Source organism: Syngnathus leptorhynchus, chromosome 5, assembly GCF_054491065.1.
Source record: "Syngnathus leptorhynchus isolate UIUO chromosome 5, UIUO_Slep, whole genome shotgun sequence".
Classification (NCBI taxonomy): domain Eukaryota; kingdom Metazoa; phylum Chordata; class Actinopteri; order Syngnathiformes; family Syngnathidae; genus Syngnathus; species Syngnathus leptorhynchus.
This window is the reverse complement of record NC_141199.1, coordinates 12427431-12563654: the sequence shown is the minus strand read 5'-3', so window position 1 is coordinate 12563654 and position 136224 is coordinate 12427431. Positions and strand designations below refer to the sequence as shown.

The 136224-nt window shown below is 41.2% G+C and overlaps 14 protein-coding genes across 26 annotated transcripts in view; 9 read left to right on the top strand and 5 right to left on the bottom strand.

The window, feature by feature from the left end:
• Positions 1-39587, top strand: part of LOC147056995 (uncharacterized) — a 59275-nt gene extending 19688 nt beyond the window's left edge. For 2 of the 4 annotated variants that reach the window (XM_085911255.1, XM_085911253.1), the window contains 39 exons: positions 134-232; positions 575-673; positions 884-1081; positions 1158-1256; positions 1358-1456; positions 1666-1764; positions 1937-2134; positions 2215-2313; positions 2578-2676; positions 2802-2999; positions 3234-3332; positions 3867-3965; positions 4062-4160; positions 4232-4330; positions 4405-4477; positions 4652-4778; positions 5050-5116; positions 5208-5311; positions 6448-6672; positions 7757-7911; positions 8160-8371; positions 8455-8662; positions 8728-8824; positions 8900-9128; positions 9743-9868; positions 9958-10080; positions 10163-10195; positions 10279-10300; positions 12154-20067; positions 20556-20633; positions 20786-20917; positions 21145-21285; positions 21790-22000; positions 22361-22439; positions 35794-35877; positions 36173-36337; positions 36618-36788; positions 36922-37013; positions 37531-39587. In XM_085911255.1, the coding sequence (XP_085767381.1) occupies positions 134-232; positions 575-673; positions 884-1081; positions 1158-1256; positions 1358-1456; positions 1666-1764; positions 1937-2134; positions 2215-2313; positions 2578-2676; positions 2802-2999; positions 3234-3332; positions 3867-3965; positions 4062-4160; positions 4232-4330; positions 4405-4477; positions 4652-4778; positions 5050-5116; positions 5208-5311; positions 6448-6672; positions 7757-7911; positions 8160-8371; positions 8455-8662; positions 8728-8824; positions 8900-9128; positions 9743-9868; positions 9958-10080; positions 10163-10195; positions 10279-10300; positions 12154-20067; positions 20556-20633; positions 20786-20917; positions 21145-21285; positions 21790-22000; positions 22361-22439; positions 35794-35877; positions 36173-36337; positions 36618-36788; positions 36922-37013; positions 37531-37741 (12762 nt within the window). In that variant the 3' untranslated portion in view covers positions 37742-39587. The remainder of the gene's footprint in view (positions 1-133; positions 233-574; positions 674-883; positions 1082-1157; positions 1257-1357; positions 1457-1665; positions 1765-1936; positions 2135-2214; positions 2314-2577; positions 2677-2801; positions 3000-3233; positions 3333-3866; positions 3966-4061; positions 4161-4231; positions 4331-4404; positions 4478-4651; positions 4779-5049; positions 5117-5207; positions 5312-6447; positions 6673-7756; positions 7912-8159; positions 8372-8454; positions 8663-8727; positions 8825-8899; positions 9129-9742; positions 9869-9957; positions 10081-10162; positions 10196-10278; positions 10301-12153; positions 20068-20555; positions 20634-20785; positions 20918-21144; positions 21286-21789; positions 22001-22360; positions 22440-35793; positions 35878-36172; positions 36338-36617; positions 36789-36921; positions 37014-37530) is intronic. The other 2 variants (XM_085911254.1, XM_085911256.1) reach the window with 2 other exon arrangements.
• On the top strand, positions 22473-24093 carry LOC147056997 (uncharacterized). The gene is made up of 2 exons (XM_085911532.1): positions 22473-23999; positions 24088-24093. Exons 1-2 carry the CDS (start codon positions 22473-22475, stop codon positions 24091-24093), a joined length of 1533 nt encoding a protein of 510 aa, XP_085767658.1.
• LOC147056996 (uncharacterized) lies at positions 24627-35596 on the top strand. The gene is made up of 8 exons (XM_085911531.1): positions 24627-24713; positions 24951-29960; positions 30384-32115; positions 32161-32257; positions 32295-32319; positions 32391-32672; positions 33484-34956; positions 35414-35596. Exons 1-8 carry the CDS (start codon positions 24627-24629, stop codon positions 35594-35596), a joined length of 8889 nt encoding a protein of 2962 aa, XP_085767657.1.
• Positions 39588-41999: 2412 nt separating the features above from the next.
• Positions 42000-64498, bottom strand: camk2d2 (calcium/calmodulin-dependent protein kinase (CaM kinase) II delta 2). 2 transcript variants are annotated; one of them, XM_085911257.1, is made up of 19 exons: positions 64351-64498; positions 61282-61376; positions 53640-53699; positions 53139-53193; positions 52934-52999; positions 52425-52497; positions 50326-50428; positions 50135-50218; positions 49865-49959; positions 49528-49650; positions 49365-49448; positions 49073-49115; positions 47832-47872; positions 46734-46793; positions 44535-44579; positions 44288-44336; positions 42975-43050; positions 42795-42889; positions 42000-42232 (listed from the first exon to the last, which is right to left on the bottom strand). In XM_085911257.1, exons 1-19 carry the CDS (start codon positions 64410-64412, stop codon positions 42000-42002), a joined length of 1542 nt encoding a protein of 513 aa, XP_085767383.1. In that variant the 5' UTR covers positions 64413-64498. The 2 variants fall into 2 exon arrangements, with proteins under 2 accessions (XP_085767383.1, XP_085767384.1); XM_085911258.1 differs by lacking the exon at positions 46734-46793.
• Positions 64499-65604: 1106 nt separating this feature from the next.
• On the bottom strand, positions 65605-66794 carry cxcl8a (chemokine (C-X-C motif) ligand 8a). Of its 2 annotated transcripts, XM_085911772.1 has the most exons (4): positions 66604-66794; positions 66350-66482; positions 66149-66235; positions 65605-65961 (listed from the first exon to the last, which is right to left on the bottom strand). In XM_085911772.1, exons 1-4 carry the CDS (start codon positions 66662-66664, stop codon positions 65949-65951), a joined length of 294 nt encoding a protein of 97 aa, XP_085767898.1. In that variant the 5' UTR covers positions 66665-66794; the 3' UTR covers positions 65605-65948. The 2 variants fall into 2 exon arrangements, with proteins under 2 accessions (XP_085767898.1, XP_085767899.1); XM_085911773.1 differs by lacking the exon at positions 65605-65961 and having other exon boundaries at positions 66145-66235.
• A 6334-nt stretch (positions 66795-73128) lies between these two features.
• Positions 73129-78719, top strand: fbxo10 (F-box protein 10). Its single transcript, XM_085912528.1, has 11 exons — positions 73129-73435; positions 73703-74310; positions 74526-75317; positions 75596-75745; positions 76123-76259; positions 76412-76482; positions 76575-76727; positions 76829-77164; positions 77253-77563; positions 77639-77826; positions 77917-78719. The coding sequence occupies exons 2-11, from the start codon at positions 73726-73728 to the stop codon at positions 78095-78097; spliced, it is 2904 nt and encodes a 967-aa protein (XP_085768654.1). The 5' UTR covers positions 73129-73435; positions 73703-73725; the 3' UTR covers positions 78098-78719.
• A 367-nt stretch (positions 78720-79086) lies between these two features.
• polr1e (RNA polymerase I subunit E) lies at positions 79087-82295 on the bottom strand. The gene is made up of 12 exons (XM_085912535.1): positions 82184-82295; positions 81858-81961; positions 81697-81773; positions 81522-81607; positions 81356-81408; positions 80920-81064; positions 80568-80678; positions 80366-80462; positions 79825-79955; positions 79663-79744; positions 79433-79564; positions 79087-79318 (listed from the first exon to the last, which is right to left on the bottom strand). The coding sequence occupies exons 1-12, from the start codon at positions 82245-82247 to the stop codon at positions 79153-79155; spliced, it is 1248 nt and encodes a 415-aa protein (XP_085768661.1). The 5' UTR covers positions 82248-82295; the 3' UTR covers positions 79087-79152.
• A 296-nt stretch (positions 82296-82591) lies between these two features.
• On the top strand, positions 82592-88499 carry zbtb5 (zinc finger and BTB domain containing 5). Of its 3 annotated transcripts, none has more exons than XM_085912533.1 (5): positions 82592-82681; positions 82792-83158; positions 83905-84118; positions 84666-85472; positions 85651-88499. In XM_085912533.1, the coding sequence occupies exons 3-5, from the start codon at positions 83909-83911 to the stop codon at positions 86773-86775; spliced, it is 2142 nt and encodes a 713-aa protein (XP_085768659.1). In that variant the 5' UTR covers positions 82592-82681; positions 82792-83158; positions 83905-83908; the 3' UTR covers positions 86776-88499. The 3 variants fall into 3 exon arrangements, with proteins under 3 accessions (XP_085768659.1, XP_085768660.1, XP_085768658.1); XM_085912534.1 differs by having other exon boundaries at positions 82646-82943; positions 83080-83158; XM_085912532.1 differs by having other exon boundaries at positions 82646-83158.
• On the bottom strand, positions 87983-90709 carry grhprb (glyoxylate reductase/hydroxypyruvate reductase b). The gene is made up of 9 exons (XM_085912536.1): positions 90482-90709; positions 90030-90163; positions 89876-89948; positions 89682-89798; positions 89519-89607; positions 89332-89436; positions 89103-89238; positions 88890-89020; positions 87983-88728 (listed from the first exon to the last, which is right to left on the bottom strand). Exons 1-9 carry the CDS (start codon positions 90652-90654, stop codon positions 88607-88609), a joined length of 1080 nt encoding a protein of 359 aa, XP_085768662.1. The 5' UTR covers positions 90655-90709; the 3' UTR covers positions 87983-88606.
• A 645-nt stretch (positions 90710-91354) lies between these two features.
• uba6 (ubiquitin like modifier activating enzyme 6) lies at positions 91355-99712 on the top strand. Of its 2 annotated transcripts, none has more exons than XM_085912525.1 (32): positions 91355-91438; positions 91887-91981; positions 92147-92241; positions 92639-92667; positions 92936-93030; positions 93110-93221; positions 93327-93407; positions 93489-93611; positions 93756-93879; positions 93959-94062; positions 94154-94216; positions 94321-94397; positions 94487-94553; positions 94624-94767; positions 94847-94993; positions 95084-95164; positions 95260-95337; positions 95606-95787; positions 95926-96031; positions 96124-96213; positions 96313-96393; positions 96485-96613; positions 96718-96769; positions 96847-96910; positions 96991-97060; positions 97160-97231; positions 97316-97439; positions 97531-97724; positions 97850-97977; positions 98122-98209; positions 98287-98381; positions 98720-99712. In XM_085912525.1, exons 2-32 carry the CDS (start codon positions 91941-91943, stop codon positions 98859-98861), a joined length of 3078 nt encoding a protein of 1025 aa, XP_085768651.1. In that variant the 5' UTR covers positions 91355-91438; positions 91887-91940; the 3' UTR covers positions 98862-99712. The 2 variants fall into 2 exon arrangements, with proteins under 2 accessions (XP_085768651.1, XP_085768653.1); XM_085912527.1 differs by lacking the exon at positions 91355-91438 and adding an exon at positions 91542-91695.
• polq (polymerase (DNA directed), theta) lies at positions 99683-111312 on the bottom strand. 2 transcript variants are annotated; one of them, XM_085912523.1, is made up of 35 exons: positions 111102-111312; positions 110991-111024; positions 110587-110912; positions 110290-110516; positions 110018-110194; positions 109807-109937; positions 109571-109727; positions 109383-109494; positions 109110-109311; positions 108879-109020; positions 108502-108648; positions 108199-108411; positions 107982-108124; positions 107728-107917; positions 107303-107445; positions 106973-107166; positions 106668-106792; positions 106296-106539; positions 104909-106226; positions 103529-104795; positions 103299-103430; positions 103048-103238; positions 102717-102924; positions 102446-102639; positions 102248-102376; positions 101996-102170; positions 101799-101919; positions 101587-101687; positions 101413-101495; positions 101247-101348; positions 101062-101173; positions 100813-100937; positions 100392-100527; positions 100216-100310; positions 99683-100021 (listed from the first exon to the last, which is right to left on the bottom strand). In XM_085912523.1, the coding sequence occupies exons 1-35, from the start codon at positions 111173-111175 to the stop codon at positions 99908-99910; spliced, it is 7584 nt and encodes a 2527-aa protein (XP_085768649.1). In that variant the 5' UTR covers positions 111176-111312; the 3' UTR covers positions 99683-99907. The 2 variants fall into 2 exon arrangements, with proteins under 2 accessions (XP_085768649.1, XP_085768650.1); XM_085912524.1 differs by having other exon boundaries at positions 110290-110513.
• A 342-nt stretch (positions 111313-111654) lies between these two features.
• On the top strand, positions 111655-120693 carry ptpn9b (protein tyrosine phosphatase non-receptor type 9b). Of its 3 annotated transcripts, none has more exons than XM_085912529.1 (13): positions 111655-111831; positions 113946-114089; positions 114209-114298; positions 114426-114550; positions 114661-114766; positions 115222-115332; positions 115402-116297; positions 116847-116949; positions 117027-117096; positions 117217-117295; positions 117397-117547; positions 117832-118039; positions 118529-120693. In XM_085912529.1, the coding sequence occupies exons 1-13, from the start codon at positions 111799-111801 to the stop codon at positions 118750-118752; spliced, it is 2340 nt and encodes a 779-aa protein (XP_085768655.1). In that variant the 5' UTR covers positions 111655-111798; the 3' UTR covers positions 118753-120693. The 3 variants fall into 3 exon arrangements, with proteins under 3 accessions (XP_085768655.1, XP_085768656.1, XP_085768657.1); XM_085912530.1 differs by having other exon boundaries at positions 111660-111831; positions 116847-116943; positions 118529-120690; XM_085912531.1 differs by lacking the exon at positions 111655-111831 and adding an exon at positions 111969-112080.
• Positions 120694-120984: 291 nt separating this feature from the next.
• On the top strand, positions 120985-127113 carry melk (maternal embryonic leucine zipper kinase). 2 transcript variants are annotated; one of them, XM_085913147.1, is made up of 18 exons: positions 120985-121191; positions 121371-121484; positions 121577-121662; positions 122267-122383; positions 122452-122595; positions 122700-122768; positions 122946-123038; positions 123206-123304; positions 123644-123712; positions 123796-123894; positions 124044-124130; positions 124356-124487; positions 124576-124698; positions 124917-125181; positions 125978-126074; positions 126160-126316; positions 126393-126496; positions 126578-127113. In XM_085913147.1, exons 2-18 carry the CDS (start codon positions 121406-121408, stop codon positions 126753-126755), a joined length of 1998 nt encoding a protein of 665 aa, XP_085769273.1. In that variant the 5' UTR covers positions 120985-121191; positions 121371-121405; the 3' UTR covers positions 126756-127113. The 2 variants fall into 2 exon arrangements, with proteins under 2 accessions (XP_085769273.1, XP_085769272.1); XM_085913146.1 differs by having other exon boundaries at positions 124576-124734.
• A 205-nt stretch (positions 127114-127318) lies between these two features.
• On the top strand, positions 127319-128339 carry LOC147056984 (uncharacterized). The gene is made up of 3 exons (XM_085913000.1): positions 127319-127546; positions 127635-127687; positions 127948-128339. Exons 1-3 carry the CDS (start codon positions 127504-127506, stop codon positions 128278-128280), a joined length of 429 nt encoding a protein of 142 aa, XP_085769126.1. The 5' UTR covers positions 127319-127503; the 3' UTR covers positions 128281-128339.
• The last annotated feature ends 7885 nt before the right edge of the window (positions 128340-136224 follow it).

Here is a 136224-nt window from a genome sequence, read left to right as displayed (position 1 = left end):
CTAGACTAAAAAAATTTGGTTGAATTGATTTTAAAGTCATTATTTTGACCATGACTCAGAATCACTGAGTTGCTGTAATCTTGTAATAATGTTTTTTATTTCCCCCCTATTGTGTTCTCATCTGTTCTGTCAGAATGGAATAACGCCTCTGCATGTGGCGTCAAAGAGAGGCAACACCAACATGGTGGTCCTGCTGTTGGACCGAGGAGCTCAGATCGACGCTAAAACCAGGGTGAGTCTGCACACTGCAGCCATTGGACTGTTTTTCCACTGCACCTTGAGCCAAGGCAGTCATTTTACATTTTACAGAACCCCCCCCCCCAAAAAAAATAAATAAACATAATCGAAATGATATATGTCCTGAAAACAAAATGATGATCGCGTATCAATTTACTCACAGAGGTCCTTACTCAGCAGAAAATCTCGGCTTTTGTAGGTGAAATCTGTGATTTGAATGGCAACAAGTACATACACAAATTAATGAGCTCTTTGCATGTAATAACTCCCGTTGCAGAAATATGCCTCGGTCTTTTCTTGTTTTGAAAAATAGCTAACTTAAACTTGATCATCCTAGGATGGGCTTACTCCGCTACACTGTGCAGCCAGGAGTGGACATGACTCAGCAGTGGAATTATTGCTGGAGAAAGGCGCACCAATTTTAGCCAGAACAAAGGTAATGTGATTGTTTATCCCTTCAACAAACTCACGTCATGCAGCTTTACCTATTGGAGTTCAATGCTACATGACAAAGAGAACATAAAAATAAACAAACACTTTTTTAGATTTTAGATCAAAGCCCTCTAAAAAGGCATCTCTATTATTAGATTGTGTATTGGTCAATGAGGAAATAACAGATGACACTATGATTCTTCATCCTCTACAGAATGGATTGTCCCCACTGCACATGTCAGCCCAGGGCGACCACGTGGAGTGTGTGAAGCTGCTGCTGCAGGACAAAGCCCCAGTTGATGATGTCACACTGGACTACCTCACAGCGTTGCACGTCGCAGCTCACTGTGGCCACTACAGGGTCACCAAGCTGCTGCTAGATAAGAAGGCCAATCCCAATGCCAGAGCACTAGTATGCATACAAATTGGGCATAACATGAGCTTGTGTCGCATGAATTTGAAAAAACACATCTTTCTCTCATTACTAGAATGGATTCACTCCCCTACACATCGCTTGTAAAAAGAATCGGGTGAAAGTGATGGAATTGTTGGTGAAATACGGAGCATCCATCCAGGCTATTACTGAGGTGAGGCACTAAGAATGTTTCACTTTTACATTTTTATAGTCTAACAGTTGATGCTAAATAACTATAATAATATTGTCTTTTTTATTTTTTTATTTCTTCAGTCTGGCTTGACTCCCATCCATGTTGCCGCCTTCATGGGCCACCTCAACATTGTTCTACTTCTACTGCAGAATGGAGCTTCGCCCGATGTCCGTAACATTGTAAGTTTGAAACTCTCGCACAGGGTTTAAATTCATGTATTTAACTGTTTGTACAGCAGATGAATAATTATGCCATTGTAAAGTATTGGGACGCATATTTTAATCAGTGAAATATCCGTCTAATCAAATCTGGGGTTTCACTGATCCACTTTCTGGTTCTTGAACCTTCATTTTCCCAAGTATAATGACATTCTGTCTTTGGTGAAAAGCGTGGCGAGACAGCGCTACACATGGCGGCCCGAGCAGGCCAGATGGAGGTGGTACGTTGTTTGTTGAGGAACGGCGCGCTGGTGGATGCCATGGCCAGGGTTAGTCGGCATTGGCCATATTTCTGCTCCTTAAAAGCATATCCGTATTCGGTACACCTGCACAATGTAATAAGAATAGGATTAATCTTGTTGTGGACCTCCTCATTAGATTGTGGGGGTGTAACTCATGTTGTGATAAATGTACAGCTCACATTTTGTCATTCAATCACAGGAGGACCAGACTCCCCTCCACATTGCATCCCGATTAGGAAAAACTGACATTGTCCAGCTGCTCCTACAGCACATGGCTCACCCGGATGCTGCCACCATCAATGGTTACACTCCACTCCACATTTCAGCCAGGGAGGTGCAAGTGGAGACAGCTGCTGTGCTTCTGGAGGCTGGAGCTTCACACTCCATGGCTACCAAGGTGAGCAATAATTGTTATAATATACAGTTCAACATGAATTAAATTAATTTAATTTAAACTCTGGTTTTCCACTACCAAAGAAAGGATTTACTCCATTACATGTAGCCGCTAAGTACGGAAGCCTTGACGTAGCAAAACTACTGCTTCAACGCAAAGCTCTCCCTGATGATGCAGGCAAGGTGAGATGTTTAGAGTTTTTTTTTTTATTTTATGTTCATTTTTACCTCTATGCTGAATGTTGTTTTAAAGACAAAAACTAAAATTATGTATTAATAATGCATTTCACTTCTAGCCTTTAAATGTTTATGTAAATATGGTTTTGGATTCTCATTAGATTGTGCAGAACTTGCTGATGCATTTTGTCAGCTTATGTCTAAGAAGCTCTCGACGTAAAGGATTTTTTCATACAACTCAATTGTGTAACAAAATGCTTGATCACACAGAACGGACTAACGCCGCTCCATGTAGCGGCTCATTATGACAACCAAGAGGTGGCACTCCTGCTGCTGGACAAAGGGGCCTCACCTCATGCTACTGCAAAGGTGAGGACATTGTCATACAAAAGTGTCACAGGGTTGGATGGCTCAATCTTTAGCACAAGGTTGCAGGGAGGTGTTCTGCCTTACTCTTAATGAAGATTTCACACTGTTCACATTGCTTTCTACAGAATGGCTACACCCCTCTTCACATTGCAGCCAAAAAGAACCAGACTAAGATTGCACTAGCCCTGCTCCAGTATGGTGCCGAGACCAATGTTCTGACCAAGCAGGGAGTCACTCCTCTTCACCTGGCTGCACAGGAGGGACACGCTGAGATGGCCAGCTTGCTCCTGGGCAAAGGAGCTCACATCAACACAGCAACCAAGGTCCAAGAAATATTTTTATATTGATTCTCAGAGAATCAGAACCTTTTTTACAATTACACCGAAATTGACCATAAGCTAGAAAACAATGCAGTAACCAGCGATGTACTCAAATCTTGAGTGCAGTCCTTAAAACGTGTCACATGACTTTGTTCTGATGTCATCCCTATGACGCAGGTGTAATGAACCAACTGTTGTTTTTTTTATGGTAACCCGCAGTGTCATTTTGTATTACAGAGTGGACTGACTCCTCTGCATCTCACAGCACAAGAGGATAGGGTCAGTGCTGCAGAAGTGTTAGCCAAACATGATGCCAATCTGGACCAGCAAACAAAGGTAAACACAAACTAACTACATCAATCACTCAGCCAGCATGTGTTTATACTGAAATTATAGTTCTTAATCCTTGGTGTGTTTTGACAAAAGCAAAAATGTTATTAGGATGCATCGGGAGTGTTAGAAAAAAAAAAGGGAAAAAAGCATGTCTGAAATTTGTATCAAGCATTTAAGGGAATTTCTGCTATCTACTGGCCCGAAAGAAGTACTGCAATATTTCTATTATACTACTGTACATTACTTATTGCAGAAGCGTATTCTGCCAAGTAGCTCATCACCTTTATGCTCACATCTAACACCAGTCACAAAGAGGATTAGTTTTTCTTACTATTATTTATTTTACATCATCTGGATTTTTTTTTACTGACCCTGAATCTCCTCGTCCTTTAAAACAAAAATCTGCATGTGCATGTGAACTGACCAATAATTTGTGGAAAATAATATATCATATATTAAATATATCCAAATGATATTAACATGTGTCCAAAAGTTATTATTGTAAAATCTGCTAACTTCCTTTTGTCTTCACGTCAGCTTGGCTATACACCTCTAATAGTAGCCTGTCACTATGGAAATGCCAAGATGGTCAACTTCCTATTACAGCAAGGTGCCAGTGTCAATGCCAAAACCAAGGTAAGAGCCAAATAGTTAAATGAGAGCACAAATATTTTTCTTGTCATAGTAAACAAAATAAAACTTACAAGCATTTGTGCTCTATCCGTCTTGTAGAATGGATACACACCTCTCCACCAGGCAGCACAACAAGGGAACACACACATTATCAATGTTTTGCTGCAGAATGGGGCCAAACCAAGTGCTACTACAGTGGTGAGAAGGATAGAAAAAAGAGAATCCTTGTGTGGGGGGAAAAAAAACTCAATGATATTTCCTCCTCTTAGAATGGAAACACTGCTCTATCCATTGCCAGGCGTCTGGGTTACATCTCAGTGGTAGACACACTGAAAGTGGTCACTGAAGAAGTCATCACTACCACAACAGTAACAGTTTTCATTTTTAACATTTCAATTTTCTATAATGGGCTTTAACAATTCTTCAATCCTTTTTATGTCAGACGGTCACAGAGAAACACAAACTCAACGTCCCAGAGACCATGACGGAAATCCTTGATGTCTCCGATGAAGAAGGTGAGGATTTTTTATTCTTTTGATTTTTTTTTTTTTTTTTGTAAGCTCATTTGTAGGCCCATTTGTATTCTGAATGATTTGGTGTCATGTATCATAGCTCTGAGCTCTTGTAATTATGTAATACAATCTTAGGATTTCAAACATATGAATAACGTTTGAAACACTGTTGTCCAGGTGAGGACACTATGACTGGCGACGGAGGCGAATACCTGAGAGCGGAGGACCTTCGAGAGCTTGGCGATGACTCTTTGCCAGGACATTATTTGGACAGCTTCAGCTACATGAGCCACAACCTGGACAGGTCCTTAGTGCCAACCACACATTCAGTAATGAAACAGAATATAGTTGAAAAAAATGCAACTGAAATTCAAAAACATAAAACAACTTGCTGCAACTGCTAAACTGTGAAAAAATATTTTGAGGTGCCACATTTATAATTGTATTATCTTTTAATACTACTAAACTAATCTACAATAGAGTATGATTGAAATAATACTAATAATACTCATTACTAAACCCATTATTATTATTATTATTATTATTATTATTATTGTGTGTCACGTTCGCTTCAGGCCTCAGCACCAGAGCTTCCATCAGAGGGATGGCGTTCTCATTGAGGACATGATTACCAGCCATCAAGTGAGGACAAATCATATTTGAAAAGAAAATAATACACTGACATGTTTTGTAAATTGTAGTTGAAGACGAGTATTGTTTTGTTTGTCTTCAGGTGTCAGCACTATCAAGAGAGCAAGATAAGGACTCGTTCCGCTTGAGCTGGGGGGCTGAGCACCTCGATAATGTGGTGTTGTCCTCCAGTCTGCTGCACTCTGGGTATAACGCTGTACAAACACATCCACACTCACACACACACGCACACACACACACACACGGACACAAACTATTAGTGGTTCCTTGGAGAAGTGGCATTGCAGCTGTTATATAAATAAAGCTGCTTATGAACCATTTATCTTACTGTATGTTTAGAGTGAGTCACTTTTTTTTTTTTTTTTTACTTTGTCTTTTATTTTTCTCACTTTAATTCACTTTTCAATGTTTTTTACTTTTTCATTGTCTTGTGGCTTCTGTGTGCACACACTTTTGTGATCTGTGATTTCGTGTGTTATATTCTGCTTTTAGCCGTTCGTCTCCTTGCCTAGACCATGACAACAGCAGGTGATTCTCTTTGCCTTCTTTAGCTGCCTTGTCTCCTCCTCTTCTAGTTTATGTACTTTTATTTTCGGCATATAATAAAAGTAAAAACATTCCTCCATTACGATTTTACGTCATGCATGGATTGCTTATGCACGATTTTGTTAACTACAGATGTCTTAAATCTGACCCCTAGATTGGTCTTTTACAGTTCATTGTTATAATTCAATGAGATGCAGTACAAGAGCTGAATCCTAAATTCTGATAATTAAGCTCACTATTGCTTGACACTTTCAGAGATTCATTTATGATTGATTGATTTATGTTTGATCAGCTTCATAAACTGGGCGGTGTTTCTAATATTGTATTAATAGCTATAATAATCATTACCATTTTTTAATAGTTCATTTTGTTTATTAAGGTCAATTTGATGATAAATTGACCTAGAATGTAAGTTATCATGTTTAAGTATTGCAAGCATCTTGAAATGATCATTTGGAGACAATGTGCTGAACACTTTTGTTGTAAGTGTGACCGTTTGCATCAGGACGTTTTTAAATTGTTCATTTTTTTTGAAGATGTATAATTCTCCGAGACAGCCTTATTTGCCTGCCTTGCGTGCAAGTAACATTTTGAGTGGAATGAAACTTAAGAATTGCCTTGAGCCAACTGTGACCATAGTGTCCTTGTGTTGATATCAGTACTCAATGATGATGGAACTTGAACCTTTTTATCATCTTTGCATTGTCTGCATGTAGTTGCAAAGTCAACAAAATGATTAGCTTTTGTGCTAATTCTGTGATGCACCTGTCTTTTAGCTTTCTGGTCAGTTTCATGGTAGACGCAAGAGGCGGGGCTATGCGAGGCTGCCGTCATAATGGCCTAAGAATCATCGTGCCACCAAGGAAGTGTTCCGCACCTACGAGGGTGACATGCAGGCTAGTGAAGCGACACCGTCTGGCTTCCATGCCCCCTATGGTTGAAGGTGAGGGGCTGGCTGGTCGCATCATTGAAGTGGGACCCACCGGAGCTCAATTCCTGGGGTAAGTGTGTTGGAGTCGGAGTTGCTATGAATGGTTGCTAGGGTGTGTGTGTGTGTGTGTGTGTGTGTGTGTGTGTGTGTGTGTGTGTGTGTGTGTGTGTGTGTGTGTGTGTGTGTGTGTGTGTGTGTGTGTGTGTGTGTGTGTGTGTGTGTGTGTGTGTGTGAGTGGTTTTACACAGGTGTGTTCTTTTCATACTGTCTTCTTCACTCCTTCCTGTGCTGCACATGGATCAGTAAGCTTCACCTTCCCACAGCTCCGCCCCCTCTGAATGAGGGCGAGAGCCTGGTCAGTCGCATCCTGCAACTGGGTCCTCCAGGAACCAAGTTCCTCGGGTAGGAGGGGCCTATCCTGCTCTGCCCAAGATCCAGTATTCATCCAAGATCCTGTATTTTTTTTAATGTTCTGTCTTTTATGATATGGTTAAAGGTATAATTTGTCTGGACAAGCTATGGATTATTAATGCCCTCCAAAGCAGTCAAGGGGGCAGCACAGTGTCCACGTTATTCAGCCTAGTTGAAAGCTTGGGCTGGTATAGAATCAGAATGACCTCACTCTTCTGATTTGTAGTCCAAAATATAAATTCAAATGTATCTTTTTAAAAATAACAAAAGATTCAGCAACTTTATTTGTTTCTCAATTGTCAATTGAAAATGAAAAGAACAAATGATATGCGGAATTGGCTTTTTCTTCTGGGTACAGTCCCTTCAGAAACAAAGTGACACTGCAAGACCACCTACTGGTGCTTTTTCAGACTAAAATTATGCCTTTCTAAATGTTTTGAGTACCACTTTAAACCGTGCTTGGTTTTTTTCTGTGCTTAAGTTATTCCCATGATTTGATGCTGTACAGTCACTGATCTTGTTTTGTTGTTTTGCAACGTGTTAATACAGAACCCGATAGTTTGCTCCTTCTTTTTACAAAAAAAGTGTTATCCTGCATGACTTATATCCAATATTATTTGAAATTCTTTTATTTTGCTTTTGAAGGTGGTCCATAATTTCACACCTATATTGAGCCAGTCTTGACATCTTGTGACTTTATCGATTAAATCATTCTAATTTGCTTATTTTGTTTCCTCCATTAGTCCGGTGATTGTGGAAATCCCACATTTTGCCGCTCTGAGGGGCACTGAGAGGGAGTTAGTCATCTTAAGGAGTGAAACGGGAGAAAACTGGAGGGAGCATCACTGTGACTTCACTGAAGAGGAGCTCAACCAAATACTTAATGGAATGGATGAAAGTAAGGATTCAAAGTAGTTGAATCATTGATGGTATGCCAATCGTTTGAGAAAATAGTTTTTGTATATATGATGACTTTTATAAGTTTGAGCAGAGTAAGAGTTCTGTGATTTTAAAGCCACCACGATAAAAAAAAAAAAAAAAAAGTGTTTGTCATATTTTATATCAGTTGCATACATTTTGGAATGTAGTTGCCAAAGTAAGTACGTCATCATCGTTATTTATGTTAAGTATTTCTGGACTTCGCAGAACTGGATTCCCCTGAGGAGCTTGAGAAGAAAAGAATCTGCCGCATCATCACACGAGATTTCCCACAGTATTTTGCTGTGGTGTCGAGAATAAAGCAGGACAGTCATCTTATTGGTCCAGAGGGCGGCGTCCTCAGTAGCACACTTGTTCCTCAGGTACAGGCTGTCTTCCCCGAGGGGGCACTCACTAAGAAGATCAGAGTTGGGCTCCAGGTGTGTACCGTACATAAGCTCTTTGAAATGGAAAGTGGTTTGAAAACGTGACACATTTTTATGGTTTTTGGAAAATGTCTTAGGCTCAACCCATTGAAGTTGATGTAGTGAGAAAGATCCTTGGCAACAAGGCCACATTCAGTCCAATAGTCACACTGGAACCAAGAAGAAGGAAGTTCCACAAACCAATCACCATGACGATCCCTATTCCCAAGAGTGCAAACAATGAAGGAGTCGGACCTGTGTACAGCGGGGAAACACCAACCTTACGTTTGCTTTGCAGTATTACGGGTAAGTCGTGAGATGTTTTATTTATTGATTTTTTTACTCATGTATTAACAAAAATTGTGTTGCAGGCGGGACAACGCCGGCTCAATGGGAAGACATCACTGGCTCTACCCCTCTTACCTTTGTGAATCAATGTGTTTCCTTCACGACCAACGTGTCAGCGAGGTAACGCTCAAATGTCCACCTCCACGTTCACTTATCGTGATGAACATCCAACTGACTGTCGTTCACATTTTTTAGATTCTGGCTGATAGACTGTCGACAAGTTCAAGATTCTGTTAGTTTTGGCTCTCAGTTATACAGAGAGATCATTTGTGTCCCATACATGGCCAAGTTTGTCATCTTTGCCAAGACGTTGGACCCCATTGAAGCACGACTTCGCTGTTTCTGCATGACCGATGACAAAATGGACAAGACGCTAGAGCAGCAAGAAAACTTCACAGAAGTCGCACGAAGCCGAGATGTTGAGGTGCAGTGTCTAATTGAGTGGAAGTAGTTAATTACTGGAGTGAGGCCATCTCACAAGGATGGCTGGTCATGTGACGACCTTGTCAATCTGGTCCTATTTCCAAGATCGTCATTGTACATTTTTCGTTTATGTGATAATGATACACATATGTTCCCCGTTCAAATGTACGCTTCTGGTTGGCCGCCATAACATGGGAATCCTACTGCCCCCATTGTAAGCGGTCGGTAAACAGAGGAAATTGTGCATTACTACCCTCTAGTGGTGGTTTTGCTTATTACCACTCCTCAAGTGCTCAGTTCAAAGAAAAAGTGCATCACAACATAATTGACCTTGGCACTAAATGTTTTTATTATCTGTCATTTATTATGGGCGACGTTCATCATTCATGGCATTTATCGTGGTCGTTCATGGCCCATGTCACCTTGAAAAAGAGGTTTGCTCTTAAATCTTTGCATAATTGCATATGAGTACATGTCATTTACAACATAAGAGGGGCTAAATATTACAACTAATGGAGCACCAAATGGTGAGCTAGGTGTATACTATGAAGAGAGTAGCAGACCTTTGGGTTTTATTTGTGTGTTTGACTAATGATCATTCTTATGTTAACTCAGGTCCTGGAAGGAAAACCAATATTTGCTGACTGTTTTGGAAACTTGGTGCCGCTAACGAAGAGTGGGCAGCATCATGTCTTCAGCTTCTTTGCCTTCAAAGAGAACCGATTAGCCCTTTTTATTAAAGTATGTTAGCACACAGGGGTTTCCCCCCCCCCCCCCTTTAGGATTTTTCCACCAATTTACTCATTGAGTGTTTTTGGATCAATTGACAGATTAGGGACACAGCACAGGAGCCATGTGGTCGGCTTTCCTTCACAAAAGAACCTCGCACATACCGCAGTCTGAACCATAATGCAATCTGCAACCTTAACATAACTCTCCCAACATATTCTAAGGTCAGTCTAAAATTGAATGAAAATTATGTGTTGTGAAATTTGTCATCATTGAATATTTGTTTTGTTTCCTACCTTCTCATAGGAGTCTGATTCAGAGCAAGACATGGATGACGAGGTAAACAAAATCTTCTTGATGCACTATCGCAGGAGTATGTAAAATATTGCTGATAATCATGCTTCATCTACTTTCTCTTGCAGAGTGAGAAGAGTGACAAGAAATGTAAGTGAAACTTTTACAGTTTTAAGAAATTTGCTAAGTATTTTAGGAGATCAGCTTCACTGGCATTACCATTTTAGTGTCATTTTATAATCTGCAACAATTACATTTTATTCAATTATAAATCTATTGTCACTATCTAATGAAAAGCACATGCAGTGGTGCCTTGAAATATGAGTGCCTTCTCTCACAAGTTTTCCGATTAATTATTTACATTCCAATTAATTGTTCCAATGTTTGTATAAAATGTGATTTTATAAGGTACTACTTTTCCTTAAAAATCAGTTTTAGGGAGTAGAAAGCAGGAACTGATAAATTGCATTTCTACATATTTCAATAAAGAAATACAACTTGTAATGCAAGTGTATTGCTTCACGAGTGTGATCACGGAACAAATTCAACTCTCAAGACACCACTGTACTGATAACCAACGCAAGGTTATTTTCAGAATAAAAAGATTTGGACGGATGTGCTTTTCATTTGCAATTCCATTTTATATAACACATTTTATAATCATAATGTTGACAATATTAACAGATGATAACTGATCATAAAGGTTGTGACACGCGGTGTTAGCCACCGAAAACATGTATATGCCAAAATATGCACTGTTTGACACGTTAGTACTAAAATTTGAATGTGGTATGACTTTGCTCTACTAACACGTCGTTACTGGTAGCTATGCTCTGGCTGTGCATTTGCCTTTCTCTAATTCCTCCTGAGTGGCTCTTTCTTTGCTTCCCTTTCCCTCTTTTAATTTTCAAAGTCTTTGAATTGTATTTATTTAAATCTACCTAAACTAGCTGAGCTTAACTTTACCTTGAGAATAACAGAATTATTTATCATATTGGAGAAATATAAGTGGTATTTTAGGAAGCAGAAACAAATTTGTTTGGTCCGTAAAGAAATACTAGTAAAAAATATAAATTATTATATTAATATATTAATTATTAAATTAAATAAAAATGTTATACATTATAATACAATTATTTTTTTAATATAAATTTACCCTCAGTTATCACAATCATCTTATATAATTGTTTTATTTACTGGTTATTCAGTTACATTTCATCTATTTGCTACATTTTAAATTCTATTCATTGTCACATTTGATCAGAGCTGTTAAGTGAAATGCTGTGCAGCACAATTAATTTCACTCACCTGACACAGCAGCCTTCATCTTTTAAATACTTTATTTGAGAATACGTTATCTGTAATTAAGATGGTGTGTATTGATTTCATCAAATAGTACTGGAAACACAGAAAAAGATTATTGCAAATACCAGATTTTGGGGGGGGCTGGAGGGGTTTGCATCATTAATCAATTGGTTAAAAACTAATCAAATAGGATTTAGGACTTGATTTACTGCCAGACATGACTCTCCATGTCAGTGACAATCTTGAGAGATTTTTGTTTGTTGGTTCTTCATCCCTGTCCTTTTGTTCGATACGATGTTTGGTTATTTTCGTTGTTTTTGTTCTGTTTGCCAATTTCATTTCTGTTTCATTTCATTTATTCTCATGTTAATTAGGACACTGCTATTATTTTCTATTGTTATTAAAGACATTCAAACTCCTTATCAAGTACTTCTCTTGGCTTTGCTTATGCTATCCGCTGTTCTACTCGCCTAAAACTCTTCTGGATCACTTTTTTCCTGTTTTTTGGTCTTTTTTTCCCATCTTTTGGTCTTTGAAGACTTCCTTTTCTCTGTCCTTTTCGTCCTTCCATGATCTCTGAACTCAGTCTGGATTTTAACAGCATTGTCTTGATCAAAATTTTCTGATGTCTCTCTTCCCCACTTCATTTGTCCCTTGTCATTTACCCTTTTTGGTTGATGAACCTTTTTTAACTGAAGATGATGAATCTGAATCAATGGAGACTTTCTCACTGAAAACGAGTCAACCTCTGGACCCTGCAACCCTTGCAAGCCCGGATCTTCTCTCCGACATGTCAGACATAAAAATTCCTGCTTCGAATTCTGAGCAATTAGATCACATAAAAACTTTGGAAGGAGATGGTTCTGCGTGGAATGAAGAAAAGGAAACTCTTGCCATCTATGAACTCCAAGACAGGCGTGGAAAACTTGGAGGGATTCAGGGTAACCGGATTACTAATGCTCAAGAGGAATTGCGAGAGGATAGTGCAAGAAAAACAAAGAGGTTGTCGGGTTTTGAGTCACATGAAGAAAGGAATGTTGAGACAACGAGCACTTTAAGCAGACTTAGCACAGAAGATGGAGACTTGGCATGTATGGAGTCATACCTTGGCATAGACAAAAAAATGGAACACCAATCCCCATTGATGTATGATTCTCAAAAGGCGGTTGTGCAAGAATCTATTGAACAGTTTAATGTGAAATCTGATGGTAAACAAAGGCCCCCTGACATCAAAAAACCTATTAGAAGGAAGCTACGAGACAGAGATCGTTCTGGAAATAGTAGCTCTGAAGGAGAGCTGGAAAGAGTGAGCTCTGAGGAGTCTTTGGATGGTGACGCTGTTCTGAATGAGAGTGGCCTTGTTTTCACACCAGCAATAGAGCCGCCAGCTTCTCCTCGTGTGGTTGAAACACCCATAGGATCAATAAAAGACCGGGTTAAAGCCTTACAAAGCAAAGTTGAAGAGGATGAAGGTCAAAAACACTCTCGAGTACAAATATCAAGATCATCTCTAACAAAATCAAAAATGGAGAGTGAAATGCCACAGCTCCCCAGCGTTCCCAAATCCCCCAGATCTCAAACAGAAAGATTAGAAGAGACTATGTCTGTTAAGGAGCTGATGAAAGCATTCCAGACTGGCCAGGACCCTTCAAAAAATAAATCAGGGCTTTTTGAGCACAAAGCATTGGCATCTTGTGATTCCACACAAAAAAGTGAACTAGCGGATTTTGAAACGGAAAAGGGGACTGACCAAAGTCCCCAATCACCACCAAAACCTAAAACTCAGCTGCTCAGAGTTCCTCATCATGACAATGACTTTCAGAGAAGTGACAAATCTGACACTGGAAATCTGAAAACAGGCATACTTAAAGATACCTCTAAAGAATCACTACTGATTTCGGATGCAAATGTTGGAAAGATGGTCACATTTTGTGATGAAAGAGAAATTCACATAGGCAGAAAGTCAACGGAGCCTTTTGAAAAGCAAAGTATGTCTGTTAAGGAGCTAACGGAAGCATTCCAGTTTGGAAATGACCCTTCAAAAAGTCAAGATAGACTTTTTGAGTACAATTCCATTGTTCCTCCAAGTATTACGGTACGGGAAGGAGTCGCTCCCAAAGATGCCCCTAGCACACATCAAGCAAAATCTCACATTCAAACGGCAAATTACAAGTCCCTTGATGCACCAGATGTTTCTCTGAAAAACAAGGTAGACACTGCTGATACAATTCATCCTGACAAGGGGATGACTAGTCCTCAGAAAGAACTATTAACGGGTACGAGCTGGGGAATGATGCAAGTTGAAGAGCAAACTATCAGCACCCGTTCGACTTTATCTGAAGATTTGCAGATAAGCCCTGACCGCAGGCCTTCTGAGGACTTCAGTGCTGACATAAAGGCTGAGCTTGAAGAAAGTCCAGAGTACCAGTTATTCAAGCAAACATCTACAGCCTTAGATGTGAGCTTTCAACTGGAGAGATCAGATGAGGAAAATTTGGATGATAGATTACCAATCTGCAGTTCATTCACAGAAACTATCTCTCATTTTGATAATCAAAGGATTGATGAAGGATTTGCATTCACCCATCAGATGAACAATTATAATGAAGTTAAAGAAATCACAGTTGAAGAACCACGACTGGAAGAAGTCCACATTAGTAGGAAAACAGATAAACAGGCATGCACTTCAGCAAAAGATACGTCAGGCTTGGTGTCATTAATGAAAACTGACATGCATCAGTGTCTAGAAACTCCACCTGTAAGAGATCAACCCCTACAAGAGAGTATCAATGAGGATGAATTTGAACAAATCATTCTGGTGAAGGGAACAGAAAAATATCTACATCCACTTGCTTCTGATGTGGCTGGATTTGGAACGGAACAAAAACATTTCAAAGAAACTTTCATACCAGGAGACAGAAATAGGACACCTCGTTCCAGTTTGGGAGATGAATATGAAGGGCATGCAGTCGCTCTTGAGGTAATCAATAATAATGAAGACACCACAACAGATGAACCACTACTTGAAGAAGTCCATATTGACAGGAAAAAAGATAACCCGGCATTTGCATCAGTGAAAGATATGTCAGGGTTGGTGTCCATAATGAAAACTGACATGGATCAATGTCTCGAATCTGGTACTGTAACAGATCAACCCCAACAAGAGGATATCGTCGAAGAAAATTTTAAGCAAACTATCCGAACAAAGGAAAAAGAAACGGACATTCACACATTCACCTCTGAAGACGAATATTTTGAAGAAACCGATGTAAGAGAAGACAGAAATAAGACACCTCGTTCCAGTTTGGGAGATGACTATGATGAATTTTCAGCGGCCTCTCAGATTAACAATTACAATGGTGAAATCATAATGGATGAACCATCACTTGAAGAAGTGCATGTTGGCAAGAAAATCAATAACCAGGGACCCACAGCAATGAGAGATATGTCAGGTTTGGCATCCTTAATGAAAAATGACTTGGATCAAAGTCTCGAAATAACGTTTGAACCAGATCAACCACCACAAGATAATATAATTGATGAACATTTTCAACAAGTTATACTAACAAAGGAAATAGAGAAAGACATTCACCCATTTGCTTCTGATGAGGCTGTGTTTGGCTCAGAACATGAACATTTCGAAGAAACAGAAAAAAGAGAAGATAGAAATAAGACACCTCATTCCAGTTTAGGAGATGACTATGAGGAACTTACAGTGGTCTCTCATGTGAACAGTTTTAATGACAAAATCCTAATAGATGAACCAAGACTTGAAGAAATTCATATTGGCAAGAAAACCAAGGACCAGGCACCCACAGCAATGAAAGATATGTCAGGTTTGGAATCCTTAATGAAAAATGACTTGGATCAAAGTCTAGAAACAACGTTTGAACAATATCAACCACCACAAGAGAATATAATTGAGGAACATTTTGAACAAATTATACAAATAAAGGACATAGAGAAAGACATTCACCCATTTGCTTCTGATGAGGCTGTGTTCGGCACAGAATATGAACATTTCGAAGAAACAGAAAAAAGAGAAGATAGAAATAAGACACCTCGTTCCAGTTTAGGGGATGACTATGAGGAACTTACAGTGGTCTCTCATGTGAACACTTTTAATGAAGAAACCCAAATAGATGAACCACGACTTGAAGAAGTTCATATTGGCAAGAAAACCAAGGACCAGGCACCTGCAGCAATGAAAGATATGTCAAGTTTGGCATCCTTAATGAAAAATGACTTGGATCAAAGTCTAGAAACAGGGTTTGTACCGGATCACCCACCACAAGAAAACATAATCGAGGAAAATTTTGAACAGATTATACTCCAAAAGGGAATAGAGAAATACATTCGCCCATTTGATTCTGATGAGGCTACGTCTCAGACAGAACATGAACCTTTCGAAGAAACTGATCTAAGAGAAGAAAGAAATAAAACACCTTGTTCCAGTTTGGCAGATGATGATGATGATGAAGAACTTATTGTGGCACCTCAAATGAACGATGATGATGAAGAAATCATATTTGAGGAGCCAAGACTTGAAGAAATTCATATTGGCAAGAAAACCAAGGACCAGGCACACACAGCAATGAAAGATATGTCAGGTTTGGCATCCTTAATGAAAGATGACTTGGATCAAAGTCTAGAAACAGGGTTTGTACCAGATCACCCACCACAAGAGAACATAATCATGGAAAATTTTGAGGAAATTATACTACAAAAGGGAAGAGAGAAATACATTCGCACATTTGATTCTGATGAGGCTATGTCTCACACAGAACATGAACATTTCAAAGAAACCGATTTAAGAAAAGAAATAAATAAAACACCTTGTTCCAGTTTGGGAGATGATGATGATGATGATGATGAAGAACTTATTGTGGCACCTCAAATGAACAATGATAATGAAGAAATCACATTTGAGGAGCCACGACTTGAAGAAGTTCATATTGGCAAGAAAACCAAGGACCAGGCATCCACAGCAATGAAAGATATGTCAGGTTTGGCATCCTTAATGAAAAATGACTTGGATCAGAGTCTAGAATCAAGGTTTAAACCAGATCACCCACCACAAGAGAATATAATTGAGGAACATTTTGAACAAATTATACTGACAAAGGAGAAAGACACTCACCCATTTGCTTCTGATGAGGCTGTGTTTGGCATAGAATTTAAACAATTCGAAGAAACTGATGTAAGAGAAGAAATAAATAAAACACCTCATTCCAGTTTGGGAGATGATGAACTTATTGTGGCCCCTCAAATGAACAATGAAAATGAAGGAATAAAATTTCAGGAGTCACTATTTGAAGAAATTCATATTGGCAAAAAAAACAAGGACCAGGCACCCACAGCAATGAAAGATATATCAGGTTTGGCGTCCCTAATGAAAAATGACTTGGATCAAAGTCTAAAATCAGGGTTTGTACCAGATCACCCACCACAAGCGAATATAATTGAAGAACCATTTGAACAGCTTATCTTAAAGGGAAAAGAGAAAGACATTCACCTATTTGTCTCTGATAAAGGAACGATTAGCGCAGAAGAGAAACATTTTGCCATACCAGAAGACAGAAATAGGACACCACGTTCCAGTTTGGGAGACGATGAAGAATTAGCAGTGGCCCATGAAGAAATCCTAACAGGTGAATCATTATTTCAAGAAGTCCACATTGAGAAGGAAACATATAACCAGCCATCTTCAACAGTGAAAGATATGTCAGGGATGGTGTCCATGATGAAAAAGGACATGGATCAAGGTCTCAAATCTGGTCCTGTAACAGATCAACCCCAACAAGAGGAGATCATTGAGGAACATTTTAAACAAACTATCCTAATAAAGGAAAAAGAGAAAGACATACACACACTCGCTTCTAATGAGACTGGATTTGACACAGAACCGAAATATTTCGAAGAAACTGAATTCAGAGAAGAAAGAAATAAGACTCCTCGTTCCAGTTTGAGAGATGATGATGAAGAACTCACAGTGGCCCCTCAGATGAGCAATGATAATAAAGAAATCACAATTTATGAACCATTACTTAAAGAAGTACATATTGCGAGAAAACCCAAAAAACTGACACCCACAGCAAAGAAAGATATGTCAGGTTTGGTGTCAATACTGAAAAACAACTTGGATCACAGTCTGGAAACAAGATCGCTACCAGTGGCCCCTGACATGAACAATGAGGATGAAGAAATCACAATTGATGAACAACTATTTGAGGAAGTCTACATCGGTAAGAAAATTGATAACCAGGCTCCCACACCAGTGAAAGATATGTCAGGATTGGCCTGCCTAATGACAGCTGACTTGAATCAGTGTCTTGAAAGGAAATTTGATGAACAACCACAACGACAGGTTACTGAGGAAATGTTTGAACAAGTTATCTTCGCAAAGGAAAAAAAGACGGACATTGATTCATTTGTTTCTGATGAAGTGACATCGTCTTATGAGGAGAAACTTGAAAATACCAACAAGCAAAAGTACGGTGAAAGTCCTGTGGAATTCACAAATCCATTTGAAACTTTGAGTGAAAGGCCACAAAGGCCAGTTGATTTTAATAACCTTGACACTGTCGGTTTTGATGAACCTGTTCAAGAGCATTATCAACAAGACTCTCTGGAGGCAAGTCCAGTCATGGAAGATATGTCCTCCAAGAAATCCCCTGATTCCATCGAGCCAAGTCCTTCTAGGGAATCTCCTTGTCAGGACTCTCTGGAGGGAAGCCCCACTCAATCATACAACACTGGAGACAGGACGTTGCCAGCCAAGGCAGCTGTTTACGAGGATTATGCATCACAACTTAAAGCATGTTTTGCTTTTGACACAAATATAAGTAAAGATGACAATGAATCCGAATGTGTCGCGCAAATGGAAGGTGACAAAACTCCCTCTGTCCATGAAGATGAAAAAGAGGATTATTCGACAATCAATCAATTTACCCCAGAAGAGGAATTGTTTAAAATGGCTGCAAAGATCAAAACCTTTGATGAAATAGAACAAGAAGCTAAAACGAAAAGAGATACATCCCCATATACACCCTCATGCACAAGTGATCATGAGGATGTTGAGCTTGACAAACAAATGGACCCAGCTATGCCATGTTCTTTCCAAGATACACCAGAAAAATCTTTTGAAAAAAGAGTTGCAGAAACAGATATTGATTCAAGTCATAGTATGCACGAAGAGAGGGAAGAATTTGAGTCGCAAATAATCACAGAGTTTCAAGGAAGTGAAAAGTGTCTACAAATCTATGAGGAAAACCCATCTGATGGTGATGCTGTTGGTACACATTTTTCTAGCTGCGTAGAAGACCCACAACCACATAACAACGATATTCTACGGCAAGGAATCGGTGAACCTTTGATAATAGTGTGTGCTAAAGAAACCCAATATTTTACATCAGGTTTTGATGATTCTGTAGCCTACAACGAACGGGCTGATGAACTGAGGAATTATGATTATGCAGAGGACAGAGGACTTCATCAATCACCTGCTCAATCACCAAGTGATGACCAAACCCCTGAACAATTTCAATTTGAAGAAGGAAAGCTATTTGAAATGACGAGAGGGGGAGCAATTGATCTGACAAGAGATTTTGATGAAGTTGAAGGACATGCATTTTTTCAAGTAGAGGGACATCAAGTGAATGAAGATTCAGAGGAGACTGAGGATGAGCAAAGCACCATGTCAAAATTTGACGATAGTGATTCAGTTGGCGAGGAAATTCCACAGAAGCCAACAAAGCACATTGTTCCTATTCCCAAACCTAGAACTCTTCTCACACCCTCATGTGAGAAGTCAAAGAGTGAGAAGCACATTTCTGAAGCTGATCTTGGTAGCTCAACAGAAGTTCAGCTCGGTTCCCCAACAGAATTGGAGAAGCTAACCGTTATTGAAGGTGATGACAAAAGACCTAGTGGCCTTAGCGTAAACTATCCTGACCCCACAATTGCTGTCAATGAGTCAAGCACACACGTGGGTACATTAGAATACCAAACGCAGAGTTGTGGTCTCTTATACTCCTCTGCAGATGAGGATGAGGAAGATCAGTGCTCAGTCATTGAAATGTCTTTTTCAGGTTCACAGGCCATTGTCAATCAAGGCGGCATAACAAAGGAGGATAGTCAAATAAAACTGGACAGAGCTCAAAAGTACTCTGAGCATGATTTGGTTAGCAAAACAGAAGACCCGGCCATGATTCGCAGAACAAGATCTGAGACAGATGGTGCTCCAAGCAAAGCCTCGGGTAAAAACAACAGGAGTTGTTCTGACAGTGCTCAACCCACGTATGAATCTAGCCTTTCCTCAGCTAGACCTCTTCCCTCAACAAAAGTGAAAGAAATTCATATCTCTAAGACTGAAGAATCCTCTATTTCATTGGATACTGATGACATCAGCAGCTCAAGTCACAAGAGTCCCGATTCTGTCATCTTTACGTACGACATTCCAACACCGAGCAGTTTACATTTGGATCCTTTGACGGCTGTGCAACCGTCTTCTGGTACAGCAGATGTGTTTGAATCTAGGCCTACCTGGGATGACACGGTGGAAAATCAGATGCGGAGAATCACCGATGAACAAACTCCAGAATGCATGGCAGGTATGGCCAGGTCTAAACGAGCTTTTGCTTTCCTAGTTCTTCTCCATGGCAACAAGAACTCTTTTCTTCTTTGTAAGAGCATTCTGACATCACGTGTGTGCATGTTGTGACATTTTTGCATGTTCGTGAGTTTCTTGTCCATCTCATCTGTGTCTCTGTCCTATCTCAAGATTGAATGGTCATGTTGGTTTAGTTAACAATCTTATGTTGATGCACACTATTGGTATCCCTGATACTAATTTAGCTTCCTAATATTACTAAGTTTCATCTGCTGATCTTATTTTGGAAACTCTTTAGAGTGATGAATCCAACCTTTATCTTTTCATCAATGTCAACATTACATTTCCACATTTGATTTCAGGTGTGTTATAATACGTAAAGCCATAGTCTTGGGAAAATGACACTAGTAGATGTATTTAGCAAATTCAGTAAAATATGTGTACAGTGACATTGAAAAATATTTTTATTTTACTGTGGTGGTATTTTAGTGGATTGGCAGGATGATGCTGACAGAAAAGAGGAGACATTATCTATCATTGCAGATCTCCTTGGCTTCAGCTGGACTGGTAAACTGTCCTTTTCTTAATGATTGTAGCACAATCTGTCTTCCTCATGCTGATATTTATGTATAACACTGAAATATATGTTATATTTTTGTCAGCAAAAATTCACTCAATATGTGTATATATTTTCAATATTTGTATTTTGTCGTCCCCAGAGCTGGCAAGAGAACTGGAATTCAATGAGGATGATATCCAATTAGTTAGAACACAGAATCCCAATTCACTTCAAGAACAAAGCCATGCCTTACTTCAACATTGGGTCGAACGGGAAGGCAAACATGCCACAGGTACATATTACTTCAGATTTGTTTGAAAAGACAGACTAGAAAGGAGGTGAAGGAAGATTTGGCTTTTTCTCTATTCATTTAAATTTGACAAGCTTGTTAAAACTTTAAAACCTTTGATTTTCATTTCACGGGGACTTTGTCTTTTATAATTTTCCATTTGCATACTGTATATATACTACAACACGTATACTGAACACGCTGATAATCATTGTGAAATAATTCCACAGAAGATTGCCTGATTAAGAGACTGACCAAGATCAATCGAATGGATATTGTTCATCTAATTGAAACCCAGATGAACAAGTCAATTCAAGAACAAACCTCAAGAACATATGCAGAGATTGAGAAGACATTGGACCATAGTGAAGGTAGCTTTAGGAGATCTTTTTTTCTGTCAAAGGCTTTTGAATTTAGTACCGTATTTTTCAGACTATAAGGTGCATCGGACTATAAGGCGCACCTTCAATGAATGGCCCATTTTACAACTTTGTCCTTATATAAGGCTCACCATTAATGCATCATGCCATATTTTTAATCCAAATCAAATCATTCTCCATTTTATGATTTGTATTTCAACTTCAGACACAAAAAATTACTTTATAATCACAAAATAATGATCCATAGTCTTTTTGATTCATGATTCATAGTTTTCAGCGGGCCACTTATGATTGATTTCATGACACAATGCTTCGGGCCAGTTTAAATTTAGGAATTTGGTCCACATATAAGGCACACCAGACTATAAGGCGCACGATCGGCTTTTGAGAAAATGTTAGACTTTTAGGTGCGCCTTATAGTCCGGAAAATACGGTATACTAAATAAGTGCATTTGTTATTATGTATGTGTGTAACTATAATAATTGCTTTTCCAGTGTCAGTGGCTTTGTCTTCAGTGCAAGAAGATGTGGACAGCCCCAGAATTGTGAGAAGGGTTGAATCAGATCGCAAACCTCCCCCAGCTGTTTCTGAAGAGGACCTATCTGTAGCTTCTCTACTTGACATTCCTTCATGGGCAGAGCCTGCTGGACAGACCCACTCAGAGAGCATGCATGGTGACCTTTTGGAGGAGCTTGAGATCTCACAGTAAATTGCCAATTTTATTTATCTGATTTCCAAATATGAGGTGTATATCTGAGTAGATAAATTTAGCTAATTATTAAATCATTTATTATTTTGAGAATAAGAAAATTATTATTATTATTGTTGTTTAACGTTGAATGAAAGTGCTGAAAAGGAGCTACCAATTACCTCATTTTGGAACGGATCTTCAAAAAATAAAGACTCACTGAATAAACTGCACTGGCATTTTATGTAAGTTAATTATGTTATACTGTACGTAAAAATGTTTATGTGCTAATGTGTGTTTGACAGTTATACAGTTAATGGATTTTACATATATTTTGAAAGCTTAATATGTGACTATGTCTACTTTCTGTTTTGCAGTGAACTCAACCCTAACCTGTGGACTTCAGATGATGTAATTTCACATGAACATGCACGCTATGTCAACTTAGAAGAGCAAGTAAGTACGCTCCCCATCAAAACAGAAGCTGCAATGGAGAGCAAAGCAACACGAGCATATGTCGGGTACAAAGTGAAAGACCAGCAAATTTCCTGCAATACTTGTGTCTCCAAGCCTTTTCATGGTAGTGATCAATGCCAAGTCAAGGAGAAACACAACCGAAACATCTCTGGGACTTTGAATGCTAACAAGAATCAGTGGTCACCTGAAACTTTAAAGTTGCCATCATCTGGATCTATCACTGACATTAGTCTGATCTTATCTGAGTCAGATCAAGCTGAGACTGACTTTGAAGAAATTCACGAAAATTATATTTCGCAGATTAGCACTCTAAAACTCCCCACAGAAAGATTAAAAGGAACCTCTGGTCCTACCGGGTTTGCTTCAACAAAGATTCACGAAACAACTCTTAAGATAACTGAAGATAACACAGATATAGATAGAGACAATCAAGTCTACCAGAAGTGTCTTGATGAATTTGAAGTCCCGCTCTTCAAAGAATTCCATGGTCATCCCAAGACCCCATGGGGCCATAACGTGGGCATGGGCTATGATCCATTTACATCAAGCAATGGAAACTCAAAAACCCAAGTTAATAATGTTGAGTTTCAGGATAACATGTACTTCATTGATGATGATGACGATGATGTCTTGACAGTGGCATCCACTGTTGCTCCAGCCAAGTACCAACTATTGGATGATAGTAAGAACACTCATATGGCATGTGACTCAACAGAGAGTTCTGATATTTGTAGTTCAATCAGTCCAAACAATGAGAAGTGTAGGGCAAAGACTGTCTCTTCCAGCCTTTATTTGCCTATCTATACACGACAGACATCTGACTATGATGAAACATCTTCCACATCTCTAGATTATGACACTAGCGTTCATGAAAAGTGTTTCTCACCAGCAGAATTTTGGACATTAAGTGAGACTTTCCCTAGACTGTCATCACCTGAATCTGTCATGTCAATCAGTGATTACAGGGCGATGTCTCCTGACTCCCCTCTCAGCAAAAGGAAGGGTTTTACGACAGACCTTCCTGTAATGGATGTTAGTTGGACTCTCTATTCAAGCTCTAACAAATGTACTTCACCTGAACTGAAAATTGTTGAAAATATTACAGACCCCAATCTTGCAAATGTGTGTGATAGTAGGCCACAATTTGGTGGAACAGATACACCTGCAGAGAACTTTGTCTCTCGAGTTGCAGAACACAGTTCATCTCTACCTGACAGTGTCCTTATCCAGCAAGACTTTCAGAGTTTGTCTTCAAACATTCTCCCTTTCGAATGTTTGCATAAAGTAACTTCCTTCAATGGACATGCTTTGCATGGTTTCGGCACAAATAATCATGAATGTAAGTTGTCAGATATGGATTGGCGTCCCTCTTCACCACAATCTCAGACTTCTCAGCACAGCTTCTCATTCCTTGAGCTCTTGCACTCTGAATTAACCCGTTCCCAACTTATGAGTCAATATTGTGATTATTTTTTACAGTATTCAGGGGATACTCAACCCTTACCTCAAATGACACAAGACCAAACAGTACCAACCAATGTTAGAACTTTCGAAACAAAATTGTCCTTCGGTCATATTTATCCACAAGATGACAATTACAAAACGTCAAATGCCTTTTTCTCACAAGATGTAGCACATTCAAGACAAAAATCTGATCTCCAGTATTACGCGAATGCGCCCGCATCACATAAGACTGAATGTTATGATGAGAATGACCTCAAAGCAGAAAAGCCTGAATCACTGCAAAGAATCAAAGAAGTAATGATTGATAAATTAGGGAGAGAAAGTGTTAATGGAAAACAAATGTCGATTCAATCTCATCCTCAAGACCTTGAGGAAAACAAAAATACGAAGGAATCCTTTCTTGATTATTGGTTTTCCAAGTTGGCACCTCAACCTTATGTTTTACAACCATCAACATATGATCCCGAGCCTTGTATATCAGATTTAAGAAAAAACATAGAAGAAAATAATCAAAATAAAGATTCGGTAGAATCTAGTTGGATGAAACAGTCAACAGAAGTAAATGTTAATTCAGAAAACAATTTAGACAGACCATCAATGGAGATGGCTACCAGTTTATCACAAATACAATCCAAAAACCCAATTATCTTTAACTTGGTGGAAAGACCAAAGTACACTTTAGAGTTTCAAAAAGATAAAACAATGACAATATGCAAAGAAACACCTTCCGATGTTGAGGATTTGGTCCAAAGCAAGTGGCAAGAATATCCGGTATCATCCTCGACAGAGGTAGGATTATCAATTATCAATAGTTTTCTATGTTCTGAATTGATTGAACAAGAAAAAGACAAACATTGCAACTTTTTCTTAAACTACAATGGAGATGATCTACAACCAAGAGATGAACACTCAGACCTTTCTCTCAAACATAGTTTTGAAAACAGCGAACCAAAAACACACTACTCCTGTTCTCCAGAAAAAGAAGCTTTCAGAAAAGAAACTACAAATTCTTTCATCTTGGGCCAGCCTCAGTCATATGCACGACCTTTTACATATGCAGACGTTGTCCGTGGCTTCACACAAGAAAAAACAGCAGAAGCCATGAATAATGTCACAGCATTTGAGTCCAGGCCTATATTTCTGATGACTGATTCCTTTGATGAGTTTTCTGATTCCTCCACAACTGAGTTGGACATCTTGGAGAGACGGTATTCTCCAGAATCTGTAGCATCTCTCTGTGAACTCACAGCCCTTTCTCCTGACTCACCTGTTCCACAATTTGACTTAGCTCAAATTGAGAATCATGACATTCACCAAAGGTCATACACACCCCAGTCAAGTGTTTCAGATTGGGAGGGTCGTGATTTCTGTCTCACCAATCTATTTGATGAGACCAGACCACTTTCTCCACAATCTATTTCATCAGACATGGAACTAGATTTCTTATTTAGTAACAGAGCGCTGTCTCCAGATTCTGTTTCTTCAGATTTGGACACTGCACTTCTTAGGGACTGGCTGCTGGACTTTAGAGCATCCTCCCCAGAATCTGTGGCATCAGTTAAGAAATGTTCATATCGTCCCAACCTACAACATTGCAGCTATTACTTAAGTTATTCCGAAGATAGGCCAGTTTCTCCTCTGTCATCATTGTCTGATGTCGACTATTCAGAACTATGTATCAAGGATCTCTTTGATGAGAGTAGGCCAGAATCACCAGATTCGGTATCGTCAGAAAATTTCAGAAAAGAAACCAAAGTTTCTTTAATTTTAGGCCAGCCTCAGTCACATGCACGACCTTTTACATATGCAGATGTTGTCCGTGGCTTCACACAAGAAAAAACAGCAGAAGCCATGAATAATGTCACAGCATTTGAGTCCAGGCCTATATTTCTGATGACTGATTCCTTTGATGAGTTTTCTGATTCCTCCACAACTGAGTTGGACATCTTGGAGAGACGGTATTCTCCAGAATCTGTAGCATCTCTCTGTGAACTCACAGCCCTTTCTCCTGACTCACCTGTTCCACAATTTGAGATAGCCCAAATTGAGAATCATGGCATTGAACAAAGGTCATACACACCCCAGTCAAGTGTTTCAGATTGGGAGGGTCGTGATTTCTGTCTCACCAATCTTTTTGATGAGAACAGACCACTTTCTCCACAATCAGTTTCATCAGACATAGAACTAGATCTCCTATTTAGTAACAGAGCGCTGTCTCCAGATTCTGTTTCTTCAGATCTGGACACTGCACTTCTTAGAGACTGGCTGCTGGACTTTAGAGCATCCTCCCCAGAATCTGTGGCATCAGTTAAGAAATGTTCATATCGTCCCAACCTACAACATTGCAGCTATTACTTAAGGTATTTCGAGGATATGCCAGTTTCCCCGCTGTCATCATTGTCTGATGTCGAGTATTCAGAACTATGTATTAAGGATCTCTTTGATGACAGCAGGCCAGAATCACCAGATTCGGTATCGACAGAAAAATTCAGAATAGAAACTAAAGTTTCTTTAACGTTAGGCCAGCCTCAGTCATGTGCACGACCATTTACATATGCAGATGTCGTCCGTGGCTTCACACAAGAAAAAACAGAAGATGCCATGTATAATGTCACGGCGTTTGAGTCCAGGCCTATATTACTAATGACTGATTCCTTTGATGAGTTTTCTGACTCCTCCACGACTGAATTGGCCATTGGGGAAAGACCATATTCTCCAGAGTCTGTGACATCTCTCTGTGAACTCACGGCTCTTTCTCCTGACTCACCTGTTCCACAATTTGACTTAGCTCAAATTCAGAATCATGGCATTCACCAAAGGTCATACACACCCCAGTCAAGTGTTTCAGATTGGGAGGGTCGTGATTTCTGTCTCACCAATCTTTTTGATGAGAACAGACCACTTTCTCCACAATCTGTTTCATCAGACATAGAACTAGATCTCCCATTTAGTAACAGAGCGCTGTCTCCAGATTCTGTTTCTTCAGATCTGGACACTGCGCTTCTTAGAGACTGGCTGCTGGACTTTAGAGCATCCTCCCCAGAATCTGTGGCATCAGTTAAGAAATGTTCATATCGTCCCAACCTACAACATTGCAGCTATTACTTAAGGTATTTCGAGGATAGGCCAGTTTCCCCGCTGTCATCATTGTCTGATGTCGAGTATTCAGAACTATGTATCAAGGATCTCTTTGATGACAGCAGGCCAGAATCACCAGATTCGGTATCGTCAGAAGATTTCAGAAAAGAAACTAAAGTTTCTTTAATTTTAGGCCAGCCTCAGACATGTGCACGACCTTTTACATATGCAGATGTCGTCCGTGGCCTTACACAAGCAAAACCAGCAGATGCCACGGTGTTTGAGTCCAGGCCTATATTACTAATGACTGATTCCTTTGATGAGTTGTCTGACTCCTCCATTGCTGAGTTGGCCATCGGGGAGAGACCATATTCTCCAGAGTCTGTAGCATCTCTCTGTGAATTCATGGCTCTATCTCCTGACTCACCTGTTCCACAATTTGACATAGCCCAAATCGAGAATCAAGGTCAATGCATTGACCAAAGGTCATACACACCCCAGTCAAGTGTTTCAGATTGGGAGGGTTGTGATTTCTGTCTCAACAATCTATTTGATGAGATCAGACCATTTTCTCCACAATCTGTTTCATCAGACATGAAACTAGATCTCCAATTTAGTAACAGAGCGCTATCTCCAGATTCTGTTTCTTCAGATCTGGACACTGCACTTCTTAGAGACTGGCTGCTGGACTTTAGAGCATCCTCCCCAGAATCTGTGGCATCAGTTAAGAAATGTTCATACCATTCCAACCTACAACATTGCAGCTATTACTTAAGTTATTTCGAGGATATGCCAGTTTCCCCGCTGTCATCATTGTCTGATGTCGAGTATTCAGAACTACGTATCAAGGATCTCTTTGATGACAGCAGGCCAGAATCACCAGATTCGGTATCGTCAGAACATTTCAGAACAGAAACTAACGTTTCTTTAACGTTAGGCCAGCCTCAGACATGTGCACGACCGTTTACATATGCAGATGTCGTCCGTGGCTTCACGCAAGAAAAAACAGCAGATGCCATGTATACTGTCACGGCGTTTGATTCCAGGCCTATATTACTAATGACTGATTCATTTGATGAGTTTTCTGACTCCTCAACTACTGAATTGGCCATTGGGGAAAGACCATATTCTCCAGAGTCTGTGGCATCTCTCTGTGAACTCACGGCTCTTTCTCCTGACTCACCTGTTCCACAATTTGACTTAGCCCAAATTGAGAATCATGGCATTCACCAAAGATCATACACACCCCAGTCAAGTGTTTCAGATTGGGAGGGTCGTGATTTCTGTCTCACCAATCTTTTTGATGAGAATAGACCACTTTCTCCAAAATCTGTTTCATCAGACATGGAACTAGATCTCCTATTTAGTAACAGAGCGCTGTCTCCAGATTCTGTTTCATCTGATCTGGACACTGCACTTCTTAGGGACTGGCTGCTGGACTTTAGAGCATCCTCCTCAGAATCTGTGGCATCAGTTAAGAAATGTTTATATAGTCCCGACCTACAACATTGTAACTATTTCTTAAGGTATTCCGAGGATAGGCTAAATTCCCCGCTGTCATATTTGTCCGATGTTGAGTATTCAGAACTATGTATCAAAGATCTCTTTGATGACAGCAGGCCAGAATCACCAGATTCAGTATCATCAGAAAATTTCAAAAAAGAAACAAACGTTTCTTTAATGTTAGGCCAGCCTCAGTCATGTGCACGACCGTTTACATATGCAGATGTCGTCCGTGGCTTCACACAAGAAAACACAGAAGATGCCATGTATAATGTCACGGCGTTTGAGTCCAGGCCTATATTACTAATGACTGATTCCTTTGATGAGTTTTCTGACTCCTCCACTACTGAATTGGCCATTGGGGAAAGACCATATTCTCCAGAGTCTGTGGCATCTCTCTGTGAACTCACGGCTCTTTCTCCTGACTCACCTGTTCCACAATTTGACATAGCCCAAATTGAGAATCATGGCATTCACCAAAGGTCATACACACCCCAGTCAAGTGTTTCAGATTGGGAGGGTCGTGATTTCTGTCTCACCAATCTTTTTGATGAGAACAGACCACTTTCTCCAAAATCTGTTTCATCAGACATAGAACTAGATCTCCTATTTAGTAACAGAGCGCTGTCTCCAGATTCTGTTTCATCTGATCTGGACACTGCACTTCTTAGGGACTGGCTTCTGGACTTCAGAGCATCCTCCCCAGAATCTGTGGCATCAGTTAAGAAATGTTCATATAGTCCCGACCTACAACATTGTAACTATTACTTAAGGTATTCTGAGGATAGACCAAATTCCCCGCTGTCATATTTGTCCGATTTTGAGTATTCAGAACTATGTATCAAAGATCTCTATGATGACAGCAGGCCAGAATCACCAGATTCAGTATCGTCAGAAGATTTCAGAAAAGAAACTAAAGTTTCTTTAATTTTAGGCCATCCTCAGTCATGTGCACGACCTTTTACATATGCAGATGTAGTCCGTGGCCTTACACGAGCAAAACCAGCAGATGCCACAGCGTTTGAGTCCAGGCCTATATTACTAATAACTGATTCCTTTGATGAGTTGTCTGACTCCTCCATTGCTGAGTTGGCCATCGGCGAGAGACCATATTCTCCAGAGTCTGTAGCATCTCTCTGTGAATTCACTGCTCTCTCTCCTGACTCACCTGTTCCACAATTTGACATAGCCCAAATCGAGAATCAAGGTCAATGCATTGACCAAAGGTCATACACACCCCAGTCAAATGTTTCAGATTGGGAGGGTCGTGATTTCTGTCTCAACAATCTATTTGATGAGATCAGACCACTTTCTCCTCAATCTGTTTCATCAGACATGAAACTAGATCTCCAATTTAGTAACAGAGCGCTATCTCCAGATTCTGTTTCTTCAGATCTGGACACTGCGCTTCTTAGAGACTGGCTGCTGGACTTTAGAGCATCCTCCCCAGAATCTGTGGCATCAGTTAAGAAATGTTCATATCGTCCCAACCTACAACATTGCAGCTATTACTTAAGTTATTTCGAGGATGGGCCAGTTTCCCCGCTGTCATCATTGTCTGATGTCGAGTATTCAGAACTATGTATCAAGGATCTCTTTGATGACAGCAGGCCAGAATCACAAGATTCTGTATCGTCAGAAAATTACAGAACAGATACTAAAGTTTCTTTAACTTTAGGCCAGCCTCAGACATGTGCACGACCGTTTACATATGCAGATGTCGTCCGTGGCTTCACACAAGAAAAAACAGCAGATGCCATGTATAATGTCACGGCGTTTGAGTCCAGGCCTATAATAATAATGACTGATTCATTTGATGAGTTTTTTGACTCCTTCACAACTGAGTTGGCCATCAAAGAGAGACCATATTCTCCGGAGTCTGTAGCATCTCTTTGTGAACTCACGGCTCTTTCTCCTGACTCACCTGTTCCACAATTTGACATAGCCCAAATTGAGAATCATGGCATTCACCAAAGGTCATACACACCCCAGTCAAGTGTTTCAGATTGGGAGGGTCGTGATTTCTGTCTCACCAATCTTTTTGATGAGAACAGACCACTTTCTCCACAGTCTGTTTCATCAGACATCAAACTAGATCTTTTATTTGATAATAGAGCGCTGTCTCCAGATTCTGTTTCTTCAGATCTGGACACTGCACTTCTTAGGGACTGGCTGCTGGACTTTAGAGCATCCTCCCCAGAATCTGTGGCATCAGTTAGGAAATGTTCATATAGTCCCGGCCCACAACATTGTAACTATTACTTAAGGTATTCCGAGGATAAGCCAAATTCTCCGCTGTCATATTTCTCTGATGTTGAGTATTCAGAACTATGTATCAAAGATTTCTTTGATGACAGAAGGCCAGAATCACCAGATTCGGTATCGTCAGATTTCAGAAAAGAAACTAAAGTTTCTTTAATTTTAGGCCAGCCTCAAACATGTGCTCGACCTTTTACATATGCAGATGTCGTCCGTGGCCTTACACAAGCAAAACCAGCAGATGCCACGGTGTTTGAGTCCAGGCCTATATTACTAATGACTAATTCCTTTGATGAGTTGTCTGACTCCTCCATTGCTGAGTTGACCATCGGGGAAAGACCATATTCTCCAGAGTCTGTAGCATCTCTCTGTGAATTCACGGCTCTTTCTCCTGACTCACCTGTTCCACAATTTGACATAGCCCAAATCGAGAATCAAGGTCAATGCATTGACCAAAGGTCATCCTCACCCCAGTCAAGTGTTTCAGATTGGGAGGGTCGTGACAGAGGGTTGTCTCCAGATTCAGTTTATTCAGCGCTGGACACGTCGCTACAGCGAGTTCTGTTGGACTTTAAAGCATCCTCCCCAGATTCTGCGGCATCAGTTGAGGAATTTTCATTTTGTTCTAATATGATATTTGATCAAAACAATAGACAACATTGTAATTATTACTTAAGGTATTCTGAAGATCGATCAGCTCCTCTTCCATCAACATTGTCATATGCTGAGTCATCAGAACTTTGTCTTAAGTATTTTTCTGATGACAATAGTGTTATAAATGTAGGTCAATGTCAGTTCCATCGAAATACTTTTACGCCTACAAATGTGTCATCTATGTCCCCAGTATTTAAAGACTTCCATCCTTATAAAAAATTAATTTCACCTTTGTTAGATCCCCTCTATAAGGGAAACTGTTCCTCTTTTAAAATGTTTATAAATTTAGATGAAGAACAAAAGTCTAATTATGATCCTCAACCAGTCGCTTCCTTCTTGGTTGTAGAAGGGCCAAGTATCTCATCCCTGTGTAGTTTTACCACTATGAACACTAATCATCCAATCCAGGCATCCACCTGCTCCGTTGACAATTTCTCGACTCAAAGCTGTCCTTCAGACTGTCAGATCGTATCTACTTCTTACCAGTTCTTACCAGTTTCATCAGAATCATCTGTATTGGATCAAAGGTTTGTTGGTCAATGTCATGATGAAATCAAACCAGATTCATCTAAATCTGTCCTTGGCGTTGAAACACAAAACACAACACTCCAGGAAAATATGGCTATCCAGTCATTTATTGACCCCTGTTTGTCAAAATTAAGACCATCTGCCCCTGAATTTCTGGATTCAGAAGAATGTTTAAAACAACAGTCTGAAAACTATCTCATTGATCAAAGTGTAGACACAGACCTAAGACCTTTATACAAACAATCTCACAGATTAAAGGCACACATATATGATCCAGTCTATAGGGGAAAACATGTCTGTGACACATTAATGTCAGGTGTAACTGCATTTGATAAAGGCTTTGAAAAGACTTCTGCGCAAAGCAACGATGAATGTTTAACAGCCAATGAGGAGAATCAATTTCTAAAAGAATCTAGTAATTTTGAACTCATAAACAGCATCAAGCCTCAACTGAATGAGGCCACAGTTGACAATAATCGCCAGCCGGAGTTGAGTCACATGCCATCTGTGAAAGAAAAAATGGACATTTCTGACAATTTCAAAGTCAAAGAGGCCTTTAGCAAACAAACTCAAACAAGGAATGAAACAATGGAAGAAAGACCACTTTTGAGTGTGCATAAAGAGACAACAACTATATCTCCATTTATGATGATATACAACCAAGATGTGCCTTTTAAAGACATGACAAGACAGTCAGAAAAAATGGACAAAAGTTCATCTCTGCCGGTAAGACAGCAGAAGGTCTTGTTCTGCAGAGAATGCAGTGTTGCTTCACATAATTCCTAATTTTGGCCGTAGACTGTATATTGTTGGAATGAAACTTTTACATCAAGCTTTTACTAATTGCACATAGTGTCCCCACTGTCATGGCGCGTTTGCATTAAAGCAGGAGGAATGGTTTCTTTAGGGATAGGGGACAGCTGTACCGCAACAACTGTTGTAATTGTTATGAAGTAATGTGTTCAGCATTTTGATGGTGAATGTGATGTTCTCTACACTGATGTTATAACAGCATCAGCAATTTACAGGGGCTCCTTGGTTTACAATGGTCCGACACACAATATATATGTCGTATGTAAGTCTTGTGTTTCTTCAGGTTACTGATTGACTATAGTACTTTCTGACTTATGTACAAATTGAGGTTACATCACTGGTGTAGGAATAGAAACCAAAGCTCCTCCAATAGGTGCATGTCCAGCTTCATTTAACACATATTACAGATTTTGACACAAGTTCACTTGCGCCCAGCCCTGTAAAATGTCATTGTATTTTCAATGGCATGTTCTAATTCAGCTTACTATTAATAGTCAATGGGAATCTCTCTATCTCCAGTCAATTGATGTAATGTGTTTGATTTGGATATAGTTTGTAGTTATACAATACTACTGGAATGATCTACAGTAGATGTTAGGGGGCTCTAAGTGAATTTTTGCATCCGAGACACCTGGCCTTGTAGAAAAGCATGTTTAATTTGACTTTTTCATTTTTCATCAATCACAAATCATTTTCATTTTTTCCATTCCATCATTTCCTGCAGGTGTCAACATCATCTTCCAAGACAAATCTTTCCCAGCCTAAAGATGAAAAACATCCTGATTTTGAGTGCTTTGCAACAAACATACAGTCAATGCATTGTAACGAAAGCACACACTGTGGAAATATAGAATTACCTACTGCAGATATTTTTTATCAAAGTAAAACACAATCTGAGGTCTCACTGACTACTGATACTGGCTCACCAAAAACTGCCGACAAAGAAGGTCTGATATTCCTTGAGAAATGTGAAGGGTTCAGCTCAATGGCTAAAGACTCAGCTCAACATAGTGTTGAGGAGGAAATTATCACGTCATCAAGCCCCACACCAACTCTACCAGGTTTTGAATCAACACAACTGGACTATTTGCCGTCAGATCTCGAAAAAATAAAAATGACACAAGATGAAGGGCTCATCTCCAAAATTCTTTGCCCACGTTCCTCACAACCCAACGACAAAACCTCCAAGGGCAATCAGATTCTTGAATACGAAGAGCTGTGTCCTAGTGTAAGTGCCAGTATGCAGCGAGATGATACAGACAAGAGTTTCACCTCAGACGTAAGGAAAGCTATTTCCTCTAAAGGTTCTGAAGATGTACCAAGTAATCTGTGCAAAGAATATTTTAAAAGTGATGTTCAAGATCAAGGACACAAGTTGTTGTCCTCTGAAGCAGATGAACCATCAACTAAGAGTCTTCAAGATTTATCCAAAGAAACTTCAGAAATGTCGAGCCAAGAAACAGCTACTTTTGCAAGTTTTGAGAAACTGATACCATGCTCCACCTCAGCAAAGTTTGAGATGTCCTCACATGAGATTAGTTCACTGGCTTGTGTACATAATCTGGAAACAGATACCTCTGGAAGACAGTTTATTTTTGAAGATCAATTCCAAACTGATGATTATTCAGATGAGGTAGACTTAAGAGCTCATTGGGAGCACCTGGAAGAATCCCTCGCTTTAGTAGACAACGATGTACCTGATTCTCAACCCAGCTCCATTGAAACAAAAACAATGACTTCATTCACTTCTGATGAGGCGTACACTGTCCTCCCTGACTATACAGTAACTTCAACGACCTCTACCCACGTGACCCCTGAATATGAAGATGTTGTCTACATCGATAAACATGGGCCACCTTCTGAATATTCAGATCCAGAGCACTACTTTGACTGCATACAAGCTGTGTCAGATTTCTCAGAGACTGAGCCTGATGAACCAGAGTTACCATCTCGCTCTATTAAAAGTCAGCTTTGGGATGACCGCAGTCGCCCAGAAGAAAAAGAAACTGTGTATAGACGCATGTTGCTCTCCTCTGGAAGTGAAGATTACGAAGATGCTTCTGTTCTTCAAGAAGTTGTACCCACTGAGAGTGAAGATGTATTATTCCAATCAGATGCATCTCTTGAGGAATTCACCCTGTGTGACCTGCCCAGCTCTAAACTAAGAGCATATGATGATAATAATTCTCTGACGAGGGTAAGGCCAGATTTAGTGGACTGTCCTGGCCTTGCAAGCTTTTTTTAAAGGCTGATCATAACTAAACGTTAGATTTACTGCATAAAGAAAGACTGCTTACCCTCTGGTCATGTTAATGAATTTTTTATAACCCACAGTTTTATTTGGGATTTCTTATTTAACCAGTCCTAACTTTGCATGTATCATTTTCAAAATTTACAGCTTTCATAATCACCCATCAGTTCATGGAGCAAACACAAGAGTGTTTTTTTTTATCATTATTTGATTATTTTTGTATTTCTTCTTTTGAAAGACTAACAACCTTCTATGTTGTACTGTCCAGAGTATGAAATTTAACACATCTCTGGAAAGTACACCATGTTACTTTTTTTCTTACTTGCTTTGCTTGCAATTTTTTTTTATTCAATTGGATGTGTTCTTACATTTAATCGTAATGGATTTTGTTCTACTTGGTCAGGAGATCAACGCAGAGATTGGCTCAATGTCTGAAAGTTCTGATGATGAATTTTTGAGTACCAGAATTGTGCGAAGGAGAGTTGTCATTCAGGTATCCACCCCAACAAGTTTGATGGTGGATGGATGGAGCATGAAGGGTGTGATTTTAACCAAACTAGGTTTTCAGTTTAAAATACCGGTCTAACAGTTTTAGACTAATCAAAGTGGATAAAATATGGAGTATAAAGTGTGCTATTATGGTTAGTGGCACTTGTTTCTTCATTTGCACACATATTTTTCCCTGAGTATGCATTTTGGATTTGGATTTGCTGTCTTTGATGTGCTTTTAAATCTCATATTCCTCAAGTTTCATTCTAGAAATCTGTCTTTCTTCCATTACAGGCTGATGAAATGCCTGACATTCCTACTCAGACTGTGACGGAGGAAAAGTACCAAGATGAAAATGGGCACATCGTTGTCAGAACGGTACAGTAGGATTATCTGTGACGTGAAAATTCTTCAGAGTAGTACAGATCTAGTATCACACAAGTACAATAAAACCTTTTTCCAAGAAACTTTTTGGGGGTTTAGTGTGTGGGCATTGAAGAACCTAATAAATATTGACAAGAATGATATTAAAGTGCCAATGCATGCATTTCAAACTTTGTTTTTGTATTGTGCAATTGAACTGAGGGGAATTTGTGTCAAATCATTTAAAAACGTCCCAAAAACTTGCAAACATTGCCCTCTGATTTCAAAGTGAATTTTGCACCTTTCCCAGGTTACTCGAAAGATCATTCGCAAGTGCGTTTCCTCGGATGGTGTGGAACGGGAGGAGGTCTCAATAGAGGGATCCCCCCAGAGGTCCATTAGTGTCACAGAGGGAGACGGATACTCAAAAGTGGTGAAGCGCACTATTCTTAAGAGCGAGGGAGACCATACAGAGGTATGTGTGTAAGAGATATGGCATACAATTCTTACTACTCGTTAACATATATATATCAAGATGTCTGAATGTGTTATATTGTCCCTTACTGTACCACCTAACCAGTTTCGTGTTTCCCTGCTTGACATTTCATCTAAGTTAAGCGGTGAGCATAGTTTCTCCTTCCCCTGTTACCTCTTCTTGTCTAATGTGACCCTTGCAGCTACTCCTCATGCTCTTCTCGTGGTAATGATTTTGTGAGTTGGACTTTTGTTGCGATGCCCTATGTTTTGTTTTCTAGGTTACTTTTGCTGAGAGTGAGGGTTTCTCAGCTTCACAAGCAACTGCTGAGGTGCGTAAAGTCAGTCTAGCAGAAAGAACGACCGTGGTAGAGGGTAAAAGAACAGTGACACACAAAGGGGACTTGTCTTTGGCTTCTGACCTCCCCTCAGCCGAAGAGGACTTCAACCAGGTTTGTCGTCCCCCCCCCCCCCCCCCCAACACACACACACACACACACTTGTCACATTTGTTTTAAACAAACTGCAATTGAACAAATCTTCAATTGAATCGCGATGATATGTTGCTTCCTTCAATGCCACCAGGCGCTTGGTTATATTGGGGATTTTACCAGAGCAGAGCTTCCTCATGTGGTTGAAAGTGAAACTGTCAAAGATGACGGAACTGTGATTCGGAGGTTTGTGGAAGCTGGAGCGCATGCGTTTGGTTTTCTTGGTGTGTTCTCGCTTTCAGACTAGAGATTGCAGTCTTGTAGCTTTATTACTAACACATTTGTCTTGGTCTGAAGTGGGATGGAAAAAGCTATTTTATTCTCATAGGGCTAAAGCGTGATTTAAAGAAGCAGGCAAATACTTTTTAACTCTGCTTGAAATTTTCATATTAACTCTAATAATATAAAAAGTGGATTTTGTAAATGTTTCAACTGTGACACGCGAACCAAAGTTTGCGTCTCTTTGACCGGCAGTTATATCTTTGTCGCGCCATTATTATTGCATCACTTAGTGGCCTATCAGATTTCTGTGTTAAACTTCTCACATGGTATCTTTGCATGGTATCTAAGGCTTTCTACATTATGCAGTGATGCAGCAACCAGGCTTATAGTTCTTAGTTGTGTTCTTTGTTGATAACAGCATTCACGTATAAAAATCTTTTTTTTTTTTTTTTTCTGAGCACTTAAATGTTTCCCTGCACAGGGCCCACATGCATAAAGGTCAGACCCTCAGACGGACAGTGGTGCAGGGAGGTGGTCAGCCCAAACAGGTCCTTCTCGAACAAGTGGACGGCCCTACAAAAGGTTCCAGACCGCACGAACTCCAGCAGCATCTGCACCAGCTGTTTCACCACTACTATGAAGAACATCGGGAGGACCACGACGACGATAGTGAGGAAGAAGAGAAACAGTAGAATGTGTAACACGCTCCCTTGCTACACGAATTATCCTATGCATTTGCCACATGCAATCCCAGCGTGCACCTCAAAGCTACCACGGTCTTCCCATTTAAATTCTGATTATTTGTTTTTATTTTCAGTTTCCCTCCCTTGATGGTGTTACATATTCATTGATTTCTTTGTTCTAATGATGTTTGTTATTTTGCCTTTTTGTGACCAAAGAATATATTACCTGATCAATTTTAGGTTTTGTGTCAACATAGTCTACGTTTTTTCGTCTTTATTATGTGGTAGAGCAACAAAGACATCAGAAATGCTTCTCAGTTCTAGCCCACACTGGTCTATCCATCTAAAAAAAAATACTCTCCTGAGTGGGTGCTTGAACTAAAAAAACACAAAACAATTCTTCACGCTACACTGCCTCTCACCGCCAGACTTAGCGAGATCTTGGCTAAGAAAAATCTGATTAAACATGAGTGTGTTTATTTAACGACTACTACCGCTGCTGCTTCTGCTGTTGTATTTTTGTGTCGGCTATGTGTAATGTGTCTCTCGGGCATTCTGATCGTATCTAACCTAATCTAGATAATACTGACATCTGTAGCCTAGGAATGATTAATCAATCATGTGAAGTAGGACAGGCATGACTAATCAAAATCTGTCATTATGGTCCTGGCTTTGTAGTTTTGTCCATTTATCCCACGTCACTCTTTAGAATCCTTTTGTATTTTTCTTTTCAAACAGACTTTTGTTGGCACTGTGTCCTAAATTATTGATCACGGCTCTTCTGGTATGTATGGTGAGTGTGTGAGGAAGTTTTACTGAACTGTTGATTTACTATGTTGTTGGTCCATGCATGCCTTTGGTGTTTGATTAATTTGATTTTTTTTTTTTTTCCAAGCACATTTTACGTCTTATTTTAAAGGGTTAATTTGTGTCCTAGATAACTCAGAAAAGGGGGTACAAAGGTGATTGAAATAGCCTTTTGTCTCATCAGTGGCTCCGGTAGATTCCCACTGACAGTGTAAAACTTTGAGTCCTTTTGTTTTTTGTTTTTTTTTGCCAGTGACAAGCTATTTAATGAACAATAATGGCACATGTTGCTGTTGTAAAGTGATGTTGTTTCTGATGCATTTATTTATTTATGATTAACATGCTCGATTGTGTTGAATGTGTGATTCAGTGAAAGTTCTGTATTGGGTGATTACAAAAGGGGTTCACTAATTTATGTACGCAAAGTGTAGAAAGAGATTTATTTTACACAATCTTTATTTGCACTCCTGAATGTCAGGATGGATTGCCTTCCATGCTTTTAGTGCGCAAGCTGTGTTACAATCAAGTATAACATTTTGTCTAATTCTTTGTCAGGACAAATGGAGTGTACTTGGAAGATTGTGACACAAGCGTAATGAGAACGTTTGAGAGCTTCAATAAATCAATATTCCCGCTCAGAGTATCAGTCCTGTATGGAAATGTTTTAATTTTTCACTACCACTTCACTGTTTATTTTTTGCGAGAGGAAGAGAAAAAACTCGTGGAAGATCACTGTGACAGGTATACCATACTTTTAATTCAAGAAATCAGCACCCCCCTTTTTCTGTGATGCAGACAATTATATCCTCATACATATGTATAAACATCTATAAGGGCATGTATTGCTGTTCAAAACTCAAAAAAGATACAAATAAAATGGCTGCAGTGCGTTTGGCTGATAGAGAATAAAAGACTACAAAGTAAATGATTTTTGGTGCTTGTCTGTTTTCTATAGATTGCTGGGCTAATACAAAAAAACACAAATCCAATATAATTCCTTTCAACGTTTCTCCATGTCACTTTGAAAACATTCCATAATGTCAGTTATTTGCAGAATATCATCTGTGTGAAAAATGACTGGTTTCAAAGTGGAGTTTTACAGTAGGGTTAGAATTTTAAAGTAAAAAGAAATTTGGCTGAAATATGCCTGGACTACTTCAAATTGTATTGTAATGCATTGTTACCAGAACGTAGAATGCACCACCCCTTAGAGGGCTAGCATTTCTACCAAGTGTGATAAAAGCACGACGAACAAGATGAATTAATGTGCAATTATATTGAAGTTTGTGTGATGTTGAAGAGTTGAATGAATGGGGACATTTTTTATTTAAAATATTAAATTGTGCAAACACTGTATTTGGGATGATAAAAAAAAAAAACTAAAAACCCATACAGGATCACACTGTTAAGCTCATTTATTTACTTCTTATACATCATAAGCCATCCATTGCCGTGCCGGCAACAGTTCCAAACCAGTTAAGGAGCTGTGCATTGAATTGACATCGTACGCTTCATCAAAAGGAAGGTTTTCTGTATTTTGCCATTAAAAAAAGAAAAAAAGAGAGAGAGACAAATCAATGAGATGATAAGGGCACGGGTGTTATCCTACTAGTAATGCTCAAGGAAAACATCGCTCACATGTCATCTGGCTACACCTTGAAAATTTTTCATGCAAGTTTAGCAAAATTGACAATTCATGTTCTGTCTTCTTTGTCATCATCTCCGTGCAATTGGCAATGTAACACACTGGAAAAAAATGACAACAGAAAACCCTTTACGTACGGTCATACAATACACAAGTACAAACATTATGAAAAAATGAGCTAACTTCCTACACATGTTTATACAAAATGCAAGAGGTGCTTTTTTTTGTCCTTTTTTTGTTTTTTACTCTCCACCCTTTCTATTCGATACGCAGCTTTGAACTTTGTTGTGTTTTTGTTTTTACAGTAGTTCCATGATACTGGAGGACAGTAGAATCGTTTGGGACAGGACTGGTGCACAACATTAACAAACGAGTCAGTGAGTCACAACTCAAACAGAAGATATTATAGTTTCATATGATCTTACTCAGTATTTCCCCCCCCCCCATGCACTACACAATAGTCTTGGATGTTCATATATTACATATATGCTACATTCTCGTATTTCTTATATCACTGATATAAAGGCAAACATATTCCAATGCAAAGTGTAAGCTCTGCTTGCTTTACATTTAAATTAGTATTACATGTTGAAGTCAGACAATTGGAACAGTATGACTTATAGCTCATAGCAAACACAAATATAATTTGTCAATTGGATTTGACATAAACTATGAATTCCTCTGATAGCAAGAATATCACTTTCAACATTTGTTTTTGTTTTCTTCAACGATCACAATGTGTATATATACATCACCAGAACTAAAGCAAGCTCAATTTGAACATTCGGATCTTTCCAATTGTTTTTCTTTTGTTTTACACGCACAGAAATACACATAAAAATACACAATTCATTTCCAGAAGAGGTTACAGCAGTTGATTTCAAATTGATATATTTCAAATGCATACCAAAACATTTTAAAAAAACAAAACAAAACAAAAAGGTTGCTCATATGCTCATTTCATAATGTCCTAATACTGTGTGCAGCCACTCGCAGGTGGTTTAATACGAATGAAGTCCATTGATTAAATGCCATAACTGTAAAACGTAGTATTAATACTTGTGTCCTGTGCCATGTCTTTAGAGGGTCAAAGGTTGCAGAGCAGTCATCACTGGTTGGCTTAACTGCCCATTTGCTGATGGGATGGGATGTTCTTCTCTCTGTTTTTAACCACATCATTAACTGGAAATCACATAGAGCGAGAGCATCAAGTGGTGCAAATACAAACATGCAGATACAGGAAGCACTATGACCTTTTGTGTTTTACTGGAAATGTGGACCTAAGCAAAGGCTATTGTGGAATTTCCCTATTGTAAAGTCCCTGAGGCCCAATTCATTGACCACAATTTTCTGGAAAAAAAAAAAAGCCACCTCACGTGTGCTGATGACCATAGAACTGGAAAAGGACGTGCATGTTTGTGCTCTTCAAACTTATCACCATTGTCATTAAAGAGATGGGTGAGTAATGTATGTCTCCAAAATATTTTTAAAAAGACAAATTTCATGTTGTCATTTCATTTGTCATTCAAGTTACTGTTTGCACTGATTAAACATTTATTTATCAAGGTGAGGCAATTGAGAATATATTTTCATTTGTAATGAAGACCTGGCAGCACACAGAAGACTAAATAGAGCAAAATAAAATTACAATTGAAATGAATAAATCATGAATTATTTTTAAATATTTTTTTTTCTTATTATGATTTGAATGGATTAAAGGATTAAAATTACAATATAGGGTGTCTTGATGCTAATGTGCCACTGGGAGGCAGCAAAATTAACGTTTTCCCTTGCTGTTTTGTTTTTGAGTGTTTCTTACTGAGAGGGGATGCTGGGTGAGCCAGAACGATGGAAGTGGATGTTCTGCCACTTGCCATCACGGCGGTGCCACACACGGGTTTCCTCAGACTGCATGGTGCGTGGCATGCCGCTGCCGTCCATGTACTGGGTCAGGCGAATGTAGGCGATGCACGCCGCGTTCTCCCCGATCAGATGAACGTGTGGGTTTAAGAGAATGGTGTGCACTGGCTTGTTCCCTTTAGACAGGGCTGAAAATCGAACAGTGAGAACAAATGTCAAGTGGCGACACATTACGGAAACTGCTAAACAAAAGCAAATTGATTGATCAATAGTTCAATCAGCAAGCCTCATCTCAAATGCAGTTGTGATTATTGAGAAAACACCGGTTGCCAGCTTGATGTGGGAAAATGAAGAACTCTATTCAGTATTATGTTGACGTTGGCTTGTCAAGCCATTGAGGTTTCTGGGACATTACCAGTTTATCGGAATTATTTTTACCTCGGCTGCAGACATTTCACCATTTATAGCAACAGTCATTATTCTTCAGGGATTTTGTTCCCAAGATCTTAGCATACCTGCAGGAGCTGTGATCTGATTAGAAGGAATAGTGACAGAGCCAACAATATTCTTTGGGTTTGCAAGATGGGTCAGCTAGTTGGCGCTCCTGATTAAAACTTGCTTACAACATATTTCACTGTTCTGACTTTAATGGTCGGTTTAATTTACATGTTGAGCAAAATGCAGTTTGTCTTCTCGAGACAGCGGCTCGTACCGCTAAAAGGTCATCATCATTTATATCTGCGAGCTCACCATTCTCAAAGTAAAAGCGATGGAAGTCGTGTCCTTCCACCAGATTGCCCAGTGCCTCGGGCTCAAAGGAAGTCAGACCGGGATCACAAATCTTCCTGTTATGGAGAATACAGAAGAATGAGCAAAGGACACTCAACAAATCATGATTGTGCAAGGTCTGAAAAGAAAGAAAAGACTTACGCATAAGCCTCAAAGTCTCCATTGTTGATAGATTCAATCAACTGCTCGGTGACTTTGATAATTTCCTGTTTACGAGCTGCAACAGAAGATCACAAGAAAACAACGACTGCACCAAACTGTTGTGAAATGACTTGAGAGCAGGCAAATACACTCCCAAGTGCATCCGATATCAAATCTGCCTCAGATGATGGTCTATTCGAACATTTATTAGAAATGGAAGGCACTTAAAACATAAAAAAAAAAATACTTTTGTTGTTCTCATATAAATATGAAAGCAGAAAGCCTCCCATGGCTAATAATGACACAGGGGTCTGGAATTGACAATTCCTTTCACCCAACAAAATGAACAAAACTAACTATTTGACTAAGGAACATGTTGAATTACCTTTAGTGTTATTGGTGCAGGCTGGGGAATATTAAAAAGATGACTTATTTCATGCAATAAAAAAAGCATTTATTATAAGGTGGAAAATACTGTATAGATGGTATACATTGACTAGCACAGAATATATAATGTCAGGGAAAGAGGAGTGTAGGGTGTGCCAAAAAGCATATGCATTTTTTCTTCAACCACAACACACAAGAATGAAGCTGGGAAGCAATGCAAGTCATCCAAATCAATTTGGAGAAGAAGAAAAAAAAATCAATGTGGAAGATTGATGAATTGACAAAGATCATAAATCATGAAAGTCGAATCAGATTTTTTCAAAAGGAGGAACATGGTGGCATTTTGAGGCACTTTACATTGCGTGAGCAGTTTTCTTCCAGTAGAAGGCCGGGTGACACAAGAGGAACCGGGTGGCGCATCCTCCCTCCCCATCACATCACAACAGAGGGACTTACTTTGAAATGAGGAGGTGGGAGTCTGCCTTGACTCTGACATCTGTGTGGAACGGCTCTTAGAGCTCAAGATACCGCTCACTAAGCTGCCCAGACGAAGGGCTGAAAGAAGTTGCATGGGGGTTGGGTGGAGAGTGTGCGTGTGTGTGTTTGTGTGAAGAAAACGTAGATAAGGATTATGTGGGAAGAAAAATTATATTCTTGACAAAACAATAAGGACAGACAAAATGTTGCCAAAATATGCAAAACGGAAGTTATTGCATCTGCAAGAAAAGAAAAGAAAGCGAGGAGTGGCATGACAGTTGGAGGAAGGGAAACTCTGCATTTTGCTGCCAAGAGGAAACAAGGTGCAGTTTGCTTTCATTGTTGATTGGTCAAAAGAAAGAATGGAAAGAACATAGTGGAAACATCTGCGTCACCCGCACGGGTGCGGACTGGCTGTGTAGGTGTGAACCACTGACAACTTGTCCTACCTTTAACGTCTTCGTCTTCAATTGTGGTGTTGGCACTCTCGATGGACTCCTTAGCAATAAAAATAGCATTCATTAATAATAACAGTGGACATTCATAAATTGGATTAAAAATGTACACAAAATCTTTGTGTCTGCGTCGATCTATCATGCTAATCTGCAAATCATGACTTTTTGTTGTTGTCTTGTTTTCTGAAAACAGCCCAAAACAAGACAAATGATCTTTTTGAAATCAAGTCTAAAATGTTACCTTGTTTCCATCCACAGGATTGTGGATCACAGTCGTCTGTGGTTCCTAAAAAGAGCATGTGAGACAATGTGTGACTTAATCATCATCACTCTCATCATCAACATACTACAGAATCTTTGTAGCTATTAAAAAAAATAAAAAGATGAAAGAATAGATGAGTTTGGATTTGATGTTGTGCATTGTGTTCTAATAATTACTGTATTTTTATAGTAGTAGTCGTCGTGAGGTTCAAAGATATCTATCTATCTATCTATCTATCTATCTATCTATCCATCTATCTATCTATCCATCTATCCATCTATCCATCTATCCATCTATCCATCTATCCATCTATCCATCTATCCATCTATCCATCTATCCATCTATCTATCTATCTATCTATCTATCTATCTATCTATCTATCTATCTATCTATCCATCCATCCATCCATCTAATCAAAAATGTCTTGGCTTTTGTAGAATCCCTCCCACTGGCCAACTCTGACCTTCTAATCACTAACCCAGATTATACTAGATTACAACATCAGTGCGTGCGTGCGTGCGTGCACGTGTGCGTTTATATTTGAACACAGAAGAGAACATAGAGCAAGAAAGTGATGTCCCAATGTTCATGCGTCATCAACCAAATCACCAACAGGAGCAGAGCACAGAGTCTTAACGTCATGCAGAATGGCGGTCGTGTGACCCAATATGCTTGACCAATCACAGACATAGAACTAAATCATTAGGGAATGCACATCGAGCCAAGGAGGCGACATCCTCACACGCTAACTGGGGACACGCTTAAAGAGCAGCAATCACAGAACATGCCTTCTTGTCATGAATCGCATGCAGACACTGATGACGATTAGTGCTGACATACTGTATATGACCTTGAATTATTACATGCATGTGAATGGAAGGGGAACGACAGTAGAGGCATTCTCTCAGAGTAAAAGTGGTTTTGAGGTAGAGGCTGCCCCTTACTATAGATTTCAAAAATACACCAATCAAATTTGAAGGAGTAAGGAGTAGATTCAATTTCTTAGTGTCCGACATGCATGCTTTTCTCATTCAAATGTTGCACAGCCATAAAAGATATTTCATTCAGGGATAGCCCAAACATGACCGACACATTTTTGCCCCATCTAATGACCCTGGATAATAAAAAGGCTGCAACATGAGCTACAATTGGAAATTCAAATGAGCTCCAATACAAGAACTGTATCAAAATTCATTGGGGTGCATTTACAGAGATGATAATCCTTCATCTGTTCATTTAACAACATTTCATGATAGATGTGTCGCATCATAATAAGACGGTAGGTTGTAGGAAAATCATAGCGGCGCAACAATTAATCGATTAATCGACAACTAATCGATAATAAGAAATAATTATTTTAAAATCAGTTAATAGTTCAGAGACCTACAGTTGTGCAAATTGTCAGAACTTCACTGCCTTGACATGAAATATTCTCAGATTTCTTTCGTCCCTATGAAAGTAGACTGATTATTGATTTTTGTTCAATTAGAATAAAACCATTTACAAACAACTGATTAAGTTTGGCAAACAATGATCGATTTCTTTGTTACCGATCGAACCAGTAAAATAATCATGTTTTTGCATTTTCGGAGCTGTCAAACAGAAAAAAAATCCTATTTTTGGATGAAGTGTTACAAATTAAAACATACATTTAAAAATCGGATTTATCCATTAATAGACTAAATTAAATAATTCAATAATCATCTAGATTCTCATATGTAGTCACTTTATTCTCATAACATTGGTACTTTAACATTTCCATAATATTATAGAAACACTCACTTTGTTCATAATTTTACTGTTTTGTTTTTTTTTTAGATATAAATGTGTTTGACAATTACCTAATGGCAGCAACACCTCCTTGTTTAAAACATCACAGTTCGAAACCACACTCCATCTATTGTTAGATAACGAGCACTTCATTCAATCTTTGATTATCCATTTTAGATGTAGCCCATGTATTGAGTCTCATTAAAAGATGCAAGTACACCTAATGACAGGACATATAATGTATACTGTGTGTTAAGTGAAATGGTCACAAGGAAGTTTGAGATCCAACATAAAAAAATGACGCGAGACAAAGGTGAACTCATCCACACTCAGGAATGAGAAAAGTTGACTGTTTATGAAATGCACACATTAGTGGATGAAAGTGCGAGTGCGGGTGAGTGTGAATACCAGTGCAGGGGCGGGGCCAGTGTCTTTAGGACTGGTCGCTGTGTTTGCTTTGTTGTTTACCTGCAAGGGGGGCAGTGTAAAGGGAATATGACACTCATACACACGCACACAAACACGCCTGTGCACATTCACACATACAACCTGAGCACATGATTGGGCTAACTAATGAATCTTAAAATTTGTCATGAAAATATCCAACATTGTCATCGTGGTTATAGAGTTTTGTGTATCTGCATACAAAAAAAAAAACAATCCTAGGTGGCTTCTACGATGAAATATCATAGCTATAAATTACAACCCATCTTGGGCAAGAAAAAAAAAATGATACTTGATGTTCTATTAAAAAAACTAAAAGTAAAGAAATGATTTCAATCTGCATCAAAAATATTTCTATGGACACAAAGCCATCTCTGATTATAATTCGCAGTTGACTTTTTTTTTTACACATTTATGATGGTTGAACATGTGTAGGGTTATCTAAAAAAATCCATGTACTGTAACAAAAATCTTAAAATGGCAACATTTTGACTCTCAAAAGGATGTATCAATTTCCCATTCATTTGTGAGGGAAAAAGTTTTTAGAAATCAGAACAAAGCCCAGATCAACCTGTGTCTCCTATTGGGAAAGAATGACGAAGAATAATCTGTACTGTACTTTAAATATGTCGACTTGTGAGTGATTACATGATACGCATCCTCTGGTGGAAGACCTTTTTTCTCCGTGCTTCTTTTACTTTTGTCTGAGGATTAGTTTAATTTTGCTGTAATGGGATGAGGTCACATGGATGATGGATTACCTCCCATCGTAATGGACATTGCGGCATGATAATATTGTCATCTAGAGTGCGACCAGGAGAAGAAAAGAAAGGGATGATCCTACAAGAAATGTACCTCAGCCAATGTTGTCTGCGTCACCACTGTGAGATCAAGCAAATAAATAACGGTCGCCCGCCGCCTGGCGTGACTTTCCCTGAATGATGATGTCGCTAAGTGCACAATGCATAATAATTATCTTTGATGCTCCTCAGACACCAAACGTTCCATCAGAATTATGCATCAAACAAAGCTTCCACTTCACTTTATGTATTACCCACTCACCTTAACGCCGTCTGTCTTTTTATTCAGCAAACTCTTGGCTGCTGTGGGTGAAAAACACAGAAAACAAACTTCAGCGCAAAAGTAACAATACGACAATGTGGAGCGTCAGGATTTACTAACATGCAGCAAGCATATCAGTATATTGCGGTGTGATACAAAATCAACTGCAAAATCTCAAATCCAAGCAGCATTTGCTTCTGATGCGGTTATTTTCTTTCCAGGTATTAACTCACATGGTTGTATAGTTGATTGGGTGTATTTAGCAAGTGATGAGTTCCAAGGCTCCCGCAGGAGTGATAAGTTGGTGATTTGCACTCACATTAGCATGCTCTTATTCTCGACAGTGACATTTGTCAGAGCTGGAAGAGCGTCTTAAAAGTGCATGCTATATTCGGCTAAAGATTTTCCTTTAATCACATACAGTATAGCCTTTTTGCAAAGCGTGCAGTGCCTTAACCAGTCAATCATTTTGTCTCCATGCATACTCTAAGGGATTGTCTGTTAGGATTGAGGTGGGGGGGTGGGGGGGGGGGGGGGAGTAGTACCGGTAACGTAACAAATTGATCAGGCCCATTCCTGCTTCCCAAAAATTCTTACCTCAAATGGAAATCACAATCCAAACAAAAGCAAAGAAATTTGAAAAAAAAAAAAAAGGAAGAAAATGATGAATTAAAAGTGACACAAATGCTTTGACACTTTAAAGTAGACTAAAGAGAGAAATTATGCAAGCAAAAGACAGAAAGACAGAAAAAACTGTGAAATGTCATGAAAAAACAGGAACAGGTTACAGCACAGATGGAGTAGAGCTTAAGTCGAGATGATAAAGAAAACTAACTATTTATGTATGGCATCTTGATCAAGATCATCTTAGTACATAAACAAAAAAACAGATCGAGGGCCTTCCAAATGAGGTTTTGAACTTATTAGTTCAAAGGCTTTGATCGAATTTCGATCAGACAGATAGAACATCAACAAAGTAAATCTGAATTTGCTGACACTTGGACTATGGTGAAATTAGTACGAGTGGGCTGAATTTAGCATAATAGCACGAAATCTATCAACACATGGTACAATTACAATAAACTATTTAACATACAATATGGCCTGTAAAATAATCTGATGATCTCAGTGGTTGGAAATCACTGATATAGACTATTGAAGGAGGCAATGACCAAGGTGCTTTACTATATATTATTTGACTTTCTATCTAGGCCTTGAACAGCACACTGAAGGAGACATACCTGAGAAGTTTCTTGTGACCAGCAAAGTGGTCAGAATGGCCCCCTGCAGTGACAAGAAGGGAAAGAAAGGGCAGGCGATGATAACGGTAGGAAGGGAGAAGAGGATAGGATGGCTGATTAGAAGGTTACAGCAAGAAAAAGGAGTGTTGCACTGTGAGGGTTGCAGAAAGTGAGTCATTATACTTTTATGATATGTGAGAGGCATCTTGAGGGTCAAAGACATAGAGATAGCAGTCAAAGATGGCTACAGCATGGCAGAAATAGAAAGAACCCGTCTCGCCAGATGTTTCACCTTGAGTTTCCTCCTGGCGTTGAATTTTTTCAGGCACTCCACAGTCTCCTGCCTGTGCATCATGGAAGCTACAGTGGATCGTTGCTACAGGAGGAGGAAAATTGGAGAATGATGAGGGCAAAGCAAACCGTCGAAGCTACGCCTATGCGAATGTGACACATACGCAGATCCAGGGATGTTTGAGGGCCTCTGAGGCAGTGATGCGTTTACTGGGGTTGATGGTTAGCATCTTGTTGATCAGATCTTTGGCCTCAGGAGTTACGGTGTCCCACTCGGGAGATGGGAACTGTCAGACGATATCAAAGACACAAACATGGACTACACTGGTAAAGATAATTCAATCAAACATGTTCAGAAATGTATCTCAATAACATTTATCAATGCCACAATGTACAGAGAAAGATGACATGTTTTCAACCACAATGTGGCAACAATATACATTTCCTACCAAGTAGTCTAGCTGGATGTGTATCTGCTTAAGAGTGTATAATTGCACTTACATCATAGGCCCCAGCCTTGATTTGTTGATAAAGGCGGTGCTGGTCTTCATCCCAGAATGGAGGGTAGCCCACCAGCAGAATGTACAAAATCACTCCTGGGGTGGTGTGAGAATTGAGGTTTAATACACAAAGAGCACATAAATGACTGCCCGACGACATTAGACAGATGCAATAAAGCTCTGGAGGTCTGTGTTTGCGTATTATGTTCATATTGTAGACTTAAAAATGACTGAGGCTTGCTTCAATTTATACAAACAGCAATTTATTTACCGCAGGCCCACATATCCACTGGTTTCCCATATGGATCTTTCCTCAAAACCTCAGGAGACAAGTACCCTGGGGTACCAGCAAAGCCTGGAGAAGTGAAATAAAGTAATGGCAGAGATATGAAGAATGATCTACTGAAACTGTGACAAAGCAACAAATGAGTCAGTTTGGAGAACTGATTTGCGAATACTCACCAAACCATGCCTGCTGGTCCCCCTGCACCTCGATAGCCAGCCCAAAGTCAGCTAACTTGACAGCCGCCCCCTTCAGCTTACTGGCCAATAGAAGGTTCTCAGGCTGCAGGGGGGCGGAGTCAAACAGGTTAGAGGTGAGAGGTCACACACCCTAGCAAGTGGCCCCAAGACACAGATCTAAAACCAGATCAGTCCAACCAAATCCTAAACGTAAGTATTAGGGGTAAAATAACTCAAATGGTCTTAAACCGGTGCCTTGGGTGACTCCCTTGCTGCCACTTATTCTGTTCAGGGTTGTGATGAACTGAAGCCTGAAGGCGAAAGGGGGACTACACCCTGTACTGAACACAGACAAATCACAGGGCTATTGTGAATGGTACACTGACCAGGAACTAAGCATATCCCAGCTTCAAATTTGGTCATTCCTTTTCCCGTGAAGCGCAATGCCAGGTTCGCACCAATTTATCTGCATTTCCACTCTCAAAACCTTTGAACCATACCAAAATCTGTACGTTCTGTAATGTTCGTGATGGGAATGGTCACTTGAGTAATAGGAGCGACACAAAACTCAACTGTGTTATGAGAATTATTTGTCGGGTGACACTGTGACACAGTTATAACACGATTTATATTGCCATCCCACAGTTGGTGAGCGGGATCAGTGTTTACCACATTAAGCTGAACTGAACTTTACCTCTTCACAGAACAGATACAGATGCAGAAAAGGTCTTTTTCAACCTTAGGCCATTTTAAACAGCATTGTGTCATGAATTATACATTTTCTAACATTTACAGACACCCTAAGAAACTGACAGGACAGACTTGGGACTCAAAAGGACAAATGGACATGCCTACTATATAATATGCCAAATTAAAAAGCATCTGAAATCTTCAAGTGCAAATAGGCGGATGATAACGGCCGTTCGGCATCATTCTGTTTCCTGTCGCACATGTTCAGAACTTGCTAGAATATATTCACGAGTGCTTTCTGGCTGCCTCTTTCCTTCACATACAACCACCCCGCAGGAGGTTTTAAGCATGCAGACGAGCGTTGGAATATTCATGACCAAGGAAAATCATTCAAATCACAGCATGGCTTTTACATAATTATGCAAATGGGGTCCTGATTTGTGATTGCGCCTGTTCCTGTCACTCCAGCGCTGCTATTTAGACAAAGAAATGCGATAAATTGTAATTCAATTATATTATTATTTATCTTGACAAGAATATGTCTTGAGCCAAGAGTGACCAATCAAGAAACAAATAGCAAATGGCTGAATTCTTGTGAATAAATGTGGGAAAAATATCTTTCTTCAATTATTTAACTGGGAGTACAGTAGTGCACGTTTTCTTTCGAGTTACTCCGGCTTCCACGCACATTCCCAAAAATTTTAAGCAATGGGAAGTAAACACGATAGATTGTCCGTATTTGTGAACGCGAGTGTTTGTATGTGCCATGTGATTGGGTGTCCAGTCCGGGGTGTAGCCTGCCTCTGGCTCAAAGTCAACTGGAATAGGCTCCAACTCGTGAGCAATCGTATCGAGGATGTGCGAAATCGGAAATGAATGGCTGAATGGATGGAAATACATGAAATAAGTTAACAATGAGAAGGACAGAGAAATAAAATAAAAAAAAGTCACGTGCTATTTTTCACATTGAATCCTCTGGTTAAATAAATAAAATGATTAAAGTTGAAATAAATAAACTAAAGAGGGGATCTTTGTGTGATCGAGTCTGTTTAAATTAAGATGAAGATTATTTTTTGCAGCCAGTGTACTGAAGATATACACTGCATTAGATATCAACATAATCTAATAAGAAAAAAACTTGAGTTGCCTTGTAAATACCTTTCAAGTAAATACTCATATTAAAACAATAAACATAAAAACACAGCAAGCATCTGTCTTCAAAGTCAACATTCTTTGGTAGCGCGCCTGTCCTGGATCTCATTCGACTGTACATCAGCAGCAAAGTGGCAATGTCACACAATACAGTACCTCTTAAAGTTGTTCCGCCCCTACTGTCTCTTTCAATATAAATGTCTGTTACAGACGGTGGAGACAGTAACCAAGGACGAAAGGGGAGGGGACATACGAACCTTCAAATCCCGGTGGACGATCCCATTAACATGGCAGTGATGGACACTCTCCAGAATCTGTTGGATGCAGTGGCTGAGGGCAGAAGGAGACGGGGAATAAGCATATGTTATATAATAATACACTACTGTATGTAGTATGGCAAGGACAGGATGAGGAGAGAGGAGGCGAGGAAACAAGCCCAAAGCAATTCATCATCTCCTCTTCATCAGACATTTATGTATGATATTGTAGACAAACCAAAAGCTACGACGCAAGAACACTCTTATCCCGTGCTTCATTCTCCCATCCGGTCCCGGGAGAAATAGCTGGCACGGTGAAGTAGGCAGTGTATGATTAATACCGTTGGCTATACGTCGTTAATCACCTTTATAAATAGCTCTCCGACATGCCTCCGAGGAGAGGCAGCTGCATCACACCTAAGAGACGACCATACGTGATACACAAAGACCCGCACGCAGTTGGCAACCCCCCGATACGTACGGGGGCCTGAGAAGAATGTGTGTAGTACCTGGCGTCGGCCTCACTGTAGTACTCGCGGGCCACGATGTCCTCAAAGAGCTCACCCCCCGTCACGCTGATGGACACGAAATAACATGTTTATTTTAGGTTATGTTTTAAGTTTCCGAAAGAATTTATCATTTGAATATCTAAAAACAACACCATGGTTTTATTATAACAGACTCGTGTTTAGGTGTGACAAATGGCCGACTTACAGATCAAACACCAAATAGTGGAAGCCCTCCTCTGATATGCTGTCATGGAGGCGCACTGTGGAATAGGCGTAAACAAAGAAGTGTAATTCATAGACGGGAACTTTTTTTTAAAAAAAGCATCGGTCTCACGTCAAGGTTCTTGGTTCTCTTTTAGTACATATCAAAACAGAATGAAAAAATCATTAGTCACCATAAAAAAATGATTGGATAAATGACATAAATATATATATTTGGTCATATGACGTGACAGAAAGAGCGGAAAAAGAGGGGGCGTTAGGTTCATGAGGTTTCATAAGGAAGAAAAGATTTGATGTCTCTTTAATGACTCAGCTGAGAAACTGCGCACATAAATCATCATTAGGTACCACGTGTGCACACATAGACGCATGTGTGTGGGGTTTTTTTTTTTTTCCTCACATGCTCACTGCGCAGAATAGAATAACCACAACTGGGAATCACCCCAACGTTTATGTATTCAGAGAGGCGGCAATCACGGCTCACCGATGTTGGGGTGCTTTAGTAAACGGCAGATCCTCGCTTCTCTTTCCAGCTTTTGATGATCTGAAAGAGAAACACAAGCGACACAAACAGAAAAACACAGAGTTATTTTTAGTGCAGTGATTGGCTTCCCGAATCATCTGAGGTGGCGTCGGCTGCATTGTTGTCACAGCGAGAGTCTCTGCATTGTTGCGTGCGTGTGCGTGTGCGGCCTTGTGGAGCTCTTCTCTTGTCAGAACTGAAGTGTTGGACAAAATAACGTGACCTGACACGTTCTTGGAAAAGGGCCTTTAACAGACAGCACCGCAGTGTGCACATCAACCTTCACTACTGTCATGACTTCAAGTGAGCTGTTACTGACTGCTCTCTCTTGAGCAACAAGTTTATGAATTGATTCATAATGTTTGCCATTTATTATTAGGTATTGTTAGGACGGACTATTCATCTGAGTAAAAATAAGTGGACAGGATAGATTGCTAAATCTCAACCCAAATACTGTATAAAGCGAGTACATTATTGTCACATTCTTAAAAAAATGGCCTAAGTCATATTTTGACAAAAAAAATAATGATAATAATGATGATGATAATAATAATTGCCTTAAACATATCCCGTGATGCTGGCTACCTCTACTAAAAGATAAACAGATCATTTAATTATATACGACTGAAAACAAATACAGATAAATAAATAAATAAATGCATAAATTATTATTTCATGCACTTGTGTATTACAATGCATGATAAAAATCAAGCTGTGTCGGTAGTGTGCACGCGTTATTTTAATGAAGGCTTAATTTCTGATCCGGCTCTTGGATTGGGTGTGTAGTTACAGCGTAGCCATTGAAATTGTGAGTGTACTTTGCTGGAAAACTAAATCTGCTGATTCCCATTTGGAACAAACGATTGGAAGGGGCTGTGGTTAAACTGAGTGATGAAGCACGGTGTTGAGGCGACCCACTTCACAGCTTCGCCTCGGGACACTGCTAGCAAGAGAAAGAGGGAGGGAAAGTGAAAAAGAGCAGAGGGTTCTACTTTCTTTCTCGTTTTTTAAAAAAAATAAAATAGGACGCCTATTTTTTTTACTCCTTCCTCTGCTCTTGCTATTTTTTTTTAATGAGTTCAGCTCAGAATACTAGCTGACTTCTTGGCATCATTAGTGTTTGTTTATGTGGCGCATCTTCCCAGAGCAGCATGCAAAATTGAGAATGTAGCTTATTTACAGTAAACTTGGGCGACAGGGTGAAATATATTTGTCACACAGAAAGGGAAAAAAAATTGCAGAGAAATGCAGAGAATATTGCAGTTAAAACCACCGTCAAAACAAGAATGCATTCCTCCCTGAGCCATGGACGAGGAAGCGGATTTGTGCCAGCTGCTATGTTAATCTTGCTTTCATTATGCTTCCTATCATTTCAATATGAACGAGTTATTCCTCTAATTAAAGAAGCTGTAAGTGTTTCACTCAACATATGTGCCGTACAAATTTCTTTTATTGCCGCCATTTCTTTTATTGCATACGGTGACATTTTGACATATGTTGGCTTCCACATGAAAGGAAATTAGAGAGGATAGAATGATTAACTTTCAAGGACCTGCTTGATGCTGTTTTGTCATTGAGAACATTGGGAATGAGATGTTGTTTGGGATGTTGCATCAGCCCAGAAGACAAACGCAGGCGGGCTAAAGAGATGTCCCGGCAGGCGACGAGGGCTGCTCAGTCATCACATCAGTGGATGATTAGTGGAACCCTTTAAGCAAGGTCACTGAGGAATTTCTCCATCACAGCCTCAAGTCTTTCCATGTACCCTAATGGAAATGACACTAAATCTACAATTGTAAATCCCTTTGTATTGCATCCATTCATTTTCTCTTAAACTCCTCATTAATATTGTGGGGGAGCTAGAATATATCCAGCTGTCGTTGGGGCACACAATGGACTGGTGGACGAGACAGTCGAGAATCAAATAGAATATACTTTCAAGGTAAACGTTAATGGATCACTATGAATGTGCATTGGTCAGACACTAAATGGCTTTTTAATCATGTGAAGCACATTGAGTTACCTTATGTATAAAAATTTGCTATGTAAAAAAAGCTTCCTCGCTTTGCTTAAATAAGTTAAAATAATGAATTCTACTAATATCATTTCAGTGTGCAGTAAAGTATGCACAAACACTGCACAAAACTGAAACAAAACAAGAGCGCTGATGCGAGTCTTAACACAACCTGAGAAGTTATGTGAGGACAATGTGAGCAACTTATTCTAAATTAGTCTAACATTAGCATGACATTAGTTGTTTTTTGGAGAAGGATAAATTATTACATAATATGTTGCTGAAAAAAAAAAACAGGCACACACGCCATTAAGTGTATGCACAGTTCTGTCCAAAATGTAGATTTCATTTTCTTTTTAATGTCACTAACTTATATTGTGTAAATTGTCCACATTTAGTTATCAACAGTACCAATTCAAGGCAACATGAAAAATATATCAAATGCAGACGGTCTTGCATTCACATTTGTAATCACTTCCTGAAATATAGTGTAAATATAGAAAAAAGGAAATTCTGGCATGTTTGTCACATATTGAAACTTCCATAATCCATTCTATCACTTTCTGCCTTCACTTTTTTTTTCTTTTCTTTTGCTTTCAATCGTCCACAGGTAGTCCAACCCTCAGCCTGCTGGACATCTGTTGTCTAGCAACTCCACGTCCAATCAGAGCTGGCAGGCTTCTCCTCTCCTCTCTCTGCAGTGGAACCAGCCTTGCATGCAAATGGCCGACAGAGTTTGCTCAAAACTATCAAATTCTACACAAGTGAAGAGAGAATCCCAAAACAAGAGCTTATAATCGATAAAACGCATTCATCTTTAACTGCAACAACTTGTGCAAAATTCTGATGACAGTAAACAGTGCAAAATAGTAGTTATAAATGTCTGGAGCATATAGTTATAAATGCATACAAGAAACTCAATAGAAATTGAGCTCTTCTAAATAAATCTAGGTCATTTATGCAAATTACGTCTCAACAACCAAATCCACAAATTGAAATCGATTCTTGCATCCGCCAACCTCACTGCAGCAGTGTGTCAAGCTGCAGGTGTGTGCGTGTGCGCGCATGATCTTTGCCATTGCAAGGTTTTATAGTACTTTGACTTCCTGGGAGTCCTTTGTGACCATATTTAGTGAGAAAAAACACAAGTTGACGTGACGTGTCAGCAAGAGAAAATCCAGCAGGAGACAAAAACGCAAAGTGACGCACAGAAAAACACCTGGCAGAGGGAAGTACAGACTAATGAGTCGGGGGCTTTTGAAAATTTCAAAAAAATAATAAATGCATGACACAGCAAACATAACAAGCTGGTTTCAATTGATAAACAATTTCATAATTTGTCGAAAACTAAGCTAACGTCAACCTCCCTTCCCAAAAAGCATGCAACCCACACAAATGGGGAAGTGCTTTCATTTAATTTAATGAAGTGTTTAAATGAAAACGATGTTGTGTGGTAACTGCGACATCCTCTGCCTGCCAGCAACTAAATAGTCCTCCTCCATATGGTTGCATCCTAGCCCCGCAGAAGCCGGCGGTTCTAATGAAACCCCGAGGGACAATGAAAAGCTGTCACTCTCCTCTAGCTCCCAATAGAGGAGGAATTATGAGACTGATTACTCCCTTGCTTTCTCTTCGGAGAAACCAAATGTGGCTGGTGTCAGAGATAAAACTGTCCCCAGAGGACCATTGGGAGCCTGGTAATGTACAGTACATATGCATCAGAGGCACACATAAAACACACAACTGGATGAATGGTAAAAATAGTGCAAGCCCCACCGAGACTTTCACGGGACAAATACTACAAATGAAACACTCCATAAATCAAAGCAACACAATGCTTACCCGCTACACTTTTCAAATCGAATGAGATGTAATGCAAGTGTATATCAATTACAAAATGGAAACAGGGCCAATCAAAACTGAGATATGATTCAATCGAATTGTGCAGGTGCACCCATGTTTTGGCTCTTGTAAGTTGTCTTCACAAGCTTATTCTGAGATGGTAATTGACCACCCATCCGTCATTTGCCTTCTACGGGGACCCACTTTGAGCGAGGTGAGAGTGCTATTCATTGCATCGTCATATCTATGTCCTCAGTCTATTAATACTTGATCACTCTGGACTGTTGTGAATGCCGCCGCTACTAAACACTCAGCGAGGGCGACCGGACGGAAGATTTTAAAAAGTACGAAACTACGACAGGCAGAGGAAAATCAGAAGGTGGAGAGAGCATTGCTTAGAGCAAAGGTTCAATCAAACAGGCCAAACACATAGAGGTTGAAATTTTTCTTTCATTTCTATCTGTAGATTTTTTTATTTACACCCTGACGTTTATTTTCAAAGACAAGAGTTTTTGATGTGTGCGATAGTTAAAGCACAGGTAAAAAATACTGGTTTTGTTTCAAGTCTCCTCCTACGGATGTGAGACCAGCCAAAAAATCACATGCCCAAGTATGTACGAGCACTCTGCACAACTATGCATGGTAACATTTGCACAGATAAGATAAGTCTTACCAAATTGAGATGTGTTCTGGCTGCTCCATCAAACAATAAAACACTAAAGCACGGACTCTGCAATTGTCAAGGACTCCTATAAAGTCCACTGTGATTTGAATGTTAGTTTCATTTTAGCCGTGTTTGGTGTCCTCTATTTTTTTGCTCTTAATTTGTTGGATTTATTTCGTGTATTGATTTAGTTTGTTCGATAGCAAACAACTTGGGGTCTAGAAATTGCTTAACTGAACCATGTGCAATAATGCACAAAAAGCGAATGTTCTCCTTTCAATTTGTGATTCAGTCTCACAGTTGCACACTTGAAATCCAGCTGGCCGGACAAGTAAGCAGTGTGTGTGCGTTTGTGTGTGTGAACGAGAAAGAGAGAGAGAGAGAGAGAGAGAGAGAGAGAGAGAGAGAGAGAGAGAGAGAGAGAGAGAGAGAGAGAGAGAGAGAGAGAGAGAGAGAGAGAGAGAGAGAGGGAGGAGAAAAATCAACATATATTTTTAGCTTCAAGTACGCTGTGAGTCATTTGAGCCCCCAATCTCTCCCCACTTTCTCTCCCCCACCCATCACTTCTGTCTCTCCTCTTCCTTTTTCTCCCTTTTTTATTCCAAAGGCACAGTCGCAAAGTGACGTGTAAGATGACAAGACAGAGGAGAAAAAGAAGAAGCAGTAGAACCAATTTTTATGTGACATTTGTACAATTGAGGCTGGGGTATTCAGGCCATTTCTATGACTCCTCAACATCACTCAAATAAATAAGCAGTGGTTGAATCGAGAAAATATTCGTTATTAATGGGAGACTTTCACGACAACTGTAACGGTGGTTGGGTTCCTCCATTTGATGTCTTTCTCTTTCAAATTGCTAAATCCCTTGTCATTAGCAGTGTATCTCCCACAATGCTTTGTAACATTGACACGTGAGTAAGGCAAATGTGAAAATGTCTTTATCGCCTGGACAGACAGCTGAGACATGCGGAGAGGGTCACATAGCCACGGAGTGAAGTCAGCGCACAGACACACAAACAAGGACACTCATATATATCGTAAATAAACATAAACAGACGAGGCACTGCAAACGCACGCACGGGACGAGCCCCATCCTGCCCATCGAGAGCAAATACGAAGTGACAAAAGCTGGCAGACGGCGATGCAGTGACTGATGCGTGCATAAGAGAGAGAGCGCAGATATGCTGTGAGGAATATAACGTAATGTTCAAATTCTCCCCTTATTCCTCCCTAGCCTTTGCTTCTTTTCTTTTTTACGGTTTCTGCTCACGCATTGACTCATCTGCTGCTTTTCATGGAATGCAACATAATCAGGATTGCAGATTGAAAGACACGTGCATGCAAAAAACCCCAACCACAATACACACACTGCACACTGCAGATTTCCTGCAACCAATCCCACACTAAACCTCTTTCAATTTTTTATCTTTGCACACAAAAAATGCTTGGGCACGCGCACACCAACACACTGGGGTAATGGGTCAGGGTAGGTGGGGGTGGGCCGTGATCCTGCCAGAGAGAAGGGAATCGGTAATGCAACTCCGGGGCTTATCGCGGAAAGAGGGTAAAACCATATCTGACACGCTAGCATGTCAGCTATGTATACACAAATGGAGGGGGGGGGGGGGGGGCGGAGCTATAGTGTGTGTATGCGAGTGTGAGCTGAATGCATATGCAGTGAGGTATCCCTTTGCGGTTATTTTTAAATCTTTCCCAGCATGCATGTGGAGGATCGCTGATCCCGCTGCAAAGGTGTCTATTACCAACGGAGCACTCCGGGATCACATGAGCGAGCGAAAGAGCAAATTGTTGCGAAAAGAAAGAGGCGGAGTCAGAGAGGACGTTTGATACATGGTGTGACAAGGGGATGAAGACAGGAATAGATGGTGACATGTTCGTCTTGGAAGGAATATGCAAATCGTACGCCACATATCGAAAGGGGCAAGAGAATAATCTTGATGGTCAAGAAGTTGAAAGATAACAATTGAAATCTGGATCAAATGTGCTGTTTTGACATCACAACACATACGGACATGTCGATCAAATACCACTTTTTACAGATTTTGTTTGCTTCAAGTATCGGCGGCTGGTATCGGCACGCTCAATGCTTAGCCGATTACCTCAAAACAAAGCTGATATCATCCTGGTACTGATACCTCGCCCATCCCTGATTACTATCATAACAAGAGCCATAATGAGAGTTAATTAGTCAAAAATAGATCATTGTAATTCTGTGGAATTGATTGCTGAATAATTGTGACTTGAAGCATTTGATTCAACCGCAACAATTTGGCTGTAAAGGACAAGAAACAGATCAAGAGTGTGAGAAGTCAAGCTAAATAAATCATTCCACTTTAAAATATACCCAGTTAAGTATAAAATCATTTTATTGCCACATTTACAGTAACTTACTTCATTTATACCTCCAAATGACAAAACAAATCGCATCATACTCTCTCGGACTGAGCCGTAACATGATGAATCGAATTGTAATGCCACTGAATCAAACCAAATTGAATCGCTGGACATTAAAACAAACCATTCTTGAATCCTACACACCCCACCCCACGTATCAAATCGTCTTGTAATTGCAAAGCTGCACATTCCAAGTGAACACGTAGGCTATGTGAGCGTGTGGAATTGTGTAAGGATAAGAATATACCCGTACTTCAACGTATGTACCGTATGTTTCCCTAAAGCCTGCAGACAACCAGGCCAGCGGCTACAATTACCGTGACGGACCTGAAAGAACTGGGTCGGCTTTGCGAGAGATCTGCCCCTGGGATGCCAAGACCAGCCAGAGCTCTGAATCGATTCAGAACACACCCACACACACACGCACACTATATTCGCTGCCCTTTTCTGTCCGCCAAGTCATACAAAAAAACATGATCAAGTGAAGAATCATGATGATTTGGTGTCTCCTCCTTCCCACAAACACACTTTCCCCCTCCAAGATCCCAAAGCGCCATCATCCAGAGGCTGCAATATTCACACTTCATGCACTCGTAACTCGGCTGCACATGGGACGTGTTCTCCTGCTCGAGAGCCACTGCGCATGTTTGTTTGTGTCCATAGCCTACCTCTGGCAGAGAGCTTCTTGGTGTTGATGATTTTGGCAGCATACTCTTGACCGGAGGAGATCTTCACGCACCTTCTGACCACGGAAAAGGCTCCCCTGGATAAAATGGTCACAATAATGAGTGATGGTGTACAATAGGAAAAGAAGAAAAATGCAATATTGTGTTCACCACAGACAAATTAATCACCACAATGCAATGACATAATTATTGTAGTATATATATATATATATATATATATATATATATATATATATATATATATATATATATATATATATATATATATATATATATATATATATATATATATATATATATATATATATATATATATATATATATATATATATGTAATATTTGAACAGTATGTATTATATGTTCGTGTGACACTACTTGGCAGTCGTGTAGAAATGCACTGCATTTCATTAAAGGCTTACTCAGCGGTTTTTCTGACACTTTGTTTCGCAACACATGAAGGAAAGAATATGATGCAATGCAAACCACAAACACAACAATCGTTTTGCAAGATGAAATAAAAACATGTCATTAGCTCTGTAAAGAGATTATTGTTTCTCTTGTGTCTCGTGAAAAAGATTATATGATTCATGACAGTGGTAAAATAGTTATATCACTGGACGGTATCTTTTCTAATCCAGTAAGGAAATAAATGGGTAATGTCATTTAAACGCTAATAACGCCAGGAGAGATGGGTAGTTAACTGTAGTATTAGGTTAAACTTGATTTAGTGAGTCTGTCAAAGTTTATGAAGCAGCCCCCTGCTGCCCTGGCGGGAAAAAAATGGGACGGGGGGTCACCTCTGAGTTGGCTGAGTTAAAAATAAATAATTTACAGTCGCATTTCAGCATCGTAAAGATGTGCTTTGCAGGCGTTGCGCAGCTCGTTTCTCGTCAGATACACAACGTCCCGTCGGGGGTAAATTTAGACCATGAGACCAGACAAAGGTGGTTAGTAAATTATTGCGACGAATGCGTGCTGTGGTGATGATTGGGGCACATGTGTGAAGACCTCCAAAAAGTAGGTCAGCTATATTTGAGGGAGATGCATCTCTAAATGCAGCCTTGGACAGGACTGCCTGCCTCAGCTCCTCTCAGCTCTACACACACAAAGCATTTTGCTATTCATCCTTCGTCTCGGTCTGTGCGCTCTCCCCTTCATATCAAATCTTTTCCTCCTCCGCACTTTTTTCTAACCTCTGACCACATAACGTCAGAAGGGGTCATTAGAAACTGGTGGATGAGTTTGTTGGGAGGGATTCTGATAGCGTACACCTCAAGTGAAACCTGCAGTTGTCAATAATGTGAAGTGCAGTCAAACAACAGTGTAGTAGAAAACTTGCATCACATTCAGTCAAATGAGCAGCTTGCCACTAAAGCTTACGTCCATTTTAAAAGGGATTTGGTTAAAAAAATAAAAATAAAATGTCCAAAGCGTGACATGTTACATAACGCCTGTACTTGTCTACCCACGGATCCACTGTCAAGTGCAGTGTCAAGTGCATCTGTGTGCGGCTGAGCTTGGCTTGACAGCAAATGCTTTGGTTTTCAAATGAGGGAAGACAAATGCATACCATGAGGTGTTATGATACTTGGATGAGTATTTACGACTGACAGCTGGCATCACAATATAAAAAAAATGCTGGTTGGAAATGTATTGATTTGCAATAGTTGAATTGAGGTACAAGTGGTGTGTTGAAGGTAATCAGCATTGCAATATTGCCAATTGATCCATACACACAATCCAATAAAATCCAATACAAATTCAGCCTTTATGAGTAAAGACATGAAAATACCACAATACCAACAGAGAGGCATCTGACTATATTTCCCGTGAGGAACATTAAGAATCAATGAATGTACTGAGCATGACCATAATATGATGGTTGAATCTCAATATAATGTTCTGAACTCCTCTTTCAATGCCACTGTCCAACTGAGCAGAATGATCCTATGATTTCTTGCTACCCCATTTCACTGAAAATGAATCAACAGCACCTCTACTGCTTCGAGACAACAAGTGCACTTTACTTTTGTTTCAACACACGATAAATAATTAACCAGTGACACACTATCAACCAAATTATCAATGAACATCTCTCCAATTGGTATTATGTCCACCCTTAAAAGCATATTGCTAAAAACTCAGGCAGGGGCATGGCCGTAAAGAGTTTTCCATAGATATATTTACAAGTATGACTTCACTTCTCTGTTAGCATAGGATCTTATTAGACAAATGTAAATGTCACCAAAATGTACACTGGCTAATTAGCCAATACATGGAATTCCATTGTGAACAGAGGCTACTCTGTCTGATCACATATGAGAACGATAAGATTTTCGCCTTAATGGTGGTTGCGGAGTGGGATTGTTCCACCTGCCTTCACCCACATTGAGTAAGGGGGTGCCGGCCGGGCACGTCAACCAGCGAGTGACCACAAATGCACTTGGAGGTGTTTGCTGTTGTGCACAAAATAATAATTCCATCATGAGGAGGGATTATGTATATTTCTCTCATTTTATGGGTGTGTGACACCAGAGCTGGCCATTCCACACATGCAGACTTGAGTTGGAATCTGGGGGCCGTACTGGCAGTGGCACCATAATGTCACAAAGCAAACACTGGCCACTGTACATGATGAGCTGGTGACGTCAGACGTTTAAGCAAACGACGTAAACAGAGCTTGGAATAAAATGTGGGATTAAATCGGATGGGATGCGACTGAACATCCCTGCATTAAACATGGCAATACACTCCCCCGCATCCAGAACACACACATGGGCGCGCACGCGCAATAACGCACGCACGCACGCAGACACGCGCACACACACCACACGTACGTCCTCATGTTCCATGCACACACGCACAGCCATTCACGCACGCGCTTTGGGGGGGTGAGGGGGGCTCGGAATCTGTGTCCCTAAATCAAGGCGGCCTATTACGTAACATGTTGACATTTTAATACAGCAATGACGTAAGATGATGGTGATGATGATGATGATAATGATGATGATCTTATTAATAATAATGATCATAATAATAGTGATTGCTTACTTCCCCAGCTCCTCAAACAGTTGATATTCGTCGGTAAATCTCGTGCAGATAGTTAACGCCATGGTGGAAGGGGCGCCCAGGGGTGTGTTCGCTCTCTCTGTCAAACCCACCGCACGCAATCGTCCGCGTTTGTCGTCGAAGCTGCCAATGAGCGTTTCATGCACACACGGCGCTCATCTGCAGGAGGTCTGATGATGAAGAGGTGGAGGAGGAGGAAGAGGAGGAATAGGAGGAGGAGGAGTGAGGAGTGAGGAGGATGGTTGGTTGCAGCAAAAATAAAATAAAGAATGAAAGTGCTCCACTTAGAACGAGTGCACTTCCGGTGATATGACTTGTCGCGGTGGTCTTATTCGTCGTCTTGTCCCGGACGCAGCATGTTTTGGCGCATTTCGGTAACAGCGTGTGTGCTGCGAGGCTGGTCTGTTTGAGCGCACCATAGAACCGCACTAGCGCACCTACCCCCGGCTGTGCGCTCAGTCCCGCCCCCCTCGGCCGCAGCACTCTGACCACACACACAAATATCCTTTGAAGCCCAGACGCCTGTGAATTAGATGCATCAAGCAGCATGCATGTTATCTAGGTCATCAAAAAGACAATATCAAAAATGATGCATTCATAACACCACAACAAAGGAAAAGGAGATGAAATAAAATTCATTACAAATGCGGAAAGAGGCTGTTGAAGGGCTGAAATGCTACAAATAAATGGATTGAGGGCTGAAGCAGATGTTTGATACATTACAATTTATCATATTATACCAACCATTCCCAGATACTGTACTTTACAATTACGCCCTCTAGTGGCCACGCGCAACACTGGCAATAGGGGTGAAGTCGAGAGCTGTAGTAACCGCTATCAGAATTGTATAATAGACATTCGTGATCAGATACCCTGCTATTGTGTGCTACTATTATGTTAAAATAGTCCTATATTCTATTTCAGCATGTTCGCAATTTTATATTTTTTTCCATATAAAGTTTTTTTTATTCCCATGCGTTCTCAATCCTATTCATTTAATGAAGAGCGTTCATCATATAAAGAGATTACCGTAGATTAAAATTGATATTCATTTGAAAAGACTTGAGAGCAACTTTGGGTTTACAGGATCCAACTTAAAGGCATCAATGGATGTTATCAGGTGAATTCAGGTCTAATTTACACCATATCATCTTTTCAAATAAATGTTTGCGCTAAGTGGAATTCGATAATGAGTAAAAAGAGAAATTTTAAATAAAAAATCTTTTATTCATCAACTGGGTGCATAAAAAAATACAACAATTGTATTCAAATAGATAAAACTTCAAATATTCAAATAGATAAATACTTTAAATATGTTAATCATAAGTTAAAGCAATAAGAATAGTAACAGTTCAGCTCCACTTTAGAGGCTGCAACACAGACTGGGAGTGTGCATTTGAAAATAAATATGTTTGATACAAACATAATTTGTCTGTTGATAGCTTCAACAGCTGCTCAAGTAAGTTGCTTTCCTCTGTTTTTCAATAAGATAAACATTATCTTGATCAGATAAACACTTTTTGCTACCAAGTTTTGTAAAACGGGCTCGTGGAGTATTCGTTCCCCCATTGCACAGTTGTTCAGCGTCTTTTGCTGCAGGAAAGAGAAAAAGGATTTGCTTAACTTTTAATTCAGTTTACATTGAAACTACAGTGGTGTCTTCTAGTTTTAGCTTTCCAAATTTACTCTGTGACTGCATTTTTGTGACAACTCTTATTGGCACTCATGCAGGGGTTATGGTATGAACCTTAATGGTCAAAGTAGTTTGACTTGAACTTACTTGTTGAGGATCCTCTCAATGACTTTCTTCACCCAGGAAGCCTCAGGGTCAAGGCACACCTCCTTGCCAGTCTTTTTAATTGTAGCACTGCAAGAAAGACATTTGCCTTCAGAACAAGCACACTCAGATGGAGAGTGACCAACTAGGTTGTTCCATAGGTGAAAGGTCACCTTGGCAACAAAACTTGGAAAAACTTCTTACATGATCTCGACCACCCCGCAGTGAGAGTTGGCAGGAATCAGCTCCACTTTTTCGATGTGGCGTCCGATGGGTCTGCTCTCTGTCTGGAAGCAGCGGCAGTGCAGCTCGACTCCCAAACTTCTCAGAGTCATGCCTGCAAGGAAACAAGAGAGAATGGGCTTAAATCCAATTGTTGAGATGCTCATAAATTTCCAATCTGCATAGAGTGACAAGTCTAAACATGCAATTATAACGGTTCCACAAAGCAAGTTTACCTTCGCTGAAAGCCACTGTAGCCAGAAGGACCACCATAGCACTGAGGATCACTTTGTTCATCTTTTTGTTGTTCTCAAAAAGCACGATAGCTCAAACTTTAAAATGAAGAAGTTGCCGTTCAAAAATGTCACTGAGACTGTTGACTTGTCGTCTTTTTGCTTTCTCTAGCTTTCTCAGTTGCTTTGAGCTCTGCTGTTCGAATGTAGTGCTGAAGAGGAGAGTTCCTCCTTTTATAGAGACTCGCATGAGTCACCTCCCATGCAGATGTTGCGCAAACTGGGATTGTTGGCAGTTGAGCGGGAATTTACAACATGTGGGGCAAGGAAGGTAATTCATCTGATATGTTAAATGTATGAGGCATACTCACGGATCAGTATTTGTCACTGATAAAAAAAAAAAAATTACATTTTGAAAACACAATGACGGGAATATTGTAATATCCAGCAACGTGATTGGAATGTTCAACATATTTGACACCTTACAATTTGATCAACTACTACCTGATTCACAGGTGACATATCAATCAACATATGCTTGATATGAGAAGGCAAGCGGTCATCTGATACAGTCAGCTATTATAATAAATATTCATTTCATAAAGATTCACATTACACTCATGTGAATATGCTACCAAGTGGTCATTTGATACAGTCAGCTATTATAATAAATATTCATTCTAAAAGATTCACATTACACTCATGTGAATATGCTACCGAGACAAATTGAGGGTCGGTCGGGTCTCCCTTTGTTTGCTCGTCAACAAAAAAACAACAATTACCTTTAAAGATGTGTCATGGAAAATCCACTTTTTTTGCTTTTATATTCATTTCATTGTGCACTTGGAGTCTTCAAGATTGTACAAAAGTGTAATCTGTTAAATCTGCCATCTTTATTAATCCACACAACTCATTATACCGTCCCCCAGCATCAGAACCTTAATACTGATATTACCAGATAACAATGATCTGTTTACCATACAAAGTCTTTTGAAGCAGTGTTATTTGAGCCCCCCTGCAACTTTCTTAGGCTTTTGTTACCATTGTCCTACTTTCTTTGGAATGTGATGCAGGTAAGAAATGCAATATTATAGTGTTGTATGACTCTGTAAGAATTTGTGCATTCAGCACTTTATGAACTATTAGGAGATCTTTATTGTATTTAGATGCTTTTCTAGATTCATGTTCATAAAATTCAAACAGTAGCTTTTACAATAAAAAATAAGTGGATAAAATACTATTGATAAATTATTTATAGTTTTGAATTTATTTTGGCTGGCCGACAGTCGAGGGTGTACGCCTCCAAAATGAGATGGGATAGGCGCCAGCTCCCCCGCAGCTCTAGTAATGACAACCGCTATACGAATGGATGAATTTTATGGGAGATTCCTTCATTGTGCAATCAGTCAAACTTCCTAAATTAAACACATCTTTAAAACATTAAATTCTGAAACTGATAAACACTTGCAGGTCAAATCCAAAGGATTAACTGTGTTTTGCTTTTTCTTTGGATTTCGAGAGCATTACTGCTATGCTTATTCCAAAAGAACGACTAAGAAGAAAGAAAAGAGAAAAACACAATTGAAGAAAAATCTTATTAGATTTTATAGAGTTCATAAGGTTACATGGAAGAGAAAAAACACTTCACCTTCCATTGCAAAAAATGGCAATCCTCATAACAATTGCATTATCTCAGAAAGATTTTTATTCCATTGCAATCATTTCATTGTGATGGAATGAACTTTTTTTTTGTGAAGGAACACAGTTATTATGAGGGAACACAAATTATTTTGTGAGAGAACGCAAATTTGTTATTTTTTTCCATGTCACCTTGGGCAGGACATTGAGTTGCCTCATGTATGAAATGTGCTAAATAAACCTGCCTAACTTTGTCTTGAATATGGATTAAAATTGAATTATTTTGCCAGCATATAGCTATATGATATATTGTTTGAGACAATATTATATTTTTGAAAAGTCACAAAACTGCTCTTCACTACAAGATCTTTAACAGGTTAACTTAAATGCATTGAAATATTTCCATTAAATTATAATGCCTTTCAATCTGCAAACGTATCTGCTTTATTTGCTTACTTTATTTTGGTAAATTTCCACTGCTATAACAGCTGAGGAGCTATGAAAACAAAACAAAACAAAACAAAACAAAAATACTTGCCATCTACCATCATACTATTTAAAATAATAGTTTTCATTGAAATTCAAATTATTTGTACTTCAAATATTTGCAATAAAGTTGTATCATAATATTCACTTCAGATTGTGAGGTTGAATTTTATTTCAATCAATATTGTAAACATGAATGCACGTAGAATGAAAAGTTCAGTTAAATGACAATAGAATAATGACAATAGAAATATGATGACACAATAAAGCTGTTGGCTGATGATAATGGCTGTGCATCACAAAAAAAGTAAAAGTTTCCCTGAAGGCACAATGAGTTCAAAAATTGTCATCAGTTGTACATGACAAAAAAACATAGCAGGTGAGATCTGACGTAAACTCGGCAAGCTGAGACGCGTCAGCTCACAGTCATCAGTCATGCGGCAACAGGAAGTGTGACGCAACTTTTGCAATGGTGGCGCATTTATCAGTGGCTCACAGACAAAAAAAAATAAAAAATGAAGACGCGGTTAAATAAAAAAGAAAAGGGAAGAGAAAATGTTGTTGCTTCCTTATTTGATGTGAAATAGCTAAATGATAACAGAGGAAGTTAACATGAAAGTTTCATGCAAAGGAAATGAACTTATTTGAACATAATAATTTCACTGTTCTTGAGGTATTTTGTGCGACATTAACCTAAAGAAGCCCATTCTAATGCTCTTCTCTAATTCTTATAATCCAGTGGGCATAACAATTATTGATTTTATTATTTCTTGCTTAGAAGTGTTAAAACATAAGGTGAATTTTATTTCAACAACTCACACACTCATTGTGACATTCCATTTGGGAACGTGATGCTGACCAAAACTTCCTGTTGACTTAGGCCAAAACTTTTCCATTACAGAAAAAAGGCACTTAATAATGGTAAACATGTGAGACTCACAGATATTTGTCCCATAAACATGGCTCATCATATAAAACACTTTACGGGAATAAAGTTAATATTTGTCTGCCTGTTGGAGTAAATTATTACACAAGTAGACATGAGTAGACATTTGAGTTTTATTTCTCTTTTGGAACTATGAGGGTTGAATTTCGATACCAGTTTTTCATTTTGTGGCAGCTCTTCAAGACACTATTACACTGGCACAGAAACTGAAAAATGAAAATTCACACTCTAAATAATACAACCTTTAAATTTATTTCAGCGATAACAGTCACTTAAGATGGGGAAAAAACTTCAAAAATACTATTTATACAAAAATACATTTACATTTATTTCAGCTATAACAGTGATTAAAGGTGGAAAAACCTTCTAAATTGTATTTATTTATTTATTTATTTATTTATTTATTTATTTATTTGCTGGTTTGTTTGTTTTCCTGTTGCCCATAGTCAATTGCCCTGCTTCTGGCCCGTGATTTAAATTTAAATTTTAAAAGTAGTACTTTTTTAAAATGTCATAAGAAATTGAGGTCACTGCATTAAAACCTGAATTGAAGAGGGAACGTTACACAATACAAATGGTCCAAATACTGAGAACACAAACTTTGTATGTTAAAATATGATCAAATAATTAGTTGCTCTACTCTACTTGCTCCTGTGCTATCACCATGACCTCGACCTCCTCATGTGTGAGCATGTCTGGAGTGAAGATGACATAAAAATGTTGATTAGTCCCCCGCAGGCAGAATGTCACACAGCATATTTCTCCGGTTATTTCGGAACCGGGGTTTGAGCGGCATGTTGTTTGTAATCAAACTGCAATGTTTTGTTATGATTATGTCTTCAGCTATTTGTACGTGCAATTAGAGACATTCAAATCTTCCTAAGCTTTTAGCATTGGATTTTTCTAATGCTAAAAATGATGCATATTTATTTTGTGGTCTGCACTAACGTTTTAGTTTCTGCATGCAAAATAAGGTCTTGAGTGCATGCTAATGGTAATGTACAATATAAAATGTCTTTGCCGCTGCAGTTGGCTCGGCATGACTTTTTTTCAGTGCATATCACAATCGTAAATACCACAACAGACCATTTTACACTAAGGAGAAAGTCATGGACGGAAGACGTTTAACAACAGTATGATTTGTGCAGGGGAAGGTACTGGGAAGGTAACCGATACTACATACAAAGAGCTAATGAGGTTAAACCACATGCTGGGAAAATCAGACATGATTCATAGAGCTCACGTTTCTGCTCACGTTTTCTTCCCTTCCTTACCTTTGAGGGATAAACTGATAGGGATACTGAAACTTTACTGTGCAGTGTGAGAGCTGATATACACCCTATTGTAATACAATATAAATTCCACAGACTTACAATGTGTTAACTTTTTTTTTTTGGACCCAGAGTGAGGCAACATGAGGAAGTGAGGACAAGCTCAATAAAACGCTGATGAGCAGTCTCTGGGAATTTCTGGAGATGTCACTGAGTTTTTGGATTGGTAAACAACTGGAGGAGGAGTCACGCTCCTTTTATGGCCCTTCGGAGTTTGGGTAGTGGGATCCAGTTGTGCAGACTGCACGACTTGCATTCCACATGTTGAAAACTGTCGATGGTGACGTCTAATTTCGTGCCGGGACAAGCTTGTATGCCTCAACATACCTTAATCATATGCACAGACTTTTAAACATTTGGCCACATCGAGTGATTTGAACACACATTGGTGTGATTAAGAATATCATAACTGACACAATAAAATTATAAGAGTGCTATTGCTATCTTATCTTAATGTGAACATTGCACTCAAAATGAATCATACACCGGCTGAATAACACAATAGATTTTATTATAATTTAGTAAATAGGTGCGTCGTAGCAGGAAATATATCATAATATTTATACACTGTCCATATACTGCATATATTCATACTTTCTACCAATATATCTGGTGTTCTAAATGAATATTTGGAAAGAATTTTAACAAGAAAAAAAAAAAACAGGATCCCTTAGAATGATTTAAGTGATTGTATTCCCTCAAAACTGTCCAATAAGATCAGGTTTTTCCAGGTTTTCAAATATAAAAAAAAAAAAATGAATATGTGTTGTGTCATTTCAGGCCAGATGATACCCTTTCAAAAAAAAATGTACAAAATGTGGCCAAGGTATGAATCATATTTGAGACTCATGAAGCTTTTGAGGCTTCTAAATGGAAAAATGACAAATACAGTATATTCAATAGAGCCTCCACGATACAGTGGTACAGGTCAAATAAACTACTATGTCAGGACTTTGTTTGACTTTCCGATTTTTTTCCAGCTATTGTCTGACATAATTCAATTGAGAATGAAATTAAACTTTTTCCATCCGAAAAACATCCATCCATCCATTTTCTATACCACTTGTACCCACGGGTGTCACGGGCGCCCCTTTGACAATGACGTCTGTCGCTCTGCATTTGGTTATCCAGCCAGTCCAGGAAAATGACAGATGAGGATGCCTCAGAATCTGCGGCTAGCAGCGTTAATCCCTGGCTCAGTTGGCCCTGAAACAAACTTCTTTTAGGATATGCTTCTGTCTTACTGCTTTGAATGTGCATTCTTTTACTTCGAAAAATGTCTGGTATTTGTTTGTAATTATGCTCTCTAAACACTTCTTGTTGAGGCCAGTTCTCAAATGTTACAAAGAAAAGCTATTAAAAGGTCAACGAAAAAGCAATGCAGACTTGCAGAGTTCGATAGGAGTCAGACTCCTATCTGATGGGAAGCAGTTTCTGCTAGTTTATTGTTCCAGGAAGCAGGCTAATGATGAACAAGTACAAAGGGGGGGTGAAAGGAAAAGCTCAAGAGGAGAAGCACGCAATGAATTTCACAAATTGAGCAATAGTTTTGGGTATAATAAAAATAAACCAAATTTGCCTCCCACCACCACCTTGTGCAGCTACAACAGCTTTCACACTTCTGAGAAGACTTTGGAATGTGGGAATTTTTGTCTTTTCATGCATACGTCACCAACTGACTCTCAAATAATAATAAAAAAAAAAAAGATACAATAGCTGTGTGTTCTGTAATGTAATTAACAGTATATGTTCGGGCTTGTTTTGACCTTAACAAATAGTTTTTGATCTAATAATAGAAGGATGAGGAAGTGATGTAGTGGCTAAAATCCTGCTTAGATAGACATTGCCACCTTCTGGTAAGGTTCTCCAAATATCCAATGGACAAAGTATTTTTTAAACCTGCAAACTCCTAATTTGAGGTTATATTTATTTGTTATAATGCTCTTCAAGAAGGATTTTAAGGACTATAGTTTTGGAAATGAGAGAATAATATGAATTTCACATATTAAGTTAATATTATTATTATTATTATTATTTTCCAACATCTTTGCCGTACACGGCTGTGGCGAGCCCCCCCAAAGTGCCTTGAGCCCCCGAGTAATACGCCCCTGTTGAGCATTGTGGAGAGGGGAGGTGGAATATACAGAGTACGGTGGTAGCCGTCTTGTGACAGTCAGTCACTCGTCTTGGCAGAGGTTACATTAGTAAAAGTCTGACCTGGATTGATCCAGTGAAGGAGGAGGAATGAGAGTTATGTTCCCAATTTTGCTAATATGGCGCTTTGGCAGGAGCCTGCCTGTCTGCTTTGTTTTGATCTCTGCATGCAGCTTGACGAGAGTCAATGTAGTCTCAGACCGCATGAGGGCGGACGGCTCCGAGCCGTGAGCTCATCGTGTTGACTCGATGTGTAAACATGGCAAAGCGGTGAAATAAGGTAGGACTTAACTTTGTAACCGATCTGCGTGCGTTACCTGAAGATGTTAACTTTATAGTTAGCGCGATTGACTTATAACTAGCTTGCTAGGCTACCCGAGCAATCGATTGATTAGCCTCACACGCACTTTGGCATTTGCCTGAAAACAGTGTTTGTGTTCTATTTGTTATCTTTGCATAATATTTGCAATGTTTCTGTCCTCATTTTCACGTCAGCTTTTTATCTTGTGCAATCGTGTTGTTTTTGCATGTGTGTCTCCTTGTGCAGCACCCCCGGCCGGCCCTGCTGTCATGGAGGTGGGCAGCCTCCCAGTGGAGCTGTGGAGGGTTATTTTAGCCTACCTGCCTCTCGCTGACCTGGGCCGCTGCTGCCAGGTGTGTCGCGCCTGGAGGGAGCTGGTCCTCTCTCTTGATAACACCCGATGGAGGCAGCTGTGCCTCTGCTGCCCCGAGTTCCGACACCCCAATTGGCCCAGTAAGCCTCACCTTGAGCCTCCATCGTGGAGGGAAGCCCTGAAGCAGCACGCCCTGGCCACCCGGACCTGGACTCAAAATGAACCTGAGCACCAATCCACCGCCTGCCTCCTTTTATTCAGGCGCCGGAAAGACCGCAAAGTTTGGCATGTGGGGACCGGGTTTGAATTTGAGACCTTGCGAGGAGCTCTTGGGGTGGCTGGGCCTTATGACCGATTGGTACTCCATCCGGGAGTGTATGAAGAGCAGGCTGAAGTGGCCCTCAAGGTGCCTGTGGAGCTGGTTGGGCTAGGCACACTGGGCCAAGTGGCCCTCTTGGCGTGCATGGAGCAGCAGTGCCCTACTGCCAGGTTTTGTAATCTGGTTTTTATGCCACCCTGGTTCTCCACAGTGGTCTACAAGGTGAGGTATATTTTAATTTTTTCCTCCACAACTTTTGTTTTGGAATAATATTAAATGACCCAAGTAAACAGAAGTCCGACAAATAAATATTAAAAAAAAAAAAAAGACTCAAATATAAAGTAATTAGTGGGTAATTTTGTTTGTTTAAAAGATAACTAATGGTTGGTGATATATTTGTATAATTTGTGTTTATTTTCCACCCTTGTTTGTTGTAGACATCATGGGGTCATGTCCAACTGGATAACTGCAACTTCGAGGGGGCTCAGCTGCAAGTCCGCGGGCCCGGGACTTGCCAGGCACGCTTTTGCTCCTTTTCAAAGGGCAGCTCTGTACATTTGCTCAGTGTTGCCTTCAGCTTACTGGACAGCTGTGACTTCTCCGGGAGCGATACTGCTTCCGTAACCGTGGAAGGTTCACCCGTGTCCGAAAAGAACTGGGCTTGTAAATATATGGCTGCCCTGGCCAGGAATTTGTCGTCATGTGGGAACAATAATACCAGCGCGTACAGAGTGATTTCCACTGGCAGACCCAGTTCTGATGCTACTGTTAAAAAGGAGCACACAGCTTGGAAGGACTGGAAGCAGGAAAATAGACCAGAAGCAGATGATCAGGGCACAGTGATTGAAGATGGATGGAGTGATGGTGAGGATGGTGAGAACAAAGAGGCAAGAATGACCAAAAATAAATTTCCACCAGAATATAAAATCCCATGTGACAACCATGGACTGGCCTACTTACTGCAACCTCGTGCAGATGGCTCTTTGCCATCCGCCTCCTCCCCAAATCCCCCACGCACAACTCCGGAACCACTTACCCTTCAGCAGGAACTAGAAAGGGACCCAGATGCTCAGATGTTTGCGTCGTCCACTCTGGGCTGTCTCGTCCGGCGTTGTCTCTTCAGGGACGGGAAGGGAGGTGTCCATATGTCGAATTACGGACAAGCTCGACTGGAGGGCAACGTTTTCCGCTGTCTGAACTACGCTGTCAGATGCATCCAGAACTCCATAGTAAATATGGTCATGACAGAGCGGAACCTCTGAAGTCAAACACAACCTCCAATTTATTCAGATTATGTATTTAGGTTTTGTCATCGTATGCGTAATTGAGTTTAAAAAAAAAAAAAAAAAGTTTTATGCAAATGATATAACCTTAGGAGTGATCAACCTCAGAGGTTCCCCTGTGTCTTCTTAACTAATTCATATTCCTACTAAGAGCAGAATTAAAGGTCATTTCAGGATGTAGCCCACAACACAATGAACTGAGCTCTCTTGTTAACCTTTTACAGATAGTGATGCTGCAAAACGAAGTGTGTGAATGCAAAGCATCGGGCGTGATTATGCGGCTGTCGGCTCAGGGCCTCATCGCCGAAAATGACATCCACTCAAACGGGGAGGCGGGGTTGGACATCAGGAAAGGAGCAAACCCCATCATTGTGGTAACTGTCACACTGATTCGATCACAGATAGTGAAGCAATTGTGTGTTGTTCATAGTGTGAAGAATAAGTACGATAAATATCATGAAATCAACTATCACTCCTAAATGACTGTTCTTCCGTGCAGTCATACGGGAATACCGAAACAAAAGCTCATGTATAAATTGACAAACATTCAAACTGATATTTTTGCAATAATTTCAGTTGACGTCATCTGTATTATCAGTTGTATTCTAAAAAAAGAGAAAAAAAAGCTTTTTTGCAAAGACACTGTCATGCATGTTAGAGAGGCAATTATGAAGTAGGTTGCATTAGTTTGTAAATAAGTGATTTGTTTTACCCTGTGCTATTTTTTTTCCTCTCTCTGTCAATTCCTTAGTGTAACAGAATACACAGTGGCTTGCGCTCTGGGGTTGTTGTGCTTGGCAATGGAAAGGGCTCACTTCGGAGCAACCAAATCTATAACAACAAGGAAGCAGGCGTGTATATACTCTTCAGTGGGAACCCTGTCGTCTGGTAGGTGCAATACCACATTGCATTTTCAAAGGATGCAAATATTGGCCCACAAAGAGAAGAAATATCACAAAAGGATCATAGTAACGACTAGAGATGTCAACTTGAGGCGGCTGGGGGTTCATTTTTTTTTTTCACTTCATGTTTCCTTTTAGTGGGAACCACATCTTCCAAGGGCAGGCAGCAGGGATTGCTGTAAATGAGAATGGCAGAGGGATGGTAACGGGTACGTCTAGGATTGGGGCGCTTTTTTTTTTTCTTTTCCCCCAATGAGACAAACGTAAAGCACTTGGTAAACATTTTCATTTTTAATCCCAGAGAATGTCATCAAGGAAAATCGATGGGGAGGTGTGGACATCCGCAGAGGGGGTGACCCAATCCTGAGGAATAACTTTATCTGTCATGGATACTCTGATGGCATTGTGGTGGGAGAGCGTGGCCGGGGACTCATCGAAGGAAATCATGTTTACTGTATGTTATTCCCTTATTTAATGCCAATATCAAAAGCCCAAGTCGTTCTGTCAACAGTCAAATGTTTGATTGTTGTTTTTTTCTTTCATTCTACTCATTAGGCAACAAAAGTTGCGGTGTGTGGGTTATGTCCTCCAGCCTCCCCCAGCTCCTCAGAAACTACATCACCCATAATTGGTTGTACGGCGTGGCCGTGTTCTGCAGGAAGGACCCAGAGAACATCGAAGCCAGGGAGGGGAACTGGCTAGCGCCCGACGACAGCGGTGATAGGAGGGGTGTGGTGGAAGAAGATGGGAGGGAAGAGCAAGAAAATTTACATGAGGAGGGAGAACTCTTTGCATGGGAGAGCGACCTGGACAGTGAGGATGAACGCCACGCAGCACGCCGCTCCATCAGTGTGGCGCTGGTGGAGAGCAATTGCGTGAGCTTCAATGGAGGTAAATAAACATCTGTCTTTTATTTTATTTTTTTTTTAAATATCAATATTCAATGTTTTCCCCCATACTTCTCTCGCCCTCTTGATAGCCGTGGGCCTTTTCATTAAAACCAGCGAGCCACTCAACATTTATGCCAACCTCGTCAACCAAAACGACGGCGATGGCGTTTCCGTGCTACAGAGCAGTCATCTGACCCGCCTGGTTGCCAACTGCATTCTTGCAAATGGCCGAGCGGGTGTTACCGTGAAGAAAGACGCCCGTGCGGAGCTTCGTAGTAACGGTATATATGAAAACAAAGGCCACGGCGTCAACTTCACCGGGTCCGGACAGATGGTAGAGAACGACTTGGTTGGAAACTGGAACTACGGGATCCAAGTCTCTGGAAGTGGTGATGTCAAGGTGTTACATTTTGACACCATCTATCAAAAAAAAATATTTTCATCACTTCTATGACCGTCAGCTTGTCATTTATAGGTGCTGCGCAATCGCATCCAACCGACCCTGGATTGTGGCATCTCAGTACTGGGACCAGTAAAAGCGGTGGTCACCGATAACCAGCTGTTCCAAGGCCACCCATATGGCAAAAAAAGCCTTTTATACTTGGACCCTGGCAACGAGAGCTGTGTGTTACGCAACAACAGTATTTCAAGCCATAATAGCAGGTACCTAAGCAACCCACAGTGTGCCAGACTGTCTCCAACGCTGCATGTGTACTGAGCCAATCTTTTTTTATCTGTTCTTTTTTTTTATAGCTGTACATCTGTCCCTCCTTGGGTACTGGAAAACCCTCCCCCTCGTCCACCGACCAGCTCACCTTCGGGCCTCTCCTCCTCCCAGTACCCTTCACGACTGGGAATCTCCATGACGAATAGGATCAGCGCCACTGTGGAGAGCGGTTGCCACAGTGGCAGCATGTTCTGCTCTATCCTCTGAAAAAAACTAACTTAAGAAGTATAACATTTTAAGATGACTTTGCCAAAAGTGGAAGTCCGGCTATTAAAACCAACTATTACTCAATAGCTGAGCCAAATAAGGAAAATCCATAACGGAATTATGTTGAGGAGAAAAAATATATTTTTTAATGAAAACAAATCTTTGAAAAAACCCAGATGAAAAATTTCCACAAAAGGCGAGGAGAAATTTTAAAAAAAGTTTTAAAAGTTGACTTTTTTCACTAATATGTGGTTGTATGTGGTTTCTTTGACTTGATCACAAAGCATCACTGTATTAAATCTCACCCTGTGGTTGTACCGAGACCGTCACAGTTGCTTCAACATGGCATGTAACGCACAATTATCCAGGTGGTAAGGTCTTGTTTGGTCATGTTTCAAACGTTAAATATTTTCAATTATTTATACTCGTTGTTTACCGCTTTGTTTTTTATTAATTTGTCCATGCTTTTGTTGTGTTCTTCCTTCATGAAGGTTCTCGGAGCTTGGATACTGTGTTGTCTGGATGAAGTCTCTTAATTTTTATATTCAAAATCACACTGAAGGTCCAGTTAAAATGTTGTCTTTTTTTTTTTTTTCCATGCAAATAAATTCTTTTAACTTTTCCTGTTCTGTCAGTGTTGAATATGCGATAAAGCTGAGCCTTGTTTGATATTTTAAAGTAATGGTAGCTAGAGGGTGAACTTTATATGCTGAAAAAGCCAAACTCTTGCTCCCGTCTCTCATAATAACTGTCTGATCTTCTTGTGAGTCTATGCTCCAGCAACCAAATCAATTTTTTCATGCCTTTGGATATACATTTTTTTTTTTTAACCACAGACGCAGCAGGTGATAAGAGGGTAGGAGACATGGAGTGTGCAATATATGATATTGACTAATGTGCCTATACGTTTTCAAGCTCCAATAGATGTCCACTTATATAAATATATTTACATTTGACTTTGTATCTGTCAAAGCGACAACCGTACAACATTTGTTTTCACGTATTGACTTTATTTGTTGACTAATAAACAGTTCTACTCATCACCTCTGTCGGTCCTAAAGCCTCTTCCTGAGTTTCCTTTTCTCCCCATATTGTTCATATTTGACAAGTGGAAGGATGAGGGAAACCTGTTTGTGGTTGTCATGAAGGCCATCCGCAATGTTCTTACCACGGTATGACTTTGGCAAAGTCAGCCCTAGTGACTTTGCAACTTCAATCATCCTATAAAGCCACAGAAAAGTCAGTTACTACCTGCTACAGTGTTACATGAGATGGAAGATCTTTCTAACATTTAGGCCAGTACATCTATATTTTCCATCACAAGATTGCAACTACCTGGCCTCGGTTAACCCCAAGTCTCGATGCAATAACGTGAGGTCGGCAGTCATGTCACCCATATGGAGCAGCAGAACCAGGCAGTGTGCTGCTAATTTGGAACGCATTGAAGAAGACACCATGTTGTGGACTCTGAAAGGTGACACAACATGTTATTTAGGAGGTTTCTGATGCTGTAAATAATATTAGTGAGTCAATAAAAATCAATTAGGGCAAGATCACCATCATACTTCTGATCTTTGAAAGTCTCCACAGTGAATGTCCTGAGAATTTTGTTTTGCACAATGCGGGGGCAGCCTTCCTCCATGCCAACTATAAACACAAACACGTGAATCTTTGAGAAAGTGCTGCTTTTTCAAGGGTGATAAATAACAAATGGTGAGTTCACTAACACTTGCGGCTGATATTATTCTCCCGTGACAGTTTGAGAAGCATGGAAAGGTAAAAAGCACAGCATGCCATCTTCTTTCTGGCTTCTTCGTCACTGGGCAGGTTCTCAAGGTGCTTCACGACGGACAGAAGCCTGAACCGAGGGAAATTACAATCAAAAGTTTAGAAAATACAACACATTTTTGCTTCAATTCCACTAAGAAGTACAGTTGGGTCAATTCAAGTGAGCATTTTTTTTCAGTTGAGGTAAAAAGGATTATTTTAATTGGTCCGAACAATTGGTTTGTGTTAATTAAATAAACCGACATTCCTGAGTAAGTGCATTTAGGAGTGAATTGAGATCATCTTTAGGTCCCATATAAAGTATTTGTATTGAAATCTTTGCTTGGCTGTGTGCTATGAGATTTCTCTGATGTAAAAATGTATATTTATGGTTGAGGAACACTGGATTAGGATTTGCCATTCAGCAATCCCGTCGCACTAATTGAATGTGAGCAGTGCAGTCAACTGAACTCGGTGGAAACATGACTTAAATCATCCTACCCTCCCCTCTCTGCCATAGTCTCCAGCTCTTCAGAAGTGAGGTCAGCCATGTTGAAACCAGCCTCTTCCAGAGCCTTGAATTCCATCGGACTGAGGACTGTGTGTATTCATAAAGGAAAAAACAAACAAACGCAGATTCAAACACAGTTGAGGTTTCGATGTCGACGTCCCCCGCAAAGGGAGTGCACTAAATTAAGGATACGTCCGTCCAATGGGTAAACGTCCTCAGGTGAGTCTGCATCTGCGTTATATGGAGGAAGGTGGGGAGTCAAAGCTGCATTCGACTCCATGTCGGCAACTTCCTGTTGCAGAGCTGTGAAAAAACAAAGAAACAAAACCTGTCTTTAAAGAAAAAAAATCATGGAGTTTATGCTTTTGGATTATTGTTTAAGGCATTGCAGTATTGTCATTATCATGGGAATTTGGGATGGAATCTTTTAAATCATTGTGAAGAACGTTACCATTATTGATAGTGAAATGTTCGAATTTGATCTTTGATAATTACTTATTAATAAGTACTCAAATGCATTCATCACTATGGTCATCTTGCTTACCTTCCACACCCTTCTCATTTATGACAGTATTGGCAGCCTTTATGACCGCCTCCTGCAGCATGTTACTGTCCACCTTGTTCAGTCTGCGAGAGGTCAGAGCTTTCTTCTGTTTGTTGGTACCGAACGCCTCTATCAGAGAATCAACCTGCGCAGAGAGTTTTTGTTTTCCCCTTCTTGAAGGTATCATTGAGTTTGAAATGTGTCACATCACTAAGTAATCTGAACAAAAACCAATTGATACCCTAATCGAAGGAGCTGCTTAAACAGTATTACACTGTTGGTGTTGTGTAATCATAAGGTGCAGTTATTATTTAAGAATATGCTTATTCTTTAGCACATTGAAGAGGAAATTTGCGTTGCCAAGGTTGAACCTCAATTTACCACTATATCCCAAATACTAGTCCTTAGATCAATAAAAAAGGAGAAACTGTGGTACCTTTTCCTTGTAAGTCTGTTTTGTTTCTGTATTATCCATCCCCGTGTCTTCTCCTGGTGAAAAGATTCATTTTCTTAGGCAAAACGTGCATAATCTTTATAAATCAGTGTCAAGCAAAGAAGAACAAAATACTTTTGGATTCACAGGTTACATAGTTTCCTCTTACCTGGTATAACAGGTTGCATGTTGAAGACCTGTGCACTATGTAGTTCCATTTGCATGGATTTCTTGTTTAATACTCCAACATAATAACTAAACAAGAAAATTACGATTTCACTTAAACAATAACAATACAGTTGAGTTAGTTGCAGAGACGTTCTTCATCACCAAATGAAACCTACTTGCAAAGAGTGTTGCATTTAAGGGCTCCAGTTCCGAAATTTTGCCCAACATAGGATAACCTATTTGAGTCAGCCACCTAAAAAAAAGTGAAAAATAAAAATTGGTTTCAAGAAAATTCGAACCTAAAAATGAACAGGAAGAAATAGACGTAATTTCTCACCAGTATCCGCCTAGTTTTTTTTCGGGGGTTAACCATATCGGCACTCCTGTACATGCTGAAGTCCAGTTTCTCTGCATTTTGGACGCTGCCATTGGAAAATCGAACTAAAGTACATAATAATAATAATTAGAGGGGAAGATATAATCGACTTTGTTGGCCAGTGCGAAAGTAAAGCATTGTACAAGCGCTAACTTGAACAGATTAGATTCTCACAACCATAAGCAAAGGAAAGAAAACTTAAAAGGAAGTAACAAAACGCACTCTAATACAGTCATTACCTAGATTAACAAACTCTTAATATAAATATATATACATAAAATTATTACATAGCACTGCTTTATCCGTGTCTTGCTCTTCCTCGCAGCACACTATCGAACAGGAGGCCGCCATCTTTGTTGTTTAGTGTGGCAAGAGGAAAACAACTTCCGTTTACGTCATCTTAAAAAAAATCGAAAAATTTATTAAGAGTAATAAGTCTATTATTTATGTTTGTACTTTCATTAATTATTTATTTTTCTGTCGAATTTTAGTTTTTAATATTTAAAAACTGTTTACTTGTCCGAATAGGCTCATTGCCCGTTTTCAACTTTCATCAAAATGAGGGGGAAATATGTAAATGAAGAAAGTTACGTGTGTTTGAGATCTTGATCAATTGAAATTTTGGAGACAACAAATGTCAAGCAAATCAATTAAACCGTTTTTTGGAGGTCAAATGTATGGCTAATGTCTGTCGTCTTTAAGAGTCTGCAGTAGCGTTACCTCGTGGTCAACCATTGAACTGCGGATGCTCACCTCAGCGAGGTCAATGGGAACAGCGCCGCCCTGTGAGTCTGGTCGGGAAAATCTGTCTGAGGAGGGCAATCAAATAGAATGACTTTGTATATATACTTGTTTTTAAAAGACACATATCTGTCGCTCTCTGTTCCATCAATAGTTTTTATTCCTACCAGTCCCAATGGATGCAACTACAATGCGCTGAGGACGTAACAGTTGCTGGAGTGAACAAGACCCGTTTGGCTCTCTCGCCTCTCACAAGGCAGACTGCCATAGAAACGAGTAAATCCCCAGGGGACGTGGATCCTGGCGGTAAAGATTTATTTTAACCAGCTTGGACGACAGTTCAACTCATCGAGACACTTAAGTTGCCGATTTAAACCGACGCAACATCAATGTGGCTGACTTAATGCTTCTCCTCTCATCACCCTGCCCTGCTGGCAATTAGCTGGTCAATAGCCAGCTAACTTTAGCTTCGCCAGGGCCCGAATTCCGCTGATTTTTCATCGATCTTTAGGCTGGTCAAGGTAATTTTACGACATCCATTTTTTGCTGTGTATTTTTAATGAACTGATCCGTTACCTGTGCGTCAAAACGAACTAGCTAACTGTTGACCATATATGTCAATGGCACTGCTACAAGGCTATCGTCTATGATGAAAGGATGCTCTTGTAGTTTGGACAAAATGAGACTTATCTTTAATAGCCAAGTCGATTTACTGGGACACATCGGTGTATATGGATTGGGAACTGTAGATAAAGGTATTGTGACACTCTCAGGAAATTGAGTAGATCGACCAAAGTAATAGTCACTCGGGGGATTTGTTGTTGTTTTTTCTACCATCTATCGATCTGCCGTATTATTTCACATTTTTAGGAAATGTATTTTTAGAGCTGGGTCCAGAGTGCAGTTTTCATAATTTTGTGTGTAATAAGTGAAATTCAGAAATATTTTTACAAATCTCTTGAGCAAGAGTAAGAAAGTACTTTGTGAGAAACTACTCAACTACTGAGTAACTGAGCTAAAACAATAAAATAAACAATATTTTTTATAAAATAACATAGATGAAGGTGATTTCAGCCCAGTCTATTTTATTACCACTTGTTCAACAGTAGAATATGCTCACCAGGTAGCGGAATAAAATGTGAAATGTTTTTGTAAAGATGAGACAAAAAGGCAAAATGACAACTGACTGGAATCCAATACAACAGCAGATGAAACGGAATGTCGTAGCTCATCTGCCATGAACCTGTTTTTATCCTGTCGCCATTAGGAGCATGGACTTCCCAAGCCACTTTGAGCAGATCTTCCAGCAGCTCAACTATCAGAGGCTGCATGGTCAGCTGTGCGATTGTGTCATTGTGGTGGGCAGTCGACATTTCAAGGCCCATCGCTCCGTGCTGGCGGCCTGCAGCACCCACTTTCGAGCATTGTTCACGGTTGCAGAGGGAGATGCCAGCATGAATATGATCCAGCTGGACAGCGAGGTGAGAAGGCTGGTGATAAATGGAGTGGTAACTCCATGTTCCATCGCAAGCTGTTACGCGATGCTGATTCGACCTCTGATTTACTTGGATATTTGAATTGCACCTAGAATGAATAATCTCCAGATTTCTATGAATTGTTCAATTCACTCAAGACTCAAGACTCTTATTTGTTTATCGGTGTAAGTGTGAGCGAAAGTGGTTGTTTGTCTGATTGTCTGGCGACAAGTCACAGTGGACCTGGCCTCTCGCCCAAGGCTGCAGGGATTAGTTTGCAGTCCACCTGAGACCTCACCTTAATGAGAAAAGGCGCTGAAGAAAATGGATGATTCGTTTCACAGTCTAAACAGTTTCCATTACTAAACCTTAAAGGATTTAGATCGGTGGGTGCTGCTAATATGTGTTAAATCTGGGTTTGTTGCTGTCTTTTGAGATTATGGGATATGCAAATGAATTTGACTTAACTCATTAACTGGACAGGCAGGATTTTTTTTTTTTATATTGGTAATTATTATCCAATGCAAGGCATAAATTTACTGTGTGTTTGCAGGTGGTGACCGCAGAGGCATTTGCGGCCCTGGTGGACATGATGTACACATCCACCCTAATGCTCGGTGAGAGCAACGTGATGGACATCCTGCTTGCCGCCTCCCATCTGCACCTCAACAATGTGGTCAAAGCCTGCAAACACTACCTGACCACGCGAACCCTACCCATGTCCCCGTCATGTGACAGACCCCCGCCTCACCACCAACAGGAGCAGCAGAGGCACAGGCAGCAGGTAGCAGACTTGGGGAACCCCCCTCTAGCCACCAATGCTAACCTGGCCGCAAATGCCGCCACCTCAAAGTTGCAGCGCTCCTTCTTGCTGCAGCAGCTCGGCCTCAGCTTGGTGAGTTCCGCTTTAGGTGGGATTGAGGAAGACAGGGTGGGCGGCAGAGTGGTGGAGCAAAGAGCCTCATTCCCTATACGTCGCTTCCATAAGCGCAAAGCCTCACCGGGCCTAACAGAGGAGAGGCCCAGACAGAGACAGCGTCCCTCCGCCCCAAACTTGGGGTTACTTTCGGAAGAGGGCGCGATCGCGGACCGAGAGGAAGGAGGGCTTCTCTCGCCTGATTCCCACAAGATGGGGGATGACTCCAAACTGGATGCAGGCATGCTGTGTGCCCCACAGGACGATCCTCAGATGCCGAGCCAATCAGATAGTGGCCGCTGTGTGGGGAACGACATGGGGATGATGCAAGGAGGAGTGGGCAAGGAGGAGGACGTAGAGGATGGGGACCACCAGAGCAACAGGGTGAAGATCAAATCAGGGAGCGAGGGGGAGGAGGAAGAGGCAGAAGAACCAGAACAGAAGGTAAGTTTTGTTGGTTTGATGAAGCGTGTTTTGTTGGTTTAATGAAGCCTATTTTCTTTTTTTTTCCCCCAATTTAAGGCCCAAATTAAAAATGTGGAATTTACGGTAGTAAAATATCACAAATTGCCAAAACATTTCCTGTCACGTGAATGTCCGCTGCACCTCTGGTCTTTTTCAGGTGCTTGTCAAACAAGAGCCGCTGAGCTCACCCGAGCCCGCAGACGAAATTAGTGACGTGACATCACAAGCGGAGGGCAGTGACCCGGCCGAACCAGTGAGCCAGGAGGAAGAGGAGAAGGTGGAGCTGAGTCCCGAGAGCAGCGACCGCAGCTTCACCTCAGAACCGCAACCCAGCTCCAACGCGCTACTGCAGTCCGGCTCCCAACTTCTCCTCAAGAGCGGCATGGGAAGAGGCAGGGGAGGTTTTGGGTGTAGTAACTCGCTGAACAGCAAACCTGATTTCAGTATTTCCAACTTCCTCGACCAAAAGAATTTTGGGAGCGGTGGCAGTGGTTTGATGGGTGGAGAGGATGACCTTCCCAACACCACCACTGGTGATGCTGTTGCTCATAATTTCCTGTTGAGACAGGAGGCTTCTGGACCGTCCGGCTCTGCCCCGTCCTCGTTGCTACAGTCCAGCCCACTCAGCAGTCAAGGTTGCACTCGTTTTGGAAACAACATAGAGGCCGATTCCCTCTTCCTTCGCCCTCTACTTGACGGTTATGGGAACCCAAGAGGAAGTGGGGGCAGTGAAGGGCGCGGAGGTGTTGATCCTTATGGTTTGGATTTCCAGCGCTCCAGTCTGGGGCTACACTCCCTAGGGCGACCGACACGAAGTGCTAGTGGAGCCACCCCCGCTGTTCTGGGTTACCCCGGCTACAGGCGCATCGCCCCAAAGGAGGGCGCCGCCCTCCAGGATCCCGCCTCCTCCTCGTCCAGCCTGGCGAGCCCCATGCTCCTTAACGAGAGTTCAGGCTACAACATGACTAGCGGCAGGCCCACCTCACTCCCTCCTCAGCTGACACGCGCCTCGGCAGACGTGCTGTCCAAGTGCAAGAAGGCTTTGTCGGAACACAACGTCTTGGTGGTGGAGGGCGCCCGCAAATACGCCTGCAAGATCTGCTGCAAAACCTTCCTGACGCTCACCGACTGCAAGAAACACATCCGAGTCCACACGGGAGAGAAACCTTACGCGTGCCTCAAGTGCGGCAAGCGTTTCAGCCAATCGTCACACCTCTACAAGCATTCCAAGACCACATGTCTTCGATGGCAGAACAGCAACATGGCCAATGCGTTAATCTAGAGCTCTTGAGAAGGATGCTTGAAGTCAGTCTTGATCACATGCGCAACAAGCATAGTGGTTAGGCATCACATTTGAAAAATTGTCTTGAACAAAGTTAGCTAAAAGCATCAAAGCAGGACTGGTAACATTTCATGATTGTTAGTTTATTAGTCAGACAATGCATCTCTCTGTGGACTGCTTAGTGGAGTTTTCCATACAGCCCCAGAGACTTGCGCAATCAGTAAGATAGGTTGTCTTTAAAATCAACGAAACCCCGATTGCCGGGGGATACCTTTGCACCTTTGACTTTTCGCTTTACTGATTGGACTTAGCTACCAGAGAAGTGTACCTGTTCACTCTTAAGTGCGTGGTATCGTTTAGGGTTTATCACAGTTCACTAGAAAAGGCAAAGTGCACCTTAATTTGCATTCAGAAGCATGACTAGAATTTCTACCTTTAATTGTTACCGATGGGGGTTAAAAGCAAAGCAATGGCAGCATTGTGTGAAGGAAAACTGCCATTCAGCAAGAATTTCAAAATGTAATTATCCAGCATTTGCAGATCAATCTTTTTTTTTTTTTACAAAGAACACAAATGTACACTATAAATGTTTACTGTGCTTCATTTCAGTGCTTTCAAATGTGTCTTATGCATCTCACATTGTGCATGAGTTAGGCAGACAAATTATTGCTCCTCTTATAGCAAATAACTGATTCTCAATTTGTCTCTTATGACTTAGGGTGGGCAGCGTTGTGGCACTCTGCTCCTGCCCCCTTTTGTAATTTTATTTTTTAGTCCAATCATTGACTTTCCAAAATAGGTTTCCAGTATTTGCGCTGGTTTTATGTGTTCCTCTACCTGCAACCAGTTGACCCATTCATTGTACAAGGCTTGTTGCTTCTTGTCCATCCTTAAGATCACATAGCCTTATTAAAGATGCCAGCAATGTGGCAGGTTGTAAATAGGATCAGAGTTGTTGTTGAATAGAAATCATATTCAGTCAGTGTTACATAAGTGAACTGAAATAGAGTTTAAAAAATGTGGATTAAAACAATAAGTTTACTTCTTTTGTATCACTAAATGCTCTGAGGATCACAATCATTCCTATTTTGCACCTTATTTGTACTGAGGAATAATTTCCAATGAGAATTTAGTTGGAAACCTTATCAAAAGCACTCAAAACGTCCAACTGAAACACACCTGAGAAAAAAAAAAAGAAAATGCTGTGTTAGCCACAAAATGTTTTATTTTTATGTGTATTTTTTTTCACTGGTTCTAAACACGATATTTTTTCTTCAAAACCTACCAGAACACGTATGAACTTTAGTGCTCCACAAATTCCGACTGAATTCTTGTGCAAACACGTTACAGTTTAACTCTACCTACACAACTCATTGTTGTAACGAGAAGCCGTTGAATTGTAGTAGTCTAAAATATCAAATAACCGTTCACTACCGATAGACCTCTGTGTCTGTGTTGCTCACATTTCATTTCATTTGAGCGTCAGAGTAGTGAATGATATTGTCCATTACACTTTGCAAAATAGATGCTTGGTCCCAACAGAAATGATGATCCTTTTTGCTTAAAAAGCTTTTGTTGATCAAGGGTAAACTGTCAGGATTTCTTGTGTTCATTCCTTGTAATGTCAACATCATGTGACCACAAGATGACCTAGGGGTCTTGTGGATTGTAAAGTCCGTTCAGTTGTACATGCACACTGAATTAAAAAGAAAAACAATGAAAAATTGTTGTGATGTATATATTTTTGATGAGCATCTTTCCTATAAAATTCTAAAATGAGCGGCTGCGTCATTTTGATTTTTTTCCTTTTTTTTTTTTTGCTAATTCTCGCTCACAGTTTTAGCTCTTTAATCATTGGTTCGCCGCGGAGGCCGAGTAGGAGGTTGTTCGCCGCCAGGGTGGACATGGAGTTGCGGGTGCTGTAGGAGGCACTGGCGATGTGTGGCAAAATCACTGTGGGAGGAGCAAACAAGATTCTGTTTAAGGAAAAAAAAAAAAAAAAAAGCCCTTCTCTCCTGGCACAATTGATAAGCTCTCACGGTATATGCAGCACGACAAAAGTTGTGACTCACTGGCCTGAGACAACCATGAACATTTATTAAAAAAAATCTTACCACAGTTTTTGAGGGTAAAGAGTGGATGGTCAGTGGGTAAGGGCTCAGGGACAGTCACATCGAGTCCAGCGCCAGCGATTTGATTTGTGGCCAGTGCCTCATACAGGTCCTCTTGATTCACCACACCGCCTCTAAAAAGGGTTAAGCGAGGTCTTCCTTGCTAACCAGCTTGACTGAAGTACTTCTAGTATTAGATGTGTGTTCTTATTTTACCTGCTTGTGTTGATGAAGATGGAGTTAGTTTTCATCTTAGAGAAAAGGTTCTTGTTGCAGATCTTATTTGTTTCAGGTGTTAAAGCACAACACGCTAACAGGAAATCGGACTGCTTTGCCAGCTCATCAAAAGACACTAGAGTAAAAGGATAAGTAATTTGCATGAGAGCATTTTTACATTCATCCATATTTCGAAGATCAACTTAAAAGGCACCGGACTAGTTCTTACCAAACTCTGCATTAATTTTACTGGCCAAGTCTGGCCGTGGACCCATGTCTGTATAGATAAACTTTTTCACTTTAAAGGGAGCCAAGCGTTCAGCAATAGCCACACCTTGATCAGAAAACACACACTGAGTCAGATATGTCAAAAATATTTGCGATAGGTTGATGCGTTTGTTGTCGGGGGTTCTCACCAATCCTCCCCAGGCCGAAAATACCCACGGTGCTGTTGGCCAGCTCATGTCCGCACAGCCACAGAGTTCTCCATGTCCCCCAACCTCCACTGTAGCCAGAAGTGTTATCTTACAATGCGTGTATTTGATAAAATGCGTGCGTGCATGTGTGTGTGCAAATTACGTCTTGGCTTCATGTGTGGCCTCGATGAGCCTCCTGGAAGTCGCTAACAGCAGAGCAACGGTCAGTTCGGCGACGGCATCTGTCAGAACGTCAGGTGTGTAACCCACACGGATTCCTCTGCATGGATACACAACTTTATTAATAGATCACTATATGATCATCGGGAGACCAAGAAGGTGTGTGTATTGAATAACCTTCTCTTCAACTCCTCCAGAGAGAGATGGTCAAAGCCCACAGACATGGTGCTGAGGACCTTCAAGTTGGGACCTGCAGGAGCACAACCCGCACATTCGTGAGTGTATGAGAGTCTCTGAGACCATTTACGTTAAGCATGGGCAGTCTTCAAACCTGCAGCATCCAACAGTTCGGCATCAATCTTCTCGGTCAGTACACAGAGGAGCGCATCAACACCTTTGACCTTCTGAAGAAGCTCCTTTCTCGGTACTGGGACGTCATCGGAGTCCCACAGCTCAAACTGCACTCTGGGGGCGAAATGCAGATCTTGACTTATTCCATTGCAATCAATGTACAATGCAAAAAAAAATGTAAAAAAGTGAAAATCAAGTTAAAATAATGTTCTTTTTTTGTGTATAGTATGCTAGTCACTGTATGTGGAGATGCCCTTTCATCCACGTCTTATCTGACCTACTGGGTGACAAACAGTGCCCCCACCTCCTCCCACCTTCACTGTTTACTCCACTTTGCACTTTGTGTTTGATTCTTAAAGGTTAGGTACAATGTAGTATAAAATTCCATATAGATACAGTTGCAATAATTTTACAGGATGCTGGGTCACTCACTGTCCAGATTTGTGGAGGATCCTCAGGCCCTCTGGTGGGATCTGACGGGTGACATACACCCGAGGAAGAGTTGACGTGTCCCTATGAATGAAGCCCGCTGGAGCCCGAGTAAGAATCAACGGCTTCACAGTAGCTCGTTGGAGCTGACGAAGTGCAACGCGACTGCACCACATTGCCTACAGAAAATAAATCAGATATGGTGACAGTCAGAAGGATGGTTGTTGTTTGAGGTTGTGTACCTGCTGTGTGCAGACCTCTGGTTGAGTGGGAGGTGCCTGCAGGTCACTAGCCAATATGATTTGAGGGAGGATGTCTGTAAAGTCTGAAGGTGAAGGGGATTGTGTTATGTTTTCATTATGAAGCAAAGTTCTAGATTAATTGTACTTGACAGACATATATACTATTAGACTATTAGACTCTATTGAGAACAACATCTGGCTCGCTTCTCCCTTATATCAACATTCTGAATGAGGCTGAGGACGATGTAAATGTTTCACTGGATTGTTGAACTTTGCTTCTTCAAACAGGAAAGATCTCAAATTCCAGAAGTCTGGACATTCGTTAGTACTGACAGTTTAGGATTAACAATCATTACCATGTAAAATTTGAAAAAAAAAATACATACAATTAAAAAAAAAAAAAAAAGAAATCCAATTAATTGATGAACTTAAAGTAACGTGTTTGTTTTGAAATCACCGTATATGTGCAGATTTTTTTTTCTTTTTTTGCGAAACAAGACAAACTCCATTGTTGTATAATTCAGGCTCTATTCATTAAATGTTAGTAGGTGTTTGATTAAAACGTACCAAAAAATGTGTCACACAAATAGTACACTTTGGCGAGCGCGTTCGACGATCCCAATCACGTGATCTTGATAACCCGGAAACATTCCAAATTTCTGACCAATCACAATCAGTTACTCGCCACCGCTCCTCACGCTCACTGTCAAGTCTCTACGTATGAAAGATTTAATTATTTTACCTACTAATTTAACTAATTATCCTTGGTGTTATTGTGTATTTATCTGCTGCCTCTTTCCACAGTGATCCGCTCTATGAATTGTGTGTCTGCACGTTTAACTAATTTACGCATGCCCAATGACGGTGCTCGTCACCGGTACCAGTCATTGGCACCATGATAGCTAGCTGCACCTACTCACAGCTTTAGAGCTTTACTCAGCTATACTTGAATACACATTTTGTCTTTTGTTTCAGGTAAACGGGAGCTTTTTTGATAGTCTACTAACTAAGTCAATGTTCTATAAATGCCACTTTAACGATAACAACAGTTAGCTGGCATGTAGTTAGCCATTCAGCTACAATACGGTGCGCTGTATTTATTTTTATTTTTTTGAAGGATCAACATTTGTGACAGCTCATCTGACAACTCTTCTGTATTTTAATAGGTCACATCGTTATCTTTCAAGCAGTTTATTTCCTACCCTCTCCCCCCTCCCAGGATGGCCGAAGACTCGATGGAAATAGATGACTCTCTTTACAGGCAAGCAAGGAGACGTCAGTTATTCACTGTTGATAGGGATCATCATTAACTCAAAGTTACGGTGAAAGAGTGGGACATTACATAGTTGCCAGGAATAATGTGTAAGGTAACTACTGACGTGTAAAAAAAAAATATATATATAACAATGTTTTCCCCTTTGTACAGTCGCCAGCGCTATGTGTTGGGAGACAGTGCCATGCACCGAATGGCCCAGTCTGCTGTGTTTCTCAGTGGATTGGGAGGACTGGGAATAGAGATAGGTAGGTTATCGCACCATAGTAACATACACTCATTGACCGCATTAGCTTCACCGGCTGAGATTGTATTAGTTAGTGCCAATACAATAGCTATATGAAAGATTCTGCCCTACAACTATTATAGACATTATTGCCACTCTTATTGTTTACAGTGGCCGAGAGCAATACTACATCCTTCTACGTAGTTGTGCCAAATATTTGTTTTGCCACTGTGAGAGAGAATATTCAAAATGCATCACTGTATAAATCACATGGTGTAGTTCTACTTAATAAAATTATTAAGAGTCATTTTATTTTAGCATAAACTTGTGCTAGCGTACATAATGAAGAGTTCATTGTGTCTACTTCATACGTGACCCAGTAAATGGAGATCTGACTATTGGCGTATTTGTTTTGACAGCAAAGAACATTGTCCTGGCTGGTGTGAAGGTAGGCGCTGGTAATATTATGAATATGGCAGCATGGTGGGAGTAGTGGTTAAGTTAGTCAAGAGTTTCAAATCTTTGCTCAAGTCCTCCTATGTGGACTTTGCATGTTCTGTTTGTGCTTGTACTTCCTCCCATATCCCAAAACATTCTTGTTAGTTTAAGAACAATAGATGTGAATAGGTAGTTGCTTCTACAGTATCTTTTGAAAGTGTTTCTCGATTGCTGTAAGAGATAAGAAGTTCTGAGAATGTTGTGTACCGTATATACAGTCAGTCACCCTCCATGACACAAAGCAGTGTGAAACCTGGGATCAGGGCTGCAACTTCTTCATTCATAAAGAGGATGTGTTGAGCCAGCGGAAAAGGTAATGAGCATCAGAGACAAGACATCTATATTTTCTCTCCCATCACAGTGTTGTACATCCTATTCGATCTTTTCTTAAGGGCAGAGGCAGTTTGCCCGCGAGTTGCAGAGTTGAACCCTTATGTCCATGTTGACACGTCCATCTCCGCTCTGGATGACAACACTGATCTCAGCTTTCTCCAAAAGTATCAGGTGTGTTAGAGGTCGACATCATGCGATGAGTAGAAAGTTCACTGTACAAAAGTGAGTACAGCTGCATCTGTTGAGACTGGTTTGTTTAATTTCCTTTTTTCCTAGTGCGTGATTCTGACTGAAGCCAGACTGAGTCTTCAGAAGAGAGTGAATGAGTTTTGCCACGCACAACGTCCCCCCATCAGAGTAGGCCTTTGAAATACAATCCAACAACTGCAAATCACACAAGTGTATGAAATGTTAACGCGAGCTACACTTTCTCGGCAGTTCGTTGGCTGTGACACATATGGCATCTGTGTGCGGGTGTTCTGTGATTTCGGAGAGGAGTTTGAAGTGCTCGATCCTACCGGAGAAGAACCCAAGGAGATTTTCATCCAGAGCATCACTCATGTGAGCAGTTAAAATTTGACACAAAATATTGAGAGTAACTTTGGAGGACCAGGCTGTATTTTGATGATCATTGCTCAGCAGTCCCTACTGATGCTACAAACTGTTGGGAGAATTTCTTTTATATATTTATTTTTTTGTGCACAGGATAATCCTGGTGTGGTCACCTGCCTGGACAACCAGCCTCATGGCCTCCAGACTGGCCAAAGCGTCATCTTCAGAGAAGTCAATGGCATGATGGAACTCAATGGCACCACAAGACAGGTTTCAGGTATTTGTTTTTATTTCTGTTGTTGATCGTGATGTTGAAGATAAGTGAGAAACTTGTGTTCTTTTGTTTCTATCATTAGTCCTTTCGCCTCATAGTTTTGCAATCGGAGACACATCCCAACTACAAGAGTACGCATACGGCGGGTTTTTTGTCCTTGTGAAAACCCCAAAGATATACACATTTGTGAGTCAAATGCATTTAATAATAAATTATTATCAATTCTCAAAAAATATATACATTTTTGTTGTTTCTGAACTTATCCAAAACATTTTAGGACACACTTGAACAACAGCTGTGGGATCCTCAGGTCTTGACTCCAGACTTCAGTAAACCAGAGGTGACAGATTTCAAAATAAACCAGCCAATAGGACAAAAGTGAATTGCCAATATGTAGCGGGTCACGGTGCCTCATCCCTAATTTCCCTGCCACCTTCCCACCAGGCACCCCTTCAGATCCATGCTGCCATGTTGGCTCTGGACACGTTTCAGGAACAGCACAACAGACTTCCTAACACTGGGTAATCCAAACTTGCCTTTGTATGGAACACATTTGTGTGTGTATGCATTTTCGTCTGAATTCACGAAAGATTGTATTTTCTGTCGCAAGCTGTTTACAGGATGCTGACACTCTACTCGTGTTAACTGAGGAAGTGAATGCAACACTCAGGAACAAAGTAAGTCCCACCAAACATGTTTGCTTTGCAGAAGTATCAAATGTGCTATTCCCGCCTCTCTTACGTTTAGGCTCCTGTGAATGCGGAGTTGGTGCAATGGCTGGCGAGGACGGCGAGGGGGACTCTTCCTCCATTAACGGCTGCTGTAGGAGGCCTTGCCAGTCAGGAGGTTCTTAAAGCCATCACAGGGAAGTTTGCACCCCTGCAGCAATGGGTAGGGCATACTGTCCGTGTCGCAGTAGCACTTGTCCCAGTGACGCAGGTTTATTTGGGTTTATTTGTATATGCTGTAGTTTTATCTGGATGCCATTGAGCTAGTAAAGCCACTTCAGTCGCTGCCTGCTGAAGAGTTTCTTCCTCGGGGAGACCGTTATGATGCACTGCGAGCTTGTATTGGCAAATCCTTGTGCGGGGAGCTGCACAAGCTCAGGGTCTTCATGGTATGTTTTGTCCAGCTCTTAAAAAAACAAAACTTAGATCAATCATTCCGATTATTTTGAGATGCATGCTCTTTTTTTTCTCCCTCGCAGGTGGGCTGCGGTGCCATAGGTTGTGAAATGCTGAAAAACTTTGCACTGCTCGGAGTGGGACTGGCTCAGAGCTCGGGACAGGTGGACGCTTTACTTCTCCTCGTTGATTTTAACCACATAGCTGACTTTTTTTTTTCTCACCATCTGAAAATGTGTTATTCCACATTTGTCTTCAGGTGTGTATCACAGATCCAGACCTCATAGAAAAGTCCAACCTGAATAGACAGTTTCTTTTCAGACCACAGCATATACAGGTGAATGATTATTATGATTAGTCTCCACATTTTCCATTTAAATTCTTATTTATTATTTATTTTGTTTATATATTATTTCTAAATAATGCATATATGTATTATATGGCGTTGTAAATTGAGTTATTAGCTTAATTATGGAACAAATTGAACTTGTGACCCACGGAACCATTGTATTCTAAATATACTTGTCTTAGATGTACACACCATGTTAAAATGTCCACAAATTGTAGTCAATACAACAACACATACTTTTTCTTCTTCATGTCAGAAACCAAAGAGTACGACAGCAGCAGAAGCCACACTTAGGATCAACCCTGACTTGCAGTTGGATGCTCACCTTGATAAGGTGTGTCCTGCTACAGAGAGCATCTATAGTGACTCCTTCTACTCACACCTGAACCTGGTGGTCACTGCACTGGACAATGTGGAGGCTCGAAGATACGTGGACAGGTAGGTCAAGACTAGCCTGCAGAGCCAAGCACTAATTACATTGTGCGCTGTGATAAATAATTCATTCGAATAATAACTTGGATTGTTATTGCACCTTTGAATGGGCCTCAATACATACTTTATTTGACTGTTTTTCAGCCGCTGTGTATCCAATCAGAGGGCACTCCTGGACTCTGGGACAATGGGAACTAAAGGACACACCGAGATCATTGTGCCAAATTTGACCGAGTCCTACAATAGCCATGTGTGTATACGTGCAAACACACTTCCAGTAAATTTCAATCTTTTCTTAAAGATACAGAGTGAATGATTTTTGTTCCTCACTTTGTTTACCAGCGGGACCCACCAGAGGAGGAAATTCCCTTCTGCACCCTCAAATCATTCCCTTCAGTCATAGAGCACACCATCCAGTGGGCCAGGGACAAGGTGGACCCCCGTAAAGCCCATCAGAATTCATATAGCCGCAATATACCAAATATTCTACTTAATGAACACTATTGTCCTCATTTCTTCTTTCCCATCTAGTTTGAGAATGCATTTGTCCAGAAGCCCTCCATGTACAACTCTTTCTGGCAGACGCATAAATCAGCTGAACATGTACTACAGGTGCAAAACCAGACTTTTGTTACTACTCCACACCATGACGCGTTTCTCTCCCGATTGGTTTTTACAATGATCCCTTTACATCTGTGTACAGAGGATGCAGGCGGGTGAAAGTTTGGATGGCTCGTTTGAAGTTATTAAACTGCTTAACAGGCGTCCCCATTGTTGGGAACAGTGCATAACCTTGGCTCGTCTTAAATTTGAAAAGTATTTCAAGAGAAAGGTACGTTTTTCAAGTGACATTTTTGACTCTGCTCTTGTATTAGATATTGTTAGTGCATAATAAATGAAAAATAGAATTTTCAATGAAATGATCTGTTCACTTAGGCCCTGCAACTTCTGCACGCGTTCCCACTGGACACAAGGTTAAAAGACGGAAGTAAGTTTTCAACCAATTCCCATAGAAGCCTATTGTGCACTTGGCATTAAAGCACAACCTCCATCTCTTTTTGTCAGGTTTATTTTGGCAATCTCCCAAAAGACCGCCATCTCCCATTGAATTTGACTTAAAAGAACCCCTGTGAGTAAGCTGCTTTGACATTACTGCTCTTATGTACCGCACAGCTCATCATAGCTCATTGTTTGTTTCTTTCCCTTCAGGCACTTTACCTTTATTGTCAGCACGGCACGACTCTTTGCTGGAATTTATAACATTCCTTACTCCGAGAAGGTCAGATTCTGACTTGTTTACGTGCACGACCGTGCGCAGCACATGCAACACGTACGCAGACGACGACGCCGTCATTGTGGTTTTTCGCTTTTCTTTCAGGATCTCTGTGAAGAGATTGTAGCTGAAATCCTGTCTCGTGTGAAGATCCCCGAATACCAGCCCTCTGTCAAAGTATGACTCGATGTCACTTTGAAAGATTTAACTGTAACGTGTGATGAGTCTCTTGTTTATCTTTGCCCATCGCCTTTTTCACAGTGCATCGAAACAGATGAGGCGGCAAAGAAGCCGGATCAGTTGAAGATGCCTCTCAGCAGTGAAGAGGAGAGAGCGGCCATCGGGCAGCTACAATATGCCATTTCTGGCGACTTTGTTAAAGAAGGTACTTAAGTAAAATGGCTCAGGTTTTTTTTTTTTCTTAAGGCAGTATGCCGGTAACTACAAGAGTATGTATGTTTTCGTGTGACGTGTAGACAGGTTGCGTATGTCGCCGCTGGATTTTGAGAAGGACGACGACAGCAACGGCCACTTAGACTTTGTCACGTCGGCGTCCTCCCTCAGAGCCAACGTGTACGCTATTGAGCCTGCCGACAGATTCAAGACCAAACGCATTGCCGGCAAGATCATACCTGCCATCGCCACGGCAACAGCAGCTGTGGCCGGACTGGTGAGAAGCTCGCTTGATATAGTAGCTAAAAAAAAAAATCTTGCATTTCTGATCATGCTTTTGTAGCCAATATCGTCACACGGAGAATGTCCCATTACATCACACGCTGGATTGTTATGCCTTAGGTGTCCCTGGAGCTGATCAAGATAGTTGGAGGCTTTGGCTTTGAATCTTTGAAGAACTGCTTTTTCAATTTAGCCCTCCCTGTTGTGGTCTTCACTGAGCCGGCACCTGTCAAACAAGCATTAATCAGGTAACATCTAGCCAGATCTTTGAGGTATGTTGAGGTTCGAGGTACAGTGGAGTTGTGGTTAGCCTTCACACATTCCGCCCCAATTATATGCCTCTGACCAAAAATGATTCAAGTATTGTCACATCCTCATGATGTGTCTTTCAGGGAGAACATCTCCTTTTCCATCTGGGACATCTGGACTATCAGCGGCCACGAGGACTTCACCTTGTCTGATTTCATAAATGCAGTCAGGGTGAGAAACATTCTTGCAATTTGCTGTCACTCCCTTTTATTTGGAGATTTCTGCAGTGTTTACGAATGCCATTTCAGGAGAAGTATGGAATCGAACCCACGATGGTCGTCTATGGTGTGAAGATGCTCTATGTACCTGTGATACCAGGACACTCAAAGAGACTGAAACTAACGTGAGTGTTTCATTGAGAACATGTTATTTCATCGTCCTGATAGGCAATCGGACATTAATGAGCCAGTCATTTGAATTTTAATCGGAGTTGGCTTTTTTGTGTCCCTCACTCTGATGCTAATTCAAAAATTGCTCTATTTTTTTTCTCCTAGCAAATAGAGATTTTTAGATATCTTTGCTTCGTATTTTTAAGTTGAACTAGTTTAAGTTTAAGCTTGAAAATGACATCACAGTGCCTAAGAGCATAGGCAACGATCAGTCACACCTTACCTGTTTTCGTAGTTTGGTCACGTGACGTTAGCATTTTGAGCCCATGACCGCCGAGGTTTTTGCATGCAGGATGCAGAAGCTGATCAAGCCATCGGCGGGCCGACAGTACGTCGACCTCACGGTATCTTTTGCTCCGGAGAGAGCCGAAGAAGAAGACCTCGCCGGTCCTCCCGTTAGGTACTTCTTCAGCCGCGACGAGCCCATGCCTTGACGACATCCCGCTTCCTGTCTCCTTCATGTATACCGTCGGAATGACCAGGAAGTGGTCGCTGTACACACCGCTCTTTCTCAGTTAGGGTTCCTGGTTTTCATGCATCTGATCCAACCAGAAGAACATGAAGGTCCCCGGGTAGCACTTAACTGTATTTGTGTACATACAGTATGTTCTCGTTTTTTTTTACTGTGACGATAAGTTTGACAGCGCCACCAATGCTGATGCCTTAAGACTCCTTTTTTGTTTGTGGTACTAAAGCCTGATTTTGAAAAAGTGTTCAGACAATTTTCTCATTTGTGAGTCGTTTTGGCCACATTTAAGGACAGTCGCGTTTGGTTTAGAGGTGTAACATACTAGTTCTTTGGCATCTTCAACCATTTTAGCCACAGGTGTAACAAAAAAAAAGTTTTTACTCGTGTTTCCGAGCATTGTTACATCATTGCCGTCGCTGCTTTCACTTCTACACTTGCTAATTAGTTGCAGAAGGACTTCAGTTAACATCTTTATACAGCTTCACCTCTGGAATCAAGAGCAACATTTTCGAGATTTCATTTCGAGATTTCTGTTCATCCTGGTGTGTCAACGTTGCGTTTATTTACTTCTGGTGACTTGGTGTCTGTTTTCTTGTGTGGATGAATTGTCTTTACGTGTTGCACATATCTGTTGAAAGCTTTTCTACAAGTGTTTTGAAGAGTGATTGTTGAAAAGTAATTTGGCGTTGAGTTCCACCTCTACACACAAACACGTTCTGTTTCACATTATTATTTGCAGTCAATATCCCGAATCAAAACTGATAATGATGACACACAATTCAGTGGTTCAATAAAAACGTGATCATGATTATTTTATTTCATTGCTTAGTGTCATGGATACAGATGTTAAGATTATAGTCCATTCAGTTTAAAAAAAAAAATCTCAGGTTGACAGCATTCAAATTGATATGTTCACCCAGTCAATTGACTTATAAAAGTTCAGTTACCATTTCATTCTTTATGCTGTGATTAAAAACATAAATATGACAGACAGTCACACAAAAAAACACATTAAATATCCAACTCTTGCAAATTCCCCCAGCTGGGTCCTGCCTTTACTTTGGCTTTTAGCTTCACATATAGTTTTACTGCTGACTCCATCTCTCTCTTCACTATCTGAGCAACCTGGCAGGAAATAGGACATAGTTATGGAAAAACAATTACCTTATCATATCGTTAGGTATGACACGATAAAAACATTTCAATTCAAATATCACCACTGAGCATAATATCTTTGTAAAGATCTCCATTGAAAGTGCAGCTGTACCTTAGGTGGGTTTAGACTGGTGTAAATGTAGTTATCTTCAACACCTTCCTACCTGTATGAGATTCTCCTCTGCAGTTTCATAGAACAGTTCATCGTGGAGCTGCAGGACGAAGTAGGCCCCTCTCAAGTGCGCGCCTCTCCGAGAACCTACGGGAGACAGTTTTGTGTCACACATGCATATTACACAGACTCACAATTTGACTGCGAGCAAGTTTGGTTATGTGTTACCTGGTTGTGTGTGCTGGTGAGAGAGTGGAGCTTTCGAGTACGTTGTTCTCAGCCGCCTGTGGATATTGATGGTGGCGCGTTTAACGATGTCTGCCGCTGAGCCCTGGACAGTTGTGTTCACTGCTTGACGCTCCGCCTAGATATGAGTTACAAGTTATTAAGGGCTATGCATCATTATACATCAGAATAAGAAATATTCCAATTATGCATCTGCCTGTTTGCCACTATGAACTATCTTGATGCTCATTATGCAAGAAACTGAAACAAAAAAAAAAAAAAAAAAGAGTTAATCTGAATTTTTACGTTGTTGGTAGCACAGACCTGATTCTAGATGAAATTTTTAAATATTCTACAAGTTCAAAAGGATTTTCCACGATACAGGGGAGAAACATGTTTTTTTAAACTCGACTCAAATGCATACGTGTGCTTTGACGTGAGGATTTGTGCTGGTGATTCCAGGAAGGTATCTGCGACGTCCCATCAGAGTCTGAACATATCCATCCTTGATGCACTTCTTCACTGTTTCTTTGAGGAAACTGTTGATCCCTACACACAGAGAACAATTTAATGACATCCATGGCAAGATATATATATTTTTTTTTTTTCAGAGAAATGAAGTGGAATTGACGATGATCTCAGCTCTAGTGTAAGGAGATCAAATGGTACCTACCTTTGTATCTGGCCTTGAAACTCTCGATATAGCAGGCCGCATCGTCCTCGTCCACGTCCATCTGCTCTCCTAAAGACTTGGCCCCCATCCCGTAAATGATGCCGTAGCAAATCTGGGTAATCAAAGACACCAGACGTGAGGTTTGAGTGATTTGGACACGTTGTCACGTGTAAGCGCCGAAGTACCTGTTTGGCTTGTTGTCTGAGGTTGTCGTTGACAGCGTCCGGGTCGACGCTTTTCCATTCGGCGGCGATACAGCGAAACACGTCGGCCCCCCCATTCAACACCTAGCATAGACACACACACAATCATTTATTTCTGCTTCTCTCAAGAGTTGACCTCAGTCCAGACCTGCAGCAGACGTTGATCTTTGGACAGGTGAGCCAACACTCTCAACTCCAACTGGGAGTAATCGACGGCCAATATCATCCCACCTGCAGCAAAACAAAGGCCATCACAACAAATGTGAGACCAGGAAAGATCATAAGTGTCAAGGCACCACGTGGACTGAAATGCATCACGCACCTGAGAAAGGCACAAAAGCGTGTCTCATGCTGACGGAGAAAGACGGGCCTCGATCGGCAGCATCACTGGGAACTGACGGAGCCAGAGAACGTCTCTTCCTTCTGCATCATAACATTTTCTTATAACTTTTGCACTTTAAAAAATTGCATTCTACTACACCGTCGTGTCAATTTGAATTTAATGATTGGGTCCGTTTTTGAAATGTCACATACCCATATATGCTCTTGTAGAGTCCATCTTGTGAAGGCGGGCTCTCTCCCACCACAGTGGGCATGTCAATGTCAAAGTCTTTGGGCACGTTTTGGATGTTAGGCTCTTTAAAGCTCACTCGACCTAAATCAATAGAAAAAAAATACGGAATATTTTCTATGATGATCCAGATGCAGTGACCTAGGTGTGATGTGAAGACCTGTAGCCGTGTGCGTCTGGGCTACGGGGTAAATTCTATCCATGGCCAGTGTCGTGTGGTACTGCTTCTCCCTCTGCAGCGGGAACACCACTTTAGTCAAAGCGTTGGTGATCCTCCTCCACTCCAGAATCACGCCCGGGAGCGGATGTAGAGGACGCAGCTTCTCTAGAACATCCTGAAAAGAGCAGTTGAGTTTAGAGGGACTCTTGGAAATCTTTTTATTTATTTTTTTTGGGGGGGGTAGCGGTTCACCTTAGTCGTGCTGAACTGCTTTCCGAGTCGAACTCTGCCTCCACCTCTGCGGGTGTAACCGAGAGTTTTCTTGGTCTTCGACGGGGTCACGTCACCGTTTGGAGGCAGATGCAGCTCTAAGAACAGAATCTACAAAAGAACATGCACCATTTGAATTTCAATGACACTTTCCAGAAGTGGAATAAAACAGCATCTGACCTGCGCTATGTCGTCGATGCAAGTGAGGGAGAAGGTGTGTCCCGCCAGCTCGTACGCTTGTGATTCCAGCGCTGCCAGTTTAGCTTGCATCACATGCTTTTGTCTCTCACACTCCTCCACGCTAAAACCCACTCCGTTGAGTTCCAGCAGAGCCAGACACACCTGCGAAGGCATCTCCACGCTCCTAAAAGATTCTGGACAGGCCCGTGACAGGAAAGAACATGTGAGAATTTCCTCATCGTCAACATTCTTACATCTTAACCGGTCCTACCGAGCGTGCCGTCTTTGTGGAGAATAGTTCTGAGATGGTCCATGACGGTGTGTATGAGCACACTGGAGGTGGCCGCTCTTACGCGGGGACAGTAGGTATGTGCATTCCCGAGTCCGTCCAAAAGAGGAAGCTCTTCTGGACAGTACACAGTGATCATATTGGCCAGAGTCCTCTCATCAGTGCTCGGGTCTATCAGCCAGCATGCCACCTGGAGGAAAAACATCAGAATAGAAAGAACGCAAATGTTTTTTTTTTTGTTTACTCCGGTTGAGGATGCCCCCCCCCTCCCCTCACCCAAAAATCTGCAGGTAGAGGCTACAGCACAGCATACCTTTGGGTCTTCACAGTTTCCCTCCAAGCTGATGCCGCAGCTCAACACCAGCTTCTTGTACACCTGTATGATGTCATACGCAACAACGGCGCCGACTGAAGTCCGGCTGAGAAGAGCCTTCACGTGCTCCAACCTCTCACCCACTGGCAAACTGTCATCCAGATCCGGTGGGGCGAGACTTAAACTCAAACCTGGGAAGCAAAGAAAACTGGATGACCTCAAATCCTGTGTGTGTGCGTGTGTGTGTGTACCTTTGTTCTGGTTTCGCTGAAAGGATATATAGAATGCATCTCTCGCTCCCCAGCAGACTGACAGTCCAATTAGCAGAAGTCCATCACTGCCTCTTACAGGAAAACCATCAGCATCATGGAGCTTCTCTTGTTCTGTTTACACAACGGGCATCCACACTGTGCTCTGACTGGATTTATGAAACACACATTTCCCAGCAAATGCAAAAAAAAAAAAAAACTGCATTGCTTACCTCGCTTATGTTTCCCTTTTATTTCCTCTTTGGGCTCCTGCTGGTGTGCAACTTTTTCACAGGCCAAAGCCAGAGAAAAGCGTTCTTTAGTTTTCCACTCCTTGACAAAGGTCTCAAAAAGGCGCTTGTCACTTGAAACGTCGATGATGGAGAACGCGTTAAAGTTGCTGGGGGAGAGCGCTTCGTCCTGGGAGAGCTGCAGAGAGAAGCCCTCGTAGGAGTCGGACGAGGCTTCGTCAGGAGAGAGACCTGGGTTCGGGTCTGCGGGAGACTGGGGTCGGGACCCGGACGTTCCCTGAGTGTGCTGCTGTGATTCCCGCGTCATACTTTTGGATTTCGAAAAAGCTTCTGGTAAATGACTCTTTTGACATTTTGCAGGTTTCCCAGGCAGGATGCCCAAGGGTGTCGATTGCTTGAGCGGTGGGACGGAGAGAGGTGAATGGATAGATGTAGTGGTTAGCTTTATTCTGGGCGTCACGGGTGGTGTCTCCTGAGTGGGGGGTATCAAGTCACCAGCAGAACCTGGTCTCTCTGGTTCCTCTCTTGGTGCTTCAGGCTGAACAGTATCTGATTGGCGGTTTGTATTGAAAGGCTTTGGGCATTTTCTCCTCCCTTGAAGAGACTTTTCGGGAGTCTCTACATTGCTTGAAGGAGTAATTTGCTTATTATTGTCTATGTGGGCCAATGTACAATTTTGCACAGGTTGACCAGAAATACTGGGCCAGCAATCAAAGATCTCCTGCAGACCAGGACTGCAATAAAAGTTGCTCTGTGGTGATTGTTTTGATATGACATCATCTGATGGTACAGAGATGAGTTCACCTGCCTGTTCCTTCTTGTCGTATTCCTCACTCAGTCTTGTTTGCGGCTCAGCTTGGGCAGATGATAGGTGGTCCTCAGGATGAAGGTCACTTTCCAGCTGAACGGCCTGCTGCCTCTCCAGAAAATGCTCACCCACTAGTAAAGAGTTGCCCCACTCTGACAGATTGAAAAAAGACTCACCCCACAGGATCGCTTCTTCCTTTTCAGCCTCCCGGGTGACGAGGAGCTCGCTGTGACGTTTCTCCTGGGAGGTCAATCGAGGGTGGATGCCTCTCGCTTCCTGACTGACCTGCTCCCTGTCAGCTGATCCAGCCTGGTCCGTTTGGTGCGGACTCAGAGAGTTCTCATATAGGCTGTCGAACAAGAAGTCGCTGCTTCCGTTTGGTTCCTCCACAGCAGCAGTAGTAGGGGAATTACCTTCACGCACATTATTGTCAGAAGAATTCTGCGGAAACATCACAACCCCTCTTAACTACCATTTATTTGAAAGGAGCCGTTGTCGTGGTTCCGGTGGATTTAATTAGTTTTTAGTAAATCAATGATGATAGCGTCACTCACCTGATGACCGGTGTCAAGGATGAACTTCATCTGGCTGTCGGTCAGAGAACGACTGAACGGGGAGCATTTGCCGTTCAGGCCTTGAAGTCCCGCACTTCCTCCGTCTTTGTTACGCTCCTCCACAATAGCTGCCATTGTCTCCATTTGAGTACGACCTCTGTCATTCAAATCCCGCCCGTGTCCATCATTTCCAGCAGCGTCTTCTAATTCTGGCTGGACAATTATCCGTTCAGTCTGGGTGTCCAATTCAAAACTGTCACCAAACGTCTCTTCATTTCGATCCTCACCGGCATAGAGCTCTAGAGATGAACACATGGCCGTCTCCGCAGCCTCCACTCTCCCTCGCTCGGTCTCAGGTGAGAATAATGGGGCTGAAGAAGGACGAGAAGAGTCTGATGTGTCAACTTGTTTATCTAGAGGAAGTTTGCTAAGAGCTTCTTGAGCGGGGTCGGGTGCAAAGTCATCAGCATGTGAAGTCACCTCGATGGAGTTTTGTTGCTTTGTGTCCGTTTGTATGGATTGAAGGACTTTGTTTAAGATCCTCGAATGCTTCAGTTTCCCTGGCTGCATCGGTGATACGTCAAGCCTTGAAGCATGATCAGTGGCTGATGTCTTTGTGTGAACGCTTGGATCTTTTTCTAACCTAGAACTTGGTGCTCTCAAGCGAGGAAGAGCCATTACAGGGAGATCTGATTCAGGAAGTTTTGGAAGTTGAAGCATCGGGCTGGACATAATCTCAGCCAGTTCTTGTGTTATACTTTTAACTGGCTGATGTTTTTGCTTTCTGACTGAAACTTGAAATGGGACTCCTTCCTGCACTGATTTCATCTCCAGGCTTCTCAACTCCAGATTATCTTCAGTTCCCGATTCATCATCTTTGGATTCCTTTCTCTGTTTATTTTTTTCTTCATTCACGCTGCATGCAAGAACTTCATGGCCTGATGTTTCCATCGTGGTCGGGTCTTTCTTGCTTTGCTTCTCTAAATGTGTCTCGATACCCCTCGTGTCAAATTTGCATTTCCCGTGATCTCTTCTAGGTTCAGCATCCACCATCTTATTTGGCTGAACATCAGCTTTCTCTTGTTGGTTTGGAACACCATCGGTCTGATATTGTTGTTGCGAAGCATGGGGAAGCGTTGCTGGGTCCCACTGAATGCCCAGTTGTGCCAAGTCTCCCTGAAGAAGGAGTTTTGCCTCCGACACGATGACAACGGCCGCTTCCTGCTCAGTCAGAGCCCGCCCGCCGCTCGCCCACACGCAACGGAGGTTCCGTCGCTCCACAGCCTCCACTTCGCTCTCATCCACTGCACGCTTGGAGCTGAGGAAGGACAGTAAGACTCAACAGACGTTTTTTCCTGCCCATTTTTCCACAAATCAACCATCCTACCTCTTAAACGGGACAGCGTTCCTCAGTGCTTTCTCCACATCCGCTACCGAGGCCCTGGCTAGCTCGGCAACAGTGCTCAAGCCTTGTGCATAGAACGCTCGTGCTCTTGTCGCAGTCAGAAGGGAAACCCTTACCAAGTCCACGAGCTCACGCTGGACGCCGAAGCTCAGTCTGGTCTGGTACTGTGAAAGCAGAAGCTCCATGTTGCCCCAGCCTAAACGCCTGCAGAACATTGTCACCATACCTGAGGGATGAATACAGCAGCCGTTAAAAAGTAACGTTATGCCTTTAGGGGAATTTAAGCATCTTGACAGAACAGAAAGTAATTTATATCCACTATTTTTTTTAATTTTCTCATCCATTCATGAGTACCTGCATATGTGGCAGCAGACTGTTGAAGAGACTGCAACTGGCCGCGATTGCAACTATATTTTGAGGCCACTGCTCCCAAAGGTACCTCGTTCACGAGATCCTGCAGGACGAGTGTGGTGAAGAACCTGTAAGGAATACCAAAAATGTTTTTTTTTTATTCATGGAAACGGATTTTAAATGAGCATCAGTGTATATAAATTTAGTTTTGAATGTATTAGCATTGAGCTAACTTTGCGCTTCAGCATTCCATCAATCAGCGCATCTTGTAATCATAGCTTACATCTTTAAATAAACGTATGTAATACCTTTTATGGATTGCCATTTGTCTGCGCTGCTTTTCGGTCTTGGCGACGAGTTTCCCCCCGACAGAGCGAGCCAGGAAACCTTCCTGGATGCCCACCAACTCGGCCACTCGCTTCATCGATGAGGAAAGCTGCTCCCATAGACAGAAGAACTGATACCAATCTATTGTGGTCCACTCCGCATACAATGGAGTGATCTGGTGGGGAAAGTTTGCAATTAATAACACTGATGCATTTAGATTTGAAATAGTGTGCTTGAGAATATGTTAAGGGATCCTCAGTTGTCCATTTATTGGTACAATGTGGGTTGGGTAAACTTATTATAAAGAATACCAGATAGAGAACGTGCAGGTCATTTTCCAGCACAAAGCCCTTCATAGCCCGCTGTAGATCTGCAAATATTCCCAGTGCCTCACTGGGAGAGAGGGAAGACGACATAGTGGCAGCGCCGAGTTGTGTGGGACAGTATTGCTCATCTGGAAATGCATACACATCGGTGGATAATTAGGATTTATTTACGATATAGCTAAGGTAGCTAAACCGACCATATTTTGTTGTTTTGACTATTATTATGACTTCTCAATCTCCCTTAGAAAAAATAAATCAGAAAAATATTCCCTGTGGCAAGTGTAAAATATTACGTGTGATGTCCTCCCACTCACAGATGAGGAATTAGTTTGTGTTGAACCAAAATGGAACGTGTCCTGTTATTGAACCAAAACATCTGCTAAAGAAAAACACTTTTGAACACTACTGACCTTCACCTTCTTTTTGGACACTGATAAATTCATTCTCCATGAGCCATTCGACACAGGCCTCGATTGCCCCCTTATTGCTCTCTTCCTCACACTCCTCTTTGCCGTCGCATTTCATGCTAGCAGCCAGAAGTGAACATGAAGCATACAATCTCACATCCTGAGGCGTGCGAGCTACTCCTCCCACGATGATCTGTAAAGTTAGTGGTGATGTAATAATATGACAAAGTCGTAGAGACATTGCGTGATGATCGGACCTCCAGAATGGCTCGCAGCATGCTGGTGTTGACGCCTTCGCCCTCCCTTCTGACCAAGCAGCTCCTGATTGGTTGAAGATGACCTCTGAGGAGACTGATACCTTTCTGACGCTCCGCCTCCTTACACACCAGCACACTCTCACCTGGATTGAGGGAACCACTCTTGATTCAACAAAACGTGATTGTCTTTTGGGGTGTTGTCCAAATACTTTCATACCCGTTGTGTCCACTCCTTTCCTCCCTGCACGTCCAGCCATCTGTTTGTATGTGAGCGGATCCAGCAGGTGTCCGTTGAAGGTCGGGGTTCGAATGATGACCCTGCGGGCGGGGAGGTTGACCCCAGACGAGAGAGTGGAGGTGGCGGCCAAGACCCTGACCATGCCCTGACGGAAAGCTCCCTCCAACACGTCCCGTTCGTCAAATGTCAAACCTGCAGAGACACGTTTTTATTCCCATTCAGCAAAGGAGATATTAATTTTTGGTTCAGTCTGGGTTTTTTTTTAATTGGTTGAGTATTTACCAGCATGGTGAAAGGCCACTCCCCACGGCACAGAGCGCTTTAGAGTCGGATCCAATCCTGCTGGAGTCCGACTCAACTGGGCTATGACATCCAGCAGGCCCTCCTGATCCAAGCACACCGCTTGGAGCTCTGAATCGCTGTCACGTTCTGGAATACATTTACGTAAGAAATACAGTGAAAATGTGCACATTTGCAGCTTCTAAACTAGCCTATATTATTTGCTGAGAAACTAAACGTTGACATAAATTGAGGGAATAAATTAATACAAACAAAAGTGGGCTGCCGCCATTTTGTGGCATTTGGTGGCAATTAAACACCCGTTGTGAGGGCATCGATCTCTGTCATTCTTTTTGGAAAACGTGTGAACCATGACCAACCAGTATGTTTGAGGTTGTAGAACTCTCTGGCGATACTGTCGGCCAGTTTCTCACACCAGTTCTTGGAGGGGCAGAAGAGCAACACGGAATGTCCCTCCCGCACCGTCTCATAACACAAACTGATAATGTGCTCATCATCTCCCTTAAAGAACAAACAGCATCGACGATTAAAACTTTTTTTTTTTGGTTTTTAATTGAGTCACACATTAACCTACGCTCACTATCATTTACCTTTGTCGGGAGTGCTGGAATGAACTTTCGAACCACACTGAGGCTCTTGTCGTAGATGTTGCAGCCCACTTTCAGATGCTCCTGCAAGGGTACCGGTCTGTAGTCGGTCTGGTAAAGCTCTGCGCCCAACCAGTTGGCCAGGAGGGATAAGTTGGGCAACGTGGCACTCATACCTACTATCTGCACCCCTTCAGAAAGCGACCTATCAAAACAGGAAATCTGTCTGAAATAAAAGAATGCACCCAAACACACTCACACACAGAAGACACAAACCCAGCTGTATTTCGCTTCTGCGCAATGTAGCGAATTTTGGTCAAGAGAAGTTCAAGTAGATATCCTCTTCCGGAATCTCCAACCATGTGCAACTCATCCACCACGACCATACCTGAAGGAACAAATATAAACCCGGAAAAGTTACACATGATCACCACTTGCGAGCTGGCTTTTACAGCTGTATTTACCTAGTAAAGCCATGTTGCCTTCTTCTATTAATCTGTTAATGAGAGAGTTGGCCTTCTCTATGGTGCATACAGCCACGTCCACAGCGGCAAAACCACCGGCAGCTGATGTGCTTCCCATGAAGCCATCCACACGCACGCCAGCTTCTTGAAATACGCTCTGAGAGACCACAGAACTGTTTGAACAACGCCATTGACACAAAAGCATTATTTCGCATCATTTGCCTCCCACTCTTCACCTGAAGATAGTGCATCTTCTCTTTGGCCACAGAAACAAACGGCAAAATCAAGAGAGCTTTTCTTTTCGTCTCCAACACACGCTTCAGAATCAGCAACTCAGACACCATAGTCTTTCCAGCACTAGTGGGAGCTATAAAATGAGAAGAATACATTTAAAAAAAAAAAAAAAAGTACTCAAAGTGACTTGTTTTAACGCAGCACAAGTCTTACCAGAGTAGACCAGGTTACCTCCCTGCAGAACTTGACCAAGGCTGAGGCATTGAGCTTGCCAGTCAAACATGCGGGTTACTCCATGTTTGTTGTAACACTTCAAGACTGGATTGGGTAAACCCCAACTGGATAACAACAGCTTGTCTGATTGTGACTCAGGAACACACAAAGCTAAGCCTATGCAGTTGAGAGCACATCGAGAAATCTCAGTAAAATGGGAGGAGTTCATACAAAACAAAAAGATCCATCATGTTGATCTTAGGATGTTTTACCCGGCTGATGTAAGGTGTCATTGAGCGTACACTGCTCTAAGCCGCTAGGAATCGTCAGCACAGAGATGGATTGATTCTGAGATGATTGCTGCAGTTTGGACCTCTTCACAGCAGCAGCCATGTGCGTGGGATTGAACAAGATGTGGTCCCCAGAAACATTATGAGATGGACCTGCATTCATATTCTCATGTCCCTTTTTTTTCTTGTTATACACCCGCTTCCGCCTGCTGAAATACAAATAATAAGACATCACCAGTAAACAGATTTTGCATGAGATGAATGCAAATTAGGACTCACAAAGTGTTTGTTTCCGCCCCTTGATGACGTTTTATATATTTTCTGCGGCATGCAGGAGCTGCTGCTAAATTGTTACTCTTCTGACACCTTGCAGGCTGTGATTCCGCCAAGTCCTCACTGAAGAGAAGCCGCTGAGCGAGGTCTTTGCAGTTGGCTCTCCTAGTAAGTTTCTTGTCATTTTTTTCCCAGTTATTTTCCCGAATGCTGAGAAAATCCTCGTCTGCCTTTTTCTGCGCGTCGGATGCATTATTTCCAGGGTCATTCACTTGCATTACATGCAGGATCTCGGCATCAAGAGCCAGCGTGGACTCTCCGACTGCAACACCCTACAGGATGGAATCAAGAGACCTCTTGTGTGAGAGAAGATACAGAATATAAATATAGTATAATCATGTTCAACTCACCATTGTGCCATTGTGACTGTGAGCTGGCTCATCGCTGGTAAATCGGATCGGGGAAAGTGATCACATGTCAATCATTTGACATATTTTTAAAAGATCCAAAAGAAAACTTACATCTTTTTCTTCTTGATCTTGTGCATTCCCATGTAGCATTTTCTTTTCAAAGGAGAACCACCAAGTGCACTCATGTTGTGCTGATTTTGATGAACGTGTTTGATGATTGCCGTTATTTAACATGACATCGGTTTGTTTCCCGTCGCCGATTTATAAACAACTCTGCAACTTTTTTATCGTTTCACGGAAAACAGTCCGACGGGAAATAAGACTCGCACGTAAAGGTTCCTACACAATTTCGACATGCTGTACACTGTATCTTACAATAATAAGATAACATTTTATGACTCAAATCATTGTCTTCTGATAGAGCAGTTTGGCTATGGGCAGAATATTTGCTGCATAGATTTTGTCGTTGTCCTGTGTGTGTGTGAGAGAGAGAACGTGCGCGCTTGTGATTTACTTCATTCGGATTTGACAGGCTTGGTGCAACACTATTCTCTGCAAGTGCATCGAATGTACAAGATATGTTATTGTCATTTTACATTGACTTTAAAGTTGGATGTTTAGGGCCCAATGGGAAATTTCCCTTGGGCCACAAAAAATGACTCGCTACGCTTTTGAGCGTGAAACAACGTGTTGGAGCTCGTCTGTCATGGAGAGAAGAAGGGTGTGAACACTGAGCAGGCAGTCGGTGGGCGTGCCTCCGCTGCCCCGCCCCGCCCTCTACCCGTTGAGACGTTGCTCAGGCTTCAAGATGGCGGAAGCCCTGACAGCTCAGGAGCTCCTGGTAAGTCTTTGACGGAGTTTACTCCACTTTTTTACATCGTGTGTACCTTCCAACTCGGTGCAGTTAATTGAAGTAACAACTGACGAGTTGCTGTTACATGATATATCACTGATTGTTACGGGAAACAATGAACTGTCATGGCCCGATCACACCCTCCTTCAGGGCGACTGACTCCGGTGTGCCTGACAGCGGTTAGCATAAGCTAGCATAGCAACGTTTGCTAATCCAAACTGCGGACGTTTACTGCAGGTTTTTATTTCTTATTTTCCCCTTAGATGTACACATGGTGTCGTTCGTGTTTAGCGGAGTTGGGTCTTATTTGAATATTTCGATAAACGTGGCGTAAAGTGTCCGTGCAGCTATGGTTAAGTATCCAGCTACCACATGCGACTTAGCTCTCTAGCAATGGCTAACAGTTACTGTTCAGCAGCAAGAGGATTATTTTACAGTGGTGTTTTCTACAATATAATATGTTGGCTGCACACAAAGTGATGTTCGGTTTTAATAGAATATTGTCAGTTTAACGCTACAGGTTCTGTTGTTTTCTTTTCTTTTTTTAGGAGGGGGCGGGGGCTTGTAACAAGTTTTTTGCTAAGAGCTTACTGTCAAGTAGTGTCATAATTTATCGACGAGAATTCTCAGAAGTGACTCTCCCGGTTCTCAGCAGCATGTTGTTGTCATTACAATATTACAAGTGCAGCGTGCCTGTCATCAGTAGGACGACATTTTTTTTTTCACCAAGCCCTTAAATGCAATGCAAAGCAAAACAAGAATGACGGATCACTAATAATATTAAACTTATGAGAAATATTAAACATATGTAGAGATGTATAAGATATCACAAATATATAGCATTCTATCTTTGCCATTTTTTGAAACGCATAAAAGTGATTAACTCCAGTGCTCTATGAAAGGTTCGATGAGATGTGCAAGATGCTGACAGTTTAGTACAGCACAGCGTAGTACAGAGTTTAGGGAATTAGATTTTAGGATGGAATTAAAAAGCTGCTTGGCATGGGGGTTTCCTCTGTCTGTTTGTGGAGCAGGGCAGTGACAGCAGCCTAAAGCTATGGATTGTCCATGATGGACAGTAGACTGTTCCACATCTTATTCTTTTTTCTTTTACGCTACCTTGACAGCACATAGCTAAATTAGTTGTCAGCTCTTCGCTTTGGCCTGGACATCCACTTTTTGATTTCCATATGATGTATTTTATGTGCCCTCTTTGCATCCATTGCAGCCTGGTGATCCTGAAAGGGGGATCCTTCCATCTGTGGTCCCTTCTCAAGGTTTCTCATTTTTCCCCTGGTAGGGGTTTTTGAGTTTTTCCTTGCCCTTTTGGGAGCCCAAGATCAGGGGATGCTTTGAGAATAATTGTCAATTGATTGTCTATGTGAAGCCCTTTGAGACTGCTTGTGATTTAGGGCTATACAAATAAACTTGACTTGACTTGACTTGTAGGTTACTTCCACTTTAAATCCCTTCAACTCCTGATAGAATTTAACTGTTACCGGTCAAAAATCATGTCTAAAGAGTGGCATTTTTTTTGTTGCACACTTAGACGAACAGTATGTCTTGTGCTTGGTCTCAGGTAATGATAATTACCTGTATTGATTGTTGAGCTATAAAATACCGCAGTATCGATTGATGTTAAAATGCAAGGAGTGGACTCTTGTTGCTGAATCAAAGCATGTGGATAGTTCTGTGTCTGCAAACAAATCTTGTATCTGCAATGAGATTCATGGGTTTCTTTGCTTCTCTGAAATTTGCAAAAGTAAAATCTGGTATTGTTGGACGTCATTGCCCTCCTTGTCCTAGTTATAAATTGGAGGACAGATGCGGCTCAGTTGGCTGGTAAACAAGCGGACTGTTGTGACCACTCGTTTTCACCCATGTCATCTTCCACGAAGCACATCCTTGCTGCCAGCATTTGCATCTGGCCTAATTAATGCATGTATTATAGTTTCATCAAAGAAGAAGTTGAAAAGCCTGATAGACTAAATACTTTAATCCCAGGTGTCTTCTCTCTGTTTGGACTAGGCTCTGTTTTTACATTGTACAAACAGGAACGCAGACGAGTCTTTCTCTTTTCCGTCCCTCCCTATCTATTCCAGGCTGTGGAGGAGTTCCTGAGTAAGGTGCGTTGCAAAGAGCAGCTTCAGTGCGCCGGGCTCGTCTCCCAACCCACAGCTGTTAAGTTTCTTATGGCTCGCAAGTTTGACGTGTCCCGAGCTGTCGACCTCCTCCAAGCATACAAGGTACAGCTTGGGACGCCAATGAATGTTCTTGTTCAGAGATACCACAAAGCTTTTCAAATATTTACTACAGTACTTCAAACTAAGGACATTGTGGTTCTCTCTCGCCGCAAATTTATCAGAACACGAGAATCAAAGAGGGGATCATCAATATAAACCCCAACGAGGAGCCACTCCGTTCTGAGCTGCTCAGTGGCAAATTCACCGTCCTGGTGAGTGATGGAGACTGTGAACCCCAAAGTAACTCGTAAACTCAAACTGCAGCGAGATATCTTGCGACGACGATAAGTCTTTGTATGCATTCTTGTCTTTTCATTTGACATGTCATGTTCCCTGCAGCCTGGACGTGACGCAAATGGTGCTGCACTCGCACTCTTCACAGCTCGCCTGCATCGGCGAGACGTGTCCACGCACAAAGCTGTGCTGCAGGTCATCATTTATCAGCTGGATAAAGCCATAGACAGGTGACGGAGCCCACTGCAACCACTATGTTCTTGAACTCTTGAACCTTTATTGAAAGTGCACCATCTTGAACCATTTGTTGATTTATAATTTGTCTTTTGTTTCTTTCCAGTGTTCAAACCCAGAGAGACGGACTTGTATTTATATATGACATGACCAACTCCACTTATGGGGATTTTGACTATGAGCTCTGTGTCAAGATCCTCAATTTGCTCAAGGTAAATACTATAATACATTTTCTGTTGTTGCTCAGAAGATGAAGATCTCAGGGTCTGCCTTCGACATAAATAAATGCATAAACTTGGAACCAAGTCTAGCTATCACAGATTTTTCAGTCTAGTAAGTTGTGACAAGATCTTCAGTATTTCTTTATTATCTACATTGTGTGATATATATATATATATATATATATATATATATATATATATTATTTTTATTTATTATTGTTAATATTTTTTATTTTATTTAATAGGAGCAGAGTAGCCCTTAACCTCAAATTTTAGGAGCACAAGTAAAACAATGATTTGGGCTCACAGACTGTAGCAATATGCCACCATTTCAGGCCATTCTGGAGTGCTCGGTGTACTGTGAGATTTTGGCCAATGCAAAGGTTGGAAAGCACTGGTCTTATTTTAGAAATTCTCATTAGCCCCCTACTGTTTGTGTTCCCTAGGGGGCGTTTCCGGCTCGTTTAAAATGCGTCTTCATCGTTTCCTCGCCTCTTTGGTTTCGAGCACCTTTTGCGGTTCTACGCCTCTTCGTGCGTGAGAAGCTGAGAGAACGGGTACGTCTGTTTTCTGTTTTTTTAATATTAGGTCTTGAAATGTATTTCTTTTTTTCCCCCATCTACCAGGTGTGTACTGTGAAGGCTCACGAACTGGCCAGTCACATCCCAGTCTCCTCCCTCCCTGAGCACCTAGGCGGGACATCCCAGTATAACCACGTGGCCTGGATCCAGTCCTGCATCAACGCAAACATTATGGAGGGTGACACACAAGTACATGACACGCACGACTGCGTGGGAAGCCTGCTGCGCTCTTATAGTCTTGAGAGCGGGGAACCGAGTGTTGACGCAACGCTGACCCATGGCTATTTGAATACCCAGGTGGGCTCTGAGCTCGCTGCGGCTAATGCTAACTTCTATGACGACAGCAACGCGAACCCGCACAACCACTGTGGTGGGGATGAGGGCAGGACTTTGGACAATCCTCAGCTGAGCCCGCCTTCCGGTGCAAATAGGCTACAGGGGAACCACCAGCACTGGAACGGCTCAGCTGGGAGCGGAAACAACATGGCCGCCGTTAGTGGCTTAAAGCCCAATTCGAACATGAATGGTCGTGGACGCCAAGCACCCCCCCAGTCGGACACACCCCCTGACACGCCGCTCTCTTGCAAAGGCGACGCAGATGTCGTGGACGGCCGAATAGACTCGGATCACGGCCGTCGGGGTGAGCATATACAAGAAGTAGATGAGGAGGGTGAGGAAGAGGAGGGCGTTCCACCGTTGCCTCAGAAGTCTTTGCCTCGAGCGCCCCACCAGCCCGCCTCTCAGACATCACTCTTGCCCTCGTCGTGGGGTCCCGATGACGAGGACTGCCGCATGGAAGAGTCCGTTCACACGCCAGATCGGGGAGGTATGGGAATGCACGAGCTGGTGGATCATGTGAAGAGGAAGAAGAAGAAAGGGATCTATCAGGAATATGAGGAGATTCGCAAGGAGCCACCAGCAGGCACCTTTGACTACTCCAAGTAAGATATTGTCAGATGACGCTTATTTTGTCACATAGCCTCTGGTCTAATAGGCTCAATATGAATAATATTCATAATAATGCATCAGATAGTATGTATGGTGCTTTTATGTCACACACTCAAAGCTGATATTTGTTCTTGGGCTTAATGCCGTCATTTATGTAGTCTGAGCCCTTCAGCGAATAGCAAAACTCTGGGAGTACCGTAGTTGAAGCCCGATAATCCAAATTGGGGAACGTGCCCTGCATGTGTTCACCATTGAAGACCTGACAAACCTCACCTTCTCTGAACTCGGCCATAGGTGCTGTTCTTCACTGGTTTGGCTTTGACGTTTTGTACAACTCTTTCATTGACTAATAATCACTCCAGGGCTTCCGCCTGCTTCTCTCATCTTAAGTCAGCTGGGATAAGTTCCAACTCCCTTGTGACCCTGAACAGTGCAAGCGGTATAGAACACAGACAGATGGATGGATGGACACATTTCTCGTCCTCATCCTCCCTTGTGTGTAGCTAAGATCACCACTTGAGATTGTGCATGTTTATTTCCAGGAAACTCTCCAATCAGCTCAAGAACCGGTACAGCGATGTTCTGTGTCTGGACCAGTCCAGGGTCCGACTCTGCCAGCTCTGTGATGACGAGGACGAGGTAATGGTAAATCCATCTAAAGCTGACTGTTGCAGCCTCGCTGAGGACTGTTCCGCCAAAATCTTTTGCTGCGTGTCCTGCAGACTTCGGATTACATTAATGCGAGTTTCATGGATGGCTACAAGAGGAGAAACACATATATTGCTACTCAGGGTAAGAACCACACAATAAGATCTTGATTTTTTTTTTTTTTTTTTTAACTTCATGCACTACAAAACTTGCTGCTTCCATCATTATTTCATACGAGTCTATAATGCTATTTGTGTTCCTCAGGTCCTTTGCCAAAAACATTTGGGGACTTTTGGCGCATGGTGTGGGAGCAGATGGTACTGATCATCGTCATGACGACGAGGTGAATTCTTTTTTTTTTTTTAACCAACTGTTGGAAAAGCGCGCATATGGTGGAGAAAGGGTGTGCCATTCACAACTTGTGCTCATCCATGTACGTACCAGAGTGGTGGAGCGAGGGCGTGTCAAGTGCGGTCAGTATTGGCCACTGGAGGAAGGCAGAACAGAGCAACACGTTTGTTTCCAGGTCACCAATACCCACATTCAGGTCTTCCAGGACTTCAAACTTTCACATCTGGAACTCTATAATACTCAGGTGAGTTTGTATCACCTGCAGTATGAGCAGTCCTCCTACATTTTTTTTTCAATGGCTCTTTAAACCATGTCCGATCGAAAGGTCAGGTGCCTTAACAGTTTCTGGTTTTAGTGTTACAAGGTATTACGATGCCTTCTGACTGTGGTTAAATTGCTCTCCAAAGTAGGACCACATTCATCAAGTATTTTTTTCAGTAATCCTATTTTTGGTCCACCTCTCCTATAGACCTTGCCAGTGTGGCCAATGTTCCAAATCACAAGTCTAATGGTCTTCTTTGTTTCCAGTCTGGGGAGAGACGGGATGTTTGCCACTACCTCTACGTCAGCTGGCCGGACTTCGGAGTGCCCAAGAGTGCATCGGCCATGTTGGACTTTCGCGAGCATGTACTTCGGAGGCGGGATGTCGCAGTCCAGAGTCTGGGCTCCAGTTGGAAGGGGCCTCCAGGGGGTCCTCCTGTGGTGGTGCACTGCAGTGCGGGCATCGGCCGGACAGGTGAATTCAAATATGCACAAGGAGAAAATTATTGTCTAGTGGTTTTACTAATGGGGGTTGTTTGAACAAATTTGAAGCATTCTCTTTTTACAATATTATATAGACTGTTATATGTTCAGTATATAAAAGTTAAACATGGTTACCAGATGCATCATGGAAAACCTGGAAAATGACTGACCAATGTTCCAGTCATGGAAAATGGGGGGAGGGTCAATACATTTGCAAATATTTTTAATTTAAGTAAACATCAGTCTGGTTTTATGGAGGACTAAAACAATCAGAGAATAATTACTGCTGATAGTCTGCATTTTAAGAGGAAATTTAAGTTGAGCGATGGCTCTAATAGATCTAAAATAATAATTCTAGTATTGATTAACTAATGGAGTGTCTCCTTTTGTCTTTAGTGTGTCTGGCCAACTGGCATCCAGCTCCCTTTTTCTATTCCTAATATTGATTTCCTCTTTATCCCCGCATCCTTCCTGGCTTTAGGCACCTTCTGCACACTGGATATCTGCCTGTCCCAGCTGGAGGACATTGGCACAGTAGACGTCCACCAGACTGTGCGACGCATGCGTACGCAGAGGGCTTTCAGCATCCAGACCTGGGACCAGTACTACTTCTGCTACACCGCCATCATCGAATACGCCATGCGCCGCGGCAAGCTGAGCCCGGTGCAGTGGTCCGACTCGGACATAGAGACCGACAGCGAGTGAGCGCCGCAAAGGGGCAGGAAGTCGACCGAATCCGATGTCAGGTGGGAGTGGAAAGATGGGGGCGACGTCTCCACTGCCGTGACAGAGAGAAGTGGAGGTCTTGGTTTGGCTCTTGATGTAATGACGCTCCAATCCGTGTTGGTCCCTCGTGTGAACAGACACGCAGGCAGGGAGACCTGAAGCGCTTTCTAGGAAAACGTGTGGAGTGTCCTGCCAATTTCTGAGCAAATGGCAGGGGAGCTCTGCCTGCCCTGCACTTGTCCTCTTGACAAGAACATTGTAGCATTTTTCTATTGACTTGCACATGAGGCATGGCAAACTTGAACCCACCCAAACGTTTACATCCTTTTCGCCCTCAAACCGATCCGCCATTGTCTTTTTCACAGGGGATGCTTTTGAGTGACATAACTGTGTGAGCCATTACAGAATTTTATTTGATTTTAGGTTTTTTTGTGTCCTATGATGTTTTATGGTGCATTTTCTACATGTTTCATATTGTGTGCATATGTAGACTAACTTTCCAAAGCCAAAGTCATCACCCCGAATGCTCGGATGTATTCCTTATAAAGATATTATAGACTGAAAGCATGTATATTCTTGTAACATACAGCTACATGTATACATCGTTGTGCATAACCTCTTGAAGAAGTGCAAAAAATGCCGCTTTTTAATAAAATGGTTTTAAAGCTGGAGAGTTATGTAGTTAGCCAGGTTAAAAAAAATAAAAAAAACACGAATTGTACTTAAAATGATGTCATGGCAAGTTTGGCATTTGTACTCTTCTTGAATTGGACTATTTTAAAACTTTGACTTCAAACTCTACTTTGAAGTGATTCATCTTCCCTTCTTCTGTAACCCTTTCCAGTATCACTCCTTCCTCTTGAGACACATTCTGCCTCAGGTATTGGTGCCTTCAGGTTGTTCTTTTTGTTTACTGTCACAGTGCAGCAGATAAAGTAATAATGACAGCCAAGCTTGTGCACTTGCATCGGTCCACGACACACTTTTTTTTTGCCTTTAGTGCTGCCACTTAGGAATAATATGAAAGTCACAAGTGGACAACGTTCTGGTTCATCTTATCATTTAACCTCAGGGGCAATTTTGTTGTTGTTTTGGTTTCTTTTAAGATCCATTACTACGTTTTGCATCTAAATTATCATACAAACTATATCTGTATTTTGTATTTTCACTGTATTTTATTCTGCTATATTTGTCTTTGTAAAAAAAAAAAAAAATTACAGGTTCAAAATCATTGAATGTTGGTTGCTATGACACCACAACACTATCATGCGATAAGCCGAACAAATCAGATGGGATTTGAACCATATATATTTTTGTTCTTGTTTAATAACGGTGTGTATTGGAAAAGACCCTACCATGGTATTTTCAAAACTGACTGCGATTGTTCAATTTCTTTTGGGCGTATATTTTTAGGAAGGAGGGTTGCTTGACAATATATTAAAGCGGTAATGGAACAAAAAAAGATGAGATACTGCTGTGTGTTTGGAACGTGATTGATTTGTTAGCATGAACACAAGAGTCGTGAATGTTTTAAGGGGCTGCTCGTTCATTCACGTTGGTGTATTCTGACCCCTCAATGCCAAAGGCCAAGGCTCACCTTTTAACATATCCTCAGCACGGACCACGCAACGCAGCCCGTATCCACGCAGAGTCTCAGGAGCAAATGTCATGCTAGAGCTAGAAAGTGCAAGTGTGTGTCTCCATGTTTTTAGATTGTCATATGAGGTGTGCATGAAAACAAGATCATGTGTCATCCTTGTTTTACTGTTCCCGTGTAAATCTTGTGATTGAATGTTTGACTGGCCCATTAAAGCAATGTTATCACTATCTGGAAAGTCTACAAAGCACATGTGATCTTTTACTGACCGGGTAAAATGAAAAAAAAAGATTCATCTACTGTGGAAATTTTGATTTGCACTGGAAAAAGTTATTGTTATAGGCTTCTTGTTAAATTTGTCTCGATAATCTTATATTTTGCCGACATTTAATTTCCTAGACATACAGAATTTGATGATAGTCAGATCTTTATTATGCATAAATAAAAGTGAGCAGTCAAGGAATGTGAAAAAAAATCTGGTTTTTCCATATATATAAAATGAAAACAGGTTTGTCAATTTTGGACAAAAAGCTCGTTGAATTCATAAAATTGAATGATTACATTTCAACACAAGCTCATAATAGTGGCGACAGTAGCAAGTTTGGCCACATGGTGGCAGTCGGGAGCCAAAGCGGAAGCAGGAAGTTGAGGTTTAATGTGCGAAATTCAAATTGCTCTGACAAAACATTCGTATGTGGCACTCACTTTTCTCCACGTCGGTAGTTTGTTGACGGATTGACCGTTCTTATTTGACGCAACGCCACACATTCTGGTGACCGAGAGAAACATCATCGGTACAAACGTGGGCTTTTTTTCCTAACGTAAGTTCCATTGCTTTTGTTAGTGGTAATCGTGTTGAGTGAAGTTGGACACAATGGGCGAGTAATGAAGCAGTCGTGTAACTTGAACAACCCATTATTTATTATGTCAGGCATTTCAAATTTCCCGTTGGCATTTAATTGGTGTTCTTGGCTGGTTCGGCCGATATTGTGTTCGGCAGGCGGCTGGTGGATCGTGCAGCCAAAGGAGGCAGGAATGCCCGTTGAGAGGATGGAGCCCCGCGGAGCTGAAAAGCTCCACAAATACTACGAGGTTTATGAGACGATCGGCTCTGGTAATTTATTGAGTGTGTGTGTGGAGGTCTTTCTTTTTCAAATTATGGAATTTAAAACGTGTTTATTTTGGGGTGTTTTTTTTTTTCCCCAGGAGGGTTTGCTAAAGTGAAGCTGGGTCGTCACATCTTGACAGGAGAGAAGGTGGCGATTAAGATCATGAATAAAAAGGATCTTGGGGTGAGTGTTTTTGATGCAAATGTTTTCCAAAACAGCAATTATTTTGAAGAATCCAAATACATTACAGAATAGGGAATAATATGGTTGGAAAGTTATCACAATACTCTTTCATATCAATGGATATTGATCTATATCGAATGTATTTTTTAAAATCTTCCAAATAAGGCTCTGGGGCCAAAAAGGCTTCATTTAGGAAAATTATTTAAATTGCACAACTTGACCTTAAATAAGAGATTAAAACTACTATGAAATAGTCTAACTGGTCAATTTAAAGATTAAATAAATGTCTTTAACATGATGTGCTTAGTAGGACTGGATGAATCCCAATGCTTCATATTGTATAACTGATAATTGTTGATTTTTATGCATATTTCAAGTAAATGCTCTTAATTTCCTCTCAGGTGTTTTGGGGTCACAACTCACCTGTGACCCTAATAAGGGTTAGTGTTACATTAGACACAATCTACACACATCATGACAACATAACATTTCAAATTAAAGCATTGTAAATGGGTTTTAAAAAAAAAATCTAATCCACATTGCAGGTGGAAATTACAAATAACATTGTCAATGTTAACTAAAACCAGTATACATTATTTCCTAGGATGATCTTCCTCGTGTGAAGGTGGAGATTGAGGCAATGAAGAACCTCAGTCATCAGCACATCTGCCGTCTCTACCAAGTCATTGAGTCCCCCACACAGATTTTCATGATACTCGAGGTCGATAAACTGCAGTTGTGCATTTGTCTTCTTTGCCTACTCCTTTCTATAATCTGTATTTCTTGCAGTACTGTCCAGGAGGAGAGTTGTTTGACTACATTATATCAAAAGACCGGCTGTCAGAAGAGGAGACAAGAGTCTTTTTCAGACAAATTGTGTCTGCCATGGCCTACGTCCACAGCCAGGGTTACGCACACAGGGACCTCAAACCGGTAAGACCAGTGTGCGTAAATGGAAGCATTTCAAGTGCTTGAAATGCCAACGCATAGGCCTTTGGAAATGCAAATCTCATATCTGCTATCTCTCTTAACATTAGGAGAACTTATTGATAGATGGAGACCACAACTTGAAGCTCATAGATTTCGGCTTGTGTGCCAAACCAAAGGTAAATGTACATTTTTGTGTGCAATCCAATGCATATTACTGCTCAATTTTGATTGACACTGTCAGAGAGGTAAATGAACTATGCATTATTGCACTTAATCACACTGAGAGCAAATCCATAAAGTTTAGAGTTGCTTATTGTATGTGGCATTATGATTAATGTTGTCGTGTGTCACAGGGAGGCCTTGGTTATGAGTTGATGACTTGTTGTGGAAGTCCGGCATATGCTGCTCCTGAACTTATCCAGGGAAAAGCTTATATTGGCTCAGAGGCGAGTTATTCCGTTTTTTTTGTTTTTTTTTTTTAAAGGGGGTTGGTCTTCTCATGCAAGAGTGTTCTTTATAAACCTTTTGAATCTGATTTGGTCCCCCACTGATCAGAAAAAAGAACAATTTTTGTCGGAATGACTGATTTTTAACCAACAATGCTGTGTTCCAGGCGGATGTGTGGAGTATGGGTGTGCTGCTGTTCGCTTTGCTTTGCGGCTATCTCCCATTTGACGATGACAGTTGCGTCGTGCTCTACAGGAAAATTACCGTAAGAGATTATTTTTCATTTTTATTGTTTCATCCTTTGAGTTTTTTCCCCTCAATTTGACTATAACTGAGAAAAGTTTGTTAGTTAGGTTAGTGCATTGGGGCTGGAGTAGAATAAATTAACATGATTGCTGGTGGTAGCAGTCACTCAACCACTAGGGGGCGAACACGTGTTGAAGTCACCTGGCGGTCAACTCCGTGCTTTGTGCTACCTTATGTCACTAACATTAGGTATAAAGCTTATTTAAAAAAAAAAAAAAACTAACACCAGCTGTTATTTTGTATTTCAACGACTATTTTACTGGCCTCTAATGAATGTGCTTCACAAATGTGTTTTCAGAGAGGAAAGTATGATAACCCTGCATGGCTATCCCCAGGAAGCATCCTCCTGCTCAATCAAATGCTGCAGGTATGATGACATGTATCATCAAAAAAGGACAAATAATGATAGTCGGTTTCGATTTAGTTGTAGTTACTATTTCTGTCCTGTAGGTGGACCCCAAGTTGCGTCTGGCAGTGCATCAGCTGCTTGAGCACCCTTGGGTAATGAAAGACTACAACAGCCCTGTGGAGTGGCACAGCAGGCAGCCGGTACCCTAACAAAGAAATATGCACATCTCTTCACATATCTCTTCACATATTTTGCAGTCTGTTTATTTAAAATAAGAAGAATAAGTTAGTTTGAATTGTTTGTGTTTACAATTCTGTTCAACTGAAGCGGTAGTTGTCTTATTTTCTAGCTGGGTCACATAGACGAGGACTGCATCACTGAGATGGCAGTCAACATGAAACGTTCCAGAGAAAGCACCGCAGCTCTTGTTAAGGAGGTAGGTGACAGCTTTTCATATCATATTGTATTTCAGAACTAAGTAAGTTGAGGTACCACTTGCCCTTGTCCTATATTATATGTAAATATGGGCCAAACCAGAAAATATTGTGTTCAGTCTTTCACTGTGTCATATGAGGCATCTGAGAAAGTTTCCTAAATTCTAAGAGAAAGCTCTCAAAGTTACTGTACAAACCAAATCTGAGCGAATTGATCATGTGTGCAGTGGCGGTACGACCACATCACAGCCACATACTTGCTACTGCTGTCGAAGAAGCAGAGAGGCAAGCCAGTGCGGCTCCACATGGAGCCCCACGTCACCGAGGAGTCCGTTTCTCCACTACATGCCCAATTACAGGTTGATCGATATGCAGCTCCCCAGCATGGCTTTCCAGCTCACTGCCTAGTTCTCATCCACTAAAATACATGTTTTTCCTTTTTTCCAGGTTAAGAAATCTCTTCACTTTGCTGACGACGAAGACGCTCCAATTCTGGGTGCTTTGGATCTTTGCTCAGACTACATAGATGATTGCCCATGGGTTCCCGTCTCACGTCAGACACCTCAAGGGGTACGCGAGAAGACCGAACGAATTACAGACGACAAGGTTGGGGGTCAAGTAAAAGATTTAGAAAAAATAATTGCATTGCGATTTATTCATTTTAAATTCCATTCTTCTACATTGCTATGCCAATTTGATCAATTGTTCAGACTGGGGGGAAGGGGGGGGGTCAATGTGTCTATTATCCTTTGCTAGATCAGTGCTCCAATACAACTGTATTTCTACAGAGGTTGCCATCTCCATTAAAAAAAAGGTGTATTCGGAGCCCGCCGCTTGAGAGATATCAAGTGACAGGCCAGCACCACCAGGAGAAGAGGCACAAGGAGCACCAACATGCCAATGAGAACAGAGAGAATGTTGTCCTGCTGGAGAAAAACGCAGACACATTTGCACTGCCTCCACCTCGCACTCCGTCGTCCACCAAGAACAACACGCGCCATAAGAATGTGTTGACCACACCCAATCAAAATTGCACCGGAACCACACCAAAAGGTTCGAACATGATTCTTATTTTACCCTCTTTGTAGCTTTTCTATGATTTTGAAAGTGGCCATAGACGCTTATAACTGTCAGCTGGAGGCTCATCTTATCATGAGGCAAATTCTATTGGCTCAAATGATAGACGCTAATAGAAAAGGTGGTTCATTACAGCCTTAATTATGTGCTAAGCGGAATCTGATGCGGATATTGTCCGCCTGCTGCGCTTTTTTTTTTTTTTTAACCACCTCTCCCTCTAGTTATGGCTGCTCATATCAAAACTCTTGTACTGTATCACCTTGGTGGAACTTAATATCCAAAAGTGACTTGTTTCTGAGGGTAATTCACATGTGAAGTTGTTTTTTACTCCCCCTTTCTTGTGAGGTGTCTCCTCACCTCAGGTCAATCTCTCCATAAGAGTGCTAAGTTTGACTTATAAGACCATTATAAAGTCTCTCCACATTTCACGCACACACACGTAATCAGTTTATGCGTGTGTGTCCTGAGACATGTTGTGACAGGTGTAGCTGTCTGTTTCTTCTGCCCCCTCCCATGTGAGCTTTAGTGATTTTTCTCCAGCCTCTGGAGCTGAGCTCTTGTTCTGTGTGCGTGCGTGTGTGCCTTTTTGTGTGTCTTTTTTTTTAAAGTAACTCTAGTGACCTTCTCCGGCTTCTATAGCTGAACTTTTGTTTTCCTCTTCTGTGTGTATGCAAGTTAATAATCCTTAAATTATGGGTGTATTGCTGTTGTAATCATCCCGAAGTGGTGACGTCACATTCATGTTGAGTGTGTGTATGTGTGTGTATTGCAGCTGTAGGCAGTGGCTCCAAAGAACCTGTCAAAAGAAAAGTGGCAGAGAGCAAAGAGTCCAACACCGTTGAAATCCTTGCCTTTAGTCCTGAAAGAAGGCAAGTCTCACTCGAGGAAAAATAAAAAATAAAAAACTGAACTCCGACACCATCTGTTAGTTTTTGTCTGCGTCTTCCTCCACAGGTCTCGCTCTTTGGACATGGCCGGTAGCGGGGACAGCGGAAAGAAGCGAAGGGGAGGGCGAGTGTTTGGCTCCCTGGAGAGGGGCCTGGACAAGGTGATCACCATGCTCACCCCCAGCAAGAGAAGAGCGATGCGAGACAACCCGCGCAAGATCAAGGTACGCTCGCGCCTCCCAAGCAAACACGCTGTTCTGTCTGTGCCGTGTCTTGACTGCGTGCTTCACCTCCCTCCAGGCTCAGTACAACGTGACCCTGACGGGGCAGACCAACCCGGACGACGTGCTCAACCAGATCCTCTCCGTCCTACCTGAGAAAAATGTCCAATATAGCCAGAAAGGGTAAGAATTGTCTCCATCTGTGTCTATCTTCATCCTGGATTTGAATGCCATATTAAGAAATGTTATTTTCCTTTTGTCCAGCTACACCATAAAGTGCAGAACCTGGGATGACTTTGGCAAGGTGACCATGGCCTTTGAACTAGAGGTGTGCCTGCTGCACAGACCCGAAGTGGTCTGCGTGCATCGTCAGCGAATAAAAGGAGATGCTTGGGTCTACAAGCGCCTGGTGGAGGACATCCTCTCCACATCCAGCATCTGAGGCTTTACAAGTCGTTGCTTTTTAATATCAGCAAGCTTCAAAAGAAATATTACATTCATGTGCATCGTGTACAGTCAATTCTTTTTTTTTTTTCATCTTCCACAATTTCTAATTTTGTTTTGTCAGTACATGAGAGAAGAATGTATGAACTTTTAGTGTACAGATCTTTATTGGGATTAATGGATGTTCTTTTACCCCTGAATCTGCTCGATTCAGGTCACTAACAAAAGCACCGCTTACTAATTTGATGTTGTTTTTATGTGTTTACAATTCTTTGTTAGTTTTATGTGGATCAATGTTTGTCAAACATGTTTGTGACAGTGTAAAGGGAGCAAAATAAATGGTTTCTGCATCTAAATGGAAGTTATTTAGTCAAATAATACAAAAATATCCTTGTTTATCACGGAATGGTTCAAACTGTGATAACTCAGTCCCTCATATTAAAGCAAATTTTCAAATGCAGTCATTTACCGTACTACCATCAGTATTCCAACAGCAGAAAAATTCCAAGTGGAAAAAAAAGGGTCAGTCCTGTGTCACCTGTACCTCCATTCCAACAGGTGGCAGTCTAATTCCAAACCTGCAAGCTGTTTTACAACCTGTGCATTTGTATTTTGCAACCTAAGAAGATTAAACGTGAGGAATGCGAATGGCAGAGGACAATAGAGAGACTTTGCAATCTGAAATCATTACAAATGTTCCCGTCTTGATCTGAAAGTCAACCTGCTTCAGGTGTGAGTGTTGGAAAATGAGGCTTCTGATGGCTGTCACTCTCATTGTGCTCTTCTCATGTAAGTTGACAGTATTTTTTTACTTAAATGTGGTATAACATTTGCCACTGCTGTTTGAGACTTGTTTTTCTTTTGTGGGTGACAACAGGGCTGTACAGGGCCTGGATTTTCAACATCAGCGTGCATGTAACCCCATGTCAGGTACATCAGACAAAAAGTTTGGCGTCCTTGTGAAATATTCCAACCTAAATTCTAATATTTCTTCTATGAAATTATTTTTATTTATTCCCAACAGTCTATTCTCATCATTTTATCGCATTTTCTGGGTCAGATTGCTTCAAATGTGTTGTGTGGGTTAGATTTTTTTGTTTTTTTGTCTGATTAGAATGTTTTTATGATTATGAGAAGCCAAAATCTAAATCTCGATTAATTGCTTAGAAGTGTGTGTGGTTTTCTTGCAGGGAGCATCAGTGAGTGACACAGTGGTCTCCCTCCTCTTGTCTCCACTGTCTCTGTACTCCACCCTGACGTCCACTCTGGTCAAAGTGGTCCTTGCTATTCCATCTCTGGTCTTCAGCGCTGTTCGTCACTCCGTGTTGCTGCTGGTGGCGACGCCCGTATGCGTCCTCAGCCTCTTGATGTCGATGTTACGCACCTGTGTGTGCGTGGGCCTCTACCTGTTGCACGTGGCTTTGCTGGGGGGCGTGGCCATTTGGTTGCTCACGCAGCAGCCGGTTGATGTCGGTCACGAGAAGTTCAAGCACCAGACAATGTTCGGTTGTGTGAAGCAATAAAAACACTTCACTCGTATTGCCTTCGTTTGCTTAATCAGCATGCAACTCGATTTATTAGTTCCATAGACTCTCTGTTTAAATTGGCTCCACAACTGGGCCGGGCCTAAATGAGGGTGAAAATATGAGCTTCTTGTGCCTAAAGTAGCCAGTTGTCCACTTATGGATCTTCTTTCATTCTCCCTCTCCAGCTCTTTTTCAATGTGTACCCCCAATTATGTGCGGATTGTTTCCCTGCTTTCTCATCATTAGCCTTGTCCGTCACATGGAGATGAACAGACGTGAGAAAATAAGAACAAGGGGATTTTTTTTATTTTTTTTTTTAAGTGTGTTGATTTGTTTTTGTGCACACAAAACGCAGGCTGAAAAATTAATAAAGTGAGTTAACGGCCAGAGAAACTACTGTTGAGACGTTCCAGACTCTCCACTTAATTCAAAGTGGCAAAAATCAATTTTCGACTCAGTATATTTACACAGCTTCCGCACAGCACCCACATAAAAAAGTAATGAGTGAACTTTGTGTCCGAAAGAGACGGGACAGAGTGGGAAATGAGGCAGGATCATAGAGATTTATGACATGTCCGTGGCCTTCTAATTAGCATAAAGACTGGACCGGCCCACTCAAGCAGAGAATTAAAAAGCCTAATGGTGCTGTCAGCCTTCCCCTCTCGCTCTCTCTGTTGACTCGACTTCATTGCGCTCGCATCCGTCTCCTCTGTGTTCTCGCGTTCGTTTATGAAGGAGGCTTGCGCTGATGCAGATTAATTGTTGGCGATAAATGGATGCCGGCTTGTTTGTAATTGTCTCTCAGATGGCTTGTAGGAGACAGAAGAGGAGAGTCGAGAGACACAATGACTGAGCAGTGTTGGGCCTCATTAAACTGTGCTGGCGCACCTCATGTTGTGCTTAACAGGGATACTTTAGATTTGACTTTAAACTACTAATCCCACCTGAATCATGATGTCTGTGGCGATACTAGTGATTCGGCCTCAATGTGTTTAGACAAGCCATTTCCCCCATTTTTGCATTCTCTACCTTTTTTCATGGTATTTTTTCCCTTTGTTTTAGGTCTTACATCTGTGATATCTCACATATTGTTCATTGATTGAAATAAATAACATTGAATCGGGTTATCGTATTTGAGCTCGGGACAGGCCTTGTGCCACTCTAATATCAGTGTGGCAAAGCGTTTCTCGATAGCAGGATCATAAGAGGTTAAAACATCGCTTCGTCTTCTTCATCCATGACAGCTTAAACACACACACACACACACACACACACACACACACACACACACACACACACACACACACACACACGCACGCACACACACACACACACACACACACACACACACACACACACACACACACACACACACACACATATGCACACGATGGACTACACTACTACTCACTTAAACTTTCCACTTTTGCCCCACTCCTGCAACCTGCTTTTTAACCTCTCCTACCCCCTTGTGCTCTTCCTCCTCCCATTTTTTTTCTCCTTCCGCTCCTTCACTCTAATTGGTCTCCACTAGGTTAGTTTGGACAGGCCTATTCATCATAGCACAATCCTCAGAGACAAACCCTCAGGGATGGGCGTACAGCGATGGACAGACTCAGACGGGAGGGTGAGAGGGTCTGCCGCTTGTCAACCACTTCCTCATCTTCTATCTCTCCTTTAAAAGAAAAAAATAGCACCATTTTTCGATCACGTCATCGATGATCATTTTCACAGAGGAGGGAATAAATAAGTGAAAATAAGAACAAATATTTTAAAAAAAAATACAATTGAACACATTAGTAAGTGCACGATACTCACGGCTGACATTTGCTCCATGTGCTGTTGTGTGAAATGGAATGACATGGACCTAAATGCCTGGGAATGGGTAGGGGAGTGATATTAGCACTAATTTTTATCACTGGCAATGTGCACTCTATCGTGTGTGCGTGCGTGCGTGCGTGCGTGCGTGGCTGCAAAGGGCAATGAGAAGCATGTAACGACTGATTCTGTGTGGTCCAAATGTCTGCAGTGATAAGGTCAAACTCGATGTTTTTCTGCTGCCTGTGTGTTGGGCGGGGGGGCGTGCGTCCGTGCGTGCGTCCGTGCGTGCGTCCGTGCGTGCGTCCGTGCGTCCGTGCGTGCGTCCGTGCGTGCGTCCGTGCGTGCGTCCGTGCGTGCGTCCGTGCGTGCGTCCGTGCGTGCGTCCGTGCGTGCGTCCGTGCGCAAGAGTGAGCTTGAGCGAGCAGTTTCTTTTGACTATTAGCTTGATGGGAGTTTTTTCGAAATCATGATTTTTTTTTAACACAGTTGTCTCGAGAAACAAGTTTAGTTCCGTTCCAACACTCACCAGTCAAAAATTGAAATGATCTTTTCCAATTGAAAGGTCTGGAAATATCATTATTGTACTGCAAAAACTTGTTCTAATCACGAAGAAAATCAGCACGCTTTAAATGAATGTGTAAACAATATTGACATAATTTAATTAAAAATAATTTCACCGTTTTTGTCACGCTGCATCAATTGGGCAGCGCGCGAATGCTATTTTTAGACCCATAGCCGCCTGACGTCACAGGCTGAACCTACTTTGGCACAACACCGGAAAAGGGTCAACATTGAAGCGCGTCTGCAGACACCTGATGCTGCTTGTTTTCTACCGGTTTATTTTGTAAAAAAAAAAAAAAAAACATGCCAAGTAAACAGTCCTGCAAAAGCAGCTGCAGACGTAACGACCATCCACATATGAAGGATGCATTATTTATTCGTTTTCCAAAGCCAATAACTCAGAAGGATTAATGCCAAAGATGGGTCAACTTGTGCAGACGTCCAAAAGAACAGTTGAACACCAGCGAGGTCAAGCCTTTCATCTTCATATGTTGCAAATATTTTGTCGGGGCCAGCCGGGCCCCTTGCCTGCCAGTGCTTGCCTGGGAAGAAGTAAGTCATTTCGATTATTTTCCTTTCTTGTTTGCTTGATTGGCGTTTGGCCCTACTCACCTGACGACAATGAATGACGAGAAAAAGAATGACTGCAGCAATTGTTTGGACCTGTCTTGTCAACCGCATGTTGGTTTGTTTATTTATTTATGTATGTATTTATTATTGCTGTGAGATGTATGACAAGCTGTAAGTAGCGGGTTGTCAAGTTTTGATCTATGGTTGCAGACTGAGAAAAGTACCAAGACCTAGACCATTTGCAAGCGAAAAGAATTATAGTGGTGGACTCAACAAATACTGATCTGGACACAGCAAACATTGTTCATCTTATATACATGCTTTTAGCACTAAGTATGATGTCGTATAACTTGCAATAATGCCGTTGAATGGCCATTGCGCTGCTCTTACTGACCTTGGCCTTCCATTGATTTGATCACAGTGATGAATGCATGATTTCATGCTGTGTTCTCGCCTACTCTTCTACATGCGTTGTCAGTTTCGCCTGCTCTCAGCTTTCTCGTATCTCCTGATGATCGCTCCTTCTTCCTCGTTGGTTCATTCGCTAATCAGCCAAGGCCCAATTATACTTCGTTGGCCCCCACACCTCCTCTCTTAACGGGGCTCTGGAGGGCCAAAAAGTACACATGCTGATTGACGTTAATTTGCATGACTCCTTGGCCTCCATGAGTACCACTGTTGTCTGTCTTCTCATTTGTAGAAGAAGCACGGAGGAAAAGGAGAAAAGAGGCTCGGGGGTTTGGAATGTCATATTATGTAATCTGGAGTGATTAAAGTGGGGAGATTAAAAGTTGGAATCAAACTTTAACTTCATGAGTATGAGTTGGTAAAACACTCATAAGTTAAGGTAACAAAAGCAAAGGTTGAGGTCAAGAAAGTTGACACCGTCAGCATTTAGAATCTACAAGTTCTTTGCTGTTCCATGGACTTGTTATAAGCCATGACATCATCTTTGAACCGGAGTGGATTGGAGCTAAAATTTAAAAAAAAAAAAGAGTGAAAATTATGTATGTAAAACAATTTATTTTTAAATCATAAAGTATACACACAAATAACACATTATTTGCTCAAAATTCTCCTTTTCCACTATTTGTATTTTACATTTCTCACTGTTTTCCTGCTCCACACAGCAATTGGCACCACTCACAAAAAGCTGCTCTGAATAAATAAAAATGAAAGATTTGATTAGCTGGATGTGTTACAAGGCACCAGACTGGTATATTTTAAATCAGACTACAACTACCATAAATCCTATAAAGGTTGCATTGAGTATATTATAAGTGCTCGCCAAAATGATCTAACAATAGATTAGGGTCTGTAGGGAAAGGCAACTGGGTCCAGAGTCAGGTTGAAATCATCCTCCAGGCCCCATGCTATCCTATGTGAAGCTTAATTGATTGGCTTTAGCTGGCAAGGACCCAAAAGAAGATCACACACACAAATGCCCACCTCATTTTTCTGTTGTGGCATCTGGGCAAGCGCCCAAAGTGCGGCCTTTGTCTCAAGCTGGCTATGTGCTGTTTTTGGTGTTGTCGCCATGTCACAGCTAGTGTCCTATTATCACCCCTTCCCTGTGCGCTACCCCCCCCCCCCCCCCCCCCTCACACAGTCACACAACCCCCACCTTCTTGTTTCCTCCACATCCACAGGAGGACAGAGGTGTGTAGATTGAGCCAAAAGCCAAGAATAGAGCCACGGGACACCTCTTCTTTTGGATTACAGAGGAGAAAAGCACACACTGAGTGCAAAACACCCTCCCTCCATGTCTGTATGTCTAGACTAAGGCTGGGAATGTGTCAAGGAATGTGACATTTACACCAAAGGCTTGTTTTTGTTTTTTTGTTGTGTTTTCTTGTTGCACCAATGCACTCACACTTCCCCTAAAATTATCACTTTTTTTTTTATTCTGAAGGACCAATAAAATTATGGCAACTATTTACAAATAATTACTTCTTCGTTTCACATTACAGGTACATAAATGGAATAAATCACCAACAACAGTCACTCAGGTGGACAGATGGACAAATACACAGACTGAAAGGATGCATCAAAGCAAACTGTCAGTGGGTAGTTCACAGTGTAAACTCAATGCCAAATGAAAATAAAATGACAATAATATTACCATTATAAATTTACAAAAATAATATAACATATCTACTATTTATTTCTACTTTTATGAACAACAATAGGGCAGTAAAAGCAAACGGCAAAGCAAAAGGCGAGGTCTCTGATATATGATATCTTTGGCAAATTGGCACTGCAGTCAAATACATTCAAATATTCAGACAACACACGACACACAAAAAGAGATAAAACACCAAGTTTTTGTTTTGCAACTACTAAAAAAGTGAATAGAAAACATACACATTTTCTTAAAGAAGCTCGTCTTTTACGTCCTTTTTTTTTAAATCCTCCCCCTTCTTTGATATTTGAAGGCTTTTACCCTCTTGGAAAGTCTTGTGAAACATTTTTATTTGATTTTATTTTATTACAAGAGTTTCGAACAGGCATCACAGGCTTTGGCGAACGTTACAGATATGTTGTCGTTTGAGAATGGTGTAAAACTACTTTGCCTTGTTTTTGTTACTTAGCGATGGGCATTTGAGTACGTTTCCATGATCGTCAATTTCTTCAATACGATGACTGAACTGTCAATCAATTCCACTCGACTGACAGAATTTGTAATGAATGGAATTGAATCAACTACGATGCCTCTTCCCAATATAAACATCTCTCTAACACCCCAGATAGGAAGCCATGAAGTGAAATAAAGTCCATATTATTCTACGAAAGGCCACAGTAAGGTGAAAAATCCTCCTCTATTTTTTTGTAACACTCATCTTATGTGGGCTCTGTCTTGTTTATGAATAAAATTAAGACGTACACAACATGGCTACACTTCACTATGAGATCTGTCCAAAGCGCGGTTCATATCAGCAAGCAACAAACAGATTGTGCCACTAATTGCTGTCAAAATGTGATGCCGAAATCCCCTCAGGTTTTATATAAAGGCGGCGGCCATCTTCATGAATTCATGTTGAGGCTGCACGCGCACGCAGAGAAATGCCAATAAAGAAAAAGCTCATTTGCCTTGACTGTAATAAAAATAAAATAAAAAAAAACATCACGTCGGGGGTCTTAATGGTGAGAGGGGAGATCATGGGACGCAACTTTTGCCATTGAAATGACCTCACTTTGGCGTAAAAAGCCTGACTTTTATTCCTTTTATGAATTTCTGACAGGGCAGCGAACATCGCGAGTGAACTGACTATTCAGTCATTGAGAGAAAAGTAGGAATAAGGATTAATAGGTTGTCCGGAGAAAAGAGGGAGAAGGTCACGAGTTTGAAATACAACAGAACAGTTTAATATTCCTAATCCTGGATGTGTGGTGGCGCTACAGGAGGGGTGAGGAGATATGATGAGATTAGAGTTGGGGCGAGAGAAGGCGGATGAGCTTCTGATGGCGCAGCAGCTTTGGTCTCCCCAGGGGGAACACTGGGGCATTGGGGAGGGGGGGGTCCATCCCACCCAGCAAAGGACAAAAGGAACGGGTGTGTTCTTAAATCTAAGTGCCACCCACAAAGACTCATCCCTGCTCAATGTCATGGCTGCCATTGGTGTGGGCCAATGAGGGGCCGCTTTCAGCCAGTGTGAGCCAATTAGGTCATAGCAATGGCAAGGTGTGCTGTGTGGCTATGCTTTTGTTGACAAATAATCCTGTTAACGCCAACTCAGTTGGGGCCTCCTCAGTGCTGAGGCGTCTACAAGTGAGGACAGGAGGCACCTCTGGCTTCACCTCCACAAGGAGAACGGCCTTCGATCGATATGGTAGAAGTGTGTCTGCACGTGCGTGTGTTTGTGATGTTAAAAAGATGTTCGGCTTGGATTAAATCAGCAGATATGTGTTATTTACTTGGTCCTTCAATGTATTGCAAATCGTGGTCACAGCGAGAACATTTCAGTCACAGTATTTTTTTCTCGTAAAAATGAATAGTTCCAAATTTGTAAAATGTATAAATAATATATGAGTAAATAGTTTGATTATGGTTTATCTTTAATGATATGACATCCAGTGGCGGCGCTAGAGTGAATGCTGCGGCGTTACTGCCTCCCCCCCGAAATATGTCCTCCCCCCCAACTACCAGGCCAGATAACTGACTTGTAGGTATTTTCCAATTTTCTGGGAATTCTTTTCCACGTGCCTGATAGGGAACATATCATAAATCTTTTTCGTTTTCTGAAAATGTGTTTGTTCAAAAAAAATGTGTTCTTTGTTTTGTGGACCCCCTGACCCCTTGACCCTTCCTTGACCCCCTCAAGGAAAAACTTTACTGCTAAGAACTGACTGAAATGTCCTCTTTGTGGCCGATGTAGGACCAGGAAACACGGTTAAACTCCTGTGTCCGTCCTATTGTAGTTTCCAACTGTCTTGGCTTGTTTGGAATTTTTGTTCAGGATGCTTGTTTTTCATGACATGCAGTCATGTTGAAGGGGGTGTTAAAGGCACTGTCCTCCTTTTCAGCTGGTGTGGTTCAGGTTTAATAATGCCTCAGAAAGATCTAGAAAAAAAAGACAGAACTGAGAAAAGGCTTCTGCTTGTGGCGTGTGTGCTGGCAGCACAATAAGAGAGCTGACAGGAGATTTTTCTTTGGAGTTGTGCACACACAATTTTCAAGGTCTACGAATACAAAAGAATACGCTGGATTCTTATTTCCAATCTGACGATTAACAAAGACTGAAAAGCTAACACTGTTTAAACATTTTATTTGGTGCATCCAATTGATCACAGTAGCAGTGAATTGCTACAATGAAAGACCAAAAACCTCTTTGTAATTGAAACCCCAAGGAATTTTATGATTCATCATGACTCAAATCTAAATTTAAAATGTGAATAATTGATATTTTGATGTGTCTCTTCTCTTTCAGCCATTGTGGTATATATTTTGTAGAATGTAAGACAGAAAGCACATACACATTATTGAAAAAT

Excerpts from the sequence above, each read along its gene's own strand:
- LOC147056996 (XM_085911531.1), top strand. The coding sequence starts at position 24,627 with ATGACAATATGCAAAGAAACACCTTCCGATGTTGAGGATTTGGTCCAA. Across the intron at positions 32,258-32,294 it reads CATGTCTGTGACACATTAAT|ACTTCTGCGCAAAGCAACGA; the intron begins GTCAGGTGTAAC and ends GGCTTTGAAAAG. Across the intron at positions 34,957-35,413 it reads ATAATAATTCTCTGACGAGG|GAGATCAACGCAGAGATTGG; the intron begins GTAAGGCCAGAT and ends CTACTTGGTCAG.
- melk (XM_085913146.1), top strand. The coding sequence starts at position 121,406 with ATGCCCGTTGAGAGGATGGAGCCCCGCGGAGCTGAAAAGCTCCACAAA. Across the intron at positions 121,485-121,576 it reads TTATGAGACGATCGGCTCTG|GAGGGTTTGCTAAAGTGAAG; the intron begins GTAATTTATTGA and ends TTTTTTCCCCAG. Across the intron at positions 123,895-124,043 it reads AGTGGCACAGCAGGCAGCCG|CTGGGTCACATAGACGAGGA; the intron begins GTACCCTAACAA and ends CTTATTTTCTAG.
- polr1e (XM_085912535.1), bottom strand. The coding sequence starts at position 82,247 with ATGGCGGCCTCCTGTTCGATAGTGTGCTGCGAGGAAGAGCAAGACACG. Across the intron at positions 81,774-81,857 it reads AAAAAACTAGGCGGATACTG|GTGGCTGACTCAAATAGGTT; the intron begins GTGAGAAATTAC and ends ACTTTTTTTTAG. Across the intron at positions 79,565-79,662 it reads GAGACTTTCAAAGATCAGAA|AGTCCACAACATGGTGTCTT; the intron begins GTATGATGGTGA and ends GTCACCTTTCAG.
- uba6 (XM_085912525.1), top strand. The coding sequence starts at position 91,941 with ATGGCCGAAGACTCGATGGAAATAGATGACTCTCTTTACAG. Across the intron at positions 93,408-93,488 it reads CACAACGTCCCCCCATCAGA|TTCGTTGGCTGTGACACATA; the intron begins GTAGGCCTTTGA and ends CTTTCTCGGCAG. Across the intron at positions 94,398-94,486 it reads AACAGACTTCCTAACACTGG|CTGTTTACAGGATGCTGACA; the intron begins GTAATCCAAACT and ends TTCTGTCGCAAG.
- grhprb (XM_085912536.1), bottom strand. The coding sequence starts at position 90,654 with ATGTGGTGCAGTCGCGTTGCACTTCGTCAGCTCCAACGAGCTACTGTG. Across the intron at positions 89,239-89,331 it reads TAAAATTAATGCAGAGTTTG|TGTCTTTTGATGAGCTGGCA; the intron begins GTAAGAACTAGT and ends CTTTTACTCTAG. Across the intron at positions 89,021-89,102 it reads ATCTTCATCAACACAAGCAG|AGGCGGTGTGGTGAATCAAG; the intron begins GTAAAATAAGAA and ends AACCCTTTTTAG.
- polq (XM_085912523.1), bottom strand. The coding sequence starts at position 111,175 with ATGAGTGCACTTGGTGGTTCTCCTTTGAAAAGAAAATGCTACATGGGA. Across the intron at positions 106,227-106,295 it reads AACGCTGTCCCGTTTAAGAG|CTCCAAGCGTGCAGTGGATG; the intron begins GTAGGATGGTTG and ends GTCCTTCCTCAG. Across the intron at positions 101,920-101,995 it reads CCAGACGCACACGGCTACAG|GTCGAGTGAGCTTTAAAGAG; the intron begins GTCTTCACATCA and ends CTATTGATTTAG.
- cxcl8a (XM_085911772.1), bottom strand. The coding sequence starts at position 66,664 with ATGAACAAAGTGATCCTCAGTGCTATGGTGGTCCTTCTGGCTACAGTG. Across the intron at positions 66,483-66,603 it reads TACAGTGGCTTTCAGCGAAG|GCATGACTCTGAGAAGTTTG; the intron begins GTAAACTTGCTT and ends GTTTCCTTGCAG. Across the intron at positions 66,236-66,349 it reads TGCGGGGTGGTCGAGATCAT|TGCTACAATTAAAAAGACTG; the intron begins GTAAGAAGTTTT and ends TCTTTCTTGCAG.
- zbtb5 (XM_085912533.1), top strand. The coding sequence starts at position 83,909 with ATGGACTTCCCAAGCCACTTTGAGCAGATCTTCCAGCAGCTCAACTAT. Across the intron at positions 84,119-84,665 it reads TGATCCAGCTGGACAGCGAG|GTGGTGACCGCAGAGGCATT; the intron begins GTGAGAAGGCTG and ends GTGTGTTTGCAG. Across the intron at positions 85,473-85,650 it reads CAGAAGAACCAGAACAGAAG|GTGCTTGTCAAACAAGAGCC; the intron begins GTAAGTTTTGTT and ends GGTCTTTTTCAG.
- LOC147056984 (XM_085913000.1), top strand. The coding sequence starts at position 127,504 with ATGAGGCTTCTGATGGCTGTCACTCTCATTGTGCTCTTCTCAT. Across the intron at positions 127,547-127,634 it reads TCTCATTGTGCTCTTCTCAT|GGCTGTACAGGGCCTGGATT; the intron begins GTAAGTTGACAG and ends GGGTGACAACAG. Across the intron at positions 127,688-127,947 it reads TGCATGTAACCCCATGTCAG|GGAGCATCAGTGAGTGACAC; the intron begins GTACATCAGACA and ends GTTTTCTTGCAG.
- camk2d2 (XM_085911257.1), bottom strand. The coding sequence starts at position 64,412 with ATGGCGTTAACTATCTGCACGAGATTTACCGACGAATATCAACTGTTT. Across the intron at positions 53,194-53,639 it reads ACTAAAGCACCCCAACATCG|TGCGCCTCCATGACAGCATA; the intron begins GTGAGCCGTGAT and ends CCTATTCCACAG. Across the intron at positions 49,116-49,364 it reads ACGCCAGGAGGAAACTCAAG|GGGGCCATTCTGACCACTTT; the intron begins GTGAAACATCTG and ends TTGTCACTGCAG.
- fbxo10 (XM_085912528.1), top strand. The coding sequence starts at position 73,726 with ATGGAGGTGGGCAGCCTCCCAGTGGAGCTGTGGAGGGTTATTTTAGCC. Across the intron at positions 76,260-76,411 it reads AGTGGGAACCCTGTCGTCTG|TGGGAACCACATCTTCCAAG; the intron begins GTAGGTGCAATA and ends GTTTCCTTTTAG. Across the intron at positions 76,483-76,574 it reads TGGCAGAGGGATGGTAACGG|AGAATGTCATCAAGGAAAAT; the intron begins GTACGTCTAGGA and ends TTTTAATCCCAG.
- ptpn9b (XM_085912529.1), top strand. The coding sequence starts at position 111,799 with ATGGCGGAAGCCCTGACAGCTCAGGAGCTCCTG. Across the intron at positions 114,767-115,221 it reads AGATCCTCAATTTGCTCAAG|GGGGCGTTTCCGGCTCGTTT; the intron begins GTAAATACTATA and ends TGTGTTCCCTAG. Across the intron at positions 116,950-117,026 it reads ATGACGAGGACGAGGTAATG|ACTTCGGATTACATTAATGC; the intron begins GTAAATCCATCT and ends CGTGTCCTGCAG.
- LOC147056997 (XM_085911532.1), top strand. The coding sequence starts at position 22,473 with ATGGAGAGCAAAGCAACACGAGCATATGTCGGGTACAAAGTGAAAGAC.